Here is a 121896-nt window from a genome sequence, read left to right as displayed (position 1 = left end):
TATAAACTAGCAGGTCACCAAGCATTGCCTGGTTATAAGATATTTATTACCTGGTTGGACTAATTCGTTCAGACGTAAATAAATTGATATAACAGCATAAATAAAGTGACAATAGATTCAAACACACCTTATACATATTAGTTCAGTATCTGGCAGATACCTCCAGATTGCAACTGTCCATTGTTTATATTTAGTATGCTGCCATCTGTCTCAGAGAGTGGAAGATTTCGTTTGTTGTCATAAACAAACTTTTTTTCAAGCACTATGGACAATAATGAAGGCAAGTTTTAGAAATATAAAAATTCTCAGTGGTGGTTTAACTATTGAACTTTATTAGTTTTCCAATTTGAAGACAATCACATTATTATTACCCTTTAAAGTAACTAAAATTAACAATAAATATTTTTTTAATCATATACATAATAATTCCGATCATAAATAGTTAAATATGATATTTTAATTCATGAACATTACGTATTTATTATTACAGAGACAATTCTCTACCGATTATTATATTGAACCTAATATATAGTAGTGAGATCAAAACTAAAAAAATATATATTTGACTTGGGTGCCATCAGTTAGAATCGAAATTACAACATACAACTCTCCACCCTCATTCCTTAGCCTCTGAGTCATGCCCACACATGCAACCACACACACGCGAACGCACACACGCACGCACACACACACACACACACACACACACACACACACACACATATATATATTTAAATAAGAAAGGTCACCAACAATTGCTATGTACTTTTTAACATTATTTTATTATTCCATCTTTTGATTTTTCATATGAAAAGGTATCATATTTAGATCATTGTAATAATGTTTTGAAATTATTTCAAAACATTATTACAATGATCTAAATATGATACCTTTTCATATGAAAAATCAAAAGATGGAATAATAAAATAATGTTAAAAAGTACATAGCAATTGTTGGTGACTTCTTATTTAAATATACATTTTTCTCTCGTTGGAATCTCTCAACCAATTTTATATAAGAATAACAGTATTGCAAGATCCAAATAGTTATTTTTCATGCAAAACGGCCCCACAAACATGTTAAAATTTTGGTACATTTATTTTGCAGATTCGTTTCTTTATGCAGAAACAAATTATTATGTCAATAACGTCTTTTTACATGCATATACTCTTCAGAAAAATTAGAAATTCGTTGCTTATGTAGAAAAAATGCATGAAAATATGCTGCAAGAAGAAAAAAAGTTAATGGAAGACTTAACATCGTGTGTTTGTTCTGGCAGCCATCATTATTCTTTTATATATGCTCTGTTGTAATATTTAACATACATCGAGCTTCTAAACAAAAAGAATTGGTATACACAAAGAGTGAAATATAATTGAAAACATTTAATCGTCAATTGAAAATTGTAAACATGTTATTTGAAAAATAGGTTACTGAACTCGGGGTCATGTCAAGTTTGGCAACGTGACGCATGTCATCCAACGTGCTTTATGAGCACATGTTTAATCATGCGATGACGTGACAAGTTCTCAATATAGGTAAAGTTTTAGATGCAGTCTGGGAGAAGAGTCGGAGAGAAGCAGAGAGGTTCAGACCGATTCTCCGTTGGAATCAAGGCACCCTCTAGAAGTGAGAGGGTTTAAGAAATAACCATGTAACAACTTTGAATCCTTGCGATAAAATCATGTCCGACCGGTCGAAGATGAAATAAAGGACCACCCTTACACAGTAGAGATCCCTAGATGTAAGAGAGCCTTCTACTCCAGTAGTTTCTTCACAGAACAGCTAGACTTTGGAATTCTCTTCCGGGTCCCTGCTTCCCCAACTGTACTGACATGCAGAAATTCAAGTGTAACGTGAACCGACAGCTTGCTGTCCAACTCCCTACACAGTACCCCTGATGCCTATGTCCCTGATAGTAGCTCCCTACAACAAAGTGGCAATGTGCCTTGTTTGGCGTGAAGATGTAATAAAAAAAAAAAATCTTTTAGAAATATGAAAATAACATCCAACATTGAAAACAGTATTTTGAATAATTTAAAAAATTCACATAAGAGTTATGTGGTGTGCAATGTGAGCGAGATCTGTGTATAGATCTGTGTAAAGAATTGATACATAAGAAGTATAGGATGGGAAAAATACTAGTCACACTAAAGGGTTCTGATGAAAACAAATGAACGTCTCTTTTGTCTAGAGTGTTTGTGTGAAAGAGGATGAAATAGTGAGTCACATGACTGACGTCACACATTCAAAGCTAGGCACAAGATTTTCAAACTTGTGAGTATTTTTGTAGTAAGTCTGCCACAAGAGATGAAGTTAAAGTATTTGGTTTTAGCTTGGTTTTGAGATTGTTTATAAGATGTTGCGACTTTTAAGCTACAATAATAATTCAGATGACAGTATGGTTTATTTACTAGTGATGGAAGGATTCCAATATTTTTCCTGATTCTGATACAATTACCAATTCTGATACAATTACTGATTCTGATACAGTGCTTCTACAGAATTGGGATGAGATTTTGTCGTCGATAAATGGAGTTTTCAGATTGTCGTTGTTGTACCGGCCTTCCCTGTAACAGAGAAATTTACACCAATTAGCACTATAAATAGCGCTAGTAATTCCAACACCAGTGAGAGAGATGCGACTGCACTTCAACTGCTAGCCGAGTGCTCAACAGATATACACGCTTTCCTATCTTTGTACATTATTGTTAATACACTTGTTCCTTAACCGAACCTCGATTTGATTGTTCTTATTTTCACTGTTGTTCCATGACACAACAGATTGGTGACAAGGAATCGAAACGACCATCACTGCAAAGAATCACTAAAAGTGATTTAAATAAAGATTCATAAAATCTTTGCGGCAGAACACCTTCGTCATTTCAACAGATATTTGGATATGCAAGGATTAACAGCGAATTAATTACTACGATAGTAATTTGGGAAAAAACTTGCTACCAAAAATCTACAGCGAAAAACGCGAATGTTGTCAACTATTTAATAATTGAACACACTTACCAAGTGTTTTAGAAAAGGGAAAAGGGTTCATCAGACGCAATTTTTCCTACAGTAAGAATTTTCTTCTGCAAAGTTAAATGTCCAAAACCAACTAGCAAATACCGTGTAAGCTTATTGTTATTTTGATAATATCTGGGATTTGAAAAAAAAAAAACATGCTTGACTTTGTCAAGAGAAGAGACAGACCATGAAAAATAATTATTTGCATACGTCATTTGTGCTTAGCAAACATGTAAAGAATCAAGTCATTTTTTGCAAAAGGCAAAGAGGTAAAAAAAAACAAAAAAAAACTAAAAGTTTCCCATACGAATTCGTCAGATATTTAAAGCGGCAGATTTTATTTTTTGCTACATAAAAACACGTGCAAATAAAAAAAAATGTTATTCTGCTGGATTGTTTCTAGTAAGACTAGAAATATAGCGTTCAACAAATTAAGTTACAAAAGGACTGCTAAACTGTTGTTCTTCAAACAAAAGAATTGGGAAAGAAAACTTGGTTGATTTTTTTTTTACTAAGGAATATTTCTTTAATACAAGCATAAATTGTAAATTGAATTTGTATGATGGATGCGAAATTCAAAGATTCACTGTTGGAATTGTTCCAATTCTAGGCAGAGCAAAATCTCGCATTGCAAAAGCAGCTAATTCTTCAAAGAGAAGAGAGATTTAAACAAGCATTTGAAGAAAAAGTGCTTCAACAACTCTGAGGAAATATTGATGAAAACACAGGAGGAACAAAGAAAAATTCTGGAGGCAACAACTAAAGTGGATGATAATCATAATGCATTTTCTCAAACAGCTGCTGTGGGCTGCTATTGAAAATTTCAATTATAATCCAGAAGACGAGGTCACTTTCGTCCAGTACTATAGACAATATTAGAATATTTTTATATCGGATTGTGGTACCTGGTCAGACGCAAAAAAGTTAGGCTTTTGCTAAGGAAATTGGGAACAGCCGAACATACAAAGCTCGTGAATTTTATTCTCCTAAAAAAACCCCAGTTAGTTGAGCTTCCAAGAAACAGTTACGCTACTTACAGAACTGTTTTCTGCAAAAACGTCTCTTTTCCATAGGCGATATAAATGTATGAATGTTATTAGAAGAGAGGAAGACGACTACACTACTTATGCAAGTATAGTGAACAAGCATTGCGGCGATTTTAAACTGGAGGAATTATCATCAGATAATTTTAAATGTTTAATATTTGTGCAAGGGCTAGTCTTAAATAAAGACGCTGAAATCAGGTGTTGTGTTTTAAATAAACTCGAAAACGAACCGAATTTAAAACTACAAAACTTAGCGGAAGACTGTGAACGGTTTATTGTGTTGAAACAAGACAGTTGTGACATAGAGGAAAGCGGAGTGTCGCATATTAAAAAGATTCCTCAAAAGAAAAATTTGACTTCAAAAATAATCAGAGAAAGAAACAGGGAAAAGATCCACCTGGACCATGTTGGAGGTGTAGAAATAAACATTGGTACAATGAGTGTCCCTACAAATTCAAACAATGTAACAACTGCCATCAGAAAGGGCATAAAGCACCGCATTGTAGAAAAAAATCTGGTAGAAAGACATCCATTAAACTTATGAAAATTGAGCCTAAGGAACGAAATATCCGTAAATATGTATAGGTCAAAATGTTTAAAAAGAAAGTAAGGCTACAGCTTGATAGTGGGTCTGACATTTCCATTATTAATGTACAGACATGGAAGAGGTATGGGAGGCCCACTATGATTAAATCACATAAAATAGCGAGAAGCGTCAGTGGCGAAAAAATTACCTTCGAAGGAGAATTATTGAGGAATATTTTTTTCCAGAACAGGGCCGAAAAAGCAAAAATTTTTGTCATACGAAAATCAAACAACCTCTTTAGAAGTGATCTGTTCGAAAAGTTTAGACTATGGGATCTGCCTTTAAGCTCATTTTGCCAAAAGGTTGAGGATTCGGATATGGAGGCAGAAAAACTTAAGAGAGAGTTAAAAGAGAATTTTCCAGACGTTTTCTCAGGCGGGTTGGGAAGGTGTACAAAAGCGGTAGCAAAATTTGCAGTAAAAGTAAATGAACAGCCAAGAAAAGAACCGATTAGCACTATAAATAGCGCTAGTAATTCCAACACCGGTGAGAGAGATGCGACTGCACTTCAATTGCTAGCCAAGTGCCCAGCAGATATACATGCTTTTCTATCTTTGTACATTATTGTTAATACACTTTTTCCTTAACCGAACCTCGATGTTATTGTCTTTATTTTCACTGTTGTTCCACAACACAACAGTCGTAAACCAACAGTTCATGAAATAACTGCATTCTATCATAAGGTTAGGAAATAAACTATTTTGATTCTGGTTCTCACGTAACACACACTAACAAATATAATACACACAATTTATAATTGATACTTACAATATTCTTTATATCTACAATGTTGCATAGATTAATACAAATTTTGTTGCTCATTACCAATCTGTTGCATTGTGTTTCTTTGAATATCTTACTAGTAATACTGTCTAGTAAATTTTAGTAAATTTCTACTATATAACTTAGTTTCTAAGAGTTTTCTTGTTATTCTCAGATATTTTTTTCTCAATCTTCTCTTTCATTTCTGTAGATTTGCCGAAGTCTGCTTCCAGAACTCCCAAATGTAGGTATCATCTGAGAATCCAAAGAGATGTCTACATTATATTTATCTTAGACTGTCTGTCTGTGCCACTTTTTCTTGGCAACTACTTGACCTATTGATATATATAATTTAGTTTCTAAGAGTTTTCTTGTTATTCTCAGATATTCTTGCTCAACCTTCTCTTTCATTTCTGTAGATATATATTTGGAATGTGGCTATATAAATAACATGAACTACATGGCAGAACAATAAAATTAATTTCTTCAATAAAAGTTTTAAATAAAGCTGTAACATTGTTTTCTTTATGGCGACAACTTCATCGTTCCACCCTGTAATTATCATTAGGAAATATTCTGCATTAAAAGATTCGAATAGGTAGTTTCATCGTCTTCACAGTAGACTGGAAAATAACAGCGATTCGTTTGTTGTCTTCACAGTTGGTCAAAAACAGGAAATCAATATTCTAGTGAACTTGGGAATTCTTGAATGATTGATTTTTCCAGCGAATCGGAAAAAGAAAAGTGTTGAATGGTCGAATGCAGTGAGTCAGTGAAAGAGTATTGTGCATTTCAGTTGAATGAACTTCTGAGAAAAATGTGCTGAAAAGGTGTATATGTAACTGACGTGTAATATTGATACAATTAATGAACGCTGCATTTCTTGTGATTTAATTAATCAATTAGTTGGAATATTCTGCTGTAGTGAACAGAATATGGACAAAGTGTTTGAGAGGACTGCCTTTTGTGTACATATGTGTGTGTATTTGTGTGTGTGTATTTGTGTGTGTATTTGTGTATGTGTGTGCGTATTTGTGTGTGTATTTGTGTGTGCATTTGTGTGTGTATTTGTGTGTGTGTATTTGTGTGTGTGTGTCTATTTGTGTGTGTGTGTGTATTTGTGTGTGTGTGTGTGTGTGTGTGTGTGTGTGTGTGTGTTTATAGTTGTTGTTTGCTTGGTTGTTTTTGTTTTACGGCATATCAACCCTTTTCGGGTTATTTACTGCCGAATCCAAAGATTTTGAAGGAAATTTTTTTTTAATAGAGTATATTTGTTGTTTTCACGTCAGTTTCTATTTAACCCATAGTTGGGACCCTAACAGGTACTACCACTCCAGGTCAGAGTGGACCTGGAAGCAATGGTAATTAAAGGGTGGCTCCACACTCCCCAAAGCCCACAAGCTGGGGCCTCACCACTGGATATAGTTTATGGTCATATCCAGGACCCCCATTGAGGGACTTTTACCTTCTGCAGGGGGGCAGTCGGCGTATTCTAATGCCCCACCGACAGGGCCGTATAGTTGGTGAGAAACAGGTAAAGCTAGCAAAGATCGTTGCAGGCCATCAACCACGTGTTACATAGCATGGCTAACTAACTTCACAGGTCTAATACTTCCTCATGATCTTATCTTTCATAAAAAAAAACAATATTAGATATATATTATTTTAATTGGAATTCATTATTGAAATGAGTATTATTTATTAATTTATTTATTTATTGCAGACTATTATCCTCATCTTTCTTGGTTGTTGTTTCACGACGTTTCAGTTAACTATTCCTCTGGCCTTCATCAGGTGGTAACCGCGACGGGATAGGGACTCCGAATTTCCTAACTGCATCCTCAGCAATTACTGCCTTCCATAGTTGTTGTCATCTCACATTACCACCTGACGAAGGCCAGAGGAATAGTTGGCCGAAACATCGTGAAACAACATCTAAAAGGTGAGGATAATAGTCCGCAATAAATAAATAAATTAACAACAACAGTAGACGTTTTTTGGTTCACAGGTTTATTGACGTTATATTTTCCTGTTCGGATTCCATTTCTGTGTACATATGTGTGTCTGTGTTCATGATTATATCATAAATTTTAGATATGTCTTCTTTGGTCTGTCACACTTAAACTTTAAATATTTTATTTGGTCTGTCAAACAAGTTTGAAATACCATTTGCTTTTGTCTGTCACATTTTAACTTAAAATATAATTTTATGCCACACTTATGTTTAAAATATAATTTTCTTTAGTCCTGAACTTGAAATTTTTTTTTTTTTTTTTACATAGGCATCACCACATTATCAAGGCCAAGAGGCCACTCAAGGATAAGGGTTAAAGAGTGTACAGTAGAAATTGGAAAATATAGTAATCATTAGTAATGAAAATTTGGTAAATTTGTTAACTTATATGGAACGGCTCATCAAGAACTTATTTACGTTAGACTTGAAGACAACCATATTGTAGTCAGCCGGAAAGCAGGAAAACGGAAGGCGTGCAGTTCTAAGAAAGAAGCTTTGTTCATGGAATCTACATTTAGGTTTAGGCACAGATAAAGATTTTCTTTGGTTTGTCATGCTTAAATTAGAAATAGTGGAGATTATCTAAAAAATATGTATGTCATTTTATCTGTAAGATTTTTCCATTTGATTTTTTTCATTTAATTTTTTTCATTTAATTTTTTCATTTAATTTTTTTCATTTAATTTTTTTCATTTGATTTTTTTCATTTAATTTTTTTCATTTGATTTTTTCATTTGATTTTTTTCATTTGATTTTGTTCATTTAATTTTTTTCATTTAATTTTTTCATTTGATTTTTTTCATTTGATTTTTTTCATTTAATTTTTTCATTTGATTTTTTTCATTTGATTTTTTTCATTTGATTTTTTTCATTTAATTTTTTCATTTGATTTTTTTCATTTAATTTTTTCATTTGATTTTTTTCATTTAATTTTTTTCATTTGATTTTTTTCATTTAATTTTTTTTCATTTGATTTTTTCATTTGATTTTTTTCATTTGATTTTTTTCATTTAATTTTTTCATTTGATTTTTTTCATTTAATTTTTTTCATTTAATTTTTCATTTGATTTTTTCATTTGATTTTTTTCATTTAATTTTTTCATTTGATTTTTTTCATTTAATTTTTTTCATTTGATTTTTTTTATTTAATTTTTTCATTTGATTTTTTTCATTTAATTTTTTCATTTGATTTTTTTCATTTAATTTTTTCATTTGAGTTTTTTCATTTAATTTTTTTCATTTAATTTTTTTCATTTAATTTTTTCATTTGATTTTTTCACATAATATTTTCATTTGATTTTTTTCATTTAATATTTTCATTTGATTTTTTTCATTTAATTTTTTCATTTAATTTTTCATTTAATTTTTTTCATTTGATTTTTTTCATTTAATTTTTTCATTTGAGTTTTTTCATTTAATTTTTTCATTTAATTTTTTCATTTAATTTTTTTCATTTAATTTTTTCACATAATATTTTCATTTGATTTTTTTCATTTAATATTTTCATTTGATTTTTTTCATTTAATTTTTTCATTTGATTTTTTTCATTTAATTTTTTCATTTGATTTTTTTCATTTAATTTTTTCATTTGATTTTTCATAGAATATTTAAACAAATGTCATCTCTTAAGTTTTCTATTTGGGATTGTCAAGCAAAATAATAAAATTAAAAATTAAATTATTCATCATTTCTTGAAGATTCAATTCTCGCTCAAATAGATTTTTATTTATTCATTCTTTTTGTTGATTGCTGTATTCAACTGTCAAGACAATCGGCCAATTAATATCCGGCCATTGCTTCCCTTTTATTGATGTGTCAGATTTGCAATTAAAACTAATTTCTATGCACTCAACAAAAGCAAAAAAAGAAAAATATTATCAGATTAATAGACGAGAAAAATAATATATCTATAAAATAAAGTAAATTAATCGGATTCTCAATTTTTCTCATCAATGCATTCCTTCCAGAAAAATAAATATTTTATTTTGAATAGCCACTTTTTGTACATTACCGCAGCATTTTCTCTAGAAAAAAAAAAGTAATTCGATATTGTTTCCTTTAAAAAATATGTATTCCGACTAGGAAGATTGTTAGAATGGGAGAATTTTACTATAATTACCTAAACAACACATTTATTCATGTAAATTACTTGGATAGCATGATAGTAGGAAGAATAATTTGATTTCAAACAAGTAATTAAAATGTTGATTTATTGAAATGATACAAGCAACTATCACCATGTTTGATCTCAATTGACACATGGACTTATTAATCCAGAACACCGGACTTTTAAAATGCAAAAATTACTGAATATTAAGCTTATAAAAAGAAAATTTAATTACTTATTTAATATTTCAATGAATGAATGAAGTCAGTTTGCTATGTAAGTTCAACATAAATTAACCCTCAGACGAACTTATATTCTCTTGTATTTAAGATCAATTTATTTTAAACTAACATAGTGAACTGAACCTACCTCTAAAAATAAAACAGTTAAGTAAAATCATGAATGGAGCATACCTTAAAATCATGTAATGTGTGCAACTGTAATGTACATAGATGATTTTCAGCATAAAATCTATTATAAAAAAGGTTAAAGTATGTGAAAATTGGCAGGTAAGTGGCTTCCGTTTTAGTTGTATTTAGTATTGTAACATTTTCTCATTAAACAGAACAAACGTTAAATGAAGAGGAGTGCCTAGCCTTTTCACACAAATGCTCACAAGTACATTATTATCACTAGTGAATGATGAAGAAACACAACTCAATTAAATAAAAGCCTTTTTTACATACGTGCGTGGTCGTCACTTTTCCATGTGGGCTGTTCCCTATATGGTTGCGTTGTCTAGTAGCTGTTGTTCAGTTATTTAGGTAAATAAAACTCATGCATAGAAACAATGGAGACTTGTTGGGGGTTCCAAGGTTTTGTTGGGGAAAGAGAGACTAAAAGAGAGACTAAAATTAATTCCTGCTACAAGAGAGGGTAAAATTAATTCTTTCTTACTTAGTTTTTTTTATTTAGCCTTTTTTACTCTCGCATCAATCACACCAGCTGCACTGGGTCTATTTCTGTCAACTACTAGGTTATCCTGACATGCACTTTATGTAATCCACACCAAAATTTATACTAGTTAACATAGTCTCTACTTACTGGTATAGGGTCCTAATACAAATGTAGGCAAATTTGGGCATATTTTATTGATTTGAAAATTTGCTCCATACATTAGCTGTCATGCAGAAAATAACAAGCCATTTTTTCAGAACCTTGTTCTTGAACTTTTATATGCAGATGATGCAGACCTTGTTTCACATTCAGAAGCAGACACACACATTAATACGGACAATTTATCAGAAGCTTGTAAAGCTTTCGGACTTACTATCAGCCTCAAGAAAACATGTTATGTATTTCCCTTCAGTCTACAGACTCGAAATTTGATATACAGGGTAGTGAGATTTGGGGAAATCTTTGTAATCAGTTTTCGGCCAGAAATTTGGCTGTTAAGGGGTCAAAGTTAAAAAATTTGACCTTTGAGAACTATTTACTAAGTCGTCATGTCAAAAATAGTAATATATCAAAAAATTACGAAAATTCATTGAGTATTTATAGTTAAAAGTAATTTTAAGGAAAATGGGTGGAGGGTGGTGGATTGCATTTTCCATAGAGGTAAACATCTTGAAGATTGCCAATAAAAGGGATATACTTATCTCACTTTTGGCCATTGTAATGGCTGACGTTTTGTTTTAGACTATAGTGAGAGACTTTTTTTTTTATTACAAACATAATAGCAGTTGTTCTACTCTATGAATTGGACTTTACTTTCTAAGGTTTTATTGGGGAGAGAAACTCTTTTGACAAGGAGAGAGACTAGAAGAGAAGTTAAAATGAATTCCTTCTTACTCAATTTTTTTTTTTTACTTAGCCTTAAAATGGTCAATGAATGGACATATTCACTTATATTTCTATATTGTTGTGCACGTCTTATCTTTTTGCTGCCTTGACTCAAACTGTTTTAGAACATGGGAAAGGGAAGCAAAATCGACAAAGAAGTAGTAAGCTGTTTCTTGTATGGTTGCATCATGTATTGACTGTTGATCAGCTGTTAAATTTAAGCAAATAAAACTCATGCAAAAAAAAAATAATAATAAATAAATAAAGACTTGTGATTTCAAAGGTTTTATTAGGAAGAGAAGTTCTGTTTACAAGGGGAGAGACTAAAAGCGAGGTTAAAATGAATTCCTTCTTACTCATTTTTTTAATTTTTTTTTTTTTACTTATCCTTAAAATGGTCAATGAATGAATATATTCACTTATATCTCTACATTGTTGGGCACGTCTTTTTGCTACCCTGACTCAAACTGTTTTAGAAAACTATTTTGTCCCATGAACATGTGATGAAATTTCTCTGTAATATTATTCAACACCTGACTTTCTAGGGCATTTTGACTAGGGAGCTGGCCTTTGAACTCTCACATCAATCACCTCAACTGCACTGGATCTATTTCCGTCAGCTGCTAGGTTGTCCTGACATGCACTTAATGTAATGCACTAGTTAACATAATCTCTATTTATAGGCATAGAGTCCTAATGCATAACAGTATAATTTATATATATATATATATATATATATATATATATATATATATATATATATATTATTATTATTATTAGCGATGGTATTTTTTGTTATGCTCACCTGAGTGTTGAAAAAGTTACCTGCCCTTGGTTTATTTACATCGCCCCTTTTATTTATTTCTATATTCTTATTTCTTTTGCTATTTTAATTAATTGTATTTATTAAATATTTGAATATTTTATTCAAACATTTATTAAATATTTTTTAAGAGCAATTAGTTAAAAAAAACATGTTAAAAAACACTTTGAAAAAGAGTTAAAAAAACATATTTAATTTGAAAATAAGTGGATAGTCCTTAACCCGTGCAGTTTACAAGAAATACTTTCCTTCTCATCAGAGGGTAAGATTTAGCAAAATGCAGGATCGGATTTTGCTTGCAAAAGTATTTGATGAAACTACAAGTAAGTCAAAGATCTTACTTGATAACAAAAAGTGAAGCAGAGGGAATAGGGTGAAAAAAAAAAGTGATTTCACGTGAATGGATAAAGTATCCAATGACGGTAAAATCCAAAAATGCAAATCCAAGAAAGTTATTTAAATTTCCATTCGCACAAGTAAATTCCAAGGGAATTGCGTAATTGGAAGATGGTCCAAAATAATGCAAAAGGTGGAAATCTGTGGAATAATTCACAAATAGGTACAAGGAAAAGGGGAAAGAATTCCAATAATATTATTAAAAGAAATATAAGATGTGCGTAAAAAAATGGAAGTAATTTAAAACTCATCTACCGAGGCAAGGCATAATTAAGAAAAATGAGTGAAGAAGAAGAAAAAAAAAATTGAATGGTGATTGAATTAATTTTAAAATAGAAAAGCCAATGTCAAAATGACCCAGACAAGATGACGTTAAGAGGCGCCAAAAGTATAGAGCAAAAAAGGGGTCAACTGAAATGTACAAGTTATTAGTTAAGAATTAAATTATCAGTAGGAGTTATTAAAAGACACCAAATGAAATGAGAAGAAAAATAAAATAAATGCACACACACACACACACACACACACACACACACACACACACACACACATATATATGTATATGAAGGATGTTCAAAAAGTAATGGCTCCTATTTTTTATTCTGCCTGAATTGATCAGATGGGATTGCAAATTTCATTGTTATGATGACTAACCTTATGCATTCATAACCTTAAAGTTTAATCTCTCTGTTGCACATATTAACGGTGTGGGACTCTAAGAAAGCAACCTCTGTCATGGATGTGTATCAGAAGCAGAAATGTGTCATTGAATTCCTCCATGCAGAAAAAAAATTGAACCAATCAACATTCATCAGCGCCTGTTGAACGTTTACAAGGTCGATGAAGTTGATGTCAGCACAGTTAGGAGATGAGTTTGTTGATTTCATAGTGGTGATAGATATGTGCGTGACAAAATACATTCCAGACTTTTAAGATTGAGCCATCATTCATCAGTGGCCAACATGCATTGGGAACAGTGGTGACTTTGTACAAAAATAAATTCTGGAGCACAAAAGGTCGCCTATTTTTATGGTACCACTCCCATCTTCATAGCCCTTCAACGTTTTAGTTTTTGTGTTAAAAAATAGGAGATCTTACTTTTGGAACACCTCTTATATATAATTGTATAAAATATAATCTAATATATAAAAGGCTATATGTCTGTCTGTCTGTCTGTTTGTCTATCTGTCTCCATATTTTCAAACTCTATCTCCTCTGAAGCTAAAAGTTGCAGAGCAGCGCTAGGAACCTCAAATGATTGGATTTTTTACGGACCTGAAATTAATTATAGTCATTTGTTTGTTTAATGAGCCAATTTCTGTAATGTGAACACCTTTCTATGAGGCCAGCAACTTCAAGGCAAATCTTCAGTTTGGCCTGGGAGCTCCAGTTGGCTTCTAGAAACTCCTAGGGCTCCCCTCACAGCCTGCCCTTTTAGCCCGCTCCTGCTTCAACTCATCCTTCCTGCAGCACCAACTCCAGTGACTCCAGCTCACTCCTGCAGTTTCCAACGACTCCAGCAAATCCAGCTCACCTCTGCATCTTCCTATAGCTTCAGCGGTTCCAGCCACCAGTTCGAGCACCTCTTAACGTCCAGTTATCCATCCAGCTCCATCAACGTCCTGCTACCAGTTCCAGTGTGCACTGATGTCTAGCTACCAGTTTCCAGTACTCACTCACATCCAGCCACTGACATCCATCTCCCTGTTCCATAGTATAGATAACATATAGGTACCTGCTCTAGTGCCCATCGATGCCCAGGTACCCATTCCAGTGCCCACTGATGTCCAACTACCAGTTCTAGCACGTGTCAACATTCAGTACCCTGTCAACGTTCAGCTATCAGTTTCCAACATCAAATCCTGTCTATACAGCTTGGACCAACCTGAGGCACATCATCCTACCTTTGCGATGCCTAAATTTCAACCCTGTGAGATGCTCGTTCTCGCTGCAAATGATCCTGATTAACCACCGTCATTTCCATACAATTTACCGCTTTCTTTTGGTAAATAAAACCTGATGCCTATCGTCTGTAACCGATCATCTGTGTTTGCCATCTTTTTGCTATTGCAGTTACTTCCTTCACCTTGTGTCTACTTGCTTAATTGTACAGTTGATTGACATTTTCATCTTTAGATCCTCTGCAACAACTTATATAGTTTATTATTTAATGTCTTTTTTGTGGTCTAAAATACTATCAAAGGCAAAATAAGTTGCTCGTTTGTAATTAAGCACTTAAAAAATTAGTACAAACCTGTTCGTGTGTAGTCAGTAAAGTTCCGTGTAGACAAAAAGAATGAAGAAAAAAAGGAAAAAAATGTCCGCCTTTTCTCTTTATATGATTGCAATTATTGTCACCTAACATGCAAATGAGATGCTTCGGTTTAGATATAAAAGGCCTGATTTTTCAGAGACAGGATTGATTTTGGATTTGGATGTTAGAGTAGCAAGTGTTGTCAGCGGTGCATCGTATTCTAGAGTTGAGTTTTGGCCATAGAATGTTGAGATTTGAAGTTGAGCTTTTGATAGCAAAGCGTTGAGATTTGGAATTGAGTTTTGACAGTTTTGGAGCAGCAAATTTTTGTTGAATCTAACATGTGATTGTTTTAACCACACTTTTACTAAAAACTGCTGGTCGACTATCTTCAATTGTTTATGAAAAATTCAAATAATATTATGTCAACGTGGGACAAACTACTTCAAATCAGCTATATTTTTTTTTCTGAAATGAATGAAAGTGGTCATTATATGAAAATGATGACCTCCCCCCCCCCACGAAATTTTACAAAATCAAACTTTAGTAATAATTAAGAATCTATAAATACGATAATGTGTGTTTCATCTTTTTTCTTCCTGAATGACTGTCATTTAATTGTTATGACCTATTTCTTTTTATAAATAATTTTACCAAGATTTCTTCATAAGTTTTGGTTTTGATTATAGTTGAAGGAACTCAAGTTATATATATATACAGAGAGAGAGAGAGAGAGAGAGAGAGAGAGAGAGAGAGAGAGAGAGAGAGGGGGGGATGTTATTTAATTTTTTTTTTGCGATACTTTTTGAACTAATTCAGTTATTTAGACGAAAGTGCATTTTTTAACTAAATTCGAGTTGGGCATCATTTTCCCTTTGACCAAGTTGGTACCCCAAAATGGGGAGCAGCATATGTATTGTTTTTAAAATATAATTATCCACTGACATCTAGATTCAGCCAATCTGATGAGTTGTAGATGACAAAACACATGTCAGTGGATAATTATATTTTAAAAACAATACTCATATATATATACATATATATCTATATAATTATAAAACTCAAATGATCTTGTAACGATGTATGCAACCCACTTTCCGGTTTATGATATCTGGTTGCGCATGACCTGTGTACTGAAATATTAACGTTATTATTTCGAAATCATTATTTAACATGGGAAGAGTGGGGTTTAAAATAACTTAAACGTAATACAGAAATGAACGATGTAAAAAAAAAAAAAAAAAAAAAAGAAGCAGAAATTGGAATGTAACTATAATAAGTATTATGGTATCTGTTCGTTCAGTGCACATTTACCTATAAGTATGGCCAACCACTTATAATTCAGTAGTTGTAAAAAATTTTTTTTCAAAAATAAGCAATTATAATAAACAGAACGAGTCGCCTGAGAACGACTCATAGAAATCTATCTATATTCTTTTTTCATCTTAATATACTTTCATAGAAATGTTTCTGTTATGTCACAAAAAAAACCTATTTTCTTTACATCACAAGTGTCATGCTCATACATGAATTCCATAGCTAATATAACATACTGACCCAACGGGTCACGAGTAGTCTAGTATATATATATATATATATATATATATATATATATATATATATATATATATATATATATATATATATATACCTTCACAAGTTTTAGTTTCGGCTTTAATTCAAGATGCACCTAAGCCATATGGATATATATTTTTTTTTTACTTTTGAAATCACAACTTTATAATAAGAATCGATAGAAAATTGACTCTATAATAGTATATGCATAAATTAAAATATCATGTTTAAGCGTATTTTATGACCGGGCTATGCCGGGCGTCCCTGCCAGCTTACTTTTCCAGTATTAACCAAAGAACTATAATAATATCAGGGCGTCTCCATTTACGCTGAATATCCATAGAATGGCAACATGAAAGAAGAAAGAGTTCGCTGTGAAATTTTCACAGGTCCTGCTAGTAATTAAACTTCAAGAACTTCTTGAATTGTCTCCCGTTGGAATTCTTCAAGAACGAAAAAACCAACAATTTTTCTTGAATTGTTGCATAAGCTTACGTATGAATTAGAGGGATAAGCTATTGGATGGGTGGGGATAAAGGTGTAAAATGAGAAAGAGAGAGGAGTGGGTTAATAGAAAAACATTACACATAGTTTATTAACTATCATATTTTTTTAGCAACTCGGGGACATTTCGAAGAGAATTGTTTGTATAAAAAAGAAGAGGAAGCGCTAAAATCACGTAAGGGGAGTTAACTCTAAAAGTTTCTGACAATTTTGGCCACTAGGTGTCGCCCGTGTGTAAGCAACCAATCAAAATGCTCCATTTGATGTCGCGTTAGATTTGAAAATTACACACTGGCTTTTTACGACATTACAATATTTCCCTCGAGGCTTTATAAATAAAACAGAAAAATAACGTAAGTTCTATTTATTATTTGATTTTTAAAAAAATACTTCTTGAAACTTAATATAAATTATTGATTTGTTTGTTGTTATGAAAGTACGGACTTGTATTTTCTTTGTAGTTGTTATTTGTTTTTTTTAAGAAAGGATATATATTCAATAACGATTATTTTTTATTCTTGTTCGAAAGTTTTTTTTTTTTTTTTATACATAATTTTATTTTTTCAATTAAGACTTATAGTGAATTAATTTAACAAAGTTTAAATTATATCAGTCAGAAAACAAATGTCTTTTTATTACGTCTCTCGTCTTTGAAAAATGTTGAGAAACTTTGATAAAAAAATAAATAAATAAAAAGGTATTTAACAGAAACGCCAACAAACGAGAAAAGATAAAAAAAAATTCAACTTATAACCAGTTTTTATGCACTTATTGTACCGTGCTATTTTTAAAAAATAGTATTTGCAAGTTATATATATATATATATATTATTTAGGTGCTAGTGCAGAGAGTGAGTGACCCGCGGTATTTTTTAAATCGTATTTCCAAGTTTAATTAAAGTTTTTTTTAATTTTTTTTTTTATTCAATTGTAAGGTTGAAGTATAGAATATGCACAAAACACCCTCCACTCCCCATGTTAAGAATGGCTTTTTAAATAATAACGTTATTATTTACGTCCGGATCACTCTCTGCACTAGTATTATTATTTAAATTGTTAGGTGAAAGCACAAAATAGTTACAAAACACCTGGTACTCATGCACTTATTGATCCGTGCTGAAATAATAACGTTATTTAAAAAGCCATTCTTAACATGGTGAGGGTGTTTTGTACATATTCTGTACTTTAACCTTACAATTGAATAAAAAAAAAAACACCCTATAATAAAACTTTAATTAAACATGGAAATACGATTTAAAAAATAGTGCGGATCAGTAAGTGCATTAGCACCTTTTTTTTTTTTTTTATTCATATATAGTATTAAGTTTTCGGTATCTTGTTTATTAAATTGTTAGATGAAAGTACAGAATAGTTTCAAAACATCCTACTCTCTAAAGAATGGGGGTTTGTTATACTATACACGGAGATTCGAAAAAGTTGTCAAAAAACGTATATAAAATAAATGTAGAAACCCACCGAATATATGCCCGCCTATTTCACGGTAACATGTATTGAGTGAGTTTCTAACCGTATTTTGTATACATTTTTAGTTTGAACTCATTTTCCCAAACTTAACGTACCCAACAGCGAGCTCGCCGCCATTTGTCTTTGTCAAATATACAGATAAACACTGTTTTTTCGAGCCGAATAGACATGTTACATTAAATAAAAAGGTAAATTTTCAGATTAGGTTCACCTCCACAATTTTCTTTTAAATGACGACTTTTATAGGTTTTTGACTATGCTGGCTGAGTACGAAAATCGGGTGCTAGTGCACTTACTGATCCGCGCTATTTTTTAAATCTTATTTCCAAGTTTAATTAAAGTTTTATTACGTTTTTTTTTTTTTATTCAATTGTAAGGTTAAAAAGTATAGGGTTTGTATTACTGTACACATAGATTCGAAAAAGTTGTCAAAAAAACAAATATATAACAAATAAATATTATCAAAGGCAAGATAAGTTACTTTTCTACCAAACTGGATATATTTTTTGTGTTTTTATTCAATGTAACATATTTATTCAGCTCGAAAAACATACAGTGTTTACCGATTGGACAATTGAAGACAGTGGGTGGCCGATCAGCCAATGAGGGGCAGCTTAGAATTGTAGAATTTCTTACACACTGCCAAGGAAAGGAGGGAAAAGTAATTATTATGCATTACTTTTTTCTAATTAGAATATGAGGTAATTTAAAACTGCAAATAAGTGACAGGTAACAAAGGTTGTCCCAAGGGACTTAATTTTAATACAGTTAATTATTATTATTGAATTTAAATATGTGTCTGCTGTTAAATGATTATTTAAAATCTAGTTTGTCTAGATCAGTTATTAACAATAAGAAAGTGATTTTATCTTAAATCAATGGCCACAATTGAGGAATATAAGAAATTTATTGTGACATTTTATCTGCACAATTCAGACAAACCCACTCCCCGATGGTGTCCTGTTGAATATCCCTGATGCAACTGAAATGATACCAAGTATTACAAGTCGCAGTACACCATAAGAGCTGATCCGTCATTAGTGACCAAACAAGTAGGGTAGAAGAAAGGGCCCCCTTCTTCCATAAATTCTACCGATGCAAACTCCGAATCACCCTTTATTTCCAAGGGAAAAGGATGCTTTAGTGAATGGACTTGTTCACACTTGTTCCAGGCCGAACTTTATCGTCATTACCAATGATTAGTCTAAGTATTTTGCCTAGACTTCGGAAGGATTTAGACTTATTTAAAGATTTAATGAACATAATCTCGCCTACAGACACGTTGGCGGGGACGGTCATGTCTTGTGTTGGCATAGACTTCTATAAGCGACAACAAGTAGTCGTTATGCCAAATATGTTTAAATTTAATAAATTTGTCCCTTGGTTCAAGGGAACGAAGAAGCGTAGTTCTATTAGGAGGATCTGGACGCGGTTCCTTAGAACCGTAATTATTGATTAGCAAGCAGGGATGATAGCCTGCTGGCAGAAAGTGGTTAGGGTCAGAATATAAAGACTTCTATCCGATGCAGAAATAAACATAAGCGGCCTATCATTTACAGCCTTTTGCATGTCTAAGAGGGCGATTAGGAATTTGAAATGACCGACCTTCCTCCTACCCATCAATTTTATCAAACTGTTTAACAGTTTTAATCAGTCTTTCCCATGCCCCCACCCCTGCCAAACAGAATAAAGAGGTAAGGTGATTAATAAAAGTAGACTTAAAATGTTCCTTAAAGTCCTCAGAGATGAATACGTCTGATAATATAATGCCTGACGCTAAGAATGACTTGGCATTATCGGAATACACATGAGAAGGTACACCAAATAAGTTGAACTGCTAAAGGTTAATAGGAACGTGTACTCATGTCTGGTAGAAGTTCTCGATGGATAGCACGCAAGCTCATACAAGTAAACAACAGGATGTACATTTTTATGTCTTGTTCATTGTATTTAACAAAAATAAACCCTGCAAAATCCACACTACCTGTTTGAAGGGGTAGACAAAATTTACCCTATGAGAGGGCAGTTGAGACCCAGATGGGCCTTGCAGGGTAGCAAATTGATCCTCTTATATGTAATGCAGCTGCAGAGAAATTTCTTCACTACTTGTCTTTCTTGAGGGATCCAAAATCCGGAAAACCTTAATTTGCTAAGGGTTGAATTAGTTCCCATATGACAGCAAATTAAGTGTGCTTCATTAATGACCAGTTTGGTCAGATGATGATTTTTTCCTAACAGAACGGGGAATTTTACTTCGAAGGGAAGAATATTGGAGTTCTGAATGTGTCCCTTGGTCCGCATCAGATCATCCTTATCTAAGAGTAAGCCAAGGGCAGCTACCCATGGAGGTGCAACCTTATTTGAAGGTTGTTTTAAATAATCTAATTCAAAGGGAAAAAAGAACAACAATTTAGAATTTTTATAAGTGTCAGTGCTTCAGTACTTAATAGATCTGCTGGATTATCCGATGAAGGCATGCACTTCAGTTTAGGGAATACCCCAAATCTGAGGTCAATCGCCTCCAAGGATTTATTTATATCCGATATACGATTTTCCACAAAAATATTTTTTTTGGAACCCTTCCTGTTTAAAACCCGCAACAGGGCTGCTTGTGCATCTGACGCAAGGAAAAGGGTATGGATATTAACAGGCATTAGGGCCTCCAATACCTGAGGAATAACTTAAGGGTCAGATATATAGCCATCAATTCCATCATAGGGAGTGATTATCCTTTGATTGGACGCACTCTAGCTTTTGTGAACATCAAGGAACATTGAGTCCTTTTTTCCGCATATAATGAAAATTCGTAAACATGCTTAGATGCATCACAGAAATAAATGATTTCAACCGGGAAGAGGTCCTCCACTAACACGCTTCTGGGGAACTCAAAGTCCCATAAATTATTTAATTCTTTAGCATGCAATTGCCACAAAGTAAGAAAGCTATCAGGGATCTGCTGATCTTTTTTTTTTTTTTTTTTTTACATAGGCATCACCAACATTATCAAGGCCAAGAGGCCACTCAAGGATAAGGGTTAAAGAGTGTACAGTAGAAATTGGTCAATATAGTAATCATTAGTAATGAAAATTTGGTAAATTTGATAACTTATATGGAACAGCTCATCAAGAACTTATTTACGTTAGACTTGAAGACAACCATATTGTAGTCAGCTGGAAAGCAGGAAAACGGAAGACAATTCCACAGGCGTGCAGTTCTAAGAAAGAAGCTTTGTTCATGGAATCTACGTTTAGGTTTAGGCACAGATAAAGAGTGGGGGGAATTATTGATAGTGTTTACAGCTAGACGAGTGTTTCTTGTGAAAGTTTTGCGAGGGGGGACCATAGATTGAAGCTCAGTCGAACACTTTCGATGAAAATAACGATACATCAGAGACAAACTCGCAACATCTCTTCTGTGAGATAGAGGTTGCAGCGAAGAGAAAAGGACATCTCCTACGAGGCTACGAAGTCTATTTTGAACTCTATCAAGGCAGGCCAAGTCCTTTCTAGCAGCTCCTGCCCATATGTGGCAACAGTATTCCATCCTTGGACGTACCTGGCTCTTATATAGATAGAGAATAGCATCAGCAGTGAGATATTTACCGGATCGATAGAAAGATCTCACCATTTTTCCAGCGGCCTTGGCAACAGATTTGATGTACGTGTTCCATTTAAGATAGGGAGTAATGGTCAAGCCCAGAAGCTTGTCAAAACTTGAGGCCTCCTGGAGACGAGAGCCATTCATTTCAATTGATGCCAGATGTGGATTAGAATGTTGATGATGTAAAGAGAGAAGCTTGGTTTTAGATGCATTAAAAGTAACCAGCCACTCCTTTCCCCATTGTACTACGTGCTCAAGATCAGAGGAGAGAGAATTGGAGAGAACTTGGTCATTTACTGTCTTAGATGTGCTACCATAAATGGTAGTGTCATCAGCATAAATGTCTACAAATTATGTAAGGATGTGATTTGGAAGATCATTAATGTAGATCAGGAAAAGAGTCGGGCCCAGGATGGACCCCTGAGGGACACCGGCATTAATACTGTGAGCTTCTGATTTTTTCCCCTCAACTACTACTCTTATGAATCTATCAGAAAGAAATGATTTAATAATTGAGAAGACTTTTCCAGCTATACCATAGCTAGCGATCTTATGAAGTAAACCTTTATGCCATACCCTATCAAAGGCTTTAGATATGTCAAGAGCAATTGCCCTAGAAAGATTGCCACCGTCGAGAGATTTGCTAATCCTATGAGATATAACTGTAAGCACATCTGCTGTAGATCTAGCAGAACGGAAACCATATTGAGTGTCACTAAGAAGGTTATTTTTGTTGAGATGGTTGATTACTTCTGTATTTAACACAGATTCTAGCAACTTACTCATGACGCACAGGAGACTTATTGGCCTGTACTGAGAGGGGGATGAGCGATCACCTGAATTCGTAAATGCAGGGCATACTGATGAAATTTTCCAGGGAGATTGGAAACTATTCTCCTTAAGACAACGTTTAAACAGTTTTGTAAGTATGGACGCTAGTTCAGGTTGAAGTTTTTTGAGTACTATAATTGGAATACCGTCAGGGCCAGTTGCTTTACTGGAATCAAGGTTTTTGATTAGCTTGGCAACATCATGTACAGATATACGTATATCACATAGCGTGTTTTCTGATCTCATGATAAATTGTTTTTTCCCAATCGACCAATAAGAATCTTCTCCCTGAATAGTGACAGGAAGAAGTAACGATAATGGGCTATATACACTTGAAATCTGAGATAGAACCCCACGTTTAGTTTTAACATTATCATCTATAGCTGTGGGAATAAGTTTAAAAGAATTTTGTTGAGGGAATATCGATAACCCAACACGTTTTCATGGGTGGGAAGTGGAGATGTAATAGAATCATCTTCCAACATTTTAATTTGCAAGTTTGTGCAATTGGAATTGCACGACCGCAGCTTGAACTCGGCTTCACTTAACCTGTCCTGGACATTGATATAAACTGGAAATAAAGAATCACGGTCACAACTTGTGGTGATCAAATTGTCAACATAAAGTTTGTTGGAAATTGTATAAGAGGCCAAATCAGCCTTATATTTTTTAGCATGAAATTTGAGCATAAAACTCAAAATAAAAGGACTGGCATTAAAGCCAAAAATAATGGTATTGTATTTAAAGGTGTACAATTTATCGTCCACCTTAAGAAAAAAAAACAATCTATTTTTGTCTTGAATAGATTGCAGGTGAATCTGTAAAAAAGCCTAACCCAAATCACTCAAAAGAACATAATTGTTTTTATGAAGGCTGGTATTAATTCCAATAGTTTAGCTGTTAAATTGACACCAGAATAAGTGGCATCATTGATTAAAGTAGCCCCCCCCCCCGACGTTTTAACAAACAGTTAAAGACAGGGCGGATCTTCGTTGTTACCCCCACCCTCCTTAATAACAGGATATAATTCTTGTAGGTTCCAAGTGGAACTGAGGATTCAATTATTCTAGTCTTCATATTCTCTGAAAACTTGAAGATAGTCATGATACAAACCCTTATTATTCAAGGATTCTGCCGCCCTCTGCATTATTCGCAGAGAGGGCACATAATTTGACTCTACTTTAGAAAGTTTCTCTGAGTCCCACAGTAGATCAAGATAATATTTACCGTTCCTGAGGATGAAAGATTCTTTAAATTTATTTTCTCTTCATCACAAGAAGACACCCAATTGTTCTCATCAATTCCAATGGAATGTAGAGAGAAAAACCTCTCGATTCCACACTTGATGGAAGATTCATTAAAGAACGGTTGAAGTGCATCCTCATGAGTAACAGTAGGATTCAACACATTATCAATCAAATAAGAATCACATGTAGGGAGAACATTTAGCACTTATCAAAGGCTGGCAACTCTTCCTTAACACTTGAATTAAATTTAAAAATTTGGACCCTTCACCGAAGGGAATTACATATTTGGAAATCTTCCACACAGTACCTTCTAAATATTTGATTAAACGGAGGTTATTTATCCATTGAATTAGATCCAGACCCATTATTTTATGAATAGCAGAACCATTCAATTCTGTGTATCCTAGACAAAGACAAAAACCTCCATTAGTCAATTTTTACATGGTTTCGTCGAACCTGTCCATGCGGAAATCCAGCTTCAAGTCGTTAGCAAATAGAACAGAAAATAGAAAGGGTCTTTGAAAACCCAATTTAAGGGAAACTTTATTCTTGAAGTTTCAAAGAATTAGACTCAATAAGAGTGGTTACTGTCATCTCAATCGTCCCTAGATTCAATTTTTCCCTGGGACTTAATTAGTTTAAAACTGCCTGTGAAAAGAATGACTTCTGAGTGCCCATATCTAACAGGCAGCAGAAGACAGGGTGGCCCTTTACCCTCATTTAGATTTTAATTACAGAAAAAGTGCAAATTTCTTGTCCCGTTTAAGAGGTATGTCCAACAAATGATATGGGACTCTAAAGCACATAGTAGAATAATGGTTCTTTGGTCTACAAGCAACGCAAGGGTATGGAAATCCCTTAATGCCCTTGCAATTAATTTCAAAGTGCTCACTAACATAAGTTCCTTGGCCCTTTGAAATTTAGTATCAAAGTTCTCATATTTGGGGCAGTTCTTAAAAGTGGTCAGTAACCTTGCATGATTTACAAATTTTATTATTCACCATTATTAGCGAGTATTCTGAAGGTATTCATACCCTTCTTTACATTAATGAGTTTGTAGTAGGAACCGGCTGCCATATTGGGCCTTGGTTCAAAAGAAGCAGTCGACATTTTAGGCAGGCTATTTTCCCGTCTTGTCATGTCTAATGGCGCTGCCATAAAAAATTCCAAGATGTCGAAACTGATATTATAGAAGAAAGAGAAGGAAAACGTTCATTTTTCCTGTTCATTATTTCTCCACGTACACTGTTTGGGAATTTCGCAAACAAGATATGGGCTATCATAGCCTCAGACGTTGAATTAGCCAAAAGGAAGTCTGTACTAAATGACTTGTCCATTTTGCATAAGTTCAGTTTGACATGTTTGAGGAAAACCTGGAGATTTTTTAACAGTGTAATATGTTCTGGCTGAGGAATTTTTTAATTAGACGGATTTAGGAATCTCTCCTTTAAACACCCCACTACCTGGTCGTAATTATCAGAAGTTATGTCTACATTGGAAACAAGGTTGAATGGCTTGTCCATTAATTTTAATAAAAGCAGCTTGTCAGCTTTCCTCATGTTAGTTGAACAGAACTCAAACCTCTTGAGGAAGCTATGAAATTTGAATTTATCCAATGAGGGGGACCCACTAAATTCCATTCTCATTGGTTGAATAGCAGTAGGTTGTTTTTACCAGATTCTGCTCGGCTTCAACTTGAGTAATTTTATTCTCGTGTCAGAAGTAAACTGCCGAAATATCTCAGTTCTTTTTTGCAAAAAAGAAAAAAAAAAAACTGTGAGAGATATTTCTTCTCACCTGTTTTTGCACCAAAACAGTGGCAAAACGTTAACAATTACAACAAAGCATACCTCTAAAATTCAACACAAACTTTATTTGTTATTTGTTGCAAGAAAAAGACATGCCTATTTTGCTTCTGAATAGATTGTAACACCTAGAAAGGTAATAGTCCTTTATCTTCAGCAGGAACTGGAGTTTGGGTTCAGCACTGTTCAAAGATCAGATTAATTACAGCCGTTTGTAGGGGTTGGTATGATGCCTTCTGATGAAAGATTCAATTCTCGACTAGTTGTCATCACAGAAGTTCATAAGAAATGTTCGTTTGAAGGAAAAGTCATTAATGACAGGTCAATAATTCTGACCTTAAAAAAGTCTCTGGAAGACATAATTACTTAGCCTAAAGTCTCAAGGAGACGAAGGGTAGAGGCACCTAAATGCCTCATAGCCAGAGAGAGTTGAGTTTCTTGTTCCTTCTCCGGCTGCTAGTCTGGAACTGAAAAGAAAAAGCATTTCAAAACCCGCCAAGCCCAACGCTCGGCGGTTAAAATTTCGACCAATCTGATTGGTCTAAACAAAGACAGTGGGTGGCTAATCAGCCAATGAGGGGTTGCTTATAATTGTAGAATTTCTCACAAACTTTTATAACAAAAATATAACCTTTATAATAAAAATGTTTATTGACTGTTTATTTTTATTATTATAAAAAAAATATGGTCTGTTTTTCAAACATCAGAGGTGTTGGTAGTTTTTTTTTTTTTTTTTTTTTTTTTTTTTTTTACCATATAAAAATAAGACTTATAAATAAAATTAACTGTAGGGACATCCAATTTTATGCATACAATCACCAATGTTTTACACAATACCGGTGACGTCATCATTTGATGTGTACATTATTTTCTGTGTCAATCCTATGGATGCTCAATCTCGCTAAAATGATTAATGGAAGTAATGTTTTTTTTTGCTATTGAATTTTCATATTTATATTAATATTATATTAATTTTAAAAAATTAATTTAAGATATTCATCTGTAAAATGAAACTTATTTTTAAATAGTTTTTCTTTTAACAATTGCATTGAAATTGTATTTCAAATGAACAAGGAAAAAATAGGTTATCAATAGGTATCTCCAAAATTCACCACAGAATTACCTACCCCCCTCCATATGTAACAAGATGTAACTTTATTATAAGTTAATATTATCAATATAACATTTTTACCATTTAAAACAATGGTTCTCAACTGGGGTCCATGTGGACCCCCATGGTACATGTAACGTTAATATTGGTTCACTAAAATACATTAAAAAGAAAGTCATGATTAAAAAAAGGTTGAGAACCATTGATTTAACAGAAGAGCAAAATAAACTTTTAATAATTAAAAAAAAAATTTCATTGTACAAAAATAATGAAATTGCGAGATGAAAATTGCTAACATAATTGATGCTTAAAAATAATGTTCCCATGTAAGCATTCCGAACATGGAAACATATCCATGTTTAACAAATCTAGCAAAAATCAACTAATGGTCAGGTTTCCATGAAATTTTTGATATTTAACCATTTTAGAATGAAATTACATACAAATGCAGTTTCCGTAAAATATGAGGGGAAATATCCCCCCCCCATTTATTTTTTCAAAATTCGAACAAAATATATTTAAATTGATTAAAATTTCTATTTATTATGAAACATAAAACTTCAAATAAGTAAAAAATATATATTTTTTTATAAATAAATTTGAAAAAGAATGACCGACAATAACCACGCTTTTAAAGGAGTTAAAATGCATGAGTCACTTATCCAGTTAGGTAAAAGAATAACTTTTCTTGGGTTTGTTTTACAATCCACAGAGGTCTGAAAACGCGGTCAAAAAAACAAATATATAACAAATAAAATGTTACCAAAGGCAAGTTACTCTTCTACATACCTCGATAAATTTTTGATGTTGTAAATGTTTATTCTGTTAAAAAATAAGTAGTGTTGAGCGTTACATGAGAACAAGAAAAAATGGCTGCAATGTCTCTTGAAGTCTCGACAATGACTTAAAAATAAAAATTATACAAAATAGTGGTAGAGATTCACCCGATAATTATCACGGTAACTTGAAGTCGTTAAAATGAAATTTAATTATCCTAATTAGTTTAATGTACTTTAAAACATAATTGTAATCTGTACAAAATTTCCTTTCATTTGATATGCTACAAGCCATATTTTATTAATAATTTCTTTGAATTGTGTCGTGGTGGCCATCTTGGATTTTTCAGTATAATGATGACAAATGATAATGCCTAACAGAATAATATTTTGCATGATGATAAAGCCTTTCCTCCCATTTTTTAAACTGTTTTTATGATGCTTCTACTAAAAGCCGTTAAAATGAAGCTTAATTATGCTAATTAGTTTAATGTACTTGAAAACAATTTTGATCTGTACAAAATGTCCTTTAATTTGATATGCTACAAGCCATATTTTGTTAATAATTTCTTTGAATCATATTATGGTGGCCATCTTGGATTTTTCATGATGTTATAATGGCAAATGATAATGTCCATCAGAATGATACTTCCTATGATGATTGAAGCCTTACTTATCATTTTTCTTAGCTGTTTTTATGTTTCTACTTAAAGCTGTTAAAATGAAAGTGGAATATGCTGATTACTATGCAAGTTACCAAGTAAGATGGTCATAAATATGACCTGAAAATGTTAATTTTGTGTCATTTTTCACTAAATTAACACAATAACACAAAACACGATCTGAACATTTATTGAATTAATATTTCTTTTAGGTTTATAAAATGATTAGAATTCTGAAATAAATTACAACAGGATTTTCTATATATATATTTTTTTTTTTTCTGAAATGAATGAAAGTAGTTGTTATATGAAAATGTTTGATTTAAACAGAAAAGAACTATTTTTTTACAAAATGGAACTTTCGTAATAAATAAAATGTTTCATTTCGATTCTTCAGACTACTGCTTTCATCTTGAGTATTATTTTCATGTTTCAGTTGGGGTAGCATGTTCTCATTCTGTCAGCCATAACTGGATAGAAGTCCTAAGTAATTTGCAATTATATTTTGAGTGTCTCTCGCACTGGGGACTGAGCCTTTAACTTTCAGAAGAGTGTATCTTACAGCTGAATTTTACCAATAACTTTATCCACTATGCCATGGGTCCCTTATGTATTTCTACTTTAACGCTAAAATCGTCAATGAATGTCAAGTAGAAATACATTTTGGCAATAACTTTAAGCAAAAGTAAAGTATTTTAGTTTTTTTTTTATAATTCTTAAAGAAAATGAAAGCACTTTTTTTTTTCTTTTTTACCGGAATGCAAGTATTCTGTTAATGTTAATTGTATTTCTGCTCTGTGTTTAAAAGGAATCGCGTCACACTAATATATGGAGATATAACAACATATCTTTATTCTCTGTGATGATTATGGATGGTTAGTGTTCTGAGGATGATGCACGCAGGAGAATTCTACGGGTTGATTCTTTTCGGGGTGGGGTGGGGGGGCCCAAATCTTAATTTAATAATGATATCCTTTTCTGTTATTATATAACCATTTGTGACCACCTTAAACACCCCTTTGGGATAGCATTGTCACTTTAGCCACACTCAAAGGGCGTTTTATTCAACCACTAGCAGGGTGCCCGGCATTACCTGGTCGTAAAATACATTTAAATATGAGGTTTTGATTAATGCACAGTTTGTATTTATTATTATACTAGCATTTCAGCCTGGCGTTGCCCGGGTGTTTGGAAGTGTATGTTGAGCAAAAAAAAAAAAAAAAAAAGCGGTCAATATTTTTTAACATTTATTGTTTTGGGCTCAAATCAAGTTATTAAGTTGGATCCATGTCCAAGGAACCTATATCCAAAATTTCAAGTGTTTAGACCCAAAATTGGCGTAGGAGTTTGGTAGAGTTTTCAAAGATCAAATCTTTGAACTTTGACACCTTAACCAAATTTCTGGCTGAAAGCAGATTACAAAGATTTTCCCAAATATCAGTACCCTGTATATCAAATTTTGAGTCTGGAAACTGAAAATTGACAGTTATTGCGTTGGAAAATGTACACAGACACACACACACACATTCACTTTTATATATATATATATATATATATATATATATATATATATATTATACTGGACCCAATATATAGTAATGATTTAAAAAAAAAAAAAATAAATAAATAAAAAAAAATGACTCCTGCGCTACCACCGAGAATCAAAATCAAAACGTTTAGCTTACGTATTATTTTTTTCTCTGCCATTAATGACTGAGCTATGAAGACATGTTTATTGCAAGGCTAAAAATTAAAACATGAACCAATAGCTACTACATTATGCATGCATGTTTGTAATGCCGGCGTTCAACTGTCATCTGGCAAATTTTTTTTTTTTTTTTTTTTAATTTTCACACTTTTGTACCAATTTTTCTGGGCTAAAACCCAAATATAAAGTTTCGCATCTGTTCAAATACCAGATATATGAAGTTTCATGTTTGTAGACCAAAAACTATAGGAGTTTGGTAGGCAAAACTTTTTAAACAAAATATGTACATAAATGTATATAGAAAGAGTTTTGTGTTTATTATAAACTTTTTACACAGATAGTACGCAAGTATAAATCATGTAGAATATCTGCATGAATATAATTACACGTAATGGTTAAGTAAAGATGATCATTCCACAAGGAAGCTGAAAAACACTAATAGGGAATTAATTAAAACTAGCAGGACCCGTGGAAATTCCACGGTAGTTAAAATCTTTTAAAACACATCAGTAAGAAATTCCTTATAAAAATGAACGTATGGAAGCAAGTAGAACAAACAAAGAACTTTAGTTTAAACTTTTATTGAAGGTCAATGCGATCGTAACTGATGCTGTTGATATTGTCAGGAAGTGCTGGTGATGATTGAGGCCGTACCAGGGACGTCGATCAGCTGCTTGGAGTGAGAATAGTGGTCAGTCAGCAGGTTCTTGGGAGTCAGATTGTGAATTTAAAAAACTGTGTGACATTGCTGACATCGATTATGTGCAAGTTCTGATGACCCCAAGTTATTTAATATTTCAGGACATTTTGGATTACATGTGTGAGTAATGAATAGGTCACAGAAAACTGCCATTGCATCTTGATAAAGCTGTTGTAGATTCCTAGGACTTCCTGTAAATGTAGATGGTAGAATAACTGGTACACCAGAATAACCATCTTCATTCCTTGCTAAATGATCCATTAAGTCAGAATATTGAGCAGCTCTTAGTTGACTTTGATGGCTTTTAATGAAGTTAAATAAGCAACTGTCAACTTTTACATATGCGATAGACTTTTCTATTCATTTTGAATTTTATTCAATGAAGATTTAGAAATTCACAAATAATTGAGTGAAGTGATGTTGGGGCACGCGCGCCCCAATATCACATCCGCCCCCCGCTCGCGCCCCCAATGTACACAGTAAAATCTTCGGAAAATGTTAAATGGTGTTCTAAACGTTTAACTAAACTGCAAAAGCACCTATTAAGCCACATAAGTTCTATAATTGAATAGAAGATGAATGCCTGTAAAAGAAGCAAAATAAAACGAACAAAACATAAGTAATAACTATGTAAACAACGTGAAGCTGTATAAATGTTACAAAATTACTCGCTTCGGCATTAAATAACACGAAAAAGGATTGATATGCCGTAAAACAAAAACAAAACAGAACAAGACGTAAAATATATTTTGACTCTGTATTTGCGAATGGTGACTTTGGTGATTTATTTAATAAAGTCATTCTTGACTTTTGTAACATGTATTTCTAAACATATTTTTTTGTTGTGTAAGGCTCACTCAAAAGTAAATAAAAAAAAAAACATAAAGTGGCACAGTAAAAAAAAAAAAAAAAAAAAAAACGTACTCGTAGCGTTAAATGTAAAAAATATATTTATTACTGAATAAAATAGAATAAGCGTTCCTACAATAATAAACAGAAGACATCGTTAAAAATGTAAGTAAAATACTATACTATTTAAACTGGAATGATACCTTCTATGCATAACTGTCTTTAAAATAATCCGGAACCATAAATAGACAGTTATTATTATTATTATTATTATTTTTTTTGTTCGAGAACTTTTGGGAAATAAAAGGGTTAATGATTTTTAACTGATAAAGATTGAACAATAAATGGAGATAATTCACATTAATTAATGTTTGCGATGATGATGACGCGTTTTATTAATGTTTGCGATGATGATGACGTGACACCATACGGACAAGCAAATTAATATATAGATGAATGTTTAAAAGAATATGCAAATTAGCTAGATCTGTTGCTAGTGAATACAATTCCACAACCCATATATAACAAAGTTGTATTTTCTTTTTAAATAAACAGAAAAAAGGTTCGCTTTTTTTCTTCTTGGCCTTTCTTGATCTTTTTTTCTGTTATCGAAGAGGTTTGTTTAGTTCTAGAATGACAAGAATGACCAACGATCCCCATTTTTCCCCCCCCTTTAGAGTTGGCCTTGTACCTAAGTTTTTTGTTCATGTTTATTTTTGCCTGAATAAAATATCTCATAGTGTAGTATCTGTTCTGGCAGATGCTGCAATCAAAGACCATATGTGGGGACAACCTCACATGTCAGACCATTGCTCTTGAGCAATCAGTTTTGGTCAATGTAGGGGAAACCCTTCATACCAATTGTCACTATCCAGTCCCCTCTCGGGGGAGCTGGTCCCCCTCTGCTCACTCTCCACATTAAAAAATGGTCTTGTGCCTAATTTGCTCAGTGGGGAAGCAAATAAATAACTAAATAGAAAAAAGGGTTTTTAATATGAATATCAATACACAAAAAGATCCAAATTTATAGGAGTATAGATTGTCATTTCATTGGATTGACCTGAATGTGATTACACCTGTGTAATCTTTTGTTTAAAATGACCTTTCAAACATCATACTTTTAATTTTTCTTTTAACAATTGATCAAGTTTGTTGTTTCTTCACAGGAGGTACCTGTGTTAAGTTCATATTTTGACCTTTTGGTACATTTGATGATTTTTTTTTATTGTTCTTGCATTTGTTGCCAGCTGTACACTTTTGTCAAAATGATTTCTCTGTACACACTAGCTAGATATTAAAGATGTCTACTTCATAATTTTTCTTCACAAGACCTTTTGGTACATTTGATAATTATTGTTGTTTCTTATATTTGTCACCAGCTGTGTACACCTGTATTAGGATGATTAAAGTTATTTCTCCAAACAAGTTTTAAAGCACTTTTATGTCACCTTGCAAAGAATTAAATAATGGTATAATAATATTAAACTTTGTCCAGAATCATTTTAATTTTGATCAAAATCCATTATGATTTTGATTCTAGAAAATATATAAAATTTAAAACTTAAGCCATAGAGGTCTTAAACTGAGATTCAGGAATCTTACTTAGTGTCTAATAACTATGGATTAAATTCATGCAAATCTGAAATATATTTTAATTTTCAAATGGGGTGTGTCTGTATTATGCCCCTAAAAATTCTTTAAAATACTACAAATTGAAATTTTATTAATTTTTATGACTTGATGTCTAATATGTGCTAAAATTTTGTATAAATCGGAAATATCCGAATTTTCACAAAGGGCTTCCAACACCTACACTTTTTTACTTTCTTTGCATAAAACTAAATAACCAAGGAAACCTGACGTTGCCTGTGATTGAATGAAAATCAACAAATATTTCTTACTTTCAATACTTTATATCGCCCACTTTTCAATCAAATTGGTTGAATTATATTTTTTTATTCTCTTGGAATGTTTACAACCCCCCCCCCCAAAAAAAAACCCAGAGAAACAAAATTAGGCACAAGGCCACTCAAAAATTGAGTAGGGGGGTGTCTATGGTCATACTCGTCACTGTACCTTTGCTAGTCTATGCTTCATCCTAGCTAACGTTCTCATTCACCACAATACCTCAAGCACACCAGGAGTCATCCTACTTAAGGTTCTCAAATCATATTGTGCGTGTTTAAATATTAGTACAATAAAAAACGTTTTTTTTTTTTTTTTTTTATTGGCTTTGGGGGGGGGGTAAAAAAAAATAAAACAATGTTAGTAAGATCCTCCCAACCCTCTTTAGGTGGTAAACTGCACACTGTTTTCTGGCCTGGTGGGGGCTGAAAACAAGCAGATCGATTTCTAAATGGGGCTGAATTCTAGACAGGGTCAAAGAAACTGGGGTTGGGGGAGGGGTGTATGAAGTTGCTCCAATATCGCTTATCGGGGTAGCTGGGAATGAATAAGAAAAATTGGGGTGTGGTCATCTTGGAGGTTTCCTATCGGGGATGTAGAGGGCCATTCACTCGGCTAGCTAAACCCCTAGTCTAAGCACTTATTTTAGAGGGCCTGGAGTCTGGCAGAATCTGGAACCATGTGCACCATGCTTAGGTCCAAATAATGTGAAAAGAACAGAAATTCTTAAATTTCTTGAGTAATAGTGTGCACTTTTTGTGAAATCAATTTTGGGCAACTAAAATATGGATAATTGCCAAATCCATACATTTCCTAACATTGAATCATATTAAATGATTGGAACAAGTTAAAATTGTAAATAATATTGCTTGGAATGAAAGAGTGAGGACAAAGCAGTATTGCTTGAAAACAAAAAAGATTTAGAATAACAAGCTATTGATTTGGAAATCCAAATTGAACAAATGTTAAAGTGGGACATCTTTATCAGGCAACAGTTGAAGTGAATGTGATGTCATTCCATAAATTTCATCTGTATCTTAAAGAATTCGAAAATAAATCAAAATTTGATCAAGAATTATTGCTTTGTTCATAAGAGTGAAATAACTTTTCATCAGTTTTGGTTAGTAAATTTTCTCTTTGGCTAATAAACAAAAATATTTAGTTGTCAAAGGTCAACTAAAGGTAAATTTGTCTATAGAGCCCTGTGAAGATAAGCCATTTTGATGTCTACCAGCTCGGTGATATCATCCCTGGCACTAAAAGTTGTCATCACTTCGTTTCAACATTTCAATACACAATCCAGGGAAATTAAGTATCGACACAAATAATCTTTGTTGATTATTCCTTCCTGGCCATGCTGAGATACTAGAGTCTCTCAAATGCAACGACTACATCACATGATTAAGGCTATAAATAAGGATGGACAAGACTTCACTTGCAAATTCCTGCATCCTTGCATCAGCTCAATTTCATTGACCTGATACAGATAAGGGATGGATTCCATTGAATAAGATAATCATGAAGATCACAACAACAAAAATGTCATCAAATGGAAGAACATATTTCATCACAGATGAGGAAAAGAAAAAAACTCAAAATATTTTGATAGATGTTAAAAGTATTTAGACTTCTGATGATTTTTGTACATGTTGGTTTGCATACTTTACGGTGATGCATATGTAATCTGTTGAATCGTCAAAATTCTCCTGGTGTTTAAGATGACAAAGCAAAATTTCTGTAAATAGTGTTTCCCACTTGGATTCTGAAGCTTGCGGGGGAGAGAGTCGTATTTTTCGGGCACCCATTTGAGATCCATAAACCTCTGGGGAGGGGTAAAGCAATGTTTTTGAGCTATTTACAACCAAGAGGAATTGTTTTTAATTTGTTTGGAGTCTTTTAAAAACTATTTTAAGTTAGACAAAAATTTTCCGGCTGGGGTGAGGGATTTCCCTGCCCCCACCTACAATGAGGAAACCCTGAAATAAGATCTGATTTGCTGGGCTGCAAAGCTCTCACTAGACATTTTGACCTATGTTTTTAGTTAAGCTTTCTGTGTTTTTGTTCTACTACTCAAGTTAGTTTTTACCTAAATTTTGAGGTGTTCATAAGAAAAAAAAATTGAGTGGGGTAATGCCAAGACTGGATATGTAGGGCTGTGACAACAGAATATTCTTTTCATTCTTTTGAATCTTAAGTATATATATCCGACACAGTAAGACACGGTTAATCAAGCAAGAACCACATCAGTCTTCATAAAAACATAAGATATTAATGGGTATATACTCAAGAATGTAAGCAATGAAAAGAATATGCTGTTGTCACAGCCCTAAATGATATGGAGTGTCCCATTACATTTAAACTTCTGCATGTTAGTACAGTCAGGAAACTGGGAGAGTATTCCAAAGCTTAGCAGTCAGAGGGAAGAAACTATTAGTAGAAGGCTTTCTGACATCTAGGGACCCCAACAGTGAAGGGGTGGGATTTTGCTGCTTGACTGGTTAGTTGGTGGTATTTATGTTGAAGGGACACAAGTGCTCAAAGCACACTTATAAAACTTATGGCAATGGGACAGGGGTTGGAACTTGGTTATTAATTAAAAAAATTTTTTTTGTTTTTTTTTTTACCACTATCAAAGCATGAAAGACTAGTGGTAGACACATATTCCTTCTATGAACGAATGGTAACTTTGTAAAGATACAATATATGCTTAAGCATGAATAATTTTCTTGCACAGTAGAGGGAGCCCACCTTTTTTGCAGTAGCCTTGACAATGTCCTTGATGTATTTGTATTTTTTTCTCAGAATTTATCTTATCCTTTTAAACTTGAATGTCACTTTTTTTTCTGATTTCAGATCTTATATGATAACTGAAAAAAAATGCTCGGTTCTGTGCAAGGAGAAGCTGATAAGCCGGCCGCCACTCCTAGTGGAAGCAATGTGAAAGTTGTCATCAGAGTCAGGCCACAAAATGAGACTGAAAAAGAAAAAGAAGCACGATCTGTCGTGAATATTGTCAGTGATCAAGTCTTGGTGTTTGACTCCTCAGATGATGTTTGCGAGTTTAACGGCAAAAAAAATACAGCTTTTGTGAGAGGCGATATTACGAGACGACGATACAAGAACTTAAAATTTGCATTTGATTACGTTTTTGGTCCAGATTCCGTTAACGTTGATGTGTATGAGCATACGAGTAAGTCCATTCTTGATGGTTTACTTAACGGCTATAATTGTTCAGGTGAGACTTTTAGGTTTAATTTTCTTTAGTGATTTTGTTTTCTTTTCCGTTTTTTTCATTTTCTTTTCCGTTTTTTTTTCATTTTCTTTTCTGTTTTTTTTTCATTTTCTTTTCTGTTTTTTTTCATTTTCTTTTCCGTTTTTTTCATTTTCTTTTCCGTTTTTTTCATTTTCTTTTCCGTTTTTTTTTTCATTTTCTTTTCCGTTTTTTTTTTTTTCATTTTCTTTTCCGTTTTTTTCCATTTCTTTTCCGTTTTTTTCCATTTCTTTTCCGTTCTTTTCATTTCTTTTCCTTCTTTTCAATTTCTTTTCCTTCTTTTCCATTTCTTTTCCTTTTCTATTTCCTTCTTTTCCATTTCCTTTTTCCGTTTCTTTTCCCTTTTTTTCCGTTTCTTTTCCTTTTTTTTCCGTTTCTTTTCCTTTTTTTCCCGTTTCTTTTCCTTTTTTTTTCCGTTTCTTTTCCTTTTTTTTCCGTTTCTTTTCCTTTTTTTTCCGTTTCTTTTCCTTTTTTTTTCCGTTTCTTTTCCTTTTTTTCCGTTTCTTTTCCTTTTTTTTCCGTTTCTTTTCCTTTTTTTTCCGTTTCTTTTCCGTTTCTTTTCCTTTTTTTCCGTTTCTTTTCCTTTTTTTTCCGTTTTTCCTTTTTTCCGTTTCTTTTCCTTTTTTTCCGTTTTTCTTTTTTTCCGTTTTCCTTTTTTTCCGTTTCTTTTCCTTTTTTTCCGTTTCTTTTCCTTTTTTTCCGTTTCTTTTCCTTTTTTTTCGTTTCTTTTCCTTTTTTTCGTTTCTTTTCCTTTTTCTTTTCGTTTCTTTTCCTTTTCTTTTCGTTTCTTTTCCTTTTTCTTTTCGTTTCTTTTCCTTTATCGTTTCTTTCCTTTTTTTTCGTTTCTTTCCTATTTTTTCGTTTCTTTCCTATTTTTTCGTTTCTTTCCTATTTTTTCGTTTCTTTCCTATTTTTTCGTTTCTTTCCTATTTTTTCGTTTCTTTCCTATTTTTTCGTTTCTTTCCTTTTTTTCGTTTCTTTCCTTTTTTTTCGTTTCTTTCCTTTTTTTTCGTTTCTTTCCTTTTTTTTCGTTTCTTTCCTTTTTTTCCGTTTCTTTCCTTTTTTTCCGTTTCTTTCCTTTTTTTTCGTTTCTTTCCTTTTTTTCCTTTTTTTCCGTTTCTTTTCCTTTTTTTCCCCCCCGTTTCTTTTCCTTTTTTTTTCCCCCGTTTCTTTTCCTTTTTTTTCCCCCCCGTTTCTTTTCCTTTTTTTTTCCCCCCCCGTTTCTTTTCCTTTTTTTTTCCCCCTGTTTCTCTTCCTTTTTTTTCCCCCCGTTTCTTTTCCTTTTTTTTTCCCCCGTTTCTTTTCCCTTTTTTTTCCCCCGTTTCTTTTCCTTTTTTTTTCCGTTTCTTTTCCTTTTTTTTCCGTTTCTTTTCATTTTTTTTTTCCGTTTCTTTTCATTTTTTTTTTCCATTTCTTTTCCTTTTTTTTCCGTTTCTTTTCCTTTTTTTTTCCGTTTCTTTTCCTTTTTTTTTCCGTTTCTTTTCCTTTTTTTTCCGTTTCTTTTCCTTTTTTTTCCGTTTCTTTTCCTTTTTTTTCCGTTTCTTTTCCTTTTTTTCCGTTTCTTTTCCTTTTTTTTCCGTTTCTTTTCCTTTTTTTTCCGTTTCTTTTTTTTTTTTCCGTTTCTTTTTTTTTCCGTTTTTTTTTTTTTTTCCGTTTCTTTTTTTTTCCGTTTCTTTTTTTTTTCCGTTTCTTTTTTTTTTTTCCGTTTCTTTTCCTTTTTTTTTCCGTTTCTTTTCCTTTTTTTTCCGTTTCTTTTCCTTTTTTTTTCCGTTTCTTTTCCTTTTTTTTCCGTTTCTTTTCCATTTTTTTTCCGTTTCTTTTCCATTTTTTTCCGTTTCTTTTCCTTTTTTCCCCCCTTTTCCCCTGTTTCTTTTGTTTTCTTTTTTCCTTTTCTCTTTTTTTTTTTTTTTTTTTTTTTTTTTTTTTTTTTTCCATCGAACAGAAAATAATATATAGAAGTTAGTCTCATTTTTTTACTTCTTTTACAAGTATCTGATTTATTTTATTTTATTTTTTTTTTTTTTTAGTTTTTGCATATGGTGCAACAGGAGCTGGGAAAACTTACACGATGCTCGGATCGAACGAACAACCAGGGATCACATTTTTAACTTTAATGGATCTTTACCAACGAATTGAATCAATCAAATCCGAAAAGAATTGCGAAGTTGCGGTTTCTTATTTAGAGGTGAGTTTCATCGTTCTCAAGTTTATTCAAATGCTTATCGGGTAAATCACAAGATCTGCCAAGAATTTTGATGAGAGTTGTATAGCTTAGACTCCAAAATTTGATGCAGGTGAAATGCCCTAAAAAACCCCTCAAATTTAAAAATCTTTAACTTATCAAATGGTAGTTGCTTCTATTGTATCGGACAATTAAAACAATGAATTGGTCTATAACTTTAACTATGTGTGAGATAGCGGATGAATGTCTGGCATCTGGTAGCATACCCCATCTCCAGCTAGATTAAAATTAGAAGATTAAAAACAAAACAAAAACTTATAATTGTGCGGAAATTGAAATTTGACTGTATAGGCTCAAAATCAATACGCACTAACAAAGCTTTGTGCCAAAAATACAATTCAGACCAGTTCCAGAGTTGATCGCCTCATGATAAGATGTATTATCCCATTCTCTTCGTTTCGTTACAAGCAGCCTGCTGAGATGAAACTGCAGGATACAGCATTCGTTTATCTACAAGCCAAAGAAATCAAGTAATTCTCGTTGTGTTCCCTTGGATAAAAGTTGATGCGTATTTATTAGTGGCGATGTTGCTGTTGTTTATAGAAGATGGTGATGCCTTTTCTTGTATTCTATTTCAGTCAGGTGCGGCCAACACTACTAAGTTACTTGCTTTATCTGGGCTTTTTTCCTGACCAACCATCTAGCCAACCGATAAAACTCTTTAATAAAAAAAGAGTACTTGTGCCATTATTGAATAATGCTGGAATAATATTATTATTTAGAAAGCCATTCTTAACATGGGAGAGGGGGGGTTGTAACTATTCTGTACTTTGACCTAACAATTTAATAAAAAAGACATTGCAAAACTTTAACTTGAAAATATTATTTAAAAATAGCATGGTTCAATAAGTGCGTAAGCACCTATAAAAAGAAAAAAATGGAGGGGGGGGGTTGAATTGTAGTTTTAAAATAAATATTCCCTAAATAATAAAGTCTAGAGATTATGGGTTCATTAAGTATTTGTTGAAGATATCAATTCTGTAGATATGTCAGTTTGTCTATATTCATCTGATTGGCCATTACTTTAAGATTGAGAAAAGATTCCATTTTAAAAAGGCAAATGTCTCCTCTACAATTATAGTTTGATCCATACAAAATAGAAACCAGAAGGAGTTAGTAACACACAAACGTTTGACAACCTCATAAACTCCCACTTCCCTTATGTTGTCCTTTCGTTCTCTCATTCCATGAGTGCTGTTTCTGACAAAGTGGGAAGAATTGCTGTTTTCTGGATTGGAATCTAACCATCTTATACTTATTTGGTGGGGTTTTTTTTTTTCATTATTTACATTAATTGGCTTTATGCCTTGTCTGGAAGAGTTTTCATTTAAAAAAATACAAATAAACAAAAACAGATTGATGTGAAAAAACCCCTCAGACTTCAAAACCCTTGTTGAAAAAAATAGTTCCATTTTATGGCAGTTTGAGTTAGAAACAAAATTGTTCAAGACAGACGAATCTTTGAATTAGCTGCTCGGCAGGATAACAAGAAATTACTTATGGCAATCAACAAAGAAAATTCAGAAATAAATCTATTTTTGACTCTAGAGTTTGGGGTGATGAAATGTTTGTTGGTGATATCAATTCTGTAAATTGTAATATTTGCTTTTATTTAATAAATTAACCAAGAAATAAAGTCATAAAAATGTTTAAATATTAGAAATGATAACGTACGCATAACTACACGGATTGAAAACTTGTTTGCAAAGTTCATATCCAGTTTGTTTTCTAGAAAGTTTCATCAAACCCACACTTTACCTTGCGTTCTTGAAAGAATATAAAAATAACTTAGAATAATATGATAGTTGCCATTGTTCATGAACGCAGGTTTTAGGCAATTAATAAACGGAATAACAAAATGATTACTCAAACCTGGTTCAACACGAGGAGTTCTAGATGAGGTAACAGCGACGATAACCTAAGAGGAAATATCCAGCTTCTCAGATAAATGCTGAATTTTTTAACTGCTACCGAGAATATTAAAATTAAAATATTACGTTGTATCATGAATTTATTTTTATTTAATAAATCATATGATTTTATTATTTTCAATCCTCTTATAATATTCATCATCATTCATCTGTCAGTGTGTCCATCTTATTAACACTATTCTTGAGTTGCCTTAAAAAATTCATTAAGAAAATTTTTGGATTTTGTTAATTTGTTTTAATTCTTTCCAGGTCTACAATGAACAAATCAAAGATTTATTAAATGGAAGAAACCAACTGCCGATCCGTGAAGATCCCAAGGTTGGGGTTATCATCCCAGGACTTTCCTTACACAAGGTAATTCACATTTTTCACATTTTTTTTTTTTTTTTTTCAAAATTCTCTTTTGTTTCGTGTTTGAAAGTTTAAAGTTTTGACTAAGGAAAGCGTCTGTCAGGTATGAATATGCAGTGTGATGATGTAGGGAAGTGAAACGTGGCCAGTGAGGGTTGAGGACATATGTTGCATGAAGAGGAAAGATATGATGAATGTGTAATGTGAATCTTAAAGACCGACTTAGTTTTGATGACTTCAAAGGAAAATTAAATTTGGAATGTATAGGGAGCTGTGTGTGCAGAACAGGAAATTTTGATGTTATAGTCTTGAAAGTTTTTTAAGTACATATAGAACAATTATAGTAGCAGAGTTAGCTCCCATGTCAAGACAAAAATGGGAGGAAATGACAAGAATCAAGAGAAAAAGAACTAAAATCCTGGCCAGAGATGGTCATGGTTGCAGCATTCACCCTGGGTCAGTTTGGCTGGCTTATTCCAATGTTCACCATGCCGTGAACACTAACTGACCAGACATGAGGATCTAAGGCTGCTTCCATTTGGAATGCAAGCCATTCACAATTCCAGTGATGGACGATTTTCTCCAGATCACCGAAGTTAAGCAACATTGAGCCTGACTAGTACCAGATGGGTAACCATTTGAGAAAGCTAGGTGCTGTATGTGCCTTCTGGGAAGGTTGGGCATGGGGCCAGCACCCTCACCCGAAAAAAAGAACTCCTCGCTACAAAAGCGTCTACAAAGTTGTGGATGGCCTATGCTCCTCCAAGGGCTGAAGGCTGTGGATGGATGGACGATTTTTGGAGGGAGTGGATCTTGCTGTTCTTTATTGTTAGAGATAAATTTGCCAGCGGACGACACAGGATGCGGCATAGGCAGTGATAGTTGAAAACTTCCAATTTGTGTAGGTCACTTGCCCATAGGCCAAGTCTCACAGCCATAAAGGAGAGTGGTGTGGATGAAGGCTTTATTTCTTTTAGAAAGTTTGTGATTCTATACTGTAATAGTTTTGTCTTTATGAGGTAGTCTATAAATTAAGAAATGAAGCCTCGTTAATAAAAAAGAATAAAAACCATGATTGATGCATGCGCAGTTGTTGAAATTGTTTGGAAAGAAACGATTTTAGGTGACACCCTCCCTTGATATAAAATGTAATTTCTACACAAAATAATTGACATTTTTTTTCTCTAATATTATTTGTGAGAGATCGGTCTTTCTAATGATGCCAGGTTGGTGCATTTATGATGCATATGAGAAAAGTTTTTAGCAGATATACAAACACAGACAGGTCCCGTTTATATAATAGATAACTTCATATACGAACTTGGATATAAAGAGGCAGCTATTCGCACAAGGGTACTTCGGACTGAGCTGTAAAACGATTGAAAACAACAACAGATGAAAGAAGACATTAGTTCTAAAAAAAAAAAAATGAATGTATGATTCTTATCAATGAAAATTGCAGAAAAAAAAACAAGGTCATTCATCTCTCTCTCAGATATTAACACAGCGAAGCTTTCTCTTTATTTCCAAATACTAAATTAATTGGGAATAGCTGTCTCAAAATTTTCTTTGTATAATGGGAGTTTCATATGAGTTGTTTGGGAGATGCTTTATGCTGATAATTGAGCGCTATCCTGTGAAGCAATGGAGTGTCTGTAACATGTTGAACCCCTAGAACAGTAAAAAAAAAAAAAAGTTGGGTAGCTAGTTTAGAAATGGTCTAGATATAATAATGTAACAATAGTGACATGGTCTAGATACAATAATGTAACAATAGTGACATGGTCTAGATACAATAATGTAACAATAGTGACATGGTCTAGATACAATAATGTAACAATAGTGACATGGTCTAGATACAATAATGTAACAATAGTGACATGGTCTAGATACAATAATGTAACAATAGTGACATGGTCTAGATACAGTCAGCTAATGCACTTCCTAACTTCCGGAAGTGGTGACAAGGCAAATCAGTTCCTTCACTTTTATTGTTCCTCAGTATTTCTATTGTCAAGCGATTTATTGAAATAAAAAAATAAGAAAGGGACATTATTGAAAAATATACAATAAAAATTTTAAAAATTATAAAAAGATAAAAATAACAATTAGTTTTTATTTGCACTTTTAATAACAGAATTAAAAAATGTTTTTATCTTATTTGAAATTTTATAAGAAATGTTAATGAAATTCTAAAAAGTATTTTTTTTTTTTAATTTAAAATTTTTTATTCGACTTTATATAATATTTTATGAAAGTATAAAAATATTGAAATCCAAATAACAAATAAAATTATTAAAATCAAAATAATAAAACTTCAAATATCATAAACGTATTCAATACATAATATTCCCAAAATAGTTTTAAACGATTTTAAAGTGTTTTCAATAATTCTTAAAACTAATAAAACTAATTTCAAGAATTCTTAATTAAAATAAGAGTGAAAATGTTTTCAATAATTAATAATTATTATTAAAATGGTCAAGTGAAGGAACCTATTTGCCTTTTCACTCCTTGTGTAGCAGCCACGCCGGAAGTTAGGAAGTACATTAGTTGACTATAACCAAAAGTTTGTACTTACTTGTACTTGAAACGACATTCATCCTGGAGGAGTTGAGTCGGCTTCATGAATATGCACATCTCGTATCGCTGCGGCCCAAGCCTGGCGATCGGAGGCAAGATCCCGAGTGAGCAACAGCCAGTCACGTCTCCAACAAAAAGTTTGTAAATAACAATAGTAAATATTTGGATAAGCAACAGTACATTACACGTCTACTTATTAAGGACCTGAATGTTATGGAAAGTAAACACCAGACATTGTTGTTGTTTTTTCTTTTTGTTTGTCATTAAATAACCCTAAAAGGGTTCATATGCCATAAAATATACAACCATATCAGTTTACAGGGGAATGCCAAGGAAAAATATGGGCAGAAGTGATAATAGATTTGATAGAGATAAAGACTTGGCCAGAGATAGCTTAGTTTGAAAGTCAGTTTCTAAAAGCCATCCAACACCTGCCAGCATATGAAAGTGATGTTAAATTGAATATGATAATTTTATGTCTGTTTTTTGATGAAAAATTATGGTTACTGTTTTTCTTGCACTAAACTCACCACAGCATTTAAAAAAAGATCTCTTTATATTTTATCTAAAACAAAAAAAAAATTGTTTTCTTTTCCAGCCAGAAAATGAACAACATTTGAAAAATTCTGGTTACTGTTTTTCTTGCACTAAACTCACCACAGCATTTAAAAAAAAATCTCTTTATATTTTATCTAAAAAAAAAATTTTCTTTTCCAGCCAGAAAATGAACAACATTTGATGCACATGCTTTATTATGGGAATAAGAATCGTACGCAACACCCAACAGATGCAAATGCGGAATCGTCACGATCACATGCCGTCTTTCAGGTATTTTTCATAGGTCTTTTATAAGAATTGATTTGCTTTATCGTTATTTTCATGGCAAGTGCTCATCTGAGCTCCAATCTATTATCCTCCCTGGCCTGGCTTTCACGAAAAACGCTCATTTAGCTGAAACCACTATCAATAATTTCCCACACTCTTTATCTGTACTTAAACCTAGATTCCGTGAACAAAGCTTTTTTCTTAGAACTGCATGAACAAAGCTTTTTTTCTTAGAACTGGATGCCTGTGGAACTTTGTTCCGTTTTTCTGCTTTCCAACTGACTACAATATGGTCATCTTCAAGTCCAACATAAACAAGTTCTTGATGAGCTATCCCCTTAAATAACCTAATTTACCCAATTCCCACTACTAACAATTACTACATTTTCCCATTGACTACTGTCGTTGTCCTTGAGTGGCCTCCAGGCTTTGATGTGGTGACTCCTTTGCAAAAAGAAATTTGTCATAATAGCATCTTCCCAGGTTAGTAAAAAATAAAGAATAGCAATAATATTTCTTTGCTTTTTTTTTTTTTTTTTTTTTTTTTTTAGATGAGAATTTGTATTAAAATAATATCTATAGTGATAAGTAGTAAGATTGTGTATGTATGTATGTATGTATATATATATATATATATATATATATATATATATATATATATATATATATATATATAAATAAAAACCAAAAAAACAATATGTTTAACGCTCCTAAATTCATACTAAAATTGTCCACAACTGATATATTATTAAGTAATCTTTAGTTCTAAGTGATGCTTTTCTGAAGATTGAAGGTTCAATTCTCAGTACAGGCGACTCTCCAAATACAAATGTAAATTACTTAAGACTTCTATCGAGTCATGGCTGACAGAACAAGAACATGTTACCCCTGTGGATTAAATGAAGGGTTCTGTTCAAAATTGTGTGCAGATTCCCAAGTTTAATGAAAAGATTCCCAATGTTCAACAAGAGATACCTCAAGAAGGTCAGAGGTTACATCAACCAAAACATTGTGTAAAAAAAAAAAAAAAAAAAATGAAGATAACAGTAGTTCGATAATAGGAAGAATTGATTCTCATCTTAAAAATTCAGAAACGTGATGACAAAACTGATATAAATTAATGGAAAATTAAAAAATGTGTAAATGATGTAATATGTAAAAAAATACATAAATGATTAAAAAAAAAAAAAAAATTTTTTTTTCTTTTTTTCTTTCAGGTTTTTGTGAAACAATTTGATCGTACTGCTAACTTGGTCACTTCTGTTCACATGGCCAAACTCTCTTTGGTTGATCTAGCTGGTTCCGAGCGAGGAACTGTGTCCAAAAATAATAGCAGTAGAATGCGAGAAGGGGCCAACATTAATCGGTCGCTGTTGGCATTAGGAAATGTCATCAATATGTTAGCAGACAATAAGGTAAGTAAAACTGGTTTCTTTTTATCCTAAACAAAAACTCATTAATACAATAGTCCATATAATTATTGATTTTTAGATAAAAAAAATGTAAAAATGTCAATGACTCTTGCTGTTAAAGGTCAATGAAGCTCTACGACATTGATTTCATAAATTTACATCAGTAGAAAAACCATAGAACCCCCCCCCCATCCTATTTTACTTGGGGCCCACTTCAGACCCATTTCAAAATTCCTTACGCCCACAAGTAGACCCGAGTAACTGTTGAGAAATGCTGGCGTAACAATATATGCCCTATATGATAATTGGAAGTGTTTACTTAATTGCCTTCAATATACAAAAGTGATTTCGCGATCTTTAAATTGTTACATAGAAATTAATTTTCTGGCTGGAATTAAATTTTAAACCAACAAATCAAGTATCATGGTTTAATTGTGCTTCATGAGCAATGAACACAAAATAGATTTTAACTCGACTAAATTCTGATATTCCAATGATAAAACTTTTTCTTTATTTCTCAGATAAAAGCACATATCCCGTACCGAGATAGTAAATTGACACGTCTTCTTAAAGATTCCATCGGAGGCAATTGTCGGACTGTTATGATTGCGGCCATTAGGTAAGAATCTATGGAAACCTATAATAGGAAATTTTGTTTGTGACCTTCCATATATATTTGATTTTTTTTTTTTTTTTTTTATGCTTGTTTTATTCCTATAATTTTGCCAGCCAAATTGATTTGACCCACCCACCCTCTTTCACATATGCATGCATTGTCTTTTTATCTTTCTTTTAATCCTTTATGACCTGAGTTATGGTATAGATGATTAAAATTTGTTTCAGTTATTCAAATCAAAATATTTATTCCATGAAACTTACTATGGGTTCTTTTATTTTTTTGGACTTGATTTGAATTTTATTTTCTTAAAGTTGCTTAAAAATTGTCCAATAATTATTCATTATATTTTCTTCATAACAAAAGGAATATTCGTATTATTTGAATTCATCGAACTGCTGTTCTCATCTTGAGTGTGATTTTTCACGTTTCGCTCGGTATAACTTCCGACCTTCTTCAGGTGTATCTTGTTGAACTCGGGAATGTTTTGGTCAAACTCAGGAATTTGGATGGAATTTCGAGTGGAACCCTTTATTTACTTCACGGGGGTAGCGTGCTCTTGTTCCATCAGCCATGACTGGGTAGAGGTCCTAAGTAATTCACAATTGTATTTTTCGGTTGCCCACACTGAGGATTGAACCTTCAATCTTTAGTAGAATATAACTTTTTGCAATTGATTTTTCCAATTTTTGATTTAACTACTGCACCACGGGTCCATGGCGCAGTGGTTAGAGTACTTAGAAAAAGTCATGACTGACGAAACAAGAGCACGCTACCCCTGTGAAGTAAATAAAGGGTTCTGCTTGAAATTCTGTCCAAATTACCAATTCGACAGAAACATTCCCGAGATACATCTGAAGAAGGTCAGAGGTTATATCGGACGAAATGTGAAAATCACATTCAACATGAGAACAGTAGTCTGATGAATCCAAATAATACGAATAACCAATCCTCATCACAAAAATTCATAAACGTCATAAAAAGAATATTGTATTCATTTTTCAATTAATATTTCATAGAATTATCTTTGTAATAATAGAAATATATTTTTCTTTGAAAAATTTGGCTAGCAATGCCCTCCTCCCTCTCAAAACAAAAGACATGAAACCTTTGTGCCGGCACTTTCGGGCGTTTTATGTAGATTGCTTAGAAAGTTCCGGAGCTAACAGTTTTTATTCTGCATAAGTAGCTTTTTGTTGGGTTTTTTTTTTTTTTTTCCACAAAGTTGTCTCTTAGAATTTGTTTGCTAAATTTGTTGTTTCGATTTTTATTATTATCATCACTATTGCGGTACATAAGTTGTCATTATGATTATTTTTATTTGTTGCAACAAATAAAAATAATCGCATCATAATGCCATATAGATTCCAGACTTTTTGATTAGCTATTTCAAGGTTTTCTTTGCCCCCCCCCCCCCCACCTTTTCCATAGTTTATAAAGGGTCACAGTCTTGGGCCATCCACCACTACGGTTCAAATATCAAAACTGACCAACACTTCAATAGAAGTTTTGGTTTTTGTCCAGAATTCACCCTATATTAAAAAAACAATGACAGGAAAAAATAAAATAAACAAAAATCTTATATACGTATCCATGACTGAAAGAAAATATTATATTCTAAAAATCACATAAATTGATCAAGTACTTTTATTTTTATAAAGGAAATCTTTTTTAAAATTCATAGGGATTACAACAAATCTAGTAATTATGAATTAAGTTATCTCTCTGTGTTTCTTGGCATTTTTTTCAAAATGGCAGCCAAGTTTTTGTATACTTATAAAATTTGATTTTATATAAAAATAAAGTTCTTATTTAGAATTGTAAAAATAAAATACAGACATATCTTTATGATGTATCTGTGCCAACAAAGAATGCATATTCCAAAAATTACATAAATTGATCGAGTAGTTTTTTTTTGTTTTTTTTAAATTTATTTATTTATTTATTTTTTTTTTTAAGAAAATCATTTTATGACCAGTTGGATAGGATAGGCAGGAGGCGGCATATTGTTTTTATGATTGCATTAAAATTCAAGGATAGACAACTCCATTCAATTCCAGAGATTAAAAGTAAAAGCTCATCAATGACTGCTAAAAATCATAAAATTTGATTTTCTTCAATAAAAAATTACTTGATCAATTTACATGATTTTTGGAATATAGCATCCTAGTTTCATGATAAGTACATACACCATTACAATTTTTCTGTATTTAAAAAATAAGTGTAATTCTAAATATGCACCAAAAATAAAATTACTTAAGTGTTTTTTTTTTTCTTTTTTAATATAGAGGGAATTCTGAACAAGAACCACAATTTTTTTCCTTTTTTCACTGTCTGAAAATGTTTTCTAAAATCATTAAAACTTAAAAATTAGTTTCTAGTTTTTTTGTTTTTTTTTCCCCCCATTTCTTTTTGACAGTCCATCTGGTATGTCTTATGAAGATACGTATAACACGTTAAAATATGCAGACCGAGCCAAACATATTCAGGCTGATGTAAGTATTTATTTCTGTATGCTTTTCCTGTGAATAAAACTTTGAATCATTGTTGTCTGTTTATTTTGAAAATGCTTAATTTTATTTAGAATGCCATCTTGATGTTCAGATATGAAATGCAAAGTTCTTGGTGAGCTGTCCCCATAAATAATTAAAATTCTACCCAATTTACACCTTCAACAACACTACAACCTTACATTCATTAACCGTTATCATCGAGTGGTCTTTGGACCTTGATAAGTGGTGATTCCTAAGTATTAAGAAAAAAAAATCTTGATAAGATTTTAAAAAAAAAAAAAAAAAAAAAAAAAAAGAAAAAAATTTTATGAGGACTTAACAAATGTCAATCTTGCATATTTACCAATTTAAACAATTTCTGGTTTTAAAACTTGCCCACAGCAAAATGTTTTAATCTGAAGACCCTAATGAAAATGTAGATCAACACATAAGAATATCCAGAAACTATTTTCATTGAAATATTTTTAATTATAGAAAAACTATTTTTAATAAATATATTTACAGAAATTTAAATGTTTTACAAAAAATGTTTACATAAATAATTCTGATGATAAAATATTTAAAATATATTTAAGTAAAACTAGCGGGGGTACCCGGCGTTGCCCGAGTGTTTGTTGACGGGGGGGGGGGGAGTTTTAAAAAATGTTATGGTAGGTAAGTAGGAAGGATCAAACCCGGAGTCATGAGTAAAAGTAGGAAAATAAAGTGTGAAAAAAAACCAAAAAAAAAAACATCTGCAACGTTAACAGTTCGGCCACCAAGAAAAGTCCATTCCAGTTGTTTCGGGAAAAAAAAAAAACGACTACGGTAGGTCGGTGCGAACGTGAAAATATAATGTGAATTGTCCAGCACGCTAACCACTACGCCACAGAGCACTGCAGCTTAGTTTAGTGATTTTAAATAACTTCACATGAAAGAACTACGAAGCCAAACCGGTGTTCTCTTCTCAACTGTTCCTTGTGAACGATCCCCAAACGGTGTTAAGTGGTGGCAGGGGGAGGAGGAATTTATTAGAGAGAAAATATTTTACCACTTCCATTGATCTTAACCGATTTTGGCCGTGACTTCTCAGCAGAAAAAGTATAGAAATCTAAGATTATCAAAGAATTTGAGAAATAATAAGCCTATAACACACCTCAGATATTGTTCTGCCGTTTGTGCATATTATATTTGCATGAAATATCTTGATTTTTAATCCTATTAATGTCAAAATCAGACGGGGAAAAAATGAGTTCATTTTATTTATTTAATTAAAATAAATAAATGGAAAAAAGTAAATATTTACTTAACACAGTATATATTTGTGTGTGTGATGTGGTCTTCAGATTAAGAAGCATCATTAATTTCAAACAAGTTTCCAAACGAGAAGTCATTTAGATTGATAAATATGCAGAATTGCCAAACAAGTTTATAATAATTTTTTAAAATTCATTATTTTACTTCATTTTTTTTTCTTTTTATAAGTATTCCAAATTCCAGCAATACCTACACAGCCTTGCCCAGAATTCAATTAAGTCAGTTTTTTTTTTATTTGCACAGTTTCAAACTTAAGGTAAACAACTATTATTTTCTTAAAGTTAAAATGAGTTATTGCTGATTTTTAAGTGTTTATTTAAAAATATTTCATATTAGTTGTTTAGTCCAAACCAAGTAATTTTTTAAATAAATTATAACTCCGTATGTTATCTTGCCAATAACATGATACAACAATAACAAATGAAAATTGGCTAGTCAGAAACAAAGTTTGATTTGTCAGCTTCAATGCTATTTGGGTCTGACTTTGAAAATTTGACAAGTTAACTTGATATACTAGAATATAAAATAAGTTTTAAAAAATCAGCCCAGAATATTTTTTCTTAAATCACTCCATTGTAAGTTGTTTGTTACCTATTATTTTATTTTTTATTTTATTTTATTTAAAAAAATTTTTTTTTACAGTTAAAGAAAAATATTTATAATGTCAAATCCCATATCAGCAAATATGGAAAAATAATCGAAAATCTTCGACAAGAGGTGAGTGAAATAAATGTTTTAATCCAACAATTTCAGTGTTTGTGCACTTTAATGAGATTTCATGAAAATGTATTTTAGGTAAAAAAACAAACAAAACAAAAAACTTTATTACATACTTTTACATCGATCATATCTGCCGGTGGAAATATGATTCTGGGTATTTTTATCTCATCCACTGGATATTCTCTGTACTGTGGTTTGCACCCTGGCCTTGATTTTCCAACATCTTATCTGTTACAACAGAGCATAGGAGTCATTAGATGAGTAGCGTGCGCCATTTTGTTTTGGTGAATGTTAATACTTTTTTGGAAATTAAATTTCCATCCCCAGGTGCATGATAATTCTGTATGTTCTTTACTCATTATTTGTTGTTTTGTTTGTGTTGTTTTCTAATAGTTCCTTTTTGATTGATCACCCACGCTCTATTTCAGTGGATAATGAGGGCATTTTTATGTATTTTTGTTTGTAGCATATATTTTATCAACTCTGGATTGCTGGCCCGACAAGTTCATTTGGTCTTTCCTAATGTCCCATCTTTCCAGATATCGCTGGTCTAATCCCAGTTGCCACCAGTCTAGTCCTGAAAGTCAACAGACTAGCCATGTCGCTATAGAATAATATTTGTTACCGCAACAGTAGCAGAAATTTGCAATGAAGCAAACGATTAACAGAAGATATTGTTGTTTGAAAAAAAAAAACCCTGCTTACTTTGTTGACATGTATATAATCTAGGTTATTAGTTGTTTTAATTTATGGGGAATGGACACAGAAAGATATGTAATATAGATAATGTGTATTTTTTAAAATTTATTTTCTTATTTTTATTTAAAAAAATTTTTTTTTTTTTTTTTTTTTTTTTTTTTTGTACATTGGTCCACAAATTCAGTCATAAACAAAAGAAAATACATATTATTTATGATGCGGTTCAGATTATTTTCCTCATCTTGATTATTGGGAATGAGACGTTTCAGCATGGCTGATTTGGCGTTAATTAAACCAGTCAGCATTTTCATAAGGATTTTTTTAAATTAAGAAAAGCAATATGGAAATATATCACTGTTTTTAAGAAAAAATCATGTTTTTGCAAAATATTTTTAAGTTCTTTGTTTTTTCTTTAAAAAAAAAAATGTGAAAATGTAATCTCGTTGACGACGTGGTGTTGTCTGTTTTTATGTTGTGTTTTAAATATACACAGTTCGAAGTTTTTAATGTTTATATCACTTTAACTGTTTTTACGTAAAAAAAAATCATGTTTTTGCAAAAAAATTTTGGTTAATTAATTTCTAATTTTTGTTGTTGATGACAGTGTTTTTGTCTGTTTTTGTGTTTTAAATAAGGATGGTTATTTTTAATTTTTTTTTTTTTTTTTTTTAAAGATAAAATTAAATTTTTTTCGTTTAATTTTTATTTCAATTTTATTCAAAGAAAAAAATATCTCTGTTTACTGAATTAATTTTAAAAATATGTATATAAAAAAAAACTTAGACTATAACAACAAAACACTAATTTGACACCGAATTATCCATGCCGAAACATACCAAACCTGGTTGTTGTCATCGCAATATTCTGGTCAATTTCAGAGAGACCTGATCAAGGTAACTAGAATGTTGATTAAAGTTTTCAGATCATCTTAAGGTTCTGAGTTTGATCCTTAACAAAGACAGCAAGATGATTTAGAAAATTAACTAAAAAAAAATATCACATGGTTTGGAGACTAGAATATGAAAAGATACCTTCCCGCCTATGTCCGATTCAACGTAGCAAATAATCTGATAAAATCTTTCTTTCTTTTTTTTTTCTTTTTTTTTTTTTTCTGGAGCACAAAAGATATGAACATGCATATGTGTGTGTTCATTACACGTGATTGGCCACTCACTGTGCTGGTCCAAAATTGTGCCTTGATTCTGATATTGGTTGCAATGCCAATCAGTGGTGTTATGAGAATTCTCCCTTCAAATAAAATGATGACTTCAGTGTAAACAAGTCATCAACACATATGAATCCGAAAATTCTATTGTTGGCATTGGTTTCCCTGATATTTTCCTAGAAAGACATTGGGTACTCACAGGAAGACCACGTGACTGTTGCCAACATATTAAGTGGAAGTGGGTTTTTGTGGAACGAACTGGATTTGAACTTGGGATGCCCAAGTTGTCAGTCAGTGTTGTTAACCACTGAACCACTATGACCTCCCAACAAGAAATAAAGTTGTGTGCGACATGTTTGCTTTCGTTATGGTGGCAGTGTTTCTTACTCTTTGATATTTGATTATGGGTTTGAAACTGTTGATTTTGCAGACAGAAATTACTTTATACAATGAATTACAGTTTATAGATAAAAGTCAAGTATTATGGTTGATTTGTCTTCCTAAACTAAAGAAAAACATTTTTTTTTTTAGTTATTAATTTAGAAAAGTGTAAATGATTTTTTTTTTTTTTTTTTTTTTTTATTTTTATTTCCAAAAATAATTTCAAATATGTAATGTTAGAATCAAAATATCTCCATATTGTGATCAATTTCTAAGGGTTGAATTGGTGGCCACTAAAAGAAAATGGCCCAAAATAGTTAATATTTGAAATCATGTGCAATGCAAGATATTTCACTAAATGTCCTAAAATATTCTTTTTTTATTTTTCCTCAGGTCTCAGAGTTGAAAGGAAAACTTCAAAATTATGAAAATAATGGGAATCTCCAAGCTGTTGCAAATATTCCTCGACTGCAATCAATTGAAGAACGCAAAAGGTATAGTCCCACCCACCATAAACATTTTTTTTTTAATGATTTCTTTGGTACAATAATTAATAACTACAACCAATTGTTAATTTAAAAAGAAAAGTTCTTAGCATTATCTGTCCGTTTTTTTCTCCCCTTGTATGAACAAGTTTTATCATCAAGTGTTGAAAAAAGTTGGACGCCTTATCTCTCCAATTAATCTTGTCCTCTGCCTTTCCTTTAAACTTCACCTATATCTTGTCATTAGCTCTATAGTTTCTCCTCGTCTCGCTCTATTATCTTCAATATATAATTTATACACATACACACAGCACTGGAGCCTCTCAATACATAATCTACAAATTTGAATTTGAAAGGTGTCTCCCCACCCCACCCCTGCGCAGACATTGTTTTAAATGATTTCTTCCATTACATTCTCAAATTACAGCAAATTAAATGTTTTTCCAGAATTTCCCCTATGTTAAAATAAAAAAAAAATTGTATGATGTATGTAACTGCGATGGAAAGAAAATATCATATTCCAAAAATTATGTAAATTGATCAAGTATTATTTTTATGAAAAAAAATCATTTTAAAATGAATTCAAGTTTTTCCATTGTCTCCCTCCCTTACCTATGTTAAAAATGACTTTCTAAAATGTTGCAAGTTTGCTTTTTATTTTATTTATTTATTTATTTTTTTTAGTTCTCTCAATTTTGCAATATCATTACTGTTTATTTAGCCACAAAATTTGATTTCTTTTTAAAAAATAAAACTACTTGATCAATTTACATGATTTTTTTTTTATATATATATTTTTTCCGTCACCGGTATGTACATTGTAGAAATCTTTTATTTATTTATTTTTTTTTTATATAACTGGAGAATTCTAGACAAACTCTACAAATTGTTTATTTTAAAAGAAAAGTTTTTACCTTTGTGTTTTTCCCCCCCCCCTCCTTGTATAAGTTTATTATCAACCCCTCTACACATTCGTTGAATGCTGAACACTATACCTCTCCAATTAGTTCTTTTAACGTCACCTATGCCTGCACTCTTGCACTAGTCCTTCACATGATCTCCATACTTTTTCCTTTTCTATTATCTTAACCTACACTCACACACACAGCACTGAAGCCTTTCGCAACATGATCTACAAATTTGAACTTTTAGGATAACGGCTTTCTTGACAAAAGTTATCTCCCCGTAATAAAGTCCATCTTAAGTTAATTTGAATAATTTTCTTAATGTTTAATGGTTTAGTGCTTAGTTTTATTGACGCTCAAGTGAAATATGGTAGTTTAGAATAGAATATCAGAAAACTTATATATTTACTTATGTGAAAAATATTAGTGTGCATTGAAAATGATGGGAAAATAAGTGAGCAGAACTTTAATAAAAATAAAATGAATTTACTAATGATTGGACGATTCCAATATATTTCCCAATTCCCATACAATTACAGATTCCGATTATTTATAAATCTCTAAATATTTAGCTATGAAGTTATTTTTCATGATTACCGTAAAAACACCTGTTAAATGTGCATATATTTTCGCAAACGTAAAAACCCTTGTTTTAGTTTTACTAGTAGTTTAAAATCAATAAATATTTTATGATTACTACCAACAGTGGAAGATTTTTGTTTTAAACAAAATCAAATGAAAAGATAATTAAAGAAATCATTTTTGGCATTGGAAAATAGGCGCAAATTTTTCTGATTCCCCCCAAACTTCTGATTTTTTTTTTTTTTTTTTACTTTCAATTCCACTTAATTGTCCCAACCCTAGAATTTACTATTCGGGGTCCACAAACTCCAAACAATATTCACAGTAAGCCAACGTGTCAAAGATTCTCATTTCTCATTTCTCAAATTAAGACATGTTGGGTTGTTGTTCAAAGTTCATGGACTTTGAATAGTAGATTTATGTTCATTAAAAAAAATTAAGTACAATATTCTGGTGCTACCAGATCAGGCTGTCTACTGACTTCCTGAGATGAAACGCACCTACATAGATGTCTTTGTTTTTTTATTCCCTTTTGCAAAACTTAGTCATGTTCTGCGAAAACAAAAACAAAAACAACATTCTACTCCCCTTCCCCTCCCTCGTTTTCTTTTTCCTTCACCTCCTCCCCCCTTTTTTTTTTTTTTTTTTTTTTTTTTTTTTGCCTAGTTGGTAGGGCGATAGAACATACCAACTGCCCCCCTGCAGAGGGTAAAAATCCTTCAATGGGACCACCAGTTGACCGTTGGTGGCAACCCGTAATGCATTAAGAACGGGATCCTGGTGGTTGAGTGGAACATGCCTAGGAAATAATAACATGATACTACAACACACCACTTTGGCCCTTACTAGGCTAGACGGGAGGTTGGATAGGCCCGATCCAATCAATCGGTTGGTCATGACAAGCACTAATTCAGACAATCCAAACAAAAACACACTAACACTCAACATAAACAATAAACTGAGTTAATAAGCGATGGCTGAAGGGTCAATCAAGCTGGGAAAAAGGTAACCATCAGGAATAATAAAAATACAGGGAAATCCCATACTTGGGTGGGCATAACCATATATTGTGAATGCTTGGAAACCTCCCCATGTTTGAGTATACCAGCTATGTAGCCCTGGAGAACCGAGGCGAATGGGATTTACCCCCTCATAGTTCTTCCCCATAAGGGGCTCCGAGGAGGGTGGGGAGCATGGCTGATGAATTTTTCAAAAATTATTATGAATGCCAAAAAATCCAAGAGACCACACACAGAAATAGACTCTGACAGCGACAATGAAGATACAAACTTTCCAAGATTCATCATGCTAGAAGCAACGTCTAATATACCGTTAACTAAAATGTCACCCTTCATTATCCAAAAGGTAATATCAAGCAAAATAACACCTAAAAATGTCAAAAAATTAAGGAATGGTACCATATTGGTAGAAGTACAAAATAAAAAACAGGCCAAAACTCTACTTCAACTACAAAAATTGCATGAAACAAACATCAAAGCTTATCCACACCAAACACTAAACTACTCCAAAGGAGTCATAAAAAACCAGGAAATCTCCGTCTGCACAACAGAAGAAATCAAAACAGAACTAAAAAACCAAGGGGTCACAGATGTAAAAAGAATCACATTTAAAAAAAAAGGAGAGGTAATATATACAAACACTTATATATTAACATTCAATTATCCTCAAATACCAGAGACCATCAATATAGGTTATGAAAGAACGAAAATAGAACAATACATTCCAAAACCTTTACAATGCTACAACTGCCAAAAGTTTGGACATAATAAAGACCAATGTCTAAGATTCTTCACATGTGGAAACTGCAGTGAAAAAAACCCAGACCACGATGAAGAAGACTGTCCAAATAAAACCAAATGCACAAACTGTCAAGAAGAGCACCACTCTCACTCAAAACAGTGCAAAATATATAAGCAAGAGAAGGAAATAATAACAATCAAATATCAAAAAAATATAACCTTCCAAGAAGCCCGCAAAGAAGTCACAAATCGCACCAAAAACTCATATGCCACAATAACCCAACAAGCAAACAAAATGTACAACTACAATGAACTAAACCTTGCTCCAGAAATTGCAAACCTAGCAAAAGAACTAAAGAACATACTTGAAGAATTAAAATCTTTTTTATCAGAACTGAAAATAAATTCTAACAGCCAAATAAAAGTCAGAAACGAACAACCCAGTATAAAAGAAAACGAAACAAAGGAAATCAGAAAAACTTCCATCAATATTGAGGAATCAATCTCTAAAGAAATGAAACCTCCTCAATTATCAAAACGTGAAAGATCCAAGTCACTAACAAGGACAAAAACAGATGTTAAAAATAAACACACAACAACAGAAAAAATGGAAATAGAACAGAACAACAAAAAAACTACCCCCCAAAAACAAAATGACAAACAAAAAACAGAATTAGTATTAATTGAAAATGAAAATAAATTTGAACTAGTTGAAACTGGTAGCCAAAAAAGACAGTCAAGACAAAGTAAATCTAAAAGTCCCAGACCAAAACCCAAAAAAAGCCTCTCACCAGAAACAAGAAACAGACCATCCACTTCCAAAAGAAACACCCAAACTAACATCGAAACTATGGACGTAGACATAAACACCAACAGTCCAAAACCAAAAGAAAATATAAACCATGACTAACAAAATCCTACAGTGGAACATAAGAGGATTAAAAATTAATATCGAAGAAATGCAAATACTTATCAAATCCTTATGTCCTGCAATAATTTGCCTACAGGAAACACACTTAAAAGAAAATGACAAAATTAACATAAAACACTACTCAATATACAACCACATAAACAAATTATCATGCAAAGCCACCGGTGGATCATCAATACTGATAAACGAAAACATTCCACACAGCAAAGTGAACTTAAAAACAAATATGCAAGCTGTTGCAATAACTGCAACACTACACAAAACAGTAACCCTATGCTCACTCTATATACCACCAAATGAAACAATAAACGAAACAGAATTAAACAATATAATCAAACAACTACCTAAACCTTTTCTACTGTTGGGAGACTTCAATAGTCACAATATATGGTGGGGCAGTAAAAAAAACAACAAAAGAGGCCAAACCATAGAAAAAATAATTAACCAAAATGATCTATGCCTACTCAACAACAAAGAGAATACATATATGCACCCACCAACGGGAACCCTATCAGCAATCGATATAACACTATGTGACCCAACTATATACATGGATTATAGCTGGAGAACACATAAGGATACATGCGGAAGTGACCACTTCCCAATCATAATAGAAAACGAGAATCCCAAGCCAGAAGACAAAACACCCCGCTGGAATTTACAAAAGGCAAATTGGGAAAATTTCCAAAATACATGTCAATACAGATTAATACCTGAAGCGAATCCTGACTTAGAACACATCACATATTTCAGCAACACCCTACTCACAATAGCCGAGGAGAACATACCAAAAAGTTCCACTACTACAAAATATAACAAACCCTGGTACAATAAAGAATGCAAAGAAGCTATAAGAGCCAGACGTGCAAACCTAAGGAAATTCAAAAACAGTCCAACGAAAGAAAATTTGGACACCTATAAAAACAGCAAAGCCAAAGCACGGAAAACTATCAAAGAATCAAAACGGAACTCGTGGAAAGACTATGTAACAAAAATTAATCAAAACACAAAACCCAAAAAAGTATGGGAGATGGTCAGAAAAATAGCAGGAAAAAATACAAAGAACCCTATTAAACACCTTATATGCGACAACACAAAGATTACCGACAAACAAAATATCGCAAATAAATTAGCAGAACAATTCTCAATGAACTCATCATCAAAAAACCAAAATAAAAAATTCCAAGCTATAAAGAAAAATGAAGAAAAAATAAAAATAAACTTCAAATCAAAAAATGAAGAAAACTACAATCAATTATTCAACAGTGCAGAACTAGAGGAGGCAATAAACAAATCTCCCGATACAGCAGTCGGCCCCGACGAGATCCATTATCAATTCCTCAAAAAACTACCAAAACCATCACTGGACTACTTATTACAAATTTACAATGAGATATGGATAACTAACAACATTCCAAAAAACTGGAAGCAGGCAACAGTAATCCCAATACCCAAACCAAAAAAAGACCATACAAACCCAACAAACTACCGACCCATTGCACTAACTAGTTGTTTGTGCAAAACTTTTGAGAGAATGATTAACGAAAGGTTAAATTGGTACTTGGAAAGCAAAAATCTAATTACAGAAAGCCAGTCGGGTTTCAGGAAAAATAGAAGCCCCACCGATCACTTAATAAAACTGGAAACACGCATAAGAGAAGCATTTGCAAAAAAAGAACATCTAATAGCAATTTTTTTTGACATGCAAAAGGCGTATGACACCGCTTGGAAATACGGAATCCAAAAAGACCTGTATGAACTAGGACTTAGGGGTAGAATGCCAGAAATTATCAGAAATTTCTTAACAAATAGAAACTTCCAAGTACGGATGGACAACACTTATTCAGTCCAAAAAGATCAAGAAATGGGGGTCCCCCAAGGCAGTATCCTGTCTGTCACCCTCTTCAACATTAAAATAAACAATATCATAAAAAACATAGACCCAGGAATTGAAAACGCCCTATACGTGGACGACCTACTTATATACTACCAATCTAAATATATACAAACAGCCGAACGCAAACTACAACTCTGTCTGAATAAAATAAACAAATGGGCCATAGAAAATGGATTTACATTCTCAGAGGAAAAAACTAAATGCATCCACTTTTGCAAATTACGAAAATTCCACCACGACCCCAACCTGAAACTGGATAACAAGAACATCCCACTCACCGACCAACATAAATATTTAGGTATTATATTCGATAAAAAATTGAACTTTATACCGCATATAAAATATTTAAAAGCAAAATGCCAAAAGACAATGCAATTGATCAAAGTCCTAGCACACACCGATTGGGGTGCAGACAAAGTCACATTATTGAAATTATACCAAACTCTAATCAGATCTAAAATGGACTATGGATGCTTCATCTATGGAGCAGCAAGGAAGTCCTACATAAAAGAACTAAATACAATCCATCATCAAGGATTAAGATTAGCCTTGGGAGCATTTAGAACCTCTCCAGTAGAAAGCCTCTATATAGAGGCCCATGAGCCTCCACTGATTCTAAGACGACAGAAGTTAGCGCTACAATATTACCTAAAGCTGGTATCATGTCCAACAAATCCTGCATACCAATGTACCCTCCACCCACAATACACACATCTCTTCAACAAGAAAGAAAATATCATCAAGCCCTACAGCCTCCGGATAAAAAACCTTCTCACAGAAGCCCAAATGGACATTACAAAAATACATAAATATAACAAATCAAAAACTCCACCCTGGATGATCAAACAACCACACATAATATTAAAATTAAATAAATATCCCAAAACGAAAACCCACCCATCAACCTTCCATGAAGAACTACTTATCATCCAGAATACATACAAAGAATATACACAAATTTACACTGACGGATCAAAAGATGGAGATAAAGTAGGATGCGCAGCCATCCACAAAAAAATAAAACTAAAGAAAAGGCTCCCAAACGAATCTTCTATTTTCAGCGCAGAAGCAACAGCCATAGATTCGGCACTGAATATAATAACCAATGATGACCATCAAAAATATATCATATTTACTGACTCACTTTCAATACTCATATCTCTAAAAGAAAAAAAAATGACAAACCCACTTATTACAAAATTGCTAAACAAAATAGATGCCATAACCATGAAAAAAAACATTATCTTTTGCTGGATACCAAGCCATATCGGCATATACATGAATGAACAAGCAGATAAGGCAGCAAAGGAAACTCTGCAACAAAACCACATAAGTGGAAAAATCCCCTATACAGACCTAAAGACTAAAATAAACACATTTTTGAAGAGAAAATGGCAAGAAAACTGGAGCTCATGCACCAAAAACAAACTATTCCAAATAACACCAAATATTGGAACGAGAAACACCAAAAAGTTAACAAGAAAGGAAGAGGTAGTAATGACCAGACTGCGAATAGGTCACACTCACATCACCCACTCACATCTACTAAAAGGGGAGGAGACACCAAACTGTATAACGTGTCAAGAACCCTACACAATACACCATATACTGACAAACTGCATTGACCTTGAACAAATCCGAACAAAGTATTACCAAGAAAAAAATCTGAAAACAATATTAAACAAGATTGATCCCCAAAAAATTATCAATTTTCTGAAAGAAACTAAAATATACTCAAAAATATAAGGAAAGACCCCCCCCCCCCAAAAAAAAAGAAAAACCTTAAGAAGAACAAACCAATATTTAACACAACATAACGAACCTTTCGGCATTAAATGACCCCAAAGTGGTTGATATGCCGTAAAACAGAACAAACAAACAAACAAACAAGTACAATATTACATTTGAGTGTCAATAAAAAAAAAAAAAAAAAAAGCATTAATAATTTTAGTAAATCTCATTAATAATGGGTTTGATATGATTGACTTGAATTTCTAGAGAAAGAAAAAAATTTGTTTATAATTTGTATACAAATGTAAGAAAAATTAAATTAAACCATCATAATTCATCAAAAACAAGAGCCTTATCAGTTTTGTTTGAATCAACAAACGTCTTCAGAAAAAGTTACATTTTATCTTCAGTCATTTAAGTAGATACATCTATGCAACATTGTACAGACATTAATAATATTTGACAAGTTTCATGATTTTTTTTTTTTTGTGTGTCCCAAAGGGATTGGATCTAGTAATTTACTCTCGTTTGCACTTTTTTGGATAACCATTTCTTGGATCTTTTTTAATTTGCATAACCATTAGTCATGGTGAAAGGAAATTTTTGCCAGCACAAATTTTTCAGGATAACTCTGGTTGCCCCCTAGGGGCATTATGGAGGTAACATTGCCCCCAAAACATTTGTCTATTTGTTTATTTGCACTTTTCTCAATGACCAAGCCTTCGTTTTTTTTTTGTTTTTGTTTTTTTTTAAATTTTGCACAAGCATTAGTCGTGGTGAAAGAAAATTTTTCATTCGTGAAGGGGAACACCACATGCTCAGCTTTTTTCAAAAATAAATGTGCTGCTTAATTTCAAGTTTAAAATTTTAATAAGGCAAAAATAGTTAAAATGTTAATGGGATGGAAGATCAGGGTTCAATACTCTGTTAAGTCATACTAAAGAATTAAAAAATGGTACTCCCTAGCTAAAAATTCAGGTGGAGATCAGAAGTAAATAATTCTTGAAAAGAGGTGGCGCCCTCCTCTACATTCGAATGGGGTGCCCTTGACGATGACTAATTTGTTTATTTTGTTAAAAGTTGATAATAAAATGTAAATATAATTTAAAGATAATTTTTTAAATTATCATATTTTACCAAATTCTATCGATAAATGAATTGAATTATTTGGACTACTATTCTTATCGCAATTGTTATATTCGCAAGGTTTTAGCCAATGTAATTCCTTGACTTTTTTTCAGGTGGATCTTTTCAATCTTGAGAATTTTTATGTCAAATTAGGGAAACTAGATTAAATATGGGTTCAGTTTGAAATTTCGTTCAGGTTCTTAAGTTTAAAAAGATGCACTTGAAGAAGGTCGGAGGATACATCAGCTGAAACGTAGTGAATATAATGGCCAACTTGTGAGAATAGTAACTTGAAAAATACGATTTATCAATCCTCATCTCAAAAATTCTGAAGCAGAAAAGTCATTTGAAATTTTCTTGTGTAAAAACAATTTATAATTTTCTTGTGTAAAAACAATTTATAATTTTCTTGTGTAAAAACAATTTATAATTTTCTTGTGTAAAAACAATTTATAATTTTCTTGTGTAAAAACAATTTATAATTTTCTTGTGTAAAAACAATTTATAATTTTCTTGTGTAAAAACAATTTATAATTTTCTTGTGTAAAAACAATTTATAATTTTCTTGTGTAAAAACAATTTATAATTTGCTGAATTTTATTTGTTTCATTACTATTTTCAGATTACAAGAAGTTCTCTACAACATTTTTGTGAGTCGGAAAACTGCCCGTAAAGAAATCCTTGAACACGAAAACCTTCTCCGAATAACAGAATGGAAAATCTATACCAAAAATCAGTTGTTGAATAAAGTTGATTGGGTTTATGACTGGAAATCTCCTGAATGGCACGGAAAAGTAAGTATAGAAAGAAAACAAAAATCAAAGTAGCAATGCATAATAGTGCGCTACAAAATAAAGCCAATAACAACAAGAAAAAAGTTTGAAAGAAGAAAAAAAATCCTATAAATACAAAATTTGACAAGTTTTGCTTTTATTATTGGAATTGTTTTGAGATAATTCATATATTTTTATTTTTTTTTTAAATTTTATTTATTTATTTTTTTGTTGCAAAACTATTATCCTCATCTTCCATAGTTGTTGTCTCGCCACATTTTGGCCAACTAAGCCTCTGGGCAGCTTTGGGTAGGATTGAAACCGCTATCTTCAATGTTCACCTGGAGCCATAGAGATTCAACGTCTCTAACTACTGCGCCCCGGGCCACTGAAAGACTTTGGGGCCAGTGGCGCAGTGGTTAGAGATGTTTATTTTTATGGTTCCAGATGAGCATTGTCTGAAGGTAGCAGTTTCAATCCTACTCAAAGCAGGCCAGAGGATTAAGAACTATGGAAGGCAATAATTACTGAGGATACAGTTAAGAGACTTAGCATTCCTATCTCGTCGCGGTTAACCACCTGAAGAAGGCCAGAGGAATAGTTGACCAAAAGGTTGTGAAACAACTAGAAAATGAGAATAATAGTCTGCAAATAAATATTTTGCTCTTATGTTTGGTTTTCTTTCTGGTTGAGAAAGAATTACCAGTTTGTCTGCAAGTAGTGTGTATATGTGTGTGTGTATGTATATATATATATATATATATATATATATATATATATATATATATATATATATATATATATACAAGTGAATTTAGTTTACAAACAAATGGCTACACATAAGCATACATGTTTCAGCGAAAACCCAGTACGGGAATCGCTTCGTCAGGCCAAGGACATCTCTGGCTGTTTCAACTCAAACATTGCCAATTTATAACTAGGACTACATCATATTTAAGTGTAAAGGGGGAGACAGGACTTAAAGAGAAAGTATATACATTAAAATGTGATCATCCATTATGTTAATTATATTAATTTATTTATTATTTTATTTTTATAATGGATGATCTGCTATTTTTCTATAAACTCAAATAATTAAAGAGAGATAACACAAATTTTTAGGTGTAAAGTTAGATAAGTGCAAAAAAAAAAAAAAAAAAAAAAAAAAGTGCATTTATCAAAATGATGTTTAAATGAGAAACAGATGTATGAGATTCTGATATTTTTTTTTTTTCTTAGTTTTATTAATAGAAAAATAAAAATGATTGCAAATTTTTTTTTATCTAGTTTTTGCTTTTGTTTAATTTAAAATTATTTTTTTTTTTTTAGAAAGAAAAAGGGCGTCGTATGATAGAACTATCACAACAGCGCATCAAGTCGCTTGAAACTAAGATCGAAGCTTCTGAAAAGAATTTTAGTAACCATGAAGAACAATTGCAACGTTGGAAAGCAGAAAAAGACCATCTTATGAAAGATGAAATGTCGCAGGTGAGTAGCTTACCTTATCTGCTATCACGTAAAAAAATTTTTTTTTTTTAATTGCAGATTTATGAGAACAACTCTTTGTATCTCCTTAATGCACAAACTCCGACAATCAGCAAAATTCCACCCCTTCACTGTGTCAGTCCCTTCAATTGTCAATCTATTCATTTTTATATACTAATAGTTCACCAGTTACAAAGGCGAAAAGTCATTCAAGGATAAAGGTTAGTGGGGGAAGGGTTCTCATTTGAATGATGGCTCAGTACTATGAAAGGATTCAGAACCATGATTAATTCACAGGACTATTCTACAGATATTTGTTCACATTAGACTTGAAAACAAGCTTGTTGTCACCTGTAGGGAAACATTTGGTACTTCTTTAGATTCGCACTTATAATGAAAATTTTTAAGTTAAGGAAAGTCTTTATGGTGTACGTACCTGTCAGGGAAAGATAGCATATTCCAAAAATCATATTTAATGAAGTATTTTTTTTAAGAAAATCAAATTTTATGACAAGCTGAATGGTATAAATGTATGGCCACCATCTTTTAAATTTTGCCAAAATTCAAGAGTGACAATTTAATTTGACTACTGAGATTTTGTTTGTACTCAAAACAAAAACTTTTTAATTGCTAAAAATTGTAAAATTTGATTTTTAAACAAAAAAAAAAATGTTAAAATAAAAATCTTGTTGGAAATATCAATAGAGCTCATTAACTTTTATCCTTTCATAATTTTAGTTTTGATAAGTAATGGTTTCTTATTAAAAAAAAAAAAAAACAGAATTGCATGAGTTTTTTTTAAGAAACTGTTTAATTTAAAATTGGTGATTTTTACATTTAAAAATTATTATTAGGAGCTTAGTGGGTTCTTGTCCAAGGCAGTGCAACACAAACTCTGTAAATTTGAATTAATAAAATCATCTACCTTTTGTTTCTTTGATTTTAAAATGGTGGACAAGATGGTCTCTTTGGTTACTTGTAAAATTTTATTTTCTTTTTTAAAAATAAAACTACTTAATCAATTCATGAATTTTTTGATATATTTTTTCTTTTTGTTATGGATATATACATCATACAAATTTTTCTTTTTGTTTTTTAATATGAAGGTAATTCTGAACGATTTTGTTTTATTGAATTTTTCTTTTCTTTTTCTAGCATTTAGATTCTAATCTACGAGCCCATCATTTGGAAGAGCAATTGGCTGACTGCCAACGCTACAATAAATACCTGAAAAAAATCATCAGTTTTCAAGATCGAGACAGTCGCATTAAAGACAAGTAAGCAGGCACAATTTTTTTTTTTTTTTTTTTTTTTTTTTTTTTAGAATTCGACTGGATTAAAAAAAAATACAGGAAGATATTTATGATGTACATGCCATATTCTAAAAATCATATCAATTCAAGTTTTTTTTTCTGTTTGTCTTTTTATTTAACTAATTTACAATTTTTAGCGTTTAATTATTTTGACTAAGAATAAAATTTTGATTGTCGTACTTGAATTTTAACACATTCTAAAACATGGCAGCTCCCAGTTTCCATTTCGCTCATCAGAAAATTTGATTTTCTTAGTTAAAAAAAAAAACTACTTGATCAATTTGTAATTTTTGGAATATGACATCTTCGTTCAATAATGGGTACATACATCATAAATAGTTGTATTTTTTTTTTTTTTTTAAGTTGAATTCTAAATAAGAACCCAATTTATGATCTATGAAGTAAAATCTTTGGTTTTTTTGCTTTTTCTGAATATCTAATATATAAAATTAAGTTAGTTGGACTTTTTACTAGACCTATCATCTGAAAATATCAATATTTCAATCTGAATAATCATTTTCTTTAACGTCTGTACATATTGTTAAGGAAAAGAAAAAAAATGGAGATTCTCCAGTTTTACTCCAATATTTAAAACTGCTTGTTAGAAGGAAATAAACAAAATAATGCCAAAGTTTATGCATAAGGTTAAAAAAAGGCTGTACACCAAAAATTATGCAGATTTATCCAGTACTTTTTTTTTTTAAGTTAAATATCTTCAGTCATTTTTGGCCTTTATTAAGCTTGATGGCCTCAAGACATAACTCAAACTGTAAATATCATGTAACCTTTTTTTTTCTTTTTTTTTCTTCCAAATCACATCCTTACATCATTTGTAGACATTTATGCTGACGACACTACCATTTATGGTAGCACATCTAAGACAGTAAACAACCAAGTTCTCTCCGATTCTCTCTCCTCTGATCTTGAGCACATAGTACAATGGGGGAAGGAGTGGCTGGTTACTTTTAATGCATCTAAAACCAAGCTTCTCTCTTTACATCAACATTCTGATCCACATCTGGCATCAATTGAAATGAATGGCTCTCGTCTTCAGGAGGCCTCAAGTTTTGACAAGCTTCTGGGCTTGACCATTACTCCTGATCTTAAATGGAACATGTACATCAAATCTGTTGCCAAGGCCGCTGGAAAAATGGTGGGATCTTTCTATCGATCCAGTAGATATCTCACTGCTGATGCAATTCTCTATCTATAAGAGCCAGGTACGTCCAAGGATGGAATACTGTTGCCACATCTGGACAGGAGCTGCTAGAAAGGACTTGTCCTGCCTTGATAGAGTTCAAAATAGACTTCGTAACCTCGTAGGAGATGTCCTTTTCTCTTCCCTGCAACCTCTATCTCACAGAAGAGATGTTGCGAGTTTGTCTCTGATGTATCGTTACTTTCATGGAAAGTGTTCGACTGAACTTAAGTCTATGGTCCCCCCTTGCCAAACTTTCACAAGTCTAGCTGAAAACACTATCAATAATTCCCCCCACTCTTTATCTGTGCCTAAACCTAAACGTAGATTCCATGAACAAAGCTTCTTTCTTAGAACTGCAAGCCTGTGGAATTGTCTTCCGTTTTCCTGCTTTCTGGCTGACTACAATATGGTTGTCTTCAAGTCTAATGTAAATAAGTTCTTGATGAGCCGTGCCATATAAGTTATCAAATTTACCGAATTTTCATTACTAATGATTACTATAATGTTCAATTTCTACTGTACACTCTTTAACCCTTATCCTTGAGTGGCCTCTTGGCCTTGATAAAGTGGTGATTCCTGTGTAAAAAAAACAAAAACCTTTGTAATAATACCTGCCAGAAAATGTTCATTGATAAAATTTTATTTTATAAAAACAAAAATACTGGATGAATTTACATAAGTTTTTTGTGTAGTTATAATTTTTAATATTCCTGCTCAGTGAAGTACCCCCTAAAATTAAGTTGAAATTAATATTTTTTGCAAATATAATCATTTCTGTTTGATATTTTTCATGTCTGTTTTCACATGTTCACAGATTGCTCCTCCCATCATGTTCTTAATAGTTTTCCAAACCTTTCTATCCCCAGTTTACATGTTAAAGTTTTGCAATTGTTTGGAGTTTCACCATAGACGTTGGATGTGTACTTTTTAAGCCATGTTGTTGGAACCTTTCCCACCTTCCCACCTTTTTGACTCGTCAAAGTGCTTCATGCAGTGACACGCTTGTTTGCATTCTCATCAAGTGGCCAAGCCAGTGAAGTCATCTTTTTTCAATGGATTTGCTCCATGTCTCCATTTGGGTCATGCTGTAGAGTGTTTGTTTTTTTATAAGGAAGTTGTCACTTATCGAGGCCAGAAGGCCACTCGAGGAAGAGGGTTAATGAGTGTACAGTGGTGACTGAGACAACGACGTAGTGATCAAAATTAGGTAGAATTTGATTATTTAAGGTGACAGTTCAACAAGAACTTGTTTGCATTGAACTTAAAAACAACCATGTTGTAGTCAGCAGGAAAGCAAGCCAGCGAAACAGTTCCACAGGCAGGTAGTTTTAGGAAAGAAGCTTTATTCCTGGAAATTGCATTTAAATTTTGGGCATAGATCGAGAGTGGGAGAAATGGTTGATGGTTGTTGTAGGTAGACAAGTGCCTGCTGTAAAAGTCTGGTGGGGATGGGGGGTTAGGGTTAGTTTGAAGCTCAGACAAACGCTCGCCATGAAAATAACGATAAAGCAAAGATAGGCTCACAATGTCTTTTCTGTGGGAAAGAGGCTGCAGGGAGAAGAAAAGGACATCTACTATGTTTCAGAGCTGGTTTTGAACTCTGTCAAGGCAGGATAATGCTCTGAGAAGCTTTTCCTCAAATTTAGCAGCAGTACTCCATTTTAGGACATATTTAACTCTTGTACAAGTAGAGGATTGTGTCTAGAATAAGATACCTTCTGGAGCGGTGGAATGACCCAACTATTTTTCCAGCAACTGTAGCAACAGATTGCTGTAAGTCAGGTCAGAAGTGAAGGTCAGTCCCAGAAGCATGAAATAGGATGTTTCTTAGAGATGAGAGCAAGTGGAGATCAGAGCATTGGTGGTGAAGAGATAGCAGCCTGATTTTGGATGCATTAAAATTAACCAGCTGCACTTGATATTCTTTTGGGCTAGTTAATGTTAACAGCTTTCCTTTGTAGTGGTTGCTGTAATTGTCCCCAATAACCCTTATTCTAGAGTGGCCTCCAGGTGTTGATAAGCACCCTCCCCCCGCCCCCAAGTAAAATAGAAACAAAAATCTCTTAGGCTAAATAAAAAAACAGAGCTGCAAAAGTATTGAAAATTACTATTTTGGCCTCTATATTCATATTCTTTGATTTGTATGCATCTTAAAACTTTTTCATGCTGTCGATTGTCAGAATCTTCCTTCTACTGGGGGTCCTGGATATGACCTTAAACTATATCCAGTGGTGAGGCCCCAGCTTGTGGGTTTTGGGGAGTGTGGAGCCACCCTTTAACTACCATTGCTCCTAGGTCCACTCTGACCCGGAGTGGTAGTACCTGTTAGGGTCCCAACTATGGGTTAAATAGAAACCGACGTGAAAACAAATATATTCTATTAAAAAAAATTTTCTTCAAAATCTTTGGATTTGGCATTAAATAACCCGAAAAGGGTTGATATGCCATAAAACAAAAACAACCAACCAATCCTTCTGAGTACAGTTTGGAATCTAGCAGATTGCAGTCTCTCCAGTTAGGTGTCTTGTCTTTTAACTTGGGCTTGTATTTCATCCAATCGAGCACTGACCAGAATTGTTTGACGTTTTGTGCTTGAATAAAGTTAGCATTGATGGGATTGGCATAGTTGGAGGCTTTGATATAATGTATTTTTCTGTTTTTGATTCATTCACCTTCAAGTTATAACCTAGTTTTTGTGTCCATGAACTCTGATAATTAAAGGGAGATAACAAATATTTAGTTCGAAGTTGGGAGTTATCTACCTTACATAAGCATTTTTTTTTATATGTTGATGATTGACCATTTTACTTGTTTCTGCGTATGTCTATTTCTTACACCTGATTTATATATTACTATTTCTTTTTAGATTTAATATTCATTACATATCATTGTCATAATATTTAGTTTAACGTTCGTTTTACATGTGTTGGACATCTTTAAGAAATTGACTTTTAAGCTAATGTATCTCTGGTCAGGTCTTTATTTATCCCTCTTTCTCTGAATTATGTTTTTATCACTTTCTTTCATGTCTTCCTTGGCTTCCCTTCTGCCAATTGACCCTGCTACCTTAACTGTTCTACATCTACTAACCCAAGAACTCACATTCATTCTTGCAACTTGACCATACCAACAAAGTCTCCTCTTCTGCATACCTCTCCCTATACTGTCCAGATTTTTTTCTTTAAGTTCATCAGATTTAAGTCTTGAAATAAAGAAAACTATACAAACTTTTCCAGACATAACATTTTGTGTTTCTCCAGAATTTACCATATCAAAAAAAGAAAGAAAAAACTGTATGATGTATGTACCTATGACAAAGAAAATATATTTAAAAAAAAAAAAAATCATGTAAATTGATTAATTTATTTTTATAAATAATTTTTTAGTGATTAATATGAATTAATAGGCATTACAACAAAAATTTTGCAAGTTGGAATTATATCTCGTGTGTTGAGACTTTTTTCAAAATAGTGTCACAAGACTTGCACCTCAGTTAGCCATAAATTTGATAAAAATTAAAACTTGATCAATTTACCTGATTTTTGGAATATGTTCATCAAATATTTTTTATTTTCTGGACAACCACCATTTTTTATTTTTTGAACAACAACCTAAAATTTTCCAGTAATTTTTTTTTTTTGTCTTTTTTTTCAGAACAATAAATAATTTACTGCAGATCACAAAGCGATTTGGTTGTTTACTCCAGAATCATGCATTGTTCACAGCCGATCTTCAACAAAGTTATAATCAAGTGGCTGAACAAGTTCTTGGAGAAAAAGAAATTTCTTGGGCTGACGAAGATGACAATAACAACAATGAAGAGGAGAATGCAATCACGCTTGAAAGAATCACTAAATTTTCAGTTCTTAAAAACGTCTCACCATCTAGTAAGTATTTAAATGAACATTTTAAGTGCATTTTGAGTATTTAAAAAAAAAATATTTTAATATTAATTTTTTTTTTTGTCTATTGCAACTTCTTTCACAGAAAAAACTGAAATCATACTTAAAAACCAAATGTTTTTCAACCAAATTTTTTTTTTTTTTTAATTTCATTTTTATAAAAAAAAAAAAACCTCTTACGTAAAAATATCTATACTATTGCTACTGATTTAAATCTGTGCAGCCATGCCACAAGGCATAACCAGATTATTTTTATTACACTAAGAAGTTCACTTTAACACCGGACAAGGAAAATTTACATTTTTGAAAGTTCAGTTTCAAATAAATTTCATTTGTTTTTGTTTTTTTAAATAGAAAAACCATAAAAATGTGTGTTGTTCAGATAAATATAAGATTATAATAAAAAAAAATGTTAATTATGTCAATATGTCAAGACTTTTAAATGATTCATGAAGAGGGTTGAGGAGTTATGAAACTTTTGTTTCATCGAAAAAATGATTTCCCGTCTACTCCTTCTCTGTCCAACATATGCACTTGTTTTTTTTTTTTGCATTGTTTATCACACGCATCTGCACACACTCACATACGGTGATCTGTAACCACACTTGGTTAGGAAATTCTCTTCATCTCAGTTTTTTCTGTGACCATTACATACTCCCATCCTTGAAAAATCAGGTTTTTTTTTTTTTTTTTTTTTTTTTTTTTTTACCCCAAACAAGGCAATAATGCCACTTGGAATGTAAGAGTTTACTGTTTGGGATCATGTCTGTGGGGAGTTGAACAGTGAGATGCCTGTCCACATTACATTTAACCTTCTGAAGGTTAGTATAGTCAGGCAAGTAGGAAACTGGGAATGAATTCCAAAGTTTAGCAGTCCGAGGGGAGACACTATTGAAGTAGAAAGCTTTTTAGCATCTAGGGACCTCAACAGGGAAGAGGTGTGGTTTTTGCTGCTTGTTAGGTATATGTATGTCGTAGTGGGGGGAGCACAAGTACTATGCGTTCATCAGAGTACATTCTATTAAATTACTTGTAAAACAAACACAGGGATGCAACATTGTGATGATGGGACAGAGATTGGAACTTTGCTGATAGTGCGGGATGTATTAGATTTGAGACATTTTTGTGATTTTCAAATTGAATTTTTTACAAATTAATTTTTTTGTTCAAATTTATTTTAGAATCTCTTGATGATAATGTGAAGAAGCGTCGAGCATCCCTTACACCAATTTTGTCACGGGCCAAAACATACCTTAGTAAGTAGTGATATCTTTGTGATATTTCTAAAAAGAAAATTCCTGATCAATTCGTCTTGTGAACCTTGTATACATTTCATAAATTCTCTTCTACGATTTGGTGTTTTTTCTTTTTAGATGCATGTAAAGACGCTACGCCAAATAATCGCACAGATGAAGCTGCTGCTTCTTGCAGGCCACTTGTAATGTTAAATGGCACACCATGTGAAGAAGGCAACAATTCGGCAAGTCAAGGAGCTGAAATTACATCAACGTCCGATCTGAATGATGCCGGTAAATCTTCCAACCAGACATTTTCTAGAATTGACCTGAAATGTGAAAATATCAACAGAAGGATTACCTTCAGTCCCGTTGTGAAAACCCCCGTTTTATCTTTGTCGCAAACGCCAAAACGAATAAAATGTCAAGCTGAGGATACAGATGTCTTACAAGGTAATTGCGCCTTTAAAGGTGTTAACCTCCTTAACATACGCACTAGGATTCCTCACTGTATGATGTCACATTTCTGTGAAATCCTGAGTATAACTGTAATATTTCAATGTTAAACAAAATCTTCAATTATATAAATGGTAAATATCTGCATGTATGTTTGTATGTCCAGCTAAATTAAAAGTAAAAAAAAAACTACACGACGAACCACCACAAAGTTGGTATTGTCAGTAAAGTCTGGGAGACAGGGAATTTTAAAATCTAACCATCAGAGTGAAGAAAGTAGTAGAGTAGAAAACTTTCTGGCATCTGGAGACCCCAACAGTGAAGGTGTGGGATTTTGTTGTTTCTTGGGTTAGTCAGGAGTATGTACATTGAGGGTGGGAGGAGAGGGGCACAGAGCACATTTCATTTTATGAAGTAAAGCAAATTTTTTTCTTAGAAGGTAGTCACCACTTACCAAGGTCCAAAGGCCACTCAAAGATGAGGGTTAATACGTGTACAGTGGTCACTGAGGCAACAGCGTAGTGATAGAAATTAGGTAGAACTTAATTATTTAAGGGAATTACTCAACAAGAACTTGTTTGCATTGGACTTGAAGACAACCATGTTCATGGAATTTGCGTTTTTATTAATAAATGATCTACTTAATTTAAATGTTTTTATTACTTGTATTAATCGGACTATTGTTCTTATCCTGAGTTTTATTTGTTCAACGTTTCTGTCAGATTGGCCTTCGACAGTCCTCAAACATGTTGGTTTGTCTGCTTACTGTTTTTCTCCTATCTATAAGGCTTATTTATTTGGGTGTTGTTTTTTTCAAGACTAAGGTCAATATGCATCTCTTGTCTTTGCGACAATCATCTTTTGTTCTTCTTAGCTCATTACATGAAGTGGCTTCACGCCTTTTCTGGAGCAATTTCCACAAAAATAAACTCCAACGTTGTAACCGTTCATCTAAAAATATTTCTTTAATGTCTGATGTCATCATTTATAATGTCATCCATTATGCAACGGACAAACAAGATCTACCATTGCAGTAATCCTTATTATTTGTATTCTTCAGACTTTTATTCTCATTTTGAGTTTTATTTGTGCAATGTTTCTGTCAGATTGGCCTTTGACCGTCTTCAGGCATGTTAGTTGTTTGGAAAAGAAAGAAAAATAACTTTCTTTTCCAAACAACAACCAACATGCCTGAAGACGGTCGAAGGCCAATCTGACAGAAACATTGAACAAATAAAACTCAAGATGAGGGCAATAGTCCGATCAATACAAGTCCTAAAAAGAATCGGTCCTCATCTTAAAAAAAAAAAAAAAAAAAAAAAAATCCAGAACTTTAAATTTTTGTTTACATTTTTATGATAAAGAAAGTACAATACATGGACAGATGTGTTTATTTCAATGGAGAAAATTTTCAATATTCTTTACAGAAAAAAAAAAAATTTTTTTTTTTACTTTGTTTTATTTTCATTATCCTTTATTTTTGTTTTTCTATTACAGAATCTCCTCTGACACATGTTAATAAATCAAATTGCAATTCACCCTCTACGCAAATCTGTTCCCCTGCAAACCTGCCATCGACAAGGTAAAAACAAAATCGATATTCAATCATTATGAAGAAAATGTAGCTAAAGTATACCGTTATATCTCTCATCCTTTAAACCATTTTTTATATACGTGATAAATGTAGTTTGTGTGAAGAATTGTCTATGAAGAAAAATTATAAAAGTCAATACAATGCAGATTTGTAACGGATAGACACAAAAGGAAGTAAATTTAGATACAAGGTGGCCCATTTAAAAGTAGCCCAGAAAATGTAGTAGAGAGGAGGAACATTCTTTTATTGTTAAATTATCTGTAGCATTCTTTAAATTACCTTTAGCATTCTTTAAATTACCTTCAGCATTCTTTAAATTACCTTCAGCATTCTAAAAGATCATGGAGGGGGCTCCCCGTTGACATCTATGCATTTCTGGGAACGTTTAAAAATGTTTGTAGATACTACCTAAAGATCTTCTCTGGTGATCCTTCTGATAGCGTTGATGTTCTCCTTTAGTTCGTCTAGATTGTGAGGATTATTTGCATAAACTTTTTGTTTTAAAGTCCCCCAAAGATAAAAATCACAGGATGACAAGTTCGATGAACCCTTTGCTTATTGTTCTCACTTCCGTAAATATATCATGAACTCGTGTCAGTGATCTGTGAGACGTATCGCATATAGCGCCATCTTGTTGGAAAAAGAATTGCATTTTGTCTTGTGGTGTCAGTTGGTCGGTGAGAGAAAGATAGATGAGAGAGATAGGGCTACTTTTAAGTGGGCCATCCTGTATAACGGTGAAATAACTATACAGATTGATCTTTATTAATACGATAGCATCTGTATTATTTTGTGTCACGTGTACATTTTTTTTCTTTCCAATGACTGTCATTTAATTGTTATGACCTTCCATTTCTTGTAAAAAATAATTTTACCCAGAATTCTTCATAAGTTTTGGTTTCAGTTTTGATTATAGCTGAAGGAACTCAAGTTATATATATGTATATATTTTTTTTTCTTCTTCATAAGTTTTGGTTTCAGTTTCAATTCAAGCTGATGCACACAAGTCATGGATATATTTTTTTTATTTTTTAAATCACAACTTTATATAAGAATCGATAGAAAATTGACTCTATAATAATATATACAAAATCTGCATAAATTAAAATATCATATTTAAGCGTATTTTACAACTGGGCTATGCAGGGCATCCCTACTAGTTTACATAAATACTTTTGTAGTTTTAACAAAAGAGCTACAATAATATCAGGGCATCTCCATTTATGCTGAACATCCACAGAATGCTAACATCAATATATTACATATGAAAGAGTCGGCTGTGAAATTTTCACAGGTCCCGCTAGTAGTTTATAACTAGGACTGTGACAACAAAATATTCTTTTCATTGTTTTGACTTTCGAGTATATATCGGTTAATGTTTTTATATAGTTATGTTGTTCTTGGTTGATTAACTGAGTCTAACTGTAGGATATTACTCGAGTCAAAACAATGAAAAGAATATGCTGTTGTCACAGCCCTATTTATAAGATTAATACGGTTATTTTCAGAAAATATAATTTGGTTTGTATATAAATATAACTAGCTTTACTTACTGAGTAAAAGAAAAATGATTTGATGTATAATTTTGCTGAGTTTGAATTTGTATTGCATGACAAATAATAATCCCTAATTTGAGGGAAATAACTCTTGACATGATTATTTCCCTTGAATTTATAAGAATATTCAATGAACAAAAAAAAATTTTTCCACTCTTAAGATTTTTCTGTTTTGGAATAAATATTTTTATAAAAAACTAACATGAAATAAAATATCTTTATGCCATAACATGACAAACAGAATAAATAAGAAAATAGCCTTTTTTTAATGAAGTATTGATATGTTAGACTAATCATTATCTGGGTCTGACTTTTAAAATCTGGTGGTACTTACCCAGTTTATGACTCAATCTCTGATAGGTTATGTAATCAGTTGGAAGGTGCTGAAGCAATTAGTCAAGGCAACAAAATTCAATGAAAGTGTAAAATAAATTAAAACAAAGATTTTTAAACTGTAAATGACTTTCCATATGCTATATCAACATGCAATCTCCTTTTCCCTGTGTTAAGAATGGCTTTCTAAAAAGAAAACCATTATTAAAATGGGGAAGAGGGGAGAACGTCACATTTTGAATTAATCATCTGGCAATCTTTGCTTTAGCTGTTTACGTAATCTGTCGGGAGATGCTGACATAAAGTTGCCGGAGATTAGGTTGTAAACTGAATAAGTACTAATCTAGAAATAACTTTATATAAGACTAGTAAGATTACCCGACATTGCTGGGGGCAAAAATAACCCATTTCTATTATAATTTCTCTCTCCATCTTCTTTTTTTCTCCTCCAGCCAGCCTATTCCTCTCTGGCTGAAGATACATACACACAGACAAGTCTTCTTTATATAATAGATTCCTTGAGGAGTTGTCATTTTTTTTTTTTCTAAGTTAGAATATAACATCACTGAAAAGAAAATTACCCTTATTGAATGATGTTTTTTTTTTTTTTTTTCATCTTTGAATATTTAATTTTCTCATATTATTGAATTTGTTTTCATTTGAGTTCCAAAAATGAATTTGTAATTTATTTTAATAAAATTCATTCAAATTAATAAAAACAATTTACTTTTCTCTTTTTAAGAACCGAATCTAATTTGTTATTTGTTGGCGGTGGCACGATTACAAAGTCAAAACCAACTTTATTGACGGCACGATTATCTGCGTCTAAAATGAGATCAGCTGCACGTTCATCACCTACGAAAGAAAATATCCGAGTCTTGCCTCGGTATAAACTCTATTCAACATTGGATCGGAAAACTTCCACAGGTAAAATAACAACTTTTTAGCTCAGTTTTGAAAAAGAATGAAGTTAGTTTCTGTTTTAATTTTTTATTGTTTTTAAAAAAAATTTTAAATTACATTTTCACCCCAAACAAGACACATTGCCACTTTGATGTAGGGGGCTACTATTAGGGACATAAGCTACTGGAATACTATGTGGGGAGTTGGGCAGTAAGATGTCGGTTCACATTACACTTGAACTTCTGCATGTCAGTACAGTTGGGGAAGCAGGAACCCGGAAGGGAGTTCCAAAGTCTAGCAGAAGAAACTACTGGAGTTGAAGGCTCTCTTACATCTCAACTGTGAAGGGGTGTGATTTTGCTGCTTGTCGGGTTTATCGGGGGTATTTACGTCGAGGGGGGTACAAGTGCTTGCAGTTCGTTGGAGCATTCACCGTTAAAATACTTGTATAACAGGCAGAGGGATGCTACATTTCGTCGATGGGACAGAGGCTGAAGCTTAGATGACAGTTCAGGACCTATCAGTTTGGCGACTCTTTTAAACCTTGTCTAGGAGTGAGAAACTAGTAGCAGATGCACCAGCCCAAATATGTCAACAATACTCCATACATGGGTGAATGGTGGCCTTATAGAGGTACAGGATACTTTCAGACGTTAGTAGCTTTCTAGCATGGTAGAGAGAACCTACCTTTTTTGCAGCGGTCCTGGCAATGTTCTCAATGTAATTGTTCCAACTCATGTTTCCTGTGAATGTTAGGCCGAGGAGTTTAAAAGATGTACTTTTAGATAAAGAGTCTTTGACTTGATTTTGTTGCACAATTTGGTACTTGTTTATATTGGTAATCTTTTAAACTAACACATTTCAGGTGAAAACCTTACACATGTCATGGCAAAATTAGGTTATCTCCCTTGTTTGTCATACAGGATTGGTTGCACAACTCTTCCACATTAAAACATGATAAAACTCAATAATTCGATAAATTTTATTTTTACTTTTCTATTTGATCAGTTTTCATAATTTTTGGAATTTATGGCTCCATTTCTACCACCCACTTGACCTGCATTGGAAATCTTTCCAGATTTTTTTTAAAATCTTTTTTTAAGTATTACTTTATTTACAATGAATGCATTGTTTAGTCTTGAAGTTATTTGTTTATTAAATCTTTCTTTCACTCTTTCTTTTTCTCTTTTTTCCCTCCCTCTCCTCTTTTACCCCCCCCCCCCATCTTTCTCTCTGTTTCATTTCATCAGTTGATCATCAACCAGTGTTCACTGCAATGTTTATTGAAAAAATGTTTTCCATGTAGCTGATAGTTTTCAAAATAAATAAGCCTATGTATACTTCTGTAGGCATTCATTGAAACCAATTAAATGGATAATGAAGTGGCCACCAGAAAAGGAAAAAACGACCATAAAAACCTAAGATAGGGAAGTAATGGCGAAGAGGGTATAATATAACTTCAGATCAAAGGGAAAACTTTGGCCAATAAGCAACCGTCAAGTTAAAATAATACCAATGCCTCCCTGCTGCTACAGCTTGATCACATGGGATCATACTACATGCAACAAAAGTTCTTTCACTGGGCACCATGTCAGATTGCGAAAGCGGAGGAAAAAAAACTTATGACATAACTTTTTTTATTTATTTATTTTTTATTTACATGGGGACCACCACTTATCAAGGCCCGGAAGCCACTCGGGGATAAGGGTTATTTTGTGTACAATAATCAATGGGATAATATTGTAGTAATAGTTGGTATTGGAGATTTGATAAAGTGTCTTACTTAAGGGGGGGGGCGATTAATCAGGAATTTGTTTATGTTGGACTTGAAGACATTCGAGTTGTAGCCAGGTGGGAAACAGGCAAACGGAAGAGAATTCCACAGACGTGCACTTCTCAGAAAAAAGCTATGTTCATGGCGAGGGGGGACCAGAGATTGGCGCTCAGACGAGCACTTGCCATAGAAATAACGATAAAACAAAGGCAGGCTCGCAACGTCTCTTCTCTGGGAGAGTGGTTGCAAGGAAGAGAAGAGAGCATCCCCCACTAAGCCACGAAGTCTATTTTGTACTCTGTCAAGGCAGGATAGACTGTTTTTTTGAAGCTCCAGCCCAGATGTGGCAGCAGTACTCCATCTTTGGACGTACTTGGATTTTATAGAGATAGAGAATTGCATCAGTAGTAAGATATCTTCTGGAGCGGTAGAAGGATCCAACCATTTTCCCAGCGGCCCAGGCAACAGACTTGATATACGTGTTCCATTTCAGATCAGGAGTAAAGATCAAACCTAGGAGCTTGTCAAAACTTGAAGCCTCCCCAAGACGAGAGCCATCCATTTCAATTGATGCTAGATGAGGAACAGAGCATTGATGATGTAAAGTTAGGAGCTTGGTTTTAGATGCATTAAAAGTAACCAGCCATCTCTTCCCCCACTGAACCACGCGCTCAAGATCAGAAGAGAGGGAATCAAAGAGTTTTGTCATTTATGGCCTTTGATGTGTTGCCGTAGATGGTCGTGTCATCAGCATAGATGTCAACGAATGATTTAAGTATGTGTTTTGGGAGATCATTGATGTAGATCAAGAAGAGAGTTGGGCCCAGGATTGACCACTGGGGGACTCCAGCATTAATACTGCAGGCCTCTGATTTCTGCCCATCAACCACTACTCTTATGGACCTATCAGAGAGAAATGATTTAATTATTGAGAAAACATTTCCAGTTTTACTGTAGCTGGAAATCTTGTGAAGTAGGCCTTTATGCCAAACCTTGTCAAAGGCCTTTAATATGTCAAGAGCAATTGCCCTAAAAAGAAAGCCTTTGTGATTCACTAATCCTATGGGATATAACTGTTAGCACATCAGCTGTAGATCTAGCAGAACGGAAACCATATTGCATGTCACTAAGAAGGTTATTTCTGCTGAGGTGGTTGACTACTATATTTAATATGGATTCCAGCAACTTACTCATGACACACAGGAGACTTATTGGTCTGTATTGAGAGGGGGATGATTTATCACCTGGGTTCTTAAATACAGGGCATACTGATGAGGTTTTCCAGGGTGTTGGAAAGCACTTCTCCTTAAGGCAACGCTTAAACAGTTTTGTAAGTATGGGGGCAAGTTCTGGTCAAAGCTTTTTCAACACTATAATGGGAATGTTGTCAGGGCCAGTTGCTTTACTGGAATCAACCTGAAAATGACCAAAGTATTCGCAAATTCCATCCTTACCAGATAAGAACATTAGAAACCTCAAATTTTTGACTGAATTAATACTAAACATTCAGTGATTATTACAAAAATGTGCTTGAAAAAAGCAGAAAATTGAAGTGCCAATCAAAATGATAAAGACTGACGAAGATGACATTTTAGACTACATAAGTACCATAAATATAATAGATATTCTTGCAGCAAATATTTTTGTATATTTGTTAATTTAATTTAAGATATATCAATATCTTCAATATATAAAGTGTTTTTTCTGTTCTCTATTATTCACTGCACTGACCTAGTATATGGTTTATAACTATATCTGGTTGAAGTTATACTTTGTTAGAATGATATTGTAAGATTGTCTTTGTATTTAAATTGCTAATAAACTTCTTCCATTACATGATTATTAAGCCCCGTTTAAAGGCTCAAAGAAGTATCATTATGCTCCAAACATTTAACCTCTTTTTTTTTTTTTTTTTTTGTGAAAAATGTTAAGAAGTGGTGCTTACATTGTTCTTCCACCGAACGTGTCATATGATGCACTGAATGACATAACTCAGTAAGTGCCATAAACAAAATATAGAGAAAAATGCTGTTTAAGTTTAGTTTGGTGGGTATACTGTGCTTTTGTCAATTTCTACCCATGTTCCAGTCTTAATTCAACCATATTCAAAATGATGCGTGTGAAAGGAGGCTATGGTGAATAAGATGATATATTAATTTTATATTTTGCCGCGCTGGCGCTAACCAAGTTATGACAGTGCCTTACATATAATACAATATTACATATTTTGGAATAATTTGTCAGATGAACAGCAATAGCATCGAAAATTTTATGATAGAATTGAATGAATTCAGAAATAATGGTTTAAAGAAAAAGTGAATTACAAAGGCATTTTTGGAAGCATCGGATGAAATACTTAAACATAATTTAATTTGTATATTAATATTGCATCCTTAGTTTACATTTTTTGTGCAATGTTTTTTGTTGGTTTTTGTTGTTTTTGAGAAGTTGTTTAAACCAAGTTGATTTTTTCTTTTTAAAAATTGAAGAAATGATCATTTTAGATGGATTGAGTTTTTTTTTTTTTTAATGATTAACAAAAAAATTTATTTTTTATTTTTTTTTTATTTAAGGAATCCAGAAACTTCCCTCACGAACCTTAACAGCGTCTCGTTTAGTAAATGCTACGTCTGTTAACAGCAAGTAAGTGGAAATTCATTTCCTTTTTCTTCTCTCTCCTCTCCCTCCTTCTCTCTCCTTATATATATCTCCCTTTTCTATCTCTCCTTTTCTCTTTCTTTCTCCATAACTTTTTAAAATCTCCATTTGGTGACAAAAAGATCTCCACACGTATCAAACATAAGATAAAGGTGATAATTGTGAGAAGACCATACGCACGGATGTGGTGATGGCTCAAGAGTGGTTTCTTCAAATGAACCATATTTGGTAAAGGATTTTTTCAGAGATGGAATTTTTAGAAGATATCAATTATTGGCCAAGACATTTTTTCTTTCCTTTCTAAATAGCATCAAATTTCTCCCAACATCTTATAGATTTAGATTTTCATCGCATTTATTAACTTATACATAATTTCTACTGGTGCTACCAGATCAGGCTGTCTATTGGCCTCCTGAGACGAAATGCACCTACATTGATGTTCCTTTTTGTTTTTCTATTCTTTTTTGTAAAACTTGTGTTCTACAAAAACAAAAACAAAAACAACAGCCCTTTTCCCTTCCCTCCCCGCTTTTTTTTTTCTTCCCCTACTTCCCAACCGGCCCTGTCGGTGGGGCATTAGAATACACCGACTGCCCCCCTGCAGAGTAAAAGTCTCTCAATGGGGCCACCTGTTGACCGTGGGTGGCAACCTGTAATGCCTAAGGACGGGATCCTGGTGGTTGAGCAGATCATGTTCAAGGTCCTATTAGGACATGAGGTGCAACACACCACTTTGGCCCTTACTTGGGTTAAGACAGGTGGTTGGATAGGCCCGATCCAATCAATCGGTTGGTCATGACTAGCACTAAATCAGACAAACACAACAAGAAAATACGCTCACGCTCCCCACATTAGGCAAAAACTGATTTAGTAAGCGGTGACTGGAGGATCAATCAACTTGTTGAAGAATGGATAAAACACGGCTGGAAAACCAATATCTTTTCTAGAAATGAGGCCATTAGAAAGGACGAAGGAAACACGGGTGCTTGAGTCTATCAACAGAAAGAGTATACTTCTCCTGTATCCTTGTTGTGTTGGGGCGAATGGGTTCCCCCCCCCCCCAACACTTCCCAAATAGGGCTCCGAGGCAGATGGGGAGCAGGAGAAATGAAAAATTCAAAATATTTAAATGGCAAATAAAAAGCCTCAGAAAAGAAACCATTGTGAAGTTTCAGACAAATCTAGTTTAGATTCAGAAACAGAATCACAATACCAAAATCTTGTGCAAAATCTACCTTTTTTTATAATCATTGAAGCAACCGAAGGAGAACCGATAACAAAAGTGTCCCCCTTCAAAATAGAGAAAATTTTCTCGAGTATCAAACCAAAAATGGTCAAAAAACTAAATAACGGCACACTACTAGTGGAAGTAGAAAGCCAAAAGCAAATAACAGAAATCTTTAAATTGAGACTTTTTAATAACCAAAAAGTAAAAATCTATTCCAACAAAACTTTGAATACTAGTAAAGGAGTAATCAGGAGTTCAGAACTATCACTGTGCTCCTTGGAAGAAATTAAAACTAACCTAAAAAATCAAAACGTTACCGATGTAAAAAGGATCCAAATTAAAAAATATGGTGAAACCATCGATACAAACTCTTATATTCTAACCTTTAATACCCATCAAATCCCAAGTAAGATCAAAATGGGATATGAAAAAATCAATATAGAACCGTACATACCAAACCCTCTCAGATGCTACAGTTGTCAAAGGTACAGACACCATCAAGACCGGTGCACACGCTCTCCAGTATGCATGAGGTGTGGAGAAAATGAAACCCACACAGATTGCCAAAAAGAGCCAAAATGTATTAACTGCCAAAAAGGCCATAGTGCAAATTCAAAAGAATGTGACAAATGGAAGAAAGAAAAAGAAATTAAAATAAAATAAACAAAAAATATAAACTTCCAAGAAGCTCGTAACCTAGCTGGAAATATAAAATACTCAGAAATAACAAAAAAAAAACATACAGCATACCACCAGACCAAATAACGAAACAACAAAAGAAAACCTATTAAACATCAAACCAGAAGACATTATTAAATTACTCAATGAAGTAAGGGAACTAATGGAAGAATTCAAAAAAGCTATAAAACAATAAACAATGAAAATAAAGATTACAAAACTCCCGAAACTCCCAAACTCAACCCAAAAGACCCACAAAACCCCAAAGTGCTACAACACCCACAGAAACAACCCCTCTAACCGGAAAAAAAAAAAACAGACACCAAAAAGTGCCCATGAAGGAAAAGGGAACAAACCACCAACCAACAAAGAAGCTAAAACCAAAATAAACAGACCATGTTCATCTTCCAGACCAAGAGACTCAATCCAAAACAGATTTGAGGAAATGGACACGGAAGATCGAAGATCAGACACCAACGACTAACAAAAGTCGAAAACAAATACATAAAATCTAATCATGACCCAAAAAATCATCCAATGGAACTACAGGGGCCTAAAACCCAACATAAATGACTTATTACTTCTTATAACAAACCATCAACGAGCCATCATATGTCTCGAAGAAACCTTTTTAAAAGCTGAAGATAAAATAAATATAAAAAACTACAAACAATACTACCACATCCACAATACCCAACAGACAGCCTCTGGAGGAGTATCTATACTTATTAGAAATAATATCTCACAAAGCAAAATAGATCTAAACACTAATATTCAAGCCATTGCTGCAGCAGCCACACTACACAGAACTATAAATATCTGCACTATCTACATCCCACCCCAAGATCCAATAGATGAAGCAGAGCTGAACAAAATAATAAATCGGTTACCCAAACCCTTCTTACTGTTTGGTGATTTCAATAGTCACAACGATATATGGGGATCTGCATACTCTGATAAGAAAGGGAAGAATCTTGAAAAAATTATTAATGACAATGACTTGTGTATATTAAACAATAAATCCAACACATACCTTCATCCCGCTTCAGGCACCTACTCAGCATTAGATTTATCTTTGTGTGACCCTACTATCCTCATGGACTATAACTGGAAGGTTCTAGAAGATTCATGGGGTAGCGAGCATTTTCCAGTGATTTTAACAAATCTAAAAGAAACAAAAACCCATCTCTCCCAATGGAAAAAAAAAAAAATTGGGAGGAATATAAAAAAAAATGCCAACAAAAACTCTGAGGAGGAAAACCCAAATAAATCCATAAAATACTTCTCTAAAACTTTAGCCATTGCACATGAATGTATACCTAAAAGTAGCAGAACAAACAAACAACAAAGACCCTGGTTTAACAACGAATGCCAAAAAGCAATTCGCCAACGTAAAGCTGCCTTACGAAAGTTCAACTCCCAACCAACAAAGTACAATTTAAACCTTTTTAAGCAAAAAAGAGCAGTGGCTCGTAAAGTTATTAGAGAAGCAAAAAAAACATCATGGAAAGACTATATAAATAAAATAAACTCGAATACAAACCCCAAACAAGTGTGGAACATGGTAAGGAAAATTTCGGGTAAAAACTCACCCACTCCTCTAAATCATCTCCTACAAAACATCAAAATAACGGAGACAAAAAATATTGCGAATCTTCTTGCTAAAACCTTTCAAAACAATTCTTCCAGCAAAAATTACAGTCAATCCTTCCAAAAGATAAAACAAGATACAGCAAAAGATAAATAAATTAAATTTCAACTCAAACAATAAAGAAGAATACAACTATCCTTTTACTAAAAATGAACTCTTAAAAGCCATAAACAAAGCACATAATACAACTACTGGGGCGGATGAGATACATTATGAGTTTCTGAAACGGCTTCCTTCCAAATCTATAACACATCTTTTAAACATGCTCAACAAAATATGGTTCAAGGGAAAACTACCCAATAGCTGGAAACATGCTATCGTGGTCCCCATCCCTAAACCAGAGAAAGACAATTCAGATCCACTAAATTTCAGACCAATTGCATTGACAAGTTGTCTCAGCAAAACATTTAAAAGAATGATAAATAAACAACTGAATTGGTATCTGGAAACGAACGACTCAATTGCCAACCTACAAAGTGGTTTTAGAAACAAAAGAGGAACAATGGACAACATAGTCCGATTGGAGACCTTTTATCAAAGAAGCATTCATTAAAAAAGAACATGCAATAGCTGTCTTTTTTGATTTAGAAAAGGCATATGATACAACATGGCGACAGGGTATAATTAAAGACCTTTACAACCTTGGATTAAAGGGCAGACTACCCATACTGATAAAAGATTTTCTATCTGATAGAAGTTTTAAAGTAAGAATCGGACCCACCCTATCAGACACAAAAATACAGGAAGAAGGAGTCCCACAAGGATGCATTTTATCAGTTACGCTATTTAATATAAAAATTAATATCGTAAATTGTCTAAACAATGGGATAAATGGCTCCTTATATGTGGATGACCTTGTAATCTGCCATAGATCCAAAAATATTCATACTTCAGAACGCCAACTACAAATGTGCATAAACAAACTAACACAATGGACGACAGAAAATGGCTTTAAATTTTCAACAACTAAAACTAAATGTGTCCATTTCTGTAATCATAGAAAAATGCACAATGACCCTGTACTCAATCTAAAAGGATCAAAAATAGAAATAGCTGATTAACATAAATTTTTGGGACTTATTTTTGATAAAAAACTCTGCTTCATCCCTCACTTAAAATATTTAAAACAAAAATGTTTCAAGACTCTACAACTATTAAGGGTTATAGCAAATACTGAGTGGGGATCAGATTGCTCATCACTCTTAAAATTATATAGAACTCTGATAAGAACCAAACTAGATTATGGAAGCTTCATATATGGTTTAACCAGAAAAAGTTACCTTAAAACTCTAGATTCTATCCATCACACAGGATTAAGACTTGCCCTGGGCGCATTCAAAACCTCTCCAACAGAAAGCTTATATGCTGAAACCTATGAACCTCTACTAAAATTGAGACGTGAAAAATTAGGCTTACAATATTAACTTAAACTAAAATCAAACCCCAAAAATTCTGCCTATCAATGCACTTTCAATCCCAACTACACACATCTATTCAAACAAAAAGAAAATGCAATTAAACCCTTTGGTCTCTACATGGAAGAAACAATAAAACCACTTACAGACAACTCAATAGATCAAACCAGCATCCACGAGGAAAATCTCCCAGAACTCCCACCCTGGCTGTTAAATCAACCTAAAGTCATACTAGACTTGACAATATATCCTAAATCCAATACTCACCCTGCAGACTATAGAGAAAAACTAAGCAACATTCTGGATACTTACCCAAATTGGACACACATTTACACTGATGGTTCCAAAGATCAAAACAAAGTGGGATGTGCCGCTATATCAGAAAACACTATTCAGCAGAAAAGGTTACCAAATAACTCCTATCTGTAGTGCAGAAATTACAGCCATAAACCTGGCTCTAGATATTATCACCAACCAAAACTCAAAAAAATTTATATTTGTAGACTCATTATCAGTATTAGAAGCAATCAAAAATCAAACAATCCCCTACTCATCAAACTGTTACAAAAGATCCATTCTATCCTGCAACACAAAACTTTCTTCTTTTGTTGGATTCCCAGTCACTACGGTTTCTGTGGAAATGATAAAGCTGACATGGTGGCCAAAAATTCCTTAAAGCTACAAATAAATGACATAAAGGTCCCATATACGGATTAAAAACATTCAATAAACATTTTTATCACAAAGAAATGGCAAGAAAATTGGAACAATTGCCAAAACAACAAACTCTTCCAAATTACTCCTATGCTTAAAAAGAACCCTCTAGATACCAGAAAATCACGTAAAGAAGTAGTCTTATCACGTATCCGGATAGGACACACATACATAACTCACTCCCACCTATTAAAAAAGTGAAGAACCTCCCAAATGTATACCATGTCACAAACCTTACACAGTGAAACACTTTTTACTTGACTGTCATGATCTCACACGAATTCATCAACACTACTACAAGGCTACAAGTTTAAAAGAACTCTTTGATAAAGAAAATCCTAAAACCATTCTAAATTTCTTAAAACAAGCAAATCTTTACCATAAAATATAAAAACCATCGAATAACAAACTACACCAAAACATTGGCCGAATATACCCAGCGAAAATCGATTCTGAAAATATCAAAAATTTAAATCTTGTATACAGCATTAAATGACCCAAAGAAGGTTGATATGCTGGTCAAACAAACAAACAAACAAACATAATTTCTAAAATGATTGAATCATTGAATATTACGATTCTGAATTTTTGAGATGAGGATAGATTATTCATATTATTTGGATTCTTCCGACTACTGTTTTCATCTTGAGTGTTATATTTACCTTTTGGTTGATGTAACCTCTGAACTTTCTTGTTAAACTTGGGAATTTTCACATAATTTCTAATGAAACTCTTTATTTAATCCACGAGGGTAGCATGCTCTTGTTCTAATATGCAATGGTATTTTTGAGTCGCCTGCACTGAGAATTGAACCTTCAATCTCCAGAAGAGTGTAACTTTACAACTGAATTTCACCAAGTACTTTATCCATTACACCACAAATTCTACTTCCTGATTGTACTTACCCGCAGAAGTTTAAATGTAATGTGAATATTAGGTAAAGTTTTCATATTTGATTGATTATGGGAATCCACCGCAAGCATTTCTGTTGATCTCTGATGGCAAATTGTATAGTATATAGCCAAGTGATATATATTTACGAGCATAGTGTCCGACATTGCCGGGTCATAAAATATGCTTAAATATGATATTTTAATTTATGCAGATTGCATATTTATTACTAATTATTCTGGGTGCCCGGCATTGGCCGGGTGTTTGGAGGTGTGTGTTGAGCAAAAAACGATCCACAGAGTTTTACAATTAAGATTTATACAGACAATTACAGGCTTTACTACGCTGGCATGAAAGTGTTTCAATCTGTAGTTATTAACGAAAATCTTGTTTTGGGCAAAGTATTCATTTTAAGGACTCGTCAAGATGAAATGCTGAAAATTGTGTATAGCTTAATTGCCATATATATTTTCATAATTTACTCTGTGTGTGTGAACATTAAAACTACATCATTTTCTAACAAAAAAGAAAATAAGGTCCTATCCACTCCAAAAATGAACAAAGAAAGGGATGAATTACAAGTGAATCTTGGCTGCGATAAATGGAAGAATCCAATTAGCTAACTAGCAAACTTAGCATCACATGAATAAAAGCACACAGTAACATCGTTTCCAAGCAATAAGCCTGACGAATCCTCACAGGGATGAAACATGGAAACTTTTGTCTAGCTTAATTGCCATATATATATTTTCAAAACTTTATATATAAAAAGAAACTTTGAGTTTGGTCCCTATGAACTCCGAAATCATTGATTTTACGAAATTTTACGCAAATGTATTTTATGTATCTGGCAGTGTTCTTAGATAGGCTTTGTATGTCTTTACTCCCCTGTTTCCTGCTTCCCTGATTAATGTAATGTGAACAGACATCTCGCTGCTCAACTTTCCACATTTTGTTAGACAAATTTCCAAATAGTATTTTATCCAATCCAAGACGTCATCAAAAAACTAAAAAAAACAAAAAAAAACAAAAAAAAAAAAAAAAACAAAGCTGCCGGAGAGGATCCCATCCCTACTGAAATCTTAAAGTGCCTTTCACTTGGCCTGTAATTCACTCCTTTCTTTGTTCGTTTTTGGAGTGGATAGAACCATCTTTTAAAGTGCCCCCCTTGGGAACAGAATTTTCCTTAAAACTTCAAATATCTAATTTTGTGAAATTTATTGTTTGAATAAAATTCTCTAGAGCAGACAAGGGAAGTGGTTCCTAATATTTATGTTCCCACTCTGACCAACACTAAAACAATCTTTTCTCGTTTCTTGCAGACTGCTGTCAAAATCAAGCAATTTAAAACCTTCAGGTCTTTCAATGAGTCAATCACGAAGGTAAGCAGATCACCTGTTTTTTTGGTTTTTTTCCAAAATGACAACAATATAACCTGAGATGTAAGGGACGGGCCACTCCTTTCTCAAGATCACTCCACTTACTCTTGATCCTCACCTTATAATGTTGAGTGTTTAGCAAGGAGACATCAAGTACCCTTTTTTGCCATGTTCCATACGACTTGACAGGATTGGGATGGAAAAAATGGAAACTGCACTTAACCCTATGCTTAAGGGGACGGCTCATCAAAAACTTGTTTATGTTGGACTTGAAGATTACAATATTGTAGTTAGCTGAAAAGTAGGCAAACAGAAGAGAGTTCTGCAGGCGTGCAGTTTTAAGGAAGAAACTTACTTCATGGAAATCACGTTTAAGTTTTGGCACAGAAAAAAGAGTGAGGGAAATTGATAGTGGTGTCAGCTAGACAAGTGTTTCTTGTGAAACTTTGGCATGGGTGGACGATATATTGGAGCTCAAAGAGCATTTGCCATGAAAATAATAAAGTAGAGACAGGCTAGCTATGTCTCTTCTGTGGGGGGAAAAGGACATCTACTAGGCTATGAAGTCGGTTTTAAACTTTGACAAAGCAGGATAGGTGCTTCCCAGATATGGCAACAGTATTCCATCCTAGGATGTACTTGGTTCTTACACAGGTAGAGAATTGCATTGGAAGTGAAACTGTAGAATGGTCCAACAATTTTTCCAGCAATCTTGGCAACAGATTTGATGTACATGTTCCATTTCAGATCAGGAGTAAAGGTCAAACCCAGAAGCTTGTCAAAACATGGAGCCTCCCCCTCCCCCAAGACGAGAGCCCTTCATTTCAATTGATGCCAGGCGGGGGTTATAACATTGATAATGGAGTGATATAAACTTGGTTTTAGATGCATTAAAATTAACCAGCCACCTTTTTTCCCCATTGCACCACATGCTCAAGATCAGAGGAGAGAGAATCAGATCTTAGTCATTTATGATCTTTGAAGTGTTGCCATAGGTGGTAGTGTCATCAGCATAAATGTCTACAAATTTAAGTCTTAAGTATTGGATGTCTCATAGTTTATTACTCAGCACTAATGTCACATGTGCACAGCTACTACACTTTAATCTGGGCCTGTTCCAGCAAAAAGCTTGTTTCTTTTGTTACTGTTGTGTAGTACGTTAACAGGGATTCCTATTGGGGATATATGTAACTGGGACTCAGAACAAATGTCGATGACAATGAGGGTTTCATATTAATACGAACTGGGAGATATGATTCAACACGTATCGAGGTTCTTATAACACACATTAGGAGAGAAGAGGAGATACTTCACTTATGATGATGTAGGGGAGGACTCGTAATACTTTGAAGGGTTATACAAGAGTTCTTTATAAGATGATGATAAACACATTTACATTTTCTGTTGTAAGGAATGACAACACGAGACAACAGTTACAAACATAGTTGGTTTCTTCATTCATCTATCGGATGATTGGTGTCAGGAATTCAGCTTGTATGGCGACATTGGTCTACTCTTTTCCCTTTGCCTCTAACGGGCTCCCACTCTCCAACTCTCTATCACCGTCTCTTGGCTGATCAACTGCAACTCATCAACTGACATCTAACTTCGAACCCACAAAATCCTATATTGAGAAATCTCCTTTGTTTATGGTGTCAGAAGTGTTTTTTTCAAGCGTGACTAATTTTCACGTGACTTTACATGTGTTTGTCCAAACACACTTTTGGCAAACAAAAGAATCCTCAATTCTAATTCTAACCTATTTTTAAACAATATATTTTTAATTTGCATTGTGCATTCATTTAACTGACATATTTAATATCCAAATTTCTAAAAAAATGGACAATCGACTCTTTTTCCGACATAAACAATATTTAACTATTTCTAATAGAATTAACAATGGACTTAATTTCTAACATTCCATTTTCCATTATTATCTTTAACACTTGCATACAGGGTTCGATTCTAGCCTTATCCTAATATCATTTTCACTTATCTAGTATGTCTTCGTACTTACATGAGAAGAGACAACCCTTTCATGTAACATTACTTCTTGATGCTTCCTAACATTTAAGGGGGGCAGGGGTTATAGTATCACACTTTTAAAATCACAAACATTTCTTTTTTTTGTTCTTTTCTTTCAGGGCATTATTCCATAACAAATCGGCAAGCAACCATCAAGTTTGATGCGGCACAAAATTTTACAGAATGATCGTGACTCTTCAAATTTGGAAATCCAAGTTTTTTGTTTTTATTATAAACGAAAAAAAAGAATTTAAATTATCATCACGTTGTCAAATTGTTTCGTCTTTTGAATCGGATTGAAAATTCTATTGCAATCTTTTCTGACTCCAGATTGACGGAATTTTAGATAATCATTTTTAGACGTGATTAACGGATTTAACTCTTTTCACCGATGCTTCTAACAATGCGTCTATTTTTAATGTAAAAAGATAAATTTTATTTGTAATCATTTGTTTTATATTTAAATAATTCATAATAAAGTTAACGTTTGTATTTTTTTAAAAATATTTTTTTTCAATGAAGTAAATCTTCTGTGAAGATTTTAAAGTGGAAAATTAGTCTGGAAAATTCTTTGAGTTGGTGATTTTTTTGTTTTTGTTTTTGCTTAGGTTGAGTCTAACGTATGGAAAAACGAAAGGTGAATCTGTGTTTGTTGTAAAATGGTGTTCAGGGTAATGGTGCATAATTTCCTAATGATTAAATTTTGAAAATAAAATTGAATTTAAATTCAAACATTCAACTCTGGCAATTATCCCCCATCCCCACCCTAAAGAAACAAAAATAAAGAAAAAATCTTTTATGACGTATATATATATATATATATATATATATATATATATATATATATACATATACACCAATGATGGAAAGAAAATATTGGGTACTTATGTATTTTTGGTACTGCGATGAAATGTTATTTTGAAAGCCATTCTTAACATGGGTAGGGGAGGGTGTTTTGTAAGTATTCTGTGCTTCCACCTAACAATTTAATTAAAAAAGATTACTGTGAAACTTGAATTTAACCTGAAAAAACTATTTAAAAATAGTGCAGTACCAAAAATACATAAGCACCAAATATTGTATATCAAAAGCCACATATATTGACAAGTAGTTTTATTTTTATAAAGAAAAAAATCATTTTTAAGTGAATTTGAATTTTTCTAATGTTCCCTTCCCCTCAATGGCTTTCTAAAATCTTGCAAGTTTGAATTGGAGTTATATCCCTGGTTTCTTCAGACTGTTTTCAAGATGGTGTTGAGAGATCATCACTCGCTCTTTAGCCGTAAAATTTCTTTTCTTATTTAAAAATAATGATTTTTGGAATATGGTATTTTCTTTCTGTGTTTGGTACGTACATTATATAGATTTTTTTTTTATTATTTAATCTTTTTTTTACTTTAAGTGGGGAAATTCTGATCATGCACCAAACTTTTATATTCAACTCAGGTGTTTGTGACATTTTGCTGTTAAAAATTGGTTTACTTACCTTCAAATTTTATAATTAAAATCATTTAAAAAAAAAAAAATTATCTTGACTCAAAACAATTCTAATACTTCAAGCTATCTGCTGCTGATGCTTGCTATGATGTCACTTGGCAAACAGTTATGCGGAACAAAATGAACATTTTGCAACTGTAAATTACCCTTTTAAATTATAAATTCACTCGATTTACACAAAAAGCAAGTCATTTGTAAACATAAACAAGATTAAACCTCAGTTTCTTCTACAAATTTTGATTATCGATTTAAATTTTTTTTAATTAGATTTACTTTAAAATCTTTTATAATTAGATTTATTTACTTTTTTTAAAATTTATTTTAAATGTTTTGTCTAAATTAGAACCATTGCAAATACTTCAGTCAGCTGATGCTTATGTTTGCTAGAATATATACTGAATTATCTCCCTTAGCTTCAAATGCAAATGAACAGCTATTATTTTTAATTGTTTTTATTTATTTTTTTTTTTTTAAACCACATTATTTTCTCATGCATGCTACATAATTATGTCAATTATTGTAAATTGTTTATTTTTATATTGGTTTCAATTATCTTTTACACATTTTTTTTACTTTTTCTGTAGTTTTGGATATTCACTTTATTGTTTAAAAAAAATGTTTTTTTTCTTTAAAAAAAACAATTCATTAGGAAAATGTTGACGATATCCCTTTACCCACTCATCATCACCGGTAGATCCAGTAAATTTTACTTAAACTGGATATGCATATTGACATAGATTAAGATAGAAATGGAGCTCTTCAGTGGATGAAGGTATTTTTCTATTTATGACAAAAATTTTGGTTGTGAATAAAAGTTAGTAAATACCTATCACATGATTAGATTCACTTTTTTTTTTTAATCTTCGGTGCAATCATAGCAAGGAGTATCTATAAGTTATTTTTAATAAATCAAAGTTGGTTTCTTTTTGATTAAAAACTCAAAAGTTTTCTAATTAAAATTTTTTTTTTTTTTTTTTTTGTTCAAGCATTCATTTTTGCTAAAAAAATCTGTTTTTACTTATTTACTTGGTTTTATATATATATATATATGATTTTTTTTTATTACAATATTAATAAGATTAATATTAGTTGTTAATATCGTTAAAAAAAATGCCAACAACAAACCTTAAGCAAAAAAAAAAAAAAAAAAAAATGTGCGTTAAAGTGGGGATTGACTCTGGTACATCAGTTAAGTATCAGAATGCAGGTATTGATGTCATGAGTTCGATCTTAACCTGTGCCGACAAAGGCTAAAAGCCAGAAACGTGCATGTCCATAGGTATACTTTTCTGCATGTAAAATAATATTTAATAATATATATATATATATATATATATATATATAACACCAAGTGTTTATTTGATTATTTTAGTAATCATGGCTTTCTATCAAAAGTTTTATGCTACATCCAATGGTGAGGCCTCAATTTGGAGACTTTGGTGGAATTTCTTATCATTCCTAGCTTTATTTTCACCTGGAATGGTGGAGAAAATTTTGAATGAAATTCTAAAATTCTTCAAAATCTGAAAGTTTGTCTATTTTTTAATGCTACTTTCCATCATAATTGCTAATGACAAAATGACATGAAATTCTTGGGAGATTTTTTTTTTTTTACTCTCAAAAAACAAAAACAAAGCTGTTTGTGCTTTTAGATATACCAATTTTGATGTTGGATGCTTGAATAGTCATAAATTTTCCAATTCATTAAAAGAAATGCCAATTTTAGCTTTCTTGGATGGGAATATTGACTGTATGGTACATTTGGTGGTGAGATCTCAATTTAAGAACTTCAGTGAGTGTAGAGTTGTATAACCATGCACTTGACAATCGTCCCCCCCCTCCCCCCATTCCTGAACATGGCTTCCTCTGTATCTGGCCATGTCAACTCTATCCTTGATGATCTCTGAGGCTGACAAGTTGTACACCAAAATGAAAACAAAGTAGATACAGATATTGTGTAAAGCTGACTCATTGAACGTGTGTATGTATGTATGTATATATATATATATATATCTGACAAGACGTTGCACATATATATATATATATATATATATATATATATAATATATAAAAATGTGTGTGTGTCATTAGAGCCCTGTTGTTGGCGTCCATTGTTTTTGGCTGGGTATTCCTATACCTGAGATTATTTGCTTGTTGAGACCATCATTATCGACTCGGTCATCTGCATGACCATATCTCTCTAACTTGCCTTGCTCCTCGGCCGATCTAACCATTTCCTTAGAACAACACACACTTGTTAAACATGGTGTAGGTGTGCGTGCTTGTCGTTAGCATCCACTTTTTAAAAAAACTTTTTGTTATCAAGTCTTCTTCTACCTAATTGAGATTATTTGCCTGTCGAGAGCAATTGTCCACTCACAATCATCTGCATGACCGAATCTCTAATTCATGTCCCTTATTAACCGATCCATCTCCTTGAACGATACCGGCACTGTCTAACTTGCCTCCTAAATATATTTACTTTCAGTCAGAAATCCTAAATATCTAGTCTTTTCCTCAGTCCACTACTGGAATGACCCATATGTTTTTGTTTTTTTTCTCATCTCACTTTCTTGATTCTCTTCCAGCCAACCAAAAGCTAATGTTTAATTGCCAAAGACGCTGAGTTCAATAGATTGGCTTGTCTTTTTTGTGAATGTTTGCTTGACATCATTTTTTGTATTGTCAATTGATTTCATAGCTTAACAATAAAGTCTAATACTTAAATATACAATAAATACTTAAATATACAATAAATATATTTACTTTCAGTCAGAAATCCTAAATATCTAGTCTTTTCCTCAGTCCACTACTGGAATGACCCATATGTTTTTGTTTTTTTTCTCATCTCACTTTCTTGATTCTCTTCCAGCCAACCAAAAGCTAATGTTTAATTGCCAAAGACGCTGAGTTCAATAGATTGGCTTGTCTTTTTTGTGAATGTTTGCTTGACATCATTTTTTGTATTGTCAATTGATTTCATAGCTTAACAATAAAGTCTAATACTTAAATATACAATAAATACTTAAATATACAATAAATATATTTACTTTCAGTCAGAAATCCTAAATATCTAGTCTTTTCCTCAGTCCACTACTGGAATGACCCATATGTTTTTGTTTTTTTTCTCATCTCACTTTCTTGATTCTCTTCCAGCCAACCAAAAGCTAATGTTTAATTGCCAAAGACGCTGAGTTCAATAGATTGGCTTGTCTTTTTTATTAATGTTTGCTTGACATCATTTTTTGTATTGTCAATTGATTTCATAGCTTAACATTTCCAGGAGGGGGGGATACTATGGTATCCCAGTAACCATTTTTTTATCACCATTCCCAGGTTTATTTTAATCCAGAGTGGTAGTACCTGTCACGGCCCTGTCTAGGGGTCAAATAGAACTATCTTGAATATGACATGAAACTGCAGCTGGTAATCGATCCCTGGAATTGCATCATGAATAAAACTCATTAACGTAAACAGCGATATGAAGGACTTGACGCATAAAAACTTTTACCAAAATTAATGGATTCGGCATTAAATAACCAGAAAAGGGTTGATATGCCATAAAACATGTTTGAATTCAAATGAAATGTTTTAAAAATGTTATAATGGATGCTAATATTGAATATGAAATCAACAAGCTTGGATCTAAAACTACTGGATCTGTGGGATTAATCTTTTGAATTTTTTTTGTTAAATAGATTTTGGTTCAAAGTTAACAACAAAAAAAAAGAATCTCGTATATAGATTAAATAGAATTTGTCCTTCGTACGATATAAAACTGCATCCAATAATTGGCACATCATGAATTAAGGAAGGTGACTGCTTTAAGCAATTAAGGTTTTTTTTTTTTAACCAAACAACTGAATTCAGCATTAAATAACCAAAAAATTTTGATATATGGTAAAAACAATTTTAACCACACAAAATGGTAAAAACTTATATTCCTGAAACATTTGTAAATCTTGCAATAAAAAAAAAATTTGAACTAGCATCAAATGTCAGTTAAAAAAAAAATCCATTTAATAAATTCGGTGCTCAAAATATTTTGTATTCTTTTTGTACTGAATTATAAAAATGCAAATCTCTGAACTCTGTAAATATATTATAATCACTATTATTGTATAAAATAATTTTATCCCAATTGTATTTTTTTTTTAATGCTTTGTTTTCACTTAATTAAAAAGAAAATTTAATTTCACAAATCTTTTCAAATCTGCAGTTTTTTTTATTTCTGATTTATTTACATTTTCAAAGTAAAGTTCATTTATTTATTCTGTAAAATTGTATTTTGTTTTAATTTTTTTAATATTTCAAACTAACAGTTGAAAATGCTTTTATTTTTATTTATTTATTTTTTTTTTGCTTCCATACACTTGCAATTTTATTGATGCCTTTCCCACCTCAAGTGTTAAGAAGAAAAAAAGGAAATAAGTTTATCAGCAGAACTAAGGCATAGGAAGTTGTTCACCAAGGTACACAAAAGAAACTTGAATAGGATTATTAATTAAGGTATGACTGACAAGACAATAGAATTCACAAGTTTACAGCCTTGAGGAACTGACTATCAAACTCAACCTATGTCTGCAACGTAATTATACTATCGACCTCCCCCTCCCCCTCATTCTTAGGAATAAAAAAGAGGTAAAATGACAAAACTAGAGGAAATAAGTTTATCAGTAGAACAAAGGTATAGGAAATTGTTCAGCAATATACACAAAAAAAGCTGAACATAGGATTATTAATCAAGGTGTGGCAGTAATCAGACAGCTAGCAACGAACAATGTTTGGGTTTCCTTTTTCTACACTAAACGACAGTAGTGGATGCACACAATCCCAGAGCTTAACTACATTAAGTACTTGTCTTGTGTTGTTTATATTTTTGGTGCTTGTTAAAATAATTGACAGATGAATTTTTGTAAATATGTTGTTTTAAACTGTCTCACTTTGTCTCTCTCTCTCTATCTATATATATATATATATATATAATCTGTTTCGCTTCGGTTCCGTTTTTCTATCTCTACCTCTCTCACTTTCTCTATCTCCCTCTAATGACATTTAGAGAGAAAGAGAGGGAGTGGGATTGAGAAGCAAATAACTTTGTTGAGGCGAAGTAATCGCTTTACTTAATGTAAAAATCTGGCCTCCTCTATCGGTAGTCGCCATATTGGATAACGGCTTGATTGATTGTTCATTTTAGTGTTTAGAATAGTATTCTAGAATAAGAGATCAGTATGATCTAAGCCAATAAGTGTAGGATCATTGTAAGGGAGAAGTTATTTTTTGAATAGACTGACGGGAATTTAATGGTTGGGCTATAAGTTTATGAATTTAAGAACGTTGTGACCACAGTATCCATAACTTGTGTATAAATGTACATGGTGTGGTATGGAGGGAAGAGGTAGTGAAAATCTACTTCCTCTGTAGGTTACGACAGTGATTAATTAACATGCACTCCTCGGAATAAATGTAATGTTTTAATAATACAAAATAATGTGTTCTATAGGTAAATAAGGTAATGCCTAATGGTGTAAACATAATAAATTTTTCTGTGCATCAGTTAATGTCAACCTATGCTAGTTTCGTACAGAGGGGAAAAATTGCGTCTTTTCTTATATACAAGAAAACAAGGTTAGTAAAATATTAATTTTTACTAAATATACGTCACAAAAAACTTAAAATTCTATCATCAAAGGACTGCTTCAAGGTTATTTCCTAAAATTTTATCTAAATCCGTGCAATATTCACAAAGTTATGGCATTTTATTTATTATCAAGGAATTTATACTGTGCATCACTTGTTTGCAGATCTTATAATGCAAAAAAAAAAAGATTGAAGGTTATCAAAAAGCAGCCTCAGAGCTGGAAAGGGGTCCAAGAACCTTGGTTTCATTCTTGAACAACCCCAACATGAAATCCAGAAAGGATAAGGGCACCAGGAGAACCCTTTCAGATTGTGATATTCAGAAAGTTCATAGGGAAGTTGATCAAAACCCAAACAGCACCAGTGCTTACATTTTTGCAAGAGCTGGAATTGCTCCAAGATCTAGATTTTTTTATTTTTTTTTACATGGAGGTCACCACTTATCAAGGCCCAGAAGCCACCAGATGTGTTGAATGAGATGGCAAAGAACCTCAAACCTTTTCCAAGGCCTCCACTGAACAAACAACATAGGGATAAACGAATGGCTTGGCCACAGAATCAGATGAAAACGGATTTCCAACGTGTCCTATTTAGGGATGAGGCCCATGCTACACTTGATGGTCCAGATGGACGGGCCAAACCCGAACGGAACTCTGACCTCTTACAGAGTTCATCGCCAATGAGGAGGTGGGGGCATCATGTTTTGGGCGGAAATCATTGGGGATAAGTTGGTTAGACCATTCCGAGTGCCAAAGGGTGTAAAGCTTACCAGCAATGTGTACACGGCCTTTTTGGATAATCAGTTGTCACCATGGATAGATAACCTACCATTGTCACGTCGATTTCAGATGATTTTTATGCATGACAATGCATCATCCCATTCTGCTTGGGGCGGCTGCAACCTTCCTTGAATCTATGAGCTTCAAGAAACCTTCATGACCTGGCCACCGTATTCTCCAGATTTTAATCCCATTGAACATCTCTGGGTAATATTGAAAAGAGGGAATTATGAGGGAGGAGAGGAATTTACTTCAAAGGATGTGGAGGAAAATAGTTGATGTCGTCAGAGCCATAACTTCTTTTCAGCTCAAACAATTGACTTCCTTGATGGACAAAAGCTTGTTTAAAGTTATTGAAAAAAAATGGTGGATATATCGATCAATAAATAATTTATTTGAGGGTTAATACCTAGGATGTGCTTTTGTTTATTATTCTTTGACAGAAAAATATAATAAAAAAAGGTTTTCATGATTAGACATTGTATTTTTGCAAGATTTTAAGAGACCTGTAATAAAGCGATGGACAGTAGAAATTCCACGATAAAGAACAAAAATGTCAACTTTGTGAATATCGCATGAATTTGAACAAAAATTTGGGAAATAATTAACCTTAAAGCAGTCGTTTGATGATACAATTTTAATTTTTTTGTGACGTATATTTAGTGAAATATTGATAGTTTACTAATTTGCAATAAAGCAATTGACGCAATTTAGTGGCCAAGTTTGCAATTAAAGAAAATAGTTGTCAATTTTAAATTTGCTGCCTCAAAAAAAAAAAAAAATAAATAAAAAAAAAAATAAAGTAAAAATTATATTTTTCTGAAAGGCTGTATTTCAGTTTGCTTTGTATTGCGATATAAACTTGTACTGCTTCCTGTTATGGAGATCTCTATAGCGATTAAATGAAGCCTGCTGTCTGTTTACAAACAATCAACTCGAGCACTGTCAAGCAATGGGCAGATGTTTATTTAATAAACATTTGATGAATCGTTTATGAGTACCGATTCTTAGTTGGCAGCTCTAACCACTGGACTATCAACACGATGGTTTTAGGTTCAATCCCCGACTAGGGAAAGGTGCTAGTCTAGCTGCACTGATGAGTTGTGATACAGCAAAACAGTACTATATTTGGATGACTCTCTCTCTCTCTCTATATATATATATATTAGCAGGCCACTCGGCATTAGAGGGACAGAATAAGAGAAGCGAGAGTTTCGGAGCTGCTGAAAACGCATCTACAATGCGTTTTCTGCTCTCCTTTTAGAAACAAAACAAATAAATCAATAAAAAATGAAACTAAGTATTGTATTTAATGTAAGTTAAAATAAGGGTTCTATTTAAAAAAAAAAAAATTTTTGTATACACAAATATGGTCCAAATTCTGATTGATGGATAACTAGTTAATCAAACTCTTGCATATATAAAGCCGACCACCTGGCATTGTCTGGTCATAAAATATTCTTAAATATGATATTTTAATTTATACAGATTTAGTATTTATTATTGTAGAGTTAATTCTCTTTTGATTATTATATTGTACCCAATATATAGCACTAATTTCAAAAGTTAAAAAAAAAATTACTTGGGTGCCATCAGCTAAAATCAAAACTAAAATATGTAGCTTTCCATCTTTATTTGTTACTATCTGAACCAAGTCTATATGTATATGCAAGCGTTAAAAATAATGTTGTTAAACGCATAAATGTTTGTTGCACATGCATAGAAGTTTAGTTAACTTACGCCTGCTAAGTTCCAATTTTTTTCAATTTTGACCTTTTAGCAGCTATTTTTACCGGTTAAAAACCAAATTGAATTTGTTCCACAGGTAAAGATCCTCTATATATCAAGTTTCAATCTGTAGACCAAAAATTGACAGGATAGTTTGGTAGAAATTGTTCCCCACACAGGCAGACAAACAATATTTATTTGTTTCCACAATTGAGCAACGTCGCAGCGAACACAAGCCATGAAAGCTAACAAACTGGAAATCGAAGACTCGAGTTTCACCCTAATTTTGGCTCATTAGTTGAACACATCCGAACTCGGGATTCGAAACTCAAATCTGTTGCATGCGAGGTGAGTACTCTGCGACTTGAGCAACTGTGACAAACACAAAACTCGAGTTTTGGACTTCCAGTTTGTTGGCTTTCATGACTCATGTGAGCTATGACGTCGCTTGACTGGAAATAATTATATTATATCACTTCTCACATTCTGAAAATTTCCTGAAAGGATGAAACACTAGTGTCTGTAGTTATTTAATAATTATTTTAGTAAATAATTATGTCAGCCCCTTTAAGAAACTCGTTTCTTATTAGTTGAAATAAAAGTCGGTCAATTTAACTCTTATGCGCAAATCATCATATAATGATTAGATCAATCTGACTGACGTTAAAAAACATTTTAAAAATAAATGTTTAAATTTCAACAATATTTCTCGCGATTAACGGTAGTCGAATGAATTAGGTCCTTGCTAATGAAACCAGAGATTGCTTTTGTTGCCGGGTTCGAATCTCTCAACTGGTGTTAATCGCGACACCCTGCACTGATGATTCCCGAAAGGATGAAACACGAGTGTCTGTAGACATTAAATAATTCTTATAGTAAATAATTATATATATAGGGTGACCCCAAAAAAAACAAAATCTAAATGGAGGCAATCTAGAACATATGCTGTAGAACTGAGAAAAAAAGGCCAAAGACCCTAGTGTTTTGATGTGATGTTTTGAATATAATAAACAAGTTATGATCAAAGTTTCATTCCATTTGGACAAAACACTAAGAAACGGGGCCTAATTAGACTTGGGCCCCGTTTTTTTTTTTATATATATATATGAATAGATTCAATATTTATACATAAAGTGTCAATTATTGAAAATTAAAAAAAAATCATTTAGAAACCAAATATAACGCTAGAGTTTTTTCAATTAATGAAAATATCATAAATAAAATATTTCAGCCACATCAAACTTTTTTTTCAATGAAATATAAATTTTTTTTTTCTAAAAAAAAAATTGTTTTTTTATTAATGTTATGTTATGATTGTTCTTCATTTCTGTTTTTTTCTAGAGACGAATCAGTTTTTTCGTTTTTGTCTGTTGCTGTTTTTCGTTTCCATTTTCTTCATTTCTGATTTTCTCAAATTTCTTCCCATCGAAAGTTCAGTCTCATCAAAATATCAGAGAAACTTAAAAGAAACAAAAATTACAAAATTATACGTTCATCAAATGATGGGAAATCAAATCTTACATTTTTATAAAACATCAAAATTTCTACCTTTTCTGATGCTTTTGAATTTTCTTGACGAGATCAATTTTATGCATTCATTTTTTTTGCAGGCTGTTATCTTCATAGGTGTTGTTTCACAACGTTTCGGCCAACTCGACCTTTGGCCTTCTTCAGGTGGTTAACCATGACGAGATAGGAATGCTGAGTCTTGTAACTGCATCCCCAGTAATTACTGCCTTCTATAGTTGTTGTCGTCTCATCACGTTTTGGCCCAACTAATCCTCTGGCCTGCTTTGGGTAGGATTGAAACTGCTATCTTCAGACAATGCTCATCTGAAATCATAGACTCAACGCCACTATGCACTGCGCCACGGACCCCGAAGTTAAGTTGACCAAAACGTGGTGAGATAACAACTATGGAAGGCAGTAATTATTGGGGATACATTACAAGACTCGGCATTCATATTCGGCCGCAGTTAACCACCTGCAGAAGGCCAGAGGATGAGTTGGCCGAAACATGGTAAAACAACAACAACAACAACAACAACTGTGAAGATGAGGATAACAGTTTGTAAAAAGAATGAACAAATTATAAAGCGCCATCACAAAGGATTGCAAAAATAAAACAAAAAATAATCTTAGTAAGTACATAATAATACATGCAATGGCCTTGCTGTTTTAACAGTGACCACGGCTCTTCAATGGTAATCTCGGGAAGGCAAGTAAAGATGATAGTTTCTCCGTTGCTTTCTGTCTTGATTCGGGGGGGGGGGGGTATCTCCCTCTGTGAGTTAAACACACTCCCGGATACCAACCTGGAAATAGCTAAAACATGGTGAAACAACTACAAAGATGAGGATAACAGTCCGCAAAAAAAAAAAGAAAAAAAAAAATGAATACACAAATAAAAAAAATTTAAAAATAAAAAAAAACATTTTTTTAAATAAAAAACATTTTTATTATATTTTTTATTATGGAGCAATTTAGTTCTGTTTATTCTCCGTTTTGTATTATCCTCTGTTATCGATCTTATCGATCTAAAGTCAATCTTATACTCAACATTTTTAGTTCAGAGCATTCATTTGTACCAAATATTTTGAAATTCTTTCATAGTCGACATTTTTTTAATTCCTTCTTTTTTTTTTTACATAGGCATCACCACTTATCAAGGCCAAGAGGCCACTCGAGTATAAGGGTTAAAGAGTGTACAGTAGAAATTGGACAATATAGTAATCGTTAGTAATGGAAATTCAGTAAATTTGTTAACTTATATCGAACGGCTCATCAAAAAATTGTTTACATTAGACTTGAAGACAACCATATAGTAGTCATCTGGAAAGCAGGAAAACGGAAGACAATTCCACAGGCGTGCAGTTCTAAGGAAGAAGATTTGTTCATGGAATCTACGTTTAGGTTTAGGCACAGATAAAGAGTGGGGGGAATTATTGATAGTGTTTTCTGCTAGACGGGTGTTTCTTGTGAAAGTTTGGCAAGAGGGGAGGGGACCATAGATTGAAGCTCAGCCGAGCACTTGCCATGAAAATAACAATAAAGCAGAGACAAACTTGCAACATCTCTTCTGTGAGAAAGAGGTTGCAGGGTAGAGAAAAGGACATCCCCTACGAGGCTACGAAGTCTCTTTTGAACTCTATCAAGGCAGGACAAGTCCTTTCTAGGGTGAATGCCATGTCATAGGTGAAGAAGAAGATACAAAACAAAAGTAGAAAGGCAGGCTCATAACTTTTATTTGACTCCGATTTTATGGTTTAGTCCTCACATTCCATAAGCGATGTACAAAATTTATTGATTTATTGTAATTATGTTTGTATTGAATGACCACATTAAACAGATTACTTCGATAAATACTTTTACAATTTTAACAAAAGGGCTACAATAATATTGTGAGGTCTCCATTCATGCTACACGTCCACAGAATGCCCAACAGCAATATATCGCATATGAAAGATGCTACTGAGGAATTTCCGCAGGTCCCGCTAGTAAATTAAGACTGTTACCTAGTCATGGCTGACAGAATGAGAACAATGTATCCATTAGATAAAACGTTCGGTTTTAACTTCCTGATTGGTTCTTGAGTTTGACATGAAGATTCCCAGGTTTTAAAAGATGTACTAGAAGATCAAAGGTTACAGTGGCCGAAAACGTACGAAAATATGCAACAGACCCCTATAAGGATATTGGAGATAAAACGTAATAACCAGATATATTCTGGCACTACATTAACCAAATTACTTTACAGTTTTAAAAAAGGGTTACAATAATAATGTGAGGTTTTCCATTCACACTGAACTTTTGCAGGGCATTCCTCGTCAAGCCCAAATATCAGCTGACGTGATATTGTAAACAAACACAGACGGAATTTGATGAACTACATTATCATTATTATTTTTTTTTTTTTTTTTTTGTGTTTTTATATGAATTATTCCACTGAATAAAAGCATATTGTACGACCGAGAAATGCCGACGTCCAGCTAGTTAGTATATAGATACACTAATTTAATGTCCGTAGTACATTATCACCTTGTATCCTCATTTTGATTAAATAGGATCTCCCGATCACTGAAGATGCAATTTAAAAAATAAACAATTCAGATTAAAAAAAAAAAAATGATGAAACTAAAATTCTAGGTCTTCTGGCTAGGATTGTTCTGTTTAATAATGGTATAATGATATCGTGGGGTTTCTGTTTGCATCCATACAATGGAAATATGCAACAGACCCCTATAAGGATATTGGAGATAAAACGTAATAACCAGATATATTCTGGCACTATATTAACCAAATTACTTTACAGTTTTAAAAAAGGGCTACAATAATGTGAGGTCTCCATTCATGCTAAACGTCCATAGAATGCCCAACAACAATATATTACACATGAAAGATGCTGCTGTGGAATTTCCACAGGTCCCACTAGTTTATTTCATTGGTTTTTGTCCTTCTGATGAGAAGAGCTTATCTGTGAAAATCCATGGATTAAGGGTCAGTTTTTTCATTTTTATATTCCTAGCTTAAACACTTGATTTAATAAATTTTGTACATCACTTATGGAATGTGAGGACTAAATCATAAAATAGGGGTCAAATAAAAGTTATGAGCCTGCCTTTCTACTTTCTTTTTGTATCTTCTTCTTCATCTTCTATGACATGGCATTCACCCTAGGCATATTGAACCAGCTTCCTCCAAAGGAGGAAGTGTCAAGAGAGTAAAGTTCAGTTCTCTCCCACTGCAAGAACTGAGATACCAGGGTCAGAAAGTGGGTTTGAGAAGTCAGCGCCCCCAAGGAGGGTCATTCTGACCTGAAAAAAGTACCTAGGCAGCCCCGTCGGCATTTCCCAGTAAGGGCGCCTCAGGTAATTAGCAATAAACTAACCCCTTCTCAAAGAGAGAAGCAAGGCCTGGGAGGGTGGACCTCCTAGAACTGCACAGAACTAAACTCTGCCGCAAAATCAACAGGGACCAGATCATTACAGAAATGGCTTAATCTTTGTTGATTTTGGGAGATCAAGGATAAAAACCCGAAGGGCGATCAAAGTTGGATTCTTTGATCTTATAAATCCATGTTTATTTATTATCTGATCTTCCATAGTCGAGTCCGTACGGATTGGTATATATATTATTCCTTAATTGGAATTCATTTTTGAGATGAGCATTATATATATTAATTTATTTTATTTATTTATTTATTTTTTTACACAGAGATCACCACTTATGAAGGCCCGGAAGCCACTCAGGGATAAGGGTTATTGCAAGTACATTATGTTAGTGTGGAGATTTGATGAAGTGTTTACTTAAGGGGGCGGTTCATTAGGAATTTGTTAACATTAGACTTGAAGACATCCAAGTTGTAGTCCGGAGGGAAGCAGGCAGACGGAACAGAGTTCCACAGGCGTGCAGTTCTAAGAAAGAAGCTTTGTTCATGGAATCCGCGTTTTGATTTAGGCACAGATATAGAGTGGGGGAAATTTTTCACAGTGGATTCAGCTAGACGGGTGTTTTTCGTGAAAGATTGGCGAGGGGGGACCAGGGATTGGAGTTCAGACGAGCACCTGCCATGAAAATAACGATAAAACAAGGATAGGCTCGCAACGTCTCTTCTGTGGGAGAGGGGTTGCAGGGTAGAGAAAAGGGAATCCCCCACTAAACCACGAAGTCTATTTTGTACTCTGTCAAGGCATGATAGGCTGTTTTTGGCAGCTCCTGCCCAGATATGTGAACAGTATTCCATCCTTGGACATACTTGGCTTTTATATAGATAGAGAATTGCATCAGTAGTGAGATATCTTCTGGAGCGGTAGAAGGATCCCACCATCTTTCCAGCGACCTTGGAAACAGACTTGATGTACGTGTTCCATTTCAGATCAGGAGTAAAGGTCAAACCCAGAAGCTTGTCAAAACACGGGGCCTCACCCAGACGAGAGCCATCCATCACAATTGATGCCATCTGGGGATCAGAGTGTTGATGATGTAAGGATAGGAGTTTGGTTTTGGATGCATTAAAGGTAACTAGCCACATCTTCCCCCACTGAACCACGCGCTCGAGATCAGAGGAGAGAGAATCAGAGAGAACTTTGTCATTTACAGCCTTTGATGTGTTACCGTAGATGGTCGTGTTATCAGCATAGATGTCAACGAATGATTTAAGTATGTGTTTAGGGAGGTCATTGATGTAGATCAGGAAGAGAGTTGGGCCCAGGATTGACCCCTGAGGGACTCCAGCATTTATATTGCAGGCCTCCAATTTTTGTCCATCTACCACTTCTCTTATGAGCCTATCGGAGAGAAATGATTTAATGATAGAGAAAACATTTCCAGTTATACCGTAGCTGGAAATCTTGTGAAGTAGATCCTTATGCCATACCTTGTCGAAGGCCTTTGATATGTCAAGAGCAATTGTCCTAGAAAGGAAGCCTTTGTCAAGAGATTTACTAATCCTGTGGGATATAACCGTCAGCACATCTGCGGTAGATCTTGCAGAGCAGAAACCATATTGTGTGTCACTAAGAAGGTTATTCCTGCTGAGGTGGTTGACTATTTCTCTATTTAATATTGATTCCAGCAACTTACTCATAACACACAGGAGACTTATTGGTCTGTACTGAGAGGGAGATGACTTATCACCTGAATTCTTAAATACAGGGCAAACTGATGAGGTCTTCTAGGGGGTCGGAAAGCACTTCTCCTTAAGGCAGCGCTTAAATAGTTTCGTAAGTATGGGAGCAAGTTCTGGTTGAAGCTTTTTTAACACTATAATTGGGATGCCATCAGGGCCAGTTGCTTTACTGGAATCTAGGTTTTTTATTAGCTTAGCGACCTCATGCACGGATATTTCGGACTATTATTCTCATCTTTATTAGTTGTTGTTTTTCACAACCTTGATCGCTCTTCGGGCCCATGGCGCAGTTGATAGAGACGTTGAATCTCTATGGTTCCAGATGGACATTGTCTGAAGATAGCGGTTTCAATCCTACCCAAAGCCGGCCAGAGGCTTACTTGGCTAAAAAAAACGTGGTGAGACGACAACAACTCCAGATGGCAGTGATTGCTGAGAATGCAGTTAGGAGATTCGAAGTTTCCTATCTGTCACGGTTACCACCTGACGAAGCCCAGAGGAATAGTTGGCCGAAACGTCGTGAAAACAACAACCAATAAAGATGAAAACAACTAATAAAGATGAGAATAATAGTCCGAAATAAAAATAAATCAATATATATAATGCTCATCTCAAAAATGAATTCCAATTAAGGAATAATATATATTTATATCTGGAGTTAAACTAATTTAAAAATATAATTTTGTGGATGTCTGTTGTATATTTTTCAAGTTTTAGCTGGACATAATAATAGAAATTGCCCTTTGTATAATAAAAGATGAAAAAAAAATGTGAGGAATCGTTACTCATAAAAGATATCGCAATCAGTAAAGAAGCCATGCAACGTTCCACACAAAAACAACAAAGAGGTAAAGGTGGTTAGCAACACGCACTGATTTCAGGCCAAGATTTTTTTTTTTTTTTTTTTTTTACATGGGGGGTCACCACTTATCAAGGTCCGAAGGCCACTCAGGGATAAGGGTTATTACGTGTACAGTAATCAATGGGATAGTATTGTAGTAATCATTAGTATTAGGGGTTTTGATAGAGTGTCTTACTTAAGGGGACGGTTTGTCAGGAGTTTGTTTATGTTGGACTTGAAGACGTCCAGGTTGTAGTCAGGTGGAAAACAGGCAAGCGGCAGAGAGTTCCACTGGCACGCAGTTCTAAGAAAGAAGCTTTGCTCATAGAATCTACATTTGGATTTAAGCACAGATGAAGAGTGGGGAAAATTATTGACAGTAGTTTCAGCTAGACGAGTGTTTCTCTTGAAAGATTGGCGAGGGGGGGGCGAAGGATTGGAGCTCAGACGAGCACCTGCCATGGAAATAACGATAAAACAAAGACAGGCTCGCAATACACTTCACTTTTTCTGTCCTCAGTCAGTGAAGGAGAAATCCTTCATGACTGAGACGATTTTTATTTTTGTTCCTATCCATAGTGCCCCTTTTTGGGAAGCTGGATTTTCCCTACATTGCAAGTCGACCTTGTGTCTAACTCTGCCCTCGTGGGGAGGCAAGTAAATAGGAATAAATAAGTGGTAACCATAACCGGCACTGACAACCTGGGTGTGCCAAGTTCGAGTTCAGTTCATTCCACAGAAACACAATGGCATTGATTACTTTTCCATTTTTTTAGTCCAGTTTATGGAAAGTTTTGCAATTCTATAACTGCAGAGCCGTATCATTCCTGAATGTTTCATGGCTGATGGAACAAGAGTGTGCTATGCCAATGCATTAAATAAAAGATTCAGTTAAAAATTCTGTGCAGATTCCTGAGTTCAACAAAAAAAATTCCCGAGTTCCACAAAATACACCTTAACAAAAACAGATGTTACATAGAGATTACATAGTATGCAAATGAAACTCAAGATGTGAACAGTAGTCTGAAAAACCTAAATGATACAAAATTTTCATATTTCTTTTTATCGAAGTTAGGTTCAATTAACTCCCCTTTTGTTAAGAATAAGTTTACTTTATTCAAATGATAATTAAGTGTATCAGTTTTATTTTTACGTTTTATTGTTTTAAGAAAGTTTTTCAATTCTTTTGGTGTGTGTGAATCAGCTAAGAATGTTTCTAATCGTAGCTCTCTGTTACCCTCATTAAATTGATTCTAGTTTTGCATTTGTATGATTTTGTGTCATCTGCCTTTTAAATTCTAGCTGAAATATTATTTGACTTTATATTTTTTTTTATTTCAAAATTATCAATGGCGACCTTCATAATTAAAATCAAATGAATATGTAGACTATTATAGAAATACAAGTTTATTCTGTGTATACAGTTGTTTGGTATTTCACATCTACAGTTTAATAGGTTTGGAAGGTATTCAAAGTTTAAGATTTCATATATATATATATATATATATATATATATATATATACAGGGTGGAATCATAAATTTGTTGCCATAAAGAAAACAATGCTACAGCTATATTTTCAAACTTTGGTATTAACTTTCAAGCCGACTTTGAAGATGTGAGGTGGCATAATGTGGCCCTCACTTGAAAGCAGACCAAAGACCATAACCGTGGCTGGAAACTTTATTGATCTATGCTCTCAAGCATTGAACCATATCGGATTTGCATTTTGAGGGTGCTGGCAATGGTCCTGTTATAACTTAGATCGATAGAGAGCATGTTATACAGTGGCGCATCTCCAATCTCGCTCGTTGAACATTGTGTCACTTTCAGACATGATAGAAAGTCCCTAAAGCTCTTGGGATTTGTACATAACTGGCTAACTAGTAGATGTTCTGCAACAAAAATGAAAACCGGTTTTCATCAAACGGAAATGGAATAATATTGTGATTTCTAGAGCAACAATTTTATCGTTCCATCCTGAATATATATATATATATATATATGTGGAAATTTTGGATTAAATCATGTAAATTTACAACAAAATTTATTGTTTGACGAGAAATACAAAAATTAAAGTTTATTTCCTTAATCCATGGATTTTCCATGAATGGCTCATCTCATCGGAGGAAATGTTATTAGCAAAATAAATATGGGTAGTTATAAATTTGCTTTTTGACACATAAATTGAAAATTAAATCTAAAATGTTTGTATGAAAAGGATATTCCATGGTTGAATGAATATATATATATATATATATATATATATATATATATATATATATATATATATATATATAATGTTCCCTATCTTAGGTTGAGCATTTGAGAAGTGATATACAAATTACCATTAGCGTATGAAGCGATGCTCTTTGTGCAAACAAATTTAGCTTGGGTACTTTGGACAATGTCAAAACATTGTTAATTCACTGCCCACATTGCAGCAGCCATATAGCCATATAGCGCAACTGTCATTTGGGCAATCCGGTTTTCGATCCTAGCTTGAGGTAGTTGCTTATCTAGCCGCACTGATGAGCTGTGAAACAGCGAAACAATACTGTATGTGGATGACTATATATATATATATATATATATATATATATATATATATATTAGTGTGCCCACGATATTTCAGGACATATGTTATTTTTACTCCAGCAGAAAAATTATTTGACTTGATATTTTATATCAATGACTATTCGTATGATTGGTTAAATTCATTTTAGCTTTGCATTTGTATGCTTTTGTGTCGTCTGCCTTTTCACATTTTTTACCTTTTAATTTCAAATCGTAAACTGCTTCGGTCATTTTCACTTTGTTCAATAAATTGTAATCAGAATCATTCGAGTTGATACGAATCTCAAACTATTACAACAGACACTTTTAAATTGTCAAAAAAAAAAAAAATACTTACACATTTTTCCCCTTTTTTTGAATCAAACAATTTGGATTTATTTGGCAAACCATCTGAAAACACAGAATTGTAAATCGGTTTTGAAAATTTCATTATTTTTTTTTCTTTTTTAAAGATTAAAACTCAAAAAGGTTTCAACATTTTTGAAATGTCAACTAAAATATTTTCCTTCTTCCAAAATTTTTTATTTCTAAAAAATTTGGTGTCAAAATTTAGAAAAACTTGACTCTTTTTTTTAAACCAAATTTTGTTTGTTTCGGTCCTGTGTGGCACAGTGGATTAAATAATAAAATTCAATTGTAAAGTTACACTCATCTGGAGCGTTCAATCCTCAATGCGGGCGACCACAAAATACAATTGGGAATTACTTAGGACTTTTATCTACTCATGGCTGATGGAACGAGAGCATACTACATCCATGGGTGAAATAAAAGATTCCGTTTAAAATTTCATGCAGATTTCTGAGTTTGACAGACAGATTCTTCAGTTCAACAATATATTCCTGAAGATTATTGGAAGTTGCATTGACCGAAACATTGTGCAAATAAACTCAAGATGAGAACAATAGTCCGAAGAATCCAAACAATACGAATTCTATTTGTTTTGAATCATTGATGTCAACACCCATCAAAACTAAATCCAAAATTGTTGTTGGCGTGAAATAAAACAAAATATTATTTATAGATCAGCTGTGTTGTGTTTTACTCGCTGTCAGTGTGGATATAGCGTAGATTAGTAACAAAAGTAGATTTAGCAATTATATAGACTGAAAAGCACATTTGAACAGCTGGCCACATTTAGTTTTATGACGGTGGGAGCCGTTTGTGGGGTTTAGTGTTTTGCAATAAGAATAATTAATGGACAATCAATGAATTTTTACGACAGTCATTAGTTGATGAAGACAGATTGTCATTCAGAGGTTCCACAGCTGGATGCTAAAGAAAGCAGATCGTGACTTGGGCAAGGTCGGGAAAGCTTCGGGAGATTGAGATGAACTGACAGCAACAGACAAACGTAGCTCAGCATGAAGAGGGTCGATAGTGATGCAGATACCCAGAGTCCAACGTTTATATATGTAAAGCATCTGTGTTTTCTTTTGCTTTTTTGTTGTGTTTTATTTTTCTAGTTATGAACCCGTGTGCTCTTCTAAATGTCTGCCAGTGTGAGAAACGATGATGGTATTGACAATAATAAAAACAGAAAAAATCTGCAGTACACAACGTTAGTGTCGGCAGGATGTCAGGTCTGGTAGCACATGGCATCTGCTGTCAAAACACCCAAGCATTTATACTTATCTTTGCCCAGCCTCCTTATCACCTTATAAGGTGTGGTCCATGGCCTTGGTAGGGCCATTTTGCATGATGACATCATCTTTGGATATTATCAAGAACCACACTGACATCTTCTATTATATAAATCTCAAACGTTGCTTTGTTTGTTTGTGTGTTTGCATGCTTGTATGTCCGCTAAAAAACTTTTGTCAACTGCATTGGACCAGATCGAAACCAGTACCATCTGAAAGAGTAATCCCTTGGATGCATATGTGAAAATTAGAAAAAAACCATTAATTCTGTGGTGGTCAACTGGACCATTTCTTGCAAGGAGGGTCACTTTTTGCATCATGATTTTAGCAAGTCACGCATGCGTAGCAAACTGAAAGCATGTTTAAGGATTTTATTTTGCAGCGTCATGATATCATAAGTCATTATGGCTGTGACAGCTAGTGCGTTAGCTTTTTCCCCTTCTTTTCCTCTTTCATGTTTCAGGTTCGAACCCAGCTGCTGTGGCTCATTTTTTTGGAGGGTAGGGGTAGGGGGGTAGCACAGGCACTCACTGCTGTTTTAATTGAAAGAGAAGTTGTTTTGATTCATTTATTTATTTGGGGGTTGGTCTTCTCTCTGTATCCCTTCGGCTTAAATATCTGGTGGGGTGGTTGTTCTTTTTTTGTGGGAGTATTGATGAAAGTGCTCAATATCCTCAGTATAGTAGCTGTGTCCAAACCAAACTTTATGTCCACCTGGCAACACCGGATATCCATGCGGTGTGTTTGTATGCCTACTAAAAACTTTAATTACCTGCATAGGAGCAGATCGAAAGCAGTACCATCTGAAAGAGCAATGCCTCAAATGCATAATATGTGAGAATCAAAAAAAAAGATTAATTCTGTGGTGGTTAATTGGACCACTTTTTGGAAGAGGGGTCCATTTCCGCATCATTGTTTTCGCAAGTCGCACACACATAATTCACTAAAACTATGTTTAAAAAACTTATTTTCAATGTCATAATGTTATAAGCAATCATGGTCCGATGGGCAAAAATATTTGCTAGAACTTTTCTCCCTTCTTTCCATCTTTTGTGTTTCGGGTCCGAGCCTGCTTACCCCGACTAATTTTTCTTTTTTTTGCAGTCACACAGGCACTCGCTGCTATTTTAAATAGAAGCTTAGTCGTATCGTCGAAAATAATATTCCATAAAGTTAATTTAAAAATATTAGAAAACCAAATAACATTATAAAATATTTTATTAAATGACAAGGAGAAACGGAGGAAAATAATACCGGAACTTGTAGAAATTAAATATTTGCTCCCTTCCACCCCCGGTGTATGATGGGAATGTGGGAGGAAAAATTAGATAGTGAGTAAGTAACAAGCTACAAAGTGTTTGTGTGTTTTGAGTAAGGAATTAAATTTGCCAGAACTAATATAGAAAGATACGGTAGTGGATGAAAGCGGGTGATAATTAAGGCAAAACATACACTAGATATAGTCAGCTAGTGTGAGCATATTGAATGTGCATGTGGCGTCTACATTTGCAATGCTATAATGATTTTATGTTATAGGGGAAAAGCGTTATCAGTTTATATAATAATAATAATAATAATAATTAATAATATTAACAATAATAACTAGTGGGACCGGTGTAAATTCCACAGGGGGCTCATTCATATATAATATATTGATGTTGGCATTCTGTAGATGTTCAGCATAAAGGTAGGTTCTCTCTACCGTGCTAGAAAGCTACTAACGCCCAAAAGTATCTTGTACCTCTATAAGGCCACCATTCGCCCATGTATGGAGTATTGCTGTCATATTTGGGCTGGTGCATCTGCTACTAGTCTTTCACTCCTAGACAAGGTTCAAAAGAGAGTCGCCAACCTAATAGGTCCTGAACTGTCATCTAAGCTTCAGCCTCTGTCCCATCGACGAAATGTAGCATCCCTCTGCCTGTTCTACAAGTACTTTAACGGTAAATGCTCCGACAAACTGTAAGCACTTGTACCCTCTCGACGTAAATACCCTCGACAAACCCGACAAGCAGCAAAATTCACAGTTGAGATCCCTAGATGTAAGAGAGCCTTCTACTCCAGTAGTTTCTACTCCCAGAACAGTTAGACTTTGGAATTCCCTTCCGGATTCCTGCTTCCCTAACTGTACTGACATGCAGAAGTTCAAGTGTAACGTGAACCGATATCTTGCTGCCCAACTCCCCACATAGTACCCCTGTAGCTTATGTCCCTGATAGTAGCCCCCTACATGCTAGTGGCAATGTGCCTTGTTTGGGGTGAAAATGTAATAAAAAAAAAAAAAAATGGAGACGCTCTGATATTATTGTAGCTCTTTTGTTAAAACTGCAAAAGTATTTATCTAAGCTAGAAGGGACGCCGTCGTAGCTCAGTCGTAAAGTATGCTTAAATATATTTTAATTCTTGCAGATTTCGTATATATTATTATAGAATTAATGTTCTATCGATTTTTATCTATTATAAAGTTGCGATTACAAAAATAAAAAAAATATGTATCCATATGACTTGGGTGCATCAGCTTGAATCGAAACTGAAAGCAAAACTTATGAAAAAGTATGTGTATATATATATATATAACCTATATATAACTTGAGTTTCTTCAGCTGCAATTGAAACCGAAACCAAACCTTATAAAGAATTGTTGATAAAATTATTTATAAAAAAAATAGATTACTGGAGTGCGATTAGCTTTAATCGAAACCGAAACCAAAACTTATGAAAAATTCTTGGTAAAATTATTTATATTACAAGAAATGGAAGTCCATAGCAATTAAATGACAGTCACTCAGATATAAGCATGACACACAAAATAAATAACACACACACTATCCTATTAATATATAGATAGTTTCAAGGATTTTCAAACAGACCGAGGAAGTAGAACATAATCCAAAATTCTACTGAAAGGTCATGGAAAGTACTGGAACCTTCAGGAGGTGTTTTTCCCACTCAATTCCAGAGAAAGCTATATATATATATATCCCTGAAACAGGGTTTCATGGTAAACAACTGATGATCCCTTAAATTTCATTGGTACTATAGTGAATTCGAGAGAGCAAGTTAATGCAGTTATTGCAGGTTATTAAATGACTTACTGACTAAATAGTTTTCTAACGAATGAGAACAAAATATAAAAATTAAATAAGTTTTTTTCAATAGTTTTATAAAGGTTAAAAAAAACTTTCAAGACTATATGTGTGTGTATGTGTGTGTGTGTGTGTGCGTGCGCGCGCGTGCGCGCGGGTGTGTGTGAGTGGAGATTAACTTTTTTTTGGGAGGTTTTTGTTGTAAAACAAGTCCCAGAAAATTTTTTTTTAATCGTTTAGTAAAAAAAAATTAAATAACTTTATTTGGTTTTCTAAAATTTAAAAGTTAACCTTACAAAATAATTTTTGCAAAGACGTTACCAACCTCTTTCTAGTTATGCTCTTCTTAGTTATTATCGCCTGTAATAAGCATTGCACCTTTAACCCCGAGAAGATTGCCAGTTAGAACTGTTTGGCAACCAATGCCTTTAACCATTGTGCCATGTGTACATAGCTGACCGAATGAGAACAATCTGTCTTGAGGATTAAATAAAAAGGTCAGTTTGAAATTCTGTCTGCATTCCCAAGTTCGACTTCAAAATTCTCGAGTTCAGTAAGGTGCACGTCAAACACTAGACAGCTTACTTGCCGTATGAAGCTTACTTTTTTTTTCTAAATTTGGTATAAGTAACTTTATCTTCATCTCCATCCCACGTAGGGAAGATATGCCACAAGGTCGGGAACTTGAGGTTCGAAAAGCCAGTGCCTTAGAGAAAGAGCACTCCAGCCTGAAAAAAAAAAGAAAAGAAAAAAAAAGATGCCTGGATAGCCCTGTCAGCATTCCTCCTGTAGGAGCACTTCAAGCGATTAGCAATAAACTAACCCCATTCTTAAAGGGTGAGAAGGCAATGCCTGGGAAAGTGGATCACTTAGAACTGCGCAGGAAATAGGGCCATACAGCTCAGCAAACAGAAAGCACGTAATCTCAACAATGATCTAGATTCTGATGGCTTTGAGTGCGAGGAGGGGTAGGGAGATCAAGCACTCAGATTGAGAATTCTTCTGATTCATTCTTTCTAATCGTCGTTTTTTAAGCATCATTCTCAGCAGGCCTGTCGGATGACATCCAAAGTTTCGTATAAGTTCGTTGATGTAGGTGTTTAGCTGAGAAAATTATGAGTGTAAACAGATATACAAACATTGCGCGCTTTTTATATAGATCACAACACCAACCGAGAGAGGCTAAAACGGGATACAAATTGAAATCGGTTCAGCACTCTCAGCAGGATTCCATCATAAAACAGCGGCGTAGATTTTGTTGAGACAACTTTTCTCTCAGCCGTAACCAAACAATAGCTGAAACATTAGTCGAAAGAAACCAATGTCGGAAATTTTTTTTTCTTTTGTCATCTAGCAGGGTTACCCGGCGTTGCTCGGAACAAAACTGTAACATATTTCTATTAAAACCCCTCTCTCCCCCCTCCATCCACCCCTTTCCTCATTGCCCATTCCTTTCTCTAGATATACACACACGCTTTGAGGTTTTCCAACGGATCTTTTGCCATGTAATAGATTCCTTAGGAAGGTGTCACTCATAAGTTTTGATTTATTTCTCCAAGAATGACAGGAAAACTGAAGACCTCTCTCTTTTTGTGTACTAGTGCATATACCTACATGTACTAAATAACGGCATAATCACGTCAACACACGGGTTCCCATTAGATCATCGAAGTTAAGCAATATTGAGCCTTGTCAGTACTAAATGGGTAACCATGTGGGAATACCAGGTGCTGCATGTGCCCCTTGCTTATCTTGGCATTGTTTCCAGTCGTCCTGGACTTCTCCTTATAACTGGACTCAAGCAGTGCTGATTACTGCTGATTTAGGGAGAAATGTGGTTGAAGATTGCGCAAACCTTGCCTCACAATTACACGTGCCGCTGCTCTTACAGGCAACAAATCAAATAATAATCTATTGTATAATCGTGGTGTGTGTATACACGAGTATATAGCATGGCTGCCTATATAATATATATATATATATATACACACACACACACACACACACACACACACACACACACACACGTGTATGTATATATCATGTCTGTGTTTCCAGTCCGTATCGCCGAGTCTCTTTTAATGTATGTATAAAATACATCTGTTTGTCTCCATGTGTGAGTGTTGTACATTACGCATAATCTCGATATTTCATGTGGGTGCGTATTTTATAGACATTTAACGTCTTACAGAGATAAATCACGTACCTTGTTCCATAGTCGATGTTTTCCGGTGGTTAGTTTTTTTTCCTTGAACTCCAGTGACAGAAGATATTTCTCTCCAACTAAACGCTAAAAAATTATATTTCACAGAACTTTATTCCCATCTCCTCTGGGAGTTTGCTAACGTTCCTTTCGGATGCTACATCCTGCTATGATGCGTCTGTTAGCTTACACTAGCGTAAAAATACATCATCCATTTCTGAGTCCAATCTCCGGTCAACTTACGAGTACGACTCTCTTGTGCTTTACGTGTATATATGATAATCTCGTTCTTTCTTATTTACTACATAACTAATGCTCTTTTCGCATTGTATTCGACAATAGTCCACGTTTGGAGATAAGGGTAGGGGTTTAATCGCCCCCCCCCCCTCCAAGAAACCGCAGCGCGCGGTCTCTATTCCAAAGGTTTAACAGCTATGTTTTTGACAGATGAAGTTAAAAAGAAGGATAAAACTCACCTAAAGCTTCATTTAGTTTTTCATTTCTTGCCAAAAACATAAGAAATTCGTAAAACGAAATAGTCACTGTCGATGTTAAAATTTCTTGTAAAACTTCCATGGGGGGAATTCTGGACAGAAAAAAAAATACTTACAAAAAACAATTAAGAACAAAAGCAGTAGAAAAAAACAAAAAAAAAACAAAACAATAGTAAATAAAAATAATAGAAAATAAAAACAGAAAAAAAAACAATATAAACCAAACAGCAATAAATATCGATAAAAAAAAGACAAAACAAAACAAAAATATTAAATAAAAAATATAAAACAAAATAGTAGAAACCAAACAACAATAAAACACAAAAACGTAAAAAATAATAATAATAAAAAACAATAGAAAACAAAAATAAAATAATAGAAAACGATTGCAAAATATAAATATTAATAAACATTTATTTAAAAAATATTTGCAAAAAATAAATGAATAAACATAAATAAACGTATTAAAAATATTTGCGAAAAATAAATGAATAAACATAAATAAACGTATTAAAAATATTTGCGAAAAATAAATGAATAAACATAAATAAACGTATTAAAAATTTTTGCGAAAAATAAATGAATAAACATAAATAAACGTATTAAAAATTTTTGCGAAAAATAAATGAATAAACATAAATAAACGTATTAAAAATATTTGCGAAAAATAAATGAATAAACATAAATAAACGTATTAAAAATTTTTGCAAAAAATAAATGAATAAACATAAATAAACGTATTAAAAATTTTTGCGAAAAATAAATGAATAAACATAAATAAACGTATTAAAAATATTTGCGAAAAATAAATGAATAAACATAAATAAACGTATTAAAAATATTTGCAAAAAATAAATGAATAAACATAAATAAACGTATTAAAAATATTTGCGAAAAATAAATGAATAAACATAAATAAACGTATTAAAAATTTTTGCGAAAAATAAATGAATAAACATAAATAAACGTATTAAAAATATTTGCAAAAAATAAATGAATAAACATAAATAAACGTATTAAAAATATTTGCAAAAAATAAATGAATAAACATAAATAAACGTATTAAAAATATTTGTGAAAAAAATGAAAAAACAAAGAAAACATAAACTTATTTTAAAAACTAGGAATAATTTGTGAATATTCCTATCTATTATTAATTGTGCAAAAATAAAATGGGTGAAAGAAAATTCATAAAAATAAAGTGTTGTTGCTCGAAGGGTCGTTAAGGAAGATACGAATATGGGTTAAAGCAAGGTATTTGTATTGAGAAAACAAAATAAACAGAGAACAACACTCAACAGTCGTAGTACTTAATACCACCGAGTGTCGGTACCTCTATGTCTATCTATATTTATTTTTAAAGTTAGGAAGAGTTCATGCTTTGTGTATGGGTGAGTCCCCACAAAATAAATAAACATATTTATAAAAAATAAAAAATAATATTGAAATGAAACAAACCATAAATCGTGGAACGATATTTGGGTGGGGTCACTAAAATGACTGATGACGTCTATTTCTTACGAGGCGTCACAGAGCAAACGGCCCAAGTAACCTAATACGCGTGATCGTTTAATTTTCTTGTAAATTTTATTTAGCTGGGAATTGTGTCATCCTAATGAACGTTAGATATTCACCCGCTATCTCATACATTACAAGCAAGGGATCTTTAAAGACGCATCCACTATTTTAGAGATCAAACCGAGAGATCTTTTAAAGATTCCCATTGAGTGCAATTGCTTGTATACCTCTTGCACTTGGTCCACCGGGTATATTTGCTAGGTAGTTTTGGAAATTCTTTTTCATGAACGCGGTTGCTTTTATAATCACTGGAATGATGGAGATCTTCCCAAGATTCCAATTTCTTTTCAAGTCGTACTCATACATAAGGCATTAGTATTTTGTCATCTTTTTTTCTCTTTCAGATCTGCTTAACCCAGCATAATTGGGCACACTAACTTCTACTAAGGTTGCTTCTTTTTTTTTTTTCATTATGTCAGGTTTAATAACCCCGTTTTCTAGGTAAGTAACTGTAGGAATAGTATAGTCAAAGTGGATAGTGTGTATGATTTATTTTCGAATGTTCTTTCAACATGTTCAGCAAGGAAAATGCAATTTCAAACTTAAGCATGACAAACCAATGGAAATTTTATGCTTCTGAATTTTTGAGATGAGGATTGGCTATTCATATCATTTGGATTCATCAGACTATTAGTCTCATCTTGAGTGTGATTTTCACAACATTTCGGTCGATGTAACCTCCAGCCTTCTTCAGGTTGTCTTGTCGCATTTGGGAATGTTACTGTCGAACTTGGAAATTTGGATGACATTTTAAGTTTAAGGCTCCTCAAATTCGTACTAGAATTTTGTGCAAAGACCTGTGGCACTTGGAAAAATCAATTATAAAAGCGATATTCTCCCGAAGGTTCAAGGTTCAATTCTCAGTGTGGGCGACCGAAAAATATAATTGTGATTACTTAGGATCTCTATACAGTCATGGCTGACGGAACAAGAGCATGCTACTCCTATGAAGTAAATAAAGGATTCCGTTCAAAATTCCGTCGAAATTCTCGAGTTCAACAGAAGCATTACCAAGTTCGACAAAATACACCTGAAGAAGATCGGAGGTTACATCGACTGAAACGTTGTGA

At 33.1% G+C, this 121896-nt stretch overlaps 2 protein-coding genes across 3 annotated transcripts in view; one reads left to right on the top strand and one right to left on the bottom strand.

Annotated features, from left to right (window-relative positions):
- The first annotated feature begins 17088 nt into the window (after positions 1-17088).
- Positions 17089-92469, top strand: LOC145252502 (kinesin-like protein KIF18A). Its single transcript, XM_080112006.1, has 21 exons — positions 17089-17223; positions 36402-36783; positions 38847-39004; positions 41242-41346; positions 44644-44754; positions 45969-46166; positions 46685-46782; positions 49199-49274; positions 51231-51305; positions 53947-54047; positions 63595-63766; positions 65075-65233; positions 66386-66507; positions 71399-71631; positions 72828-72902; positions 73020-73334; positions 74835-74919; positions 77563-77747; positions 82071-82140; positions 90055-90114; positions 92256-92469. Exons 2-21 carry the CDS (start codon positions 36426-36428, stop codon positions 92296-92298), a joined length of 2799 nt encoding a protein of 932 aa, XP_079968132.1. The 5' UTR covers positions 17089-17223; positions 36402-36425; the 3' UTR covers positions 92299-92469.
- A 10575-nt stretch (positions 92470-103044) lies between these two features.
- LOC145252503 (centriolar satellite-associated tubulin polyglutamylase complex regulator 1-like) overlaps positions 103045-121896 on the bottom strand; it is a 90379-nt gene continuing 71527 nt past the window's right edge. For both annotated transcript variants that reach the window (XM_080112008.1, XM_080112007.1), the window contains 3 exons: positions 119231-119340; positions 112163-112215; positions 103045-103239 (listed from right to left, as the gene is read on the bottom strand). In XM_080112008.1, coding sequence (XP_079968134.1) covers positions 103231-103239; positions 112163-112215; positions 119231-119340 — 172 coding nt within the window. In that variant the 3' untranslated portion in view covers positions 103045-103230. The remainder of the gene's footprint in view (positions 103240-112162; positions 112216-119230; positions 119341-121896) is intronic.

This window comes from Euprymna scolopes, chromosome 29 (assembly GCF_053919585.1).
Source record: "Euprymna scolopes isolate OS-2025 chromosome 29, ASM5391958v1, whole genome shotgun sequence".
Classification (NCBI taxonomy): domain Eukaryota; kingdom Metazoa; phylum Mollusca; class Cephalopoda; order Sepiida; family Sepiolidae; genus Euprymna; species Euprymna scolopes.
This window is presented reverse-complemented; position numbering and strand designations above follow the sequence as displayed.

Coding starts and splice junctions, on each gene's coding strand:
- LOC145252502 (XM_080112006.1), top strand. CDS start 36,426: ATGCTCGGTTCTGTGCAAGGAGAAGCTGATAAGCCGGCCGCCACTCCT. Junction 46,783..49,198: donor GTTATGATTGCGGCCATTAG/GTAAGAATCTAT, acceptor TCTTTTTGACAG/TCCATCTGGTATGTCTTATG. Junction 66,508..71,398: donor GACAGTCGCATTAAAGACAA/GTAAGCAGGCAC, acceptor CTTTTTTTTCAG/AACAATAAATAATTTACTGC.